General features: G+C 40.2%; 2 protein-coding genes across 4 annotated transcripts in view; one reads left to right on the top strand and one right to left on the bottom strand.

Annotated features, from left to right (window-relative positions):
- The first annotated feature begins 4044 nt into the window (after nucleotides 1-4044).
- Nucleotides 4045-95407, top strand: SUMF1 (sulfatase modifying factor 1). Its single transcript, XM_047779495.1, has 9 exons — nucleotides 4045-4334; nucleotides 19225-19398; nucleotides 22758-22832; nucleotides 45316-45398; nucleotides 48089-48211; nucleotides 48968-49082; nucleotides 54692-54805; nucleotides 84293-84352; nucleotides 94306-95407. Exons 1-9 carry the CDS (start codon nucleotides 4065-4067, stop codon nucleotides 94414-94416), a joined length of 1125 nt encoding a protein of 374 aa, XP_047635451.1. The 5' UTR covers nucleotides 4045-4064; the 3' UTR covers nucleotides 94417-95407.
- A 13743-nt stretch (nucleotides 95408-109150) lies between these two features.
- Nucleotides 109151-123717, bottom strand: part of LOC125127011 (histone-lysine N-methyltransferase SETMAR) — a 17435-nt gene continuing 2868 nt past the window's right edge. The window contains exons 2-3 of one of the 3 annotated variants that reach the window (XR_007134844.1): nucleotides 117440-118346; nucleotides 109151-109307 (exon numbers count right to left, since the gene is read on the bottom strand). Coding sequence is in view for 2 of the 3 variants with exons in the window: in XM_047779481.1 (XP_047635437.1) it covers nucleotides 117347-117511; nucleotides 117549-118346 (963 nt within the window). In the remaining variant the exon portion in view is untranslated. Of the gene's footprint in view, nucleotides 109308-116833; nucleotides 118347-123717 lie in introns of those variants that run through there. The other 2 variants (XM_047779481.1, XM_047779469.1) reach the window with 2 other exon arrangements.

The raw sequence follows: 123717 nt of genomic DNA, 5'->3' as shown, positions 1-123717 counted from the left end.
ATGATCTGGCCCTCTGGTTACATTTCAGATCTCCTTCCCCCCCCCTCCCCCCCTCCCCCCGACCCTTATTCACTCTACTTCAGTCACACTGGTCTTGCTGTTTAGTGAATGTACAGGTCATGGTCAGGCCTCAGGTCTTTCATCCACATTCATTAGATGGAGGGGAAAGAGGACCAGAAAGAGGACCAGAAAAAGACCTGCTTAAGTGGGAGTTGGAGGGTGAGAGAAATTCTAGATAAATTGCCTTAATTTGTGCACAGTTAATTACTGAGCTGTACTTTTAACATTCCTGGCACAGCCCTTCTCACCTAGGGATTTCTCATCAATTTTTCCCACTTACTCATTGATTAGTGGCCAATAGAAATTATTTAATGAATTGAGAGAGAAGGTGGATACTTCCTGGAGAATCAGCAAAGCTTCCATCTCTGATAATGATGGCTAGGAGTTCCCGACATGGCACAGAGGAAACGAATCCGACTAGGGACCACAAAGTTGCGTGTTCGATCCCTGGACTCAATTGGTGGGTCAAGGATCCAGCATTGCTGTGAGCTGTGGTGTAGGTTGCAGACTCAGCTTGGACCCTGCACTAATATGGCTGTGGTGTAGGTCGGCAGCTGCAGCTCCGATTTAACCCCTAGCCTGGGAACCACCATGTGCTGTGATTGTGGCCCTAAAAAGAAAAAGAAAAAGAAAAAGAAAAAAAAAGATGGCTAATGATAGCAAATATTTTTTGCAGTATTGTGAAATGCTAATCTTTTTACATCTTTATCTCACTTAGTCCACATAAAATCTGTAAGAAGGTGCTATTTCACACATGGAGTAAGAGTGGCTTGGAAAGGTGAATATATCTTGTTAAGTGTTAAATCGAACTTTAAACACAACTCTTTCTGAGTCTAAAATCTGTTTTTTTTTTCATTAATTTGCTTCCCTTTAAGAGAAGGAGGTCATGATTTTTTCATTAACTAGATAAGTATTCACCAAGCATTCACTAAGTTCCAGGACTGGGGCTAATTTTGCTGATACAATGGTGAGCAAATATGACTTCATGTTGTGGCTCAGCAGTAATGAACCCAACTAGTATCCATGAGACCCTGGGTTTGATCCCTGGGCTCACTCAGTGGGTTAAGGATCAAGTATTTCCATGATCCGTGGTGTAGGTCGCAGATGTGGCTTAGATATGGTGCTGTGGCTGTGGTATAGGCTGGCAGCTGCAGCTCCAATTGGACACCTAGCCTGGCTGCAGGTACAGCTCTAAAGAGCAGGAAAAACAAAAAAACAAAAACAAAAAACAAAACAAAACAAAAAGAAAAAGCTGAGCAAATAGTCAGGATCCTTGTGTTCAGGGAGCTTATTGTGTAATAGTGCAGCAGGATCATGCATCCAAGGAGTTCAGGTCCCGTAAGGGCAGCAGACACAACGTGTGCTAAGATGGAACTTTTTCCAAGGAGATTGGTAAGGATTTTTTTCTGACCTAGACCCTAGAATCTATATTTGTGCACAGTAAATACACAAACCTTGGTTAAAGCATTGACCTTTAAGCTTCATCAGTTGTAAAATGTACAGTAATAGTAGATTTTTTGCCAAGTGGTTGTGATTTCAAGTGAGAAAATGTGTGAAAGCTCTTGGCAAACTGTAAAATAAGGAGGAAACTTTAAGAAGGAAAGCCTTACGTTTTCTTTTCACCTTTTGCAGTTGCTGCTGTGGTGCAGTAGGTTAAATATCCAACTGCAGTGGCTCTGGTTGCTGCAGAGGTGTGAATTCGATTCCTGGCCCTGTGTGGTGGGTTATAAAGGATCTGACATTGCTGCAGCTGTGGGGTAGGATTCAATCCGTGGCTTGGATTCAATCCCTGGCCCAGGGAAATTCCATCTGCCATGGGAGTGGCCCTTAAAAAATTTTTTTTCACCTATTAAAAAAAATTGAGATATAGTTGATATTATAACATTATCTTAGTTTCAGATGTTCAACATGATTCCATATTTGTATGCATTACAAAATGACCACTACAAGACTTTCTTTTACATTAAAAAAAAGTTCAAACGTAAACTAGAGAGAATAGTAAAATAAACACTCAAAACCCCGTAAACTAGACTTTTCTTATTTTTTTAATTTAATGAACCTGTGGCAAATGGAAGTTTCCTGGCCAGGGATTGAATCTGAGCAGCTGTTTCTACCTATGCTACATCTGCAGCAACACTGGATCCATAACTCACCATACCAGGTATTGAAATTGCACCTCTATAGCAACCCAAGCCACTGTAGTTGGATTTTTCATGGACTGTACCACAGTGGGAACGTCCCCATAAACTAGCTTTAACAATGACCCCCTCAGGGCCAATTGTGTTTCCTCTCTAGCCACCCTCCTAATCACCATCTCCTTGACAACATATCTTTTTTTTTGGTCTTTTTTAGGGTCACACTGAGCCATATGGAAGTTCCCAGGCTAGGGTTGAATTGGAGCTGCAGCTGCAGGCCTAGGCCACAGCTGAAGCAATGCCAGATCCAAGCTGCATCTGTGACCTACACTGCAGCTCGTGGCAAAGTAGGATCCATGACCCACAGAGCTGAGCCGGGCCAGGGATCACACCTGCATCCTCATAGATTCTAGTTGGGTTTGTTACCTCTGAGCCACAATGGGAACTCTGAAAACATACCTTTTTATCCATACATATATGGATAAATATAAATATATATATTTCAACACATGTATCTCAAAGGAAGGGATTTTCTTTTAAAAAACATAACCACAAATACCATTATCACTCCTAACCCCCCAAAAAACTGATAGTAATTCTTCATTTTATCAAATATTGTAATTTTATTTAGGTGAGCACTTCACTTAAATGGCCCTAGGTATGACCCTAAAAGTTTTTTATCAAATTTTTAAATTTTATTTTTAGGCAACCTAAAAATTTTGTGATCAGCAAGTTCGACATAGTAGATAAGATTCGTATACACTGCAACTGGGTGAGATTTTATTTTTAATCTCTACATCCCTTCCTTTTCTGGTTTTTGTTTTGCCTTTTTTTTTTCTCTGAAGACATTGGGTCATGCAAAACAGGGGTCCTCAAACTTCAGTATGCTTTAGAATCATCTGGAGAACTTGTTAAAAGTACAGATTCTGATTAAGTATTATATTTCTAACAAGTTCCTAGCTGATGCTGATGCTGCTGGTCCAGGACAACACTTTGAGTGCCATTGCTGTCCAAATCCCACAGTCTGGATTTCTCTCTGTATTCCTTGGTGAGTGGTTTTCAACATGTTCATCTTCCATTTTCCTGTTAAGGGAAGGTTAGGGAATTGCCTACATTGCAGCCTAATAGTTTAAAACTCAGGGTTTGGGAGTTCCTGTTGTGGCTCAGTGGTTAAGGAACTCGACTATTACCCATGAGGATGCAGGTTCGATCCCTGGACTCGCTCAGAGGGTTAAGGATCCTGTGTTGCTGGTACCTGTGGTGTAGGTCACAGCCACAACTCGGACCTTGCACTGCTGTGGCATGGGCCGGAGACTACAGCTCCAATTGAAGCCCCAGCCTAGAAACCTCCATATTCCCCCGGTGCGACCCTAAAAAGGCACCCCCAAGAAGAACCTCCCCCCCCCCAAAAAACCACTCAGGGTTTAAATGTATGTGTTGGAGACCCTGTGTGGCTGAGTTTCAATCTCATTTTTTGACATTTATTTGCCATGTGATCTTGGCACAGATCACTTAATTGTTCTGTGAACCCAATATTCAGGGTCCTTGTGAGGATTAAATGAGATTTCAAAAAGTGAACTGCAAACTAGCATTGGTTCCTCGCACATAGCTAATGTTCAACACACTCGATTATAACTTTTCAACCAAGAAATAATAATGTGGCACATAGTCTGCGGAAGGCCATGACTCTTTGAGTTTTGTTGTGTTTTTAAGTCAGCAGAGCCAAAGAGGAACGCTCTAAAGGAAAGGTACCTGGAGAGAATTACACAAAGGGCAGCTCTCAAGGCCAGGTAAATCCGCCTAGGTTTTGGGCCCTTTAAGGAGGGCGGGGCCACGTGACCCACAGGGTCACATGGCTCGCGGGACAACATGGCTGCGCCCGCGCTAGGGCCAGCTCAAGGAAGCTTCGCTGGACTCGGTCTCGTCCTTTTGCTGCCGCTGCTCTTGCTGCTGGGCGGAGTGGCAGGAGGCGAAGAAGCCGAGGCTGGGGCTGGTGCGGCGTCCCTCGCGGGCTCGTGCGGTTGTGGCGCTCCCCAGCGGCACGGGGCCTATGGCAGCTCAGCGGCCGCGCAGCAGTACTCGCGGGAGGCGAACGCCCCGGGCCCGGTCCCTAGAGAGCGGCAGTTCCCGCTCACGAAGGTGCTTTTTGGACTCCCTGACAACGGGGGGAGTCGCCGGGTTCTTTCACAGGCTTGGGATGGGTAAAGCAAGGGCTCGGAGGAAGGCGAGTAAAGATTATAATCACACTTCAAATCGCACACCTTGGTGAGGAGTTTTTCCTCCTCTCCTTGGCGCACAATTTGATGAGTTCTTCCTCCTTGACCTCTAAAATGGCTGGGCCTCGGGTCTCTGCGTAATTTTTGGAGTTAGGAATTTAGTGTTAGGATAGTTGTCTCTTCTTACCTCTTATCTACTGCATCCTCCTCCATCCACCCTTTCCTCCCCATGAGGTTCTCAGAATTAAGTCAGATAGCTATGGGTTTAAGTCTTGAGTACCTCTCATTAACTGTGAAGGAATCAGGACACTGGGTCTCAGAGTCTCTGACATTGCTGTATGCTTATCGGTAGTCTTTTGTAGCAGACTCTTGTTCCTCAGGACAGGGACTTATTTATTTATCCTTATTTATCCTCCTGTCCCTAGCACGTGGGAAGGACTAAGTAAACAGTAGTTGCTTTATTACTATTATTTATCTATACCATCCAGTGCCTGGGTGTATTATGACTAGGATGTGTATATAATAACATTAATAGTAACTACTACTTATTTCACACTATATTCTGGGTATTTTGCATATAGGTGTGGTTGTGGAAACAACTTAGATCTTATGACGCCTAAAGAAGTGCTCCTTCTTTTTGGTCTTTTTTTGCCTTTTCTAGGGCCACTCCCTTGGCATATGAAGGTTCCCAGGCAAGGGGTCTAATCGGAGTTGTAGCTGTCCACGGACACCACAGCCAGAGCAACTCCAGATCCGAGCCACATCTGTGACCTACACCACAGCTCACGGCAATGACGAATCCTTAACCCACTGAGGGAGGCCAGGGATTGAACCCAAGACCTCGTGGTTCCTAGTCATATATGTTAACCACTGAACCAGTACGGGAATTTATGCTAGTACATCCTTTCCTTTTTTTTTTTTTTTTTTGGTCTTTTTGTCATTTCTTGGGCCGCTGCCGTGGCATATGGAGGTTCCCAGGCCAGGGGTCGAATCAGAGCTGTAGCCTCTGGCCTAAGCCAGAGCCACAGCAACGCGGGATCCGAGCCGCTTCTGGGACCTACACCACAGCTCATGGCAATGCCGGATCCTTAACCCACAGAACAAGGCCAGGGATTGAACCTGCAACCTCATGGTTCCTAGTCGGATTCATTAACCACTGAGCTACAATGGGAACACCCATCCTTTGCTTCTTTTTCCATCTCACTTTCTTTCTTGTAGGTTCATTCTGACCAATTTTCAAGACTAAGATCAGAGGTAACATCCTCCTACAGGCCTCTTCCCTTCCTTCCCCTTCTGTATTTCCATATGCTGCCACAGTAGTACCTGTTTACTGTGACATGCCAGTTACTAAATATATTTGTATGCTGGTGTCTTTCCCCAACTAGGTTATGAGAGTGGTGGGGTCAGGTCCATAATTTTGTGTCTCAGGTGTAAAGTGTGAGGAAGTTGGTAGCTGGGCTTCTTCTTGTTTCTCCATCTTGTATAATTATTGGTTTTTAAAAATTTTCCTGTTGTTCCTCAGGGGATGCCCTGCATCATTAATGTTTGTGTTTTGTGTGGTGGGGAGCCCTGGTTACAGTTGTAGTGTGTATTGGCCAAACTTGATTTTAATTCCTCTTTAACTTGAATGGTAATTGATAATCAATTTCCTGTTTCTGCAGAGAAAGCCCTCTGTTATCTGCTTTGTAACTAAAAGGATAGCTGTCTTATTTGCATGTATACTGGTCTGTGTCAAAATTTTGCCTAGAACCTTCTGGCCAGTACTGAACTTTCTTCATTTTAAGTGCTCCAGTATCCTGTTGATTCAAGAATGAGCTATAGGTGCCAGTATTTTTTGAACTACATTTGTAAGATATACATTTTTTTTCATCCCTTTAGAGTGATTTCTTGTCCTGATTGGGTATCATATGAGTCACCTTTGGCCAGTTTGTACATTTTCTTTCTTTCTTCCTCCCTCCCTCCTTCCCTTCATTCCTTCCTTCCTTTTTTTGTATATGTGCATTTGTTTTACGTTCATCTTCACATGTATTCAGTTTCTATAATGTTTGGCGGTGTCCCAAGTTATTAGTAAACTAGCATTTTCTGAGAACACAGCTCACAAACCTTCAAGGACTCTTAAAACTTAATGCACGAACCTCAAGTAGACATCTTATCAAGACAAAAGGTAACATAGAAGGCTGTTCTTTATCTCTCTGTTTTCCTTGATCTCAGATGTTTTAGTTCATGTGCAGATGACTTTGGTCTAATTCTGACACTTAACCATTTATTCTGAATTCATGAAGTTCAGTATTATGGGAGGGGTACATGGTCATAGTGATAACTACCCAAACTTCCTAATTTTCTATATTTTTTTTAAAAGATTTTTTTGAGCTGTTTTAGATCCACAGCAAAATTGAAAGGAACATGAAGAGATTTCTCATAAACTCCTTGCCTGTACACATGCATAGCCTCCCCCTCATTATCAACATTCTTCACCAGAATGGGCCATTTGTTGATGGACTTACATTGACACGTTGTAATCACCTGAAGTCTATACAATTAATCCTTGAACACTGTGTGGATTAGGGACACAGGCCTCCTGCACGATTAAAAATCCATGTATAACTTTACAGTTAGCTCTCCATATCTGCTGTTCCGTATTCTAGGAGTCAGCAAACTGCAGATAATGTAGTACTGGAGTACCTATTGAAGAAAATCTGCATGTAAGTGAACCTTTGCAGTTCAAACTCATTTGTTCAATAATCAAATATAATTTACATTAGGGTTCTTGGTGTTGAACATTTTTTGAGTTTGGATAAGTGTATAATGACATATATCCATCATTATAATATCATACAGAATATTTTCACTGCCCTAAAAATCCTCTGTGCTCTGCCTATTCATCCCTTCTCCTCTTCCCCAGGGGCAACCACTGATCTTTTTACTGAATTCATAAGTTTTGCCTTTTCCAGAATGTCATGTATTTTCATCATATAGTAGTAGCTTTTTCAGATGGGCTTCTTTCACTTAGTAATATTTACTTAAGATTCCTCTGTGTCTTTTCATAGCTTGATAGCTCATTTCTTTTTAGTGCTGAATGGTAATCCATTGTCTGAAGGGACCACAGTTTGTTTATTTGTTCACCTAGTGAAAGGCATCTTGTGTCTTTCTCAGTTTTGACAGTTAGAAACAAAGCTGCTATAAACCTCTGTGTGCACACAAGTTTTCAACTCCTTTGAGTAAATACCAAGGACTGTGATTGTTGGATCATATGAAAGAGTATGCTTACTTTTGTAATAAAGCTGCTAAACTATCTTCTAAAATGGCTATTCCATCATGCATTCCTATTAGCAATGTAAAAGAGTTCCCTTTGCTCCACAGCCTTGTCAACATTTGGTGTTGTCAGTGTTCCAGATTTTGGCCATTTTAAGGTGTTTAATGGTATCATTTTAATTTGCACTTTCTGGTTGACTTGCTGGGCATCTTTGCCAACTGTATGTCCTCTTTGGTGAGGTTTTTAAGTCCTTTGGTCCTTTTTTTTTTTTTTTTTTGCTTTGTTTGGGCAGGTTTTTTTATGGAGATTCCCAGGCTAGGGCTTGAATTGGAGGTGTAGCCATCAGTTCATGCATGCAACGGCCACAGCAACTCCAGATCCGAGCTGCTTCTGTGACCTACACCACAACTCACAGCAATGCCGGATATTTAACCCATTGAACGTGGCCAGGGATTGAACCTGCATCCTCATGGATACTGGTCAGATTCGTATCCCCTGAGCCACAATGGGAACTCCCTTTGGTCCTTTTTTGTTTGCTTTCTTTTTGTTTTTTGTCTTTTTAGGGCCGCACTTGTGGCATATGGAAGTTCCCAGGCTAGGAGTATAATCAGAGCTGTTGCTGCCAAAGTATGCCAGAGCCACAGCAACACCAGATCTGAGCCGAGTCTGTGAACTACACCACAGCTTACGGTAACATCAGATCCTTAACCCACTGAGTAAGGCCAGGGATTGAACCCTCAACCTCATGGTTCCTAGTTGGATTCGTTTCCAGTGCACCATGATGGGAATTCCTGGTCTGTTTTTTAATGACATTGTTTATTTTCTTATTACTGACTTTTATGGATTTTTTTTTGTCTTTTTTGCCTTTTCTAGGGCTGCTCCTACGGCATATGGAGGTTCCCAGGCTAGGGGTCCAATCAGAGCTGTAGCCGCTGGCCTACGCCAGAGCCGCGGCAACTCGGGATCTGAGCTGTGTCTGCAGCCTACACCACAGTTTGCGGCAACGCTGGATCCTTAACCCACTGAGCAAGGCTAGGGAACGAACCTGCAATCTCCTGGTTCCTAGTCAGATTCGTTAACCACTGTGCCACGATGGGAACTCCATTTTATGGATTATTTATTTTGCATAGCATTCCTTTATTAGATATGTCATCAGAGGATATTTTCTCCCAGTCTGTGACCTGTCTTCTGAATTTCCTGACTTTGTCTTTTAAGAGTGGTTTGTTTCTAGATTCTTTTGTTTGTTTGTTTGCATGTGGATGTCCAGCTATACAGCATTTGTTGAAGAGAGTGTCTTTGTTCCATTGTATTGCCTTTGCCCTTTTGTCAAAGATCATTTGATTATGTTTATGGAGGTCTATTTCTGGTCTCTCTCTGATTTTCCATTAACCTATTTGTTTGTTTTTAAACCAACACATGTCTTGGTTACTGTAGTTTTATAGTAAGTCTAGAAGTCTCTCTCTCATACACACACACACACACAAAATCACAATTACATGCAAGCATCATTATTCTATAGTGACATTCTTTTTGGAGGAGTATGTACAAAGGACTTGGAGAGGAACAAAGGATTCATTCTTCCTGGACGAGTCTGGAAGTGCTCAAAGAAGAAGCCACATTAGGTTAGGCCTTTGAGGAGGTATTTTCAGGAGTTGAAGCTGAAAGGATAGGTTAAATGATGTTGCAAGAAGGAACATAGCATGAGTATAAAGCATTGTGCAAGTGCCTGGTGTGTTCTGGGAAATGTATGTACTTTAATGTTTCTGGAGGTGACATTTTAACCCTTTATAATGTAACACTTTTTAACTGTGAGTCTTCTAAAAGATATTTTAGGAGTTCCCATGGTGGCTTAGTGGAAACCAATCTGACTAGCATCCATGAAGATGCAGGTTTGATCCCTGGCCTTGCTCAGCAGGTTAAGGATCCGGCATTTCTGTGAGCTGTGGTGTAGGTTGCAGACCTGGCTCGGATCCTGCATTGCTGTGGCTGTGGCGTAGGCCAGCAACTGTAGCCCTTATTTGATCCCTAGCTTGGGAACCTTCCATATGCTGTGAGTGTGGCCCTAAAAAGACAAAAAAAATTTTTTTTTAAATTAATTTAATGAGCACTTGGCAAGATGAAGGACACAAATAAGTAAATAGCACTGGGCTTCACCCTCAGGGAATTTTCAGTTTCACTAGAAAGTTATACCTGTAAGAATTGTCTGGAAAACAGTCTAGATATTTTCGAATTTTACTTAAGTTCCCTCTCATTAAAAAAATACACAGTTCTCTAAAAAAATACAATTCTCATTGTTCTGTACAGCTTATTATCTTATAAGAGGTAGCAAAATGTTTTAATCTCTGTGTATCTTAAGAGAGTTGTTTGAAAAGGCATTTAGGATGGTGAAATGATAAAATTGTATGTGGTACTTCTGTAAGTTTGGGTAAAGTCAGTTGGTTTTCTGTCTGAGGGTGTTTTTTTTTTTTTTTTTCCCATGTCAGAGATGGCTTTTATTTATTTATTTTTTTGCAGTTTGTTGTCTGAGGGTGTTTTGATCAAGTATTACTTCCCCAGGTGTCAAGGCACGATTGAATGCCATCTCTTCTGTGACATCTCTCCTCCAGCAAGGAGCAGTGTTTCTTTCCTCTCAATTCCCATACCATTTTGTCATTATCTGATGGAAACTTGTATATTTTTTCAAGTAATGTTATTTGTATAATTATCTAATATCTCATGTCACAAGGGAAGCAATTTTTGAGACCTGTTTTAATTTCTGTATCTTCCAAATGCTTTACACTTTTAGGCATTGTGTAACAGTTTCTGGAATTGCCTGTTACCTTTTTTTGTTGGCTACAATATTGAGAATCTGCCAGGAGAATAAGGGTATCAGATACATTTTTTTTTTCAGATACTTTTAAAAGTCGCCTTTAGATAATGCTCTTTCTGCTGTATCTCACCCTTCCAAAAAATCTGTGAGTTAGTTCCACCCACTTTAAAGGTGTGACACCTAAGCCTTTTTAGACTCATAAAGGCCAGAGCTCGAAGGAACTTTAAAATGTCATCCCATCCATGGTTGGTGTCAGTAGAGTGAAAGGATGATAGAGACAGACAAGCCCTGGATAGATCGATCGATCGTTGCGATGGCACTCTGTGGACTGATCTGGGGAGCTTGCTGCTCTTGTTTTTCACCTGGCTTGCTCCTGAGCCTTTAGCATTTTTTTTTTCTTTTTTTAACTTTTTAGGGCCACACCTGTGGCACATGGAGGTTCCCAAGCTAGGGGTCAAATCAGAGCTGTGGTTCCCAAGCTAGGGGTCAAATCAGAGCCATAGCCACAGCAATGCAGGATCCGAGTCATGTCTGTGACCTACACCACAGCTCATGGCAATGCCAGATCCTTAACCCATTAAGCAAGGCCAAGGATTGGACTTGCATCCTCATGGATGCTGATCAGATTTGTTAACCACTGAGCCTCGATGGGAACTTCTAGCTTGTTCACTTAGGTTTGAGGAGAATAAAGAAGGAAAAAGGAAAAGAGCTACATAAAAGAGTTACATATAAGCTTATTTCTTTTTTGTGTGTACAAGAAAAATCCCACAGTAGCAAGTGAAAACTGGCTTAAGCTGATTTTAAAAAAGTAGGGGAGGGGAGGTTCATGCAGGGACATGGCCCCATACACAGCTGGACCCAGGGCGTCGGACAGCATCTCCAGATCTCTCTTTTTGGCTCTTTCGGCAGCTCTTCTTTCTTGTGTGTTGGCTTCATTTTCAGGTAAGATCTTTTCTGCTACTGGTAAAAGAGCAGGAAGGGACAGGGAGCTTTTCTTTCCCTCACAGCTCCAGCAGAAATTATGAGATGAACTTTGATTGGGTCGTGGGCCCAGCTCTAGTTCCATCTCTCTTATCCAAAGAATGTGATCATTGGTGAGGCCCGAGTTCCTGGAGATGAAGCAGTTGTACAACTCCTCCTTAGTCATATGTTCTTAGCTGAAGAATTGGTTTCCCGAGGGATGTCAGATGCTCGGACAAGAATGGGGATGAGTGCTAGGTGGGCAAAAATAATAGATGAGGCCTGAGTGTGTAGCCCAAATACGGTCCTAGTGATAATAGAGTCACTTCGACTTCATGTGTACTTTTGGCTTGCTTGGGGGTGGCAGAAACTGTGGTGTGGCAGAGAGTGTTTGAACTCACTTCTGAGGAGAAATGGATTTTGGAAATCTGGACCTTCCTGAGGACTTGATTAAAGTGGTTTTCTTTTGTTTGACATAGGGTCCTGTGGGGTGAGAGAACTGATGCTCCGGATTTCACTAGGATGACATTTTACATTTGTAGGACAGAGACTTCACTTTATTAGTATAAATTGGGAATTATGATCTGGTCAGAGCCATACAGGCTATTTTTATCTGTAGTCTCCAGAATGGAAACTTAGATTATTCAGTGCTGGCTATCTCTGATGGTTAATGAAAGAAGAGGAAGTGGAAGAGGAAGAGGAAGAAGAGCATGAAAGCTTTTATTAGATTATTTTAATAGTAATTTTAAGCTTTCATCTGAAGACATCTATGTTTCTGCTTCTTTGCAAAAGCTGCTTAAAATTCTGACTTCTCTCTCAGAACTGAGGAATCTTATGTCCCAGATGCTTGGAGAATAATGAGAATAATGCGTGAACCTAGTTCAGTCTTTGAGGAGAGTCTGTTAAACAGCTTTCACTATGATGCAGACGTGCTATCCATGTCTGGGATGGTGTTATAAAAGAAAGAATTTTTATAATTATTATGAATAATTCAAATGGTAAATTTTTCATTGTACTCCTGATGTCACTGGTTCAGTCAATAGTTTTTTCTTTATCCCCTCCTTCCTTCTGCCATGAACTATATACTGTATTAGGAGCTGGGGATATGGAAATGAAACCTTTATTTCTGGTTCCCAAGGAGCCTGGGGTCTAGGGCAGGTGAAAGTATGTACTCTTTGTGTCACTTGTTAGGATAGAGGGATGTTTTTCACAGGAACCCAAGTGAGGGACATGAGATCTGGCCAGCGGAAAGGAAGGCTTTCTGCAGGAAGTGATCCTTGAACACTGATGTTCTTCATGGACAGACAGTACAGGTGGAGTACAGGTCAAGAGAGATGGAGAGAGATGAGGCTCTAATGTTTAGCTATTTTTTTTTTGTCTTTTTGCTATTTCTTGGGCCGCTCCCGCGGCATATGGAGGTTCCCAGGCTAGGGGTTGAATCGGAGCTGTAGCCACTAGCCTACGCCAGGGCCACAGCAACTCGGGATCCGAGCCGTGTCTGCAACCTACACCACAGCTCACGGCAACGCCGGATCGTTAGCCCACTGAGCAAAGGGCAGGGACGGAACCCGCAACCTCATGGTTCCTAGTCGGATTTGTTAACCACTGCGCCACGACAGGAACTCCATGTTTAGCTATTTTATTTTACCCTGTAAGATGATGGGGATTCCCTGAAGAATTTACGTAGGAAAGTGGTACAGGCAGATGAACATTTTATTTTATTTTTTTCCTTTGGATAGTACATTATGTGATTTTAAAATTAAAAAATAATATAAACGGGTGTATAGTGAAAAAGTTTCTGCTTATGTAATAACCATCCCCTCAGACAACCACTGTATGAGTTTCTTGAATATCTTCCCAGAGCTGTATTCTGCAAATGTAAGCAAGTACAAAAAAAATATGTGAATCTATCTTCTCCCTCACTGCCTTTTCACATGAATGTAACTTACCATGTTTTCTAGGTGCAACTTGCTTTGTTCACTTCTTTCTTTATCTTGATGAGATATCTTCATATCAGTATATTAAAGGTGTCTCTTCTTTCCCCTCTGTTTTCCTTCTTTTTCTTTTCTTATGGCTGCTTGATTTTCCATTTTACAGGTGGCCCACAGCTTAGTCAGTCAGCCCCATACTGAAGAATGTTTAGGTCATTTCCATTCTTTTTCTGTTCCAAGCAGAGCTTTAATAAATCGTGTTGGAGATAGAAGACAGATATTTCAGAAAGTTTAGTAGGGGCTTCAGTTTTTGTTGTATGAATGATTGAATGGAAGGTTGATGGCTTAGGGAGGAGCCAGGAGAAATGTGCAAGGACGAGACTGGAGACAGGGAGACAGCTGTGAAACTATTGGATTTATTTGGGAATAGGAACAGGGGGAGACTAGAAGGGCTTATATTTAGGAGACCCAGCAAATCTAGGTAGTCTCTGTAATGTTGGAACAGGAATGGTCAAGAATGACTTCTTAGAATAATAATAACATATTAGACAATAAAACATTTATTACTTATATGTCATAGATGAAAATAGCACCATCTTCACTGGGAAATAGACTTGAAGGCAACCACTAGCAAAGACAGTGGAAATAGAAAGTGGAACTCAATGATTGTTGATTGCTACTTTCTATTACTCCTGATCTAGTTTTTCTAACTCTTCTGCTCTTATTGCTAAGTCACATTCTTTTTATTCCAACTGGTCATTTCTCCTTGATTTCTTTTTATTTTTACTTAAATAGAGTTTAATTTTTAAAGTCGTTTTGAAATATAAAGTTTTTAAAGAAAAAGCTCAAATAAACAAGCTAACTGTATATCTAAAGCAGCTCAAGAGAGAAGAACAGACAAGACCTAAAGTTAGTAGGAGGAAAGAAATCTTACAGATCAGAGCAGAAATCAATGAAATAGAAACAAAGAAAACCATTGAAAAGATCAATGAAACGAAAAGCTGGTTCTTTGAAAAGATCAACAAAATTGATAAACCCTTAGCCAGACTTATCAAGCAAAAAAGAGGACTCAAATCAACAAAATTAGAAATGGAAAAGGAGAAGTAACAACAGACATGACAGAAATACAAAGGATCGTAAGAGACTACTACATGCAACTATATGCCAATGAAATGGAAAACCTAGAAGAAATGGACAAATTCTTAGAAAAGTACAGTCTTCCAAGACTAAACCAAGATGAAATAGAAAAGATGAATGGACCAATCACAAGAATTGAAATTGAAACTGTGATTAAAAAACTTGCAACAGGAGTTCCCGTCGTGGCACAGTGGTTAACGAATCTGACTAGGAACCATGAGGTTGCGGGTTTGGTCCCTGCCCTTGCTCAGTGGGTTAACGATCCAGCGTTGCCGTGAGCTGTGGTGTAGGTTGCAGATGCGGCTCGGATCCGGCATTGCTGTGGCTCTGGCGTAGGCCAGTGGCTACAGCTCCGATTCAACCCCTAGCCTGGGAACCTCCATATGCCGCGGGAGCGGCCCAAGACATAGCAACAACAACAACAACAACAATAACAACAACAAAAGACAAAAAAAAAAAAAAAACTTGCAACAAACAAAAGTGCAGGACCAGATGGCTTCACAGGCGAATTCTTTCAAACATTTAGAGAAAAGCTAACACCTATCCTTCTGAAACTATTTCAAAAAATTGCAGAGGAAGGGATACTCCCAAACTCATTCCGTGAGGCCACCATCACCCTTATACCAAAACCAGACAAAGATACCACAGAAAAAGAAAATCACAGGCCAATTTCACTGATGAACATCGATGCAAAAATCCTCAACAAAATACTAGCAAACAGCATCCAACAATACATTACAAGGATTGTACATCATGATCAAGTGGGATTTATCCCAGGGATGCAAGAGTTCTTCAATATGTGCAAATCCATCAGTGTGATACACCACATTGACAAACTGAAGAATAAAAACCATATGATCCTCAATAGACGCACAAAAAGACTTTGACAAAATCCAACACTCATTTCTGAAAAAAACCCTTCAGAAAGTGGGCATAGCAGAAACCTACCTCAACATAATAAAGGCCATGTATGACAAACCCACAGCAAACATCATTCTCAATGGTGAAAAGCTGAACGAATTCCTGCTGAGATCAGGAACAAGACAAAGATGTCCGCTCTCGCCACTATGTTTCAACATAGTTTTGGAAGTCCTAGCCATGGCAATCAGAGACGTAAAAGAAATAAAAGGAATCCAAATTGGAAAGGAAGAAATAAAACTATCACTATTTGCAGATGACATGATGCTATACCTAGAGAATCCTAAAGACTCTACCAGAAAACTGTTAGAGCTCATCCATGAATTTGGCAAAGTCGCAGGATACAAAATTAATACACAGAAATCGATGGCATTTCTATATGTTAACGATGAAAGATCAGAAAAAGAAATTAGGGAAGCAATCCTGTGTACCATTGCATCCAAAAGAATAAAATACCCAGGAGTAAATCTACTTAAAGAGACAAAAGACCTGTACTCTGAAAACTGTAAGATGCTAATGAAAGAAATCAAAGATGACACAAACAGATGGAAAGATATACCATGCTCGTGGATTGGAAGAGTTAGTATTATCAAAATGACTATACTACCTAAGGCAATCTACAGATTCAATGCAATCTCTATCAAATTACCAAGGACATTTTTCACAGAACTCGAACAAAATATTTTAAGGTTTGTTTGGAATCACAAAAGACCCAGAATAGCCAAAAACATCCTGAAATAGAAAAACGGAGCTGGAGGAATCAGGCTTCCGGACTTTAGACTATATTATAAAGCAACCATCATCAAAACCATGTGGTACTGACACAAAGACAGAAATATAGATCAGTGGAACAGGGTAGAAAGCCCAGAATTAAATCCACACACCTACAGCCAACTAATTTCCTTGATTTCTTTTTTTCTTCCTTGGGTTGAAACTTTGTTTTGTAGATCAGAGATTTGACAGTTCCTAAGCTGCTGAGAAGTTATTAAGTTAATTCTTCATCAAATGATTTCAAAGCAAGATGCTGTGTTTGCAGTGTATATTCATTTTTTTTTTTTGTCTTTTTGCTATTGTTTGGGCCACTCCCGTGGCATGTGGAGGTTTCCAGGTTAGGGGTTGAATTGGAGCTCTAGCCATTGGTCTATGCTGGAGCCACAGCAATACGGGATCCAAGCCGAGTCTGCAACCTACATCACAGCTCACAGCAATGCCAGATCCTTAACCCACTGAGCAAGGCCAGGGATTGAACCTGCAACCTCATGGTTCCTAGTTGGATTTGTTAACCACTGAGCCACAACGGGAACTCCTGCAGAGTATATTTCTGATGGATGGTATGATTGGGTTCCTTTTTAATAATTAAGATATAGGGAGTTCGCATTGTGGCTCAATGGTTAACGAACCTGACTAGCATACGTGAGGATGAGGGTTTGATCCCTGGTCTTGCTCAGGGGTTAATGATCTGGTGTTGCCATGAACTATGGTATAGGTTGCAGATGTGGCTCAGAGCCCAAATTGCTGTGGCTGTGGTATAGGCAGTAGCTACAGCTCCGATTTGACCCCTTGCCTGGGAACTCTCATATGCTGCAGGTGTGGCCCTAAAAAGAAAAAAAAATTGAGATATAAATGACACACCATAAAATTTGACCTTTTAATGTGTACAGTTCAGTGTTTTTCTTAAAGTACAACCACAATGTTGTACAACCATTTCAGGACATTTTATCACCCCAAAAACAAACCCCATACCCATTAGCAGTCATTCCTTATTCCTACCTCCCTGCAACCTCTGACCATCTCTAATCTACCTTGTCTCTTTGGGTTCACCTCTGGACATTTCATATAAATGGAATCATACAGTATGTGCCCTTTTTGCTTTTTTTTAAGGTGCACCTTCAGCATATGGAATTTCCCAGGGTAGGAGTCGAACTGGAGCTACAGCTGCTGGCCTACGCCACAGCCACAGCAATGAGGGATCCGAGCAGTGTCTGTAAACTATACCACAACTCACAGCAATGCTGGATCCTTAACCCACTGAGCGGGGCTGGGGATTGAACCTGCATCCTCATGGATACTAGCTGGGTTCTTGACCCATTGAGCCACAACAGGAACTCTTATGTGACCTTTTTTTGAGTGGATTATTCCATTTAGTATAATTTCTCAAGGTTCATCCATATTGTAGCATGTGTTGGAACTTCATTCCTTTTTATGGCTGAATTGTTTTTCATGGATGTATGATATTTCGTTTTTCTGTTTATCAGTTGATAGGTTTTCAGGTTCTTTCCAGTTTTTGGCTATTATGCATAATGCTGCTATGAACGTTCATGTAGGTTTTTTTTATGAATGTATGTCTTCATTTATCTTGGGTGTAATCCTAGGAGTGGAATTGCAGGATCATATGGTAACTCTTTATATAGTATTTTGAAGAACTGACAGATTGTTTTCTAAAGGGACTGCATTATTTTGTATTTTTACCAGCCATGTGTGAGGGTTCCAGTTTCCCTATATCTTTGTCTGTTTATTATCCATCTTTTGGTTTATAGTTGTGCTAGCGGGTATGAAGTGGCATTCACTATAGTATTTTTTTTTTTTTTTTTGATGCCCTTGGTCAAGTGGAAGTTCCTGGGCCAGAGATCAATCTGAGCCTTAGTAGTGACCTATGCTACAGCTGTGGCAATGCTGGATCCTTTAACCCACTGTGCTGGGCCAGGGATCAAACCTTCATTTTGGTGCTGTAGAGATACCACTGATCCCCTTAGGACACAGTGGGAACTCCAAGTCTTGCTGTAGTTTTGGTTCACATTTCCCTGGTGACTCATGGTGCTCAGCATGGACTTGTATTTATTAACCAAAAAATTTGTGGTGTGATCCTCAGATCTTATGTTCAGTGCTGGGAAAACAGATGTGAACATGGCAGCCTTGGTTGCTGCCCTCTTGGAGTTCAGAGTTTATGTGAGACAGTAGATAGGGTCAAAGTAATTGCAATTAGAGTTTTAATAAGGCATTAAATAAAGACAATACATGTTCCCTTAGTAAACTTTTTAGGTTTTTCATTTAAGTCTTTTCCATTGTCATTGGGAACCTAGATTGACTTAGTAGGTTTTTTTTTTTTTAATTATTTATTATTATTTTTTTTCCCACTGTACAGCAAGACTTAGTAGGTTTTTAAAGATATATATGGCTTTTTTTTTTTTTTTTTCATTTTAGGACTGCACCTCTCTAATATGCAAGTTTCCAGGTTAGGGGTCTAATTGGAATTGCAGCTGCCAACCTATGCCACAGCCGCAGCAACGCCAGATCCAAGCCATGTCTGTGACCTATGCCACAACTCACCACAACGCTGGATCCTTTACACACTGAGCCAGGCCAGGGATGGAACCCACATTCTCATGGATGCTAGTCAGGTTCATTACTGCTAAGCCATGACAGGAACTCCGTATATGGCATTTTAATATTTGCTTCTAAAACTAATTTAAAAGAAATAACGTAGTAAAGGAAAAAAGGTATACAAATGTGTAAAGAAGTGGAACATTCTCCCTGTCTCCAGCCATTAGTAGCCTGGTGACTTCCTCAAGACCTGTTCCCGTGGCATGTGTAGATATGTATTATGTAGAAGTTTGTCTAAAGAAAGTACCATCCTAGAGAATTTTCACTTCTTTTTGTGACTAGTCATTCACTGAAGAGTGGAGTGGTTTTACTCACTCGATGGTGATCTTTGTGGCGGGGGTTGGCTCGCTGTTGGGTGCTCGCCGTGTGCTGGCTCACTCAAGCTGTGATGGCTTGACTTCCCATGTTTCCCCTTTTGCTGCAGATGGTCCCCATCCCTGCCGGAGTCTTTACAATGGGCACAGATGATCCTCAGATAAAGCAGGATGGGGAAGCACCTGCGAGGAGAGTTGCTATTGATGCCTTTTACATGGATGCCTATGAAGTCAGTAATGCTGAATTTGAGAAGTTTGTGAACTCAACTGGCTATTTGACAGAGGTAATGGGGACGGGAGGGGGAGGAAGAACTCCATCCTTTGACCGCTTCTTACTTCGTGCCCAGCATGATGCTAAGCACTTTATAGATATTTCATCTCGTTTTTGTTCTCATAGCTACCCAGTCATTCAGGTTATTTCTTCTGGTGGCAAACTGGGGATTAGCAGAGTGCTTTGCCCTGAGTCCCACAGCTGGTTCATGGTAGAGCTGGGATTCAGGCCTGGCCAGTGTGTCTCCAGGACCTGACTTTAACTTACCACAGAGCACCCCTGTCCACTCAGGATTTTTGAGAAAACAGCATGTAAAGTGAGGCCACTTCTCCTTCTCAAAAAATTACGGTTTGGTTGTTCTAGAAGCATTACATAATTGGTAAGTGATAGATGCAGAAGTGCAGCTTTGCATTTTTGTGGTTTTATTTCAGTGCCTGACAACTCATAAGCTTTCCTTTGGCAGTTCCAGGCTTTATCCTGTGGTCACTGAATCACAAAGCAAGGTTCTGAAAGTGGATGTTTGCCCTAAGTAGAAACAGGAAGAGAGAAACTTTCTAGTTTATGAAAGTTTCTGAAAGTGTCTAAAATATCTATGCTATGTAGCTTTCCCATTTATTTTCTTTCCAGAGGACTCTGCTCTTGTGTTCAGTTTGTGGAGTCCTTGTCCTTGTTTTTGTTTTTCGTTTTTTCCAGGCCAGAACATCTTTTTTTTTTTTTTTTTTTTCAGAGTGAATGTTGAAAGCAAAACACCATCCAAATTTGTTTTGCATTTCTTTGGAATTTCCTAAAATATACAAAGTGGTTATCTTTTTATACCTGTTTGTGGTGAGGAGTTGTTGTTCTCTTTTTTTATTTTTTGTCTTTTTAGGACCACACCATGGTACATGAAAGCTCTCAGGTTAGGGGTTGAACTGGAGCTAAAGCTGCCTGCCTATGCCACAGCCACAGCAATGTGGGATCCAAGCTGCATCTGTGACCTACACCACAGCTCATGGCAACGCCAGATTCTTAACCCTCTGATTGAGGCCAGGGATCGAACTCGTGGATACTAGTCCGGTTTATTTATTACTGCTGAGCCACGAGGGGAACTCCAAGTTGTTTTTTTGTTTGTTTGTTTTATGAGGATACGCTCAGATTAAGTTCCTCAGTGGTCTGCTGAAGTTAGAGCTTCCCTTAGAACAGGTTCTTCATCTAGATAGAATAAGCAGAATTGAGGGCATCTGGGAAATGGATTGGGAAATACTGCATCTGGATTTCTATTCCCCTCTAACTGAAATTTAGCACTTCCTTCATTTGGGAAGCAGACAACATACCACAGTAATGGTAGTGGTATTTATATTGTCATTAATATAAATCATGGACATTTGTTATTATATCATTGTTGTTGCAGAGATCTTAAAATATTGTTTGCATTCATCCCCACTTCAGAAATGATAATATGAGATTTTATTTAATATGTTTAAAAAGAGCATATATATATTTATACACACACACATATATATGTTACTAATAGCACACATTGGCCTTATTAATATTTTGCTGTAACTAGTTTTCTTTGTAATCGTACTGATTTTATTTTATACATTTAAACATTCCATTCTGGGAAGGCAGTCCTTAAGCTTTACCATACTGCCAGAGGGGTCCAGGGCACAAAAAGTGTTAAAACCCCTGCTTTGGATAAAATTCTTCATATTTTTATGGCACTGTACAGTTTTTTTTTTCCCATTTCTCCAACTTTATGTCACACTTCCCTTGCTGACCATATTCTAGCCCTGCTGTTCTGTCTATTCCTTGCAAACTTGACGCTCTTTCCCATCTTGGGAGTTCAGCCCATTTTTTCCCCCTGGTTGGAATTTCCTGCCTCCTTTGTCTGTCCCCCTTTTGCATGGCTGGCTCCTTCTCATTCTTGTATTATCTCAGCTTACATATCCTTCTCAGGGAGGCTTCCTCTGCTCATTCTAGCAAAAGGAGACTTTTCTCTTTGCTCTCTACCTTACAAGGTCAAGTCAAATTGTAATTATTTTCTTCCTTTCTTCGACTTGATTTTTGTTTGTGTCCCCATATGTAAGTGCTCTCAGGACAGAGACAATACCTATGTAACACTGGCCTTGTATCTCTGTCATGTAACCCAAAGCTAGGCATCTGGTGTGTGTTTGATGCATGTTGTTGAATGAAGGAATGGTCTGGGTACTCAGGTATGTTGGTGCCACAGGGGGATAAAGGAAGAATTGCTGGTGTGAAGAAGAGGTGATGAGCTCTAGTCAGGAAAAGGAGTGTGAGCCACTCTTAAGGGCTGAAATATAGGGATGTAGTATGTAGTTAATATTATCCAGTAAGGAGAGGATTGGACCAGAGGTAGAGATATGAGTGTCACTTAAAGTGCTAGTGAAAGTTAAAATGATGGGATTGCAGGAGTTTGTTGGGCAGCAGGTCCATTTATCTCAGAGCATGACTTCTTAGACCACGTATGTTAGAATCACCAGCTTAGTTGGTCACACGTTCAGGTTCCTTGGCCTCACTTCTGACCTCCAGAATCAGAACCTCTGGGCCTGGGGAGCAGGAATGTGTGGCTTTAACAAGTCGGCCAGGTGATCTCAGCTGTAGAAAACCTGGGAACCACTGGTGCAGAGCAAGAAGAGAAAGCTAGGGCAGATGGCTGGATGCCACAGTGTTTTGGGGGCTGGAAGACGAGGCTGCGTATTTCAGGAGATGAGTGAGAAGGGTCAGAAATGGAGGAGGAAAACTCCAAGAATAGAATCAAGGGGGCCAAGGGACTAGGGTGGATGTTTTCAGAATGAAGTCACATGTGACAGAGAAAACCAGGTAGATATGGACTTGAGGCAATAATGTTAAATAAAAACAATTAAAATACAGATTTCTGCCTGGTGCTTGACTTGGCCACTTGAGATTTATAAGCACAGTCGACACCTTCGTGGGGCTCAGATGTGTCAGAATATCAGCAAACAGTGCCATTTGATTATTTCAGCTAGATTTCAGGAGCAGAACAAAGGACAGACGTTGGTTATATAAACTGACATGTAAAGAATACTATTATTTTCCTAAGTCATTTGTCATACTTGGGGAGATATATTTCCATCACCGGGAATAATCACATTCTCAAAGCTAATCTCTTCCAGTCTGCATTCTTATCAGCTAAATGAGCCTTAAATGAAAATGGTCTCCATAAGTGGCATTAACCTGTTTTAATAGGAAGCCAGATGCTTTTAACTCATTTCTGAATGCTTTGGGAGGTCATAAAACAAACTTAAGTTCATCTGGATGAGGAGAATCACTTGAATAGTGTGCAAAGACAATGGCACATGTAAAACACGTTACTACAACCTTTTCTGGATTTTTATTTCTTTCCTTTAGGCTGAGAAGTTTGGTGACTCCTTTGTCTTTGAAGGCATATTGAGTGACCAAGTGAAGTCTGATATCCAACAGGCAGTAAGTAACGTTTAAATAGGCTCTTGTATTTCTCTCCTGCTCATTGGAAAGGGCTTGGGTGAAAACGCCAAACTACAAGTACTACTCTCCCTTTCCCCAACACCTTACCTTTCTCCTGCTATAGATTTGCCCATAGAACAGGCCCATGGGCCAGGGCACCTTATCCTGAGGAAAATGGTACAAACCCAGGGTGGTATCTGAAGTCCTGGGTCTGACTGGAGTTTCTGTCTTGTCCACAAGTATAAGAGGAGCTCAGCTGGGATTCAGATAATTCTGGGTTTCTTTTTCTCATAGCCCTTTCTGGTATGGAGGGTTAAATGTGAATGTGCTTTACTTCTGTTCTTGAAGTCTTGGTCTCGTCCGGTGCTGGTATGGAGAGAGAAAGTCCTAATTAAACATTTGTGAATTCACATGATCAGAGTGTATTTATGAAAGGGGCCCTTTGGTCTGGGTGTTCACTGGAAATTGAGCCTGGGACTGGTCCTTAACATCCTGGGGGTGTACCCTCTCTCATAGAGGGGGTCCAGGGAAACCATGGCAACAGAAGAGCAGGCCTCCATAAGCACCTGTGTGGTGAGTGGAACTTGGGATTTCTGTTCCATACATTTTAGTTGGTTTGTGTTATGTTTGAATAGTTGTTTACTCACATATCTCCTGAGAAAGTAGAAAGTATACAAGGGAAGCAGTGTGGGTAAGCTGCTAAATGAGGGTTCACAAAACAAAGCGAGCTGATTGTGTACAAGAAGCGGGAGGTGGTGAGAGAGGAAACGGCATCAGCTGACTCAGGGGTGACTGATTAAGATACAGACATGGAAGGCAGGAATTCTATCCTAATCTTCTTTTGTTGTACAAGTTCCCTTTCAACTCCAGACTGAATTTCGTCTTTGTGTGTTGACATCACTGTTCTCTCTTGTGAGCAGGAGTGCCAGAAAAATTAAACTGTCCTGGCTTGAATTTGCTTTCTCTTCAAACTAATGTAGCAAAACTTGTGAGGTGAAGGAGAGGAGCAGGTGAGGTCAAACCAGGCTTGCTCTCAAGTCATTTATAGGAGAATCAGGCAACTTGTATGTATGTATTTTAGATAAATGTTTAAAGAAAAAATGACCAATTTCCATCTGAATTTCAGAGTCTTTACTCATTACAAGTTTATATTACAAGTCTATTATGTAATCTGATATACCTACCCCACCCCCCCTTTTTTGAGGGACCTTGAGGTCAGATTGGCTTCGAGTTGATGAGCCAGGAGCTCAGGACGAGGTGCCCTGTTTCATGATAGGGAGTTCAGATGAGGGAAGGCTGTTGCACTTATTTTTGTAATTTGTGCTTTCAGATACAAGGCCCCTTGTCACTTGAGAACCTTGGAGTGCATTAGGCATAAAGCAGAGGCAGATTATTGCCATGCTCTGAAGGTGCCCATTAAGTCCGTAGTGAGGTGTGCGTGCTCGTAACTAGGAGGAGGATGGGCTGCTCTCACTAAGGTCGTGGTGTTGATCACTTGCTTAAATGCTCGTAATGGAAAAGCAAACCTTTTAAGCATGTTTAGAAAGGGTTGGAACTAGTGAAACAAATTTGTGGGTGATCTGAGAGAGCTAAGTTTTTGTTTTTTCACTGCCCTCTTAGGGCTTAACATAACCTCATGCACCAGACAGGCTTTTAACCTAGTGTTTCCAGAAATGTAGGACTGGGGATGGTGCACGAGGTGACCTTAAGTGAAGAAGCAGGAGATAATACCAAATCACATACTCTCAGGCCTTTTTCAAGACCTGAGTAAATTAAGAAGGGTGCTGGCCTGTCACTAGCACTCAGCAGCATATGTTGATCTCCTTTTTAACACAGAAAATAGGCCCCAGAATCTTCCTCAGGCTTCTTTGGTTGGCTAGATTTTAATATTGTTTATTTTTATGTATGCTGTAAATGTAATTATTTTATAAAATTGTTTACTTTCATGTAGTTGGTTTAGATGTTTACTTTCAGGTAATTATTTTAAATGTTTCATGTAATTATTTTAAATAAATGTAGTTCTACATGTCATTATTTACATGTCATAAATATTCTATTATGACATGTTACACTAGTAATATAATTTTTCTTTTTTAGAGAAAGCTTTTTTTTTTTTGGTATTTTTTGGCTTCTTCATGGCATGTGGGGTTCCTGGGCCAGGGATTGCATCGAAGCCACACTTGCAGCCTGTGCTGCAGCTGGAACAAGATCCTTAGCCCACTGTGCTGGGGTGGGGGAAGAACCTGCGTCCCAGCACTCCGGAGATGCCGCCAATCCTGTTTCACCACAGTGGGGACTCCTAGAGAAAGCTTTTTATTGTAAAAGAAAACACAAATGGAATATCATGCAAAGCAAATGTGTAGCTTAGAGAGTTATGGGAAGATGAACATGCTTGTAACCTTCTCTTAAGTCAGGAATTCAAATTTTGCTGTCTGTCCCTACCACCCCATTCGTGTACCACATCCTTATCATCACCCCCTCTGTCCCTCCATCCTGCTTTTTAAAGTGGAGGATTCCCTGCATATCTTTATAGTAATATCACCAGATGTGTGTCCCAAGACTGCAGTGTTTAATATTGCCCATTAAAAGGAAATTTGTGGAGTTCCCGTTGTGGCGCAGTGGTTAACGAATCCGACTAGGAACCATGAGGTTACAGGTTTGGTCCCTGGCCTTGCTCAGTGGGTTAGGGATCCGGTGTTGCCATGAGCTGTGGTGTAGGTTGCAGACACGGCTTGGATCCTGCATTGCTGTGGCTCTGGCATAGGCTGGTGGCTACAGCTCTGATTAGACCCCTAGCGTGGGAACCTCCATATGCCTCGGGAAGCAGCCCTAGAAAAAAGGCAAAAGACAAAAAAAAAAAAAAAGGAAATTTATATTTTTTAAGACTCCTAATCTACAGATTTCCCTTCAGTTACCCTGCTTCTCCCCAACCCCTAGTCCCTGTCTCCTTTTTTTCCTAAATGACTTATCTGTGGAAGAATCCAGGATGTTTAACCTGAACACCTTCCTACAGTCTGAGTTTTGCTGTTTGCCCTCTTACAGTACAGCTCACCTGTTCTCTCTGTCCTATATGTTTCCTGCAAGTTGGTAGCTGGGTCCACAGGCCTATCAAGACTCATGTTTGAAACTTACGGCAAGACCTTAGATAGTGATGTGGTCTTTTACCAGGAGGCACCTGATGTCTGCTTCCCCCTCTTTTTGTGAGTTACTGCTGTGAATGCTCAGTGCCCAGGTTCATTAGTTCATTGGGAGTTGGAAGATGTTGATTATGTGATAGTTTTTTTTTTCATTTATTAATTGAGATACTTTTGGTTTCCTCATCTATTTTGTAAACTTATGGTACAGAAAAGGTAAGGTAAATGCTTGATTCTTTACTAGCTTTTAAGATTATGAAGTGATTCCATACTGTGCTCTGAAAGTGACCAATTAGATTTCTATTTTAAAAAATTAAACACTTAAAGAATATTATTATAAATTTACATGTAGTTTTAGGAAATAATACAGAGATCCTATGTACTCTTCCCTGGCTTCCTTCAATGGAAGCATTTGTGTAACTGTAGTACAATTTCACAACCAGAAAATTGACAATTAATACAACCCACTTATCTTTGTCTGGTTTCACCAGTTTTATATGTATTCATTTATATGTATTTATTTAGTTCTATGCACTTTTATCACAAATGGACATTTGTATAATCACCAGATTAAAAAAATCTTCATGAACCTTTGGATTTAAAAATATTTTATGGGAGTTCCTGTCGTGGCTCAGTGGTTAACAAATACAACTAGGAACCATGTGGTTGCGGGTTCAATCCCTGGCCTTGCTCAGTGGGTTAAGGATCCGGTGTTGCCGTGAGCTGTGGTGTAGGTTGCAGATGTGGCTCGGATCCCGTGTTGCTGTGGCTCTGGCGTAGGCTGGCAGCTACAGCTCGGATTGGACCCCTAGCCTGGGAACCAACATATGCTGCGGGTGCGGCCCTAGAAAAGGCAAAAAGACAAAAAATATATATATTTGTATATATATTTTATGGGTTTTATTTGCTTGAGATTAGTACTTACTGAATTTCAAATTTTTCTATTTTGGGGTGTGGAGTGCCTCTTCAAGTTCTCATGAGTTCTTTTGTTTCTTTCTTTTGAAAACAGCTTTTTGAGATAGAATTTATATTCTATAATGTTCACAATTTTAAGTGTACAATTTATTCAACTTTTTGGGGTGTATTTGTAGAGTTGTGCAGCCATCACCATCCTCTTGTTGTGGACCATATCCATCAATCCAAGAAGGAACCATGTGCCCATTTGTAGTCCCTCTGCTTTCCCACCCCAGCCTTCGGCTCCTGTCCTGAGTCCTGAAGTAACCCTGGTAGTCTTTGAGCACCTCCCTGCTTTCTGTAATGACAGAATCTCTCCCCAACCTCTAGCCTGGAATCAGCCATTTCTTTAGGAAGCACTAGTACCTTTTAGTAGAAAATAGTGTTTCAAGGACCCTGTCTAGGTTCCAGATGTGCTCATTGCCTAAAGTTGGTCTTTGTTTCTAGGCCTCTTCAGTGGGCAGAGCTGTTACAAAATGCTCAAGGAGTTCACACTGATGTTTCCACTTTAGGGTTTATAACTTAGCCTGTTTTGTATTACATGTATTTCCTTCCTTCTGTACTGAGAATCCTGGTTCTCAAGGCCACAGGTGATGGTGGAATCAGAATTACCAATGATTATTCATTTATTTTACATACATAGCAGTCTCAAAATAACAGGACTAATGCCACCATCACCAATGTCATTACAGAGACCAGGTCCAAAAAACAAACAGGTTTTACATGTGCTTTTCCTGTTTCTCTCCTAATTTTAAAATTGTCGTATTATTTCTGCATTATAGAGCATGTGTCTATTATATAGAGTACTCAGTTCCACCATAACTATATGTTTAATGCTTTCTATGTTCAGTGTCTTTCTAGTGATGTGATTAATGAAGCTTTTTCTCTACTAGATTCTTAATGTAGTGGTCTTGGGAACAGTATTCCCTGAGTTTTTGCATGTTATAGCAGTTGCTCAGTGCCCTTTAGGCTTTAAAGTGTTCTGCTGGATATGTAATCTTTAGTTGACTTTCATTTTCCTTGAGAATGTTATATGTGTTATTATCTTTTTCTTTTGAAATAGGCATTGCCGTTGAAAGTTTGATGATAGTAAATTTTTCTTTCCCTTGAAAGTTACTTAAGTTTTTTTTTTTTTTTTTTTTGCCTAGGCACCCAAGGATTTTTTTCCCCCTTTTTCTTCAGTGTCTAGTGATTTTACCAGAATATATCTTGGTGTTGGTCATTATGGGTCACTATTCTTAAGTATGGGATGTGTTCTTTCATTATGTAGCTTCACAGATTTTTTTTTTTTTTTCTAATTTTAGGAAATTTTTCTTGTAGTTTGTGCTTTTTTTTTTTTTTTTCCTCTGCCTTTTTGTTTTCTTCTTTAGGAACTCAATATACCTGTTTGTAGGATTCACTTTTAGTGTTTATCACTTTCTTTTGAATCATTTCTATCTCTTTTTTTAATTGAAAATTTTCTTTTCATCTTCTTTGTCTCTTAAGTAATCTTATGTTCATTTCTGACATGACCTTTTCTTTTGTTTTAGTTGTTTCTTGACTTCTCTACCTCGTCTTGAGTTTGTTGATTCTGATTTATTTTATTCTCTCATGAATCATTTTCTTAATGCTATTGACCTCATTTTGAAATGGCACATTGTAGCGGGCTTTTTTTTTTGATCAGGACTTAAGCTTTAGAAGGGGGAATAGTCCAGGGCAGCTTCTGTAACTTCACAGACTTCCTTCTTCAGTTGTACTCATTTAGGCTTTGAAAATATGGCCTCCTGCTTCCTCAGATTTCCTGCATCTCTCCCCCCCTACTCCTTCTTTTATCTCCTCTCATTTTCTGGAGTTTGATTTTATTCTCTGAGGTTTTGCATTGGTGAGGGGCTTTGTTCTGGAAGGGAACCCTGGCAGGTCAGTGTAAAGGATTCATGTGACAAACTGTACCAGGATCTTCATACTCTCTCACTGTGGGTCACTTACATGCATGCACCACCACGGTGGGCAGACTTGCTTCTAGTTTTCAGTGTTTTCTCACACTGAAATTCTCTGCTTTCCACTGATACCTGTTGACCACTTTGGGATTTTCCTCTTCACAGGTCTGATGACTTGCTGCTTTCCCCTACCCAGCCACAGATACCATGAAGGTTATATGGCTGTTGGCAGTTTTTTCTCACCTGTTTGTATTCTGGTTTTGAATCTTATCACATAGATTGGCTGTGCATGTTGTTTTTGGGTTTGGGGTGTTATCAGGTTGTTCTGTCTGGTTTATTTATTTCTTAAATTTTTCTTAATTTTTAATTTTTTGGCTGTACCCACAGCATGTAGAAGTTCCTGGGCCAGAGAGGGAACCCGAGCTACAGCAGTGACAATGCTGAGTCCCCAGCCCCTAGGCCACCAGGGAACACCCACTCTGTGGTTTTATATGTTGGTTTGGAGAGATTCAAGATCTATGTTAATGCTGCTGCCATCTTTTTTTTTTTTCTTTCTTTCTTCCCTTTTTTTTTTTTTTTTTGTCTTTTTAGAGCCACACCTGTGACACATGGAAGTTCCCAGGCTAGGGGTCCAGTTGGAGCTGTAGCCGGTGGCCTACGCTAGAGCCACAGCAACACGGGATCTGAGCCGAGACCTATACCTCAGCTCACAGCAACGCCAGATACTTAACCCACTGAGCAAGGCCAGGGATTGAACCTGCATCCTCATGGATGCCAGTCAGGTTCCTTAACTGCTGAGCCACGACAGGAACTCCTCTTTCTTTTTCTTCTTTTTTTTTTAGTGTATAAAGTTTTCAGGCAAAACACCGATCTGGCTCTCAGGGTTTGCTTGTAAAAATAAACTGTATGAATTTAATGGTTTAAAAGAGAATACATATGTGTGCTGAATTTTGCCTATTTGTGATTATTATTTGGATGCTGAATTTGAAACAGGGTCTTAAAAGATGTAGATGTCAAATCTTAGAAATTATTAGGTTGGCTTTTGTTGTTATGTTGCTGCTTCTGTTTGTTTTGAGATATTTTTACCCTATATCACTTATTATTGAAAGATAATTGTATTTAAAACATTTAATTTTTTTAAAAGTATGTTTCATTTTTATACTTGTCTATCTCTTAAATCCTTGACAGAGGAATAGCCACAAAGTGGGAGAAAACAGTTGCTCTTGGTGGGAGCCTGAGAAACAATGATCATATATTGGTTTGTGGTTTGGCACTTTCAAAATTGTTAACAGTTTAAGGAGGTGAATTCCTAAATGGGTATCCTTGATAAAGGAGGAGTATAGGCTATTTTGAGATATTCTTTTCAACTCAAAGCCAGTTTCAGTGAAGATTCAGAATTACCAAGGCTGCTGCTGCTTTTTTTTTTTCTTCTTTTTTTCAATTAAAAAAAAAAAGCAATTTCCAAACAGTCATATCCTGCCCAGGCAGTGCTGGGAGCTTTGTAATTTGTATGATGCTAGGCCAGGACAAAAGGCAAGGAATAATACATCCTGACTCTCTCATTTAGTGCATCCTGACAACTGGAGGAAGACTCTCATCTCGATAGAGAGCCATGAATAAGAGTGTGGTTCACTTTCCTAAATGTACATGGGGAAATGTGTAATGAGAAATGCCTCAAGGCACAGCAAGATTCTGGAGGTCACATCTGCAAAAATAAATATTTAGAAAATCTTTAGTAAGTTAACTCAGTGGACTTATTCAGCCAGAAGGTGTTCAGAAAGGGAAGTTCCAGTATATGGGAAAAATAAAATAACTCAAAATACATGTACAGTGGATACAATGTTCCATGTCAGTTTGGATGTTTAAAGTTTTCCTATCTGGTAGCCTAACCAGCATTTCCCTGAACAATCTCAGGTCAGCTTTTAGAATTTCTTCTTTTATACAATCACCAAGACTCTTTTTTTTCCTAAACTGATTTTGGGGCTTGTTTATTTGTAAAAACCCATAAGGAAAAGATCACAGCCTTTGAGTCAGAAGAACCTGGTTTTGAATCTTAGCACGGCACTTTACCAGCATTTTGGAAAAAGTCACTTAATATTTTTGCTATTCCTTTTTTGACCTTTTAAATTTAAAGTTTTTGAATCTTCTTTTTTAATGGAAGTATTTAGTCTGCAGGTTTATTTCTGAGGGATCCTTTTAGTTTCTTAAGTTTTGTACTTTATTTGTAATTATCTCTAGATATTTTCTCTTGTCCAATATAATTTCTACTTTAACCCATCCATTGTTTATAAATTTTCATTTTTTGACTTGCAGTTATTTTATTATCATTTTGGTTACTGATTTCTGACTTGATTTCACCATAGTCAGATAGTGTCTTTTTTGTAAAATCAGTGCTTGAAATTTCGTTGAGGAGTTCCTGTCGTTGTGGCGCAGTGGAAATGAATCCAACTAGGAACCATGAGGTTACGGGTTCGATCCCTGGCCTCACTCAGTGGGTTAAGGATCTCGAGTTGCTGTGAGCTGTGGTGTAGGTTGCAGACGTGGCTCGAATCCCACGTTGTTGTGGCTCTGGTGTAGGCTGGCGGCAGCAGCTCCAATTAGGCCTCTGGCTTGGTAACCTCCATATGTGTGGGTGTGGCCCTAAAATGACAGAAAAGGAAAGAAAAAAATTGTTGAGGATAGCTGTATCACCTAAGAGCATTGCCTTCCATAAATGTACCACATGTGTTTGAAAAGAATCTATCTTTTTCATTAGTTGGGTGCAGTATTCTACACATGGCCATTGTAGAAATGGAGTTAATTGTATTGGTCAAATTTACTACACCCTTACTCTTTGACCTCAGTAATTGCTGAGGAAGATGTTGAAATCGCCATGTAAGATAGTAGATCTGATCATTTCTCCTAATGATTCTCTGTTTTTGCTTTGTATATTTCAGAAATATGCTCTTAAGTTTAGAAGTATATTAGTGCTTAAGCTTTAGAAATATATTTTCGTATTGAATTGAACACTTTATCATTATATAGGAATTCTGTTTTTCTCTAGTGTTTTTTATCTTAAAGTCTATTTTGTCTGATATTTACACAGGTGTACCAACTTTCTTTTGGTTAATATTGTCTAATATATACTTTTTCACCTTTTTATTTTTAGTCTTTATATATCTTTGTATTTTTAGGTATATCTCTTATAAATATTATATAGCTGCATTTTTAAAAAGTCCATTCTGACAGTCTTTGTCTTTCAATAAAGAATTTATTATGTTTATTATGATTATTGATATCTTGGGGTTTATTTTTAGCATTTTATTCTTTGCTTTCTCATTAGCCCATTTTCCCCTCTTTTTCATTCAAACTCTTGCCTATTTTTTCTGTTTTCCTCATTCCACCTGTTCTTTTCCTCTTAGAAGTTATATACTTTGTTTCTTCATTTAAATTAATTTAATATTCATGTTTCAAATTTTTAGTTCATCAACTTTTTTGCTGTATAATACTAGACCTTGCTCTAATCATCTCCATCCAACTTATATATTACTTATAACAATTATTTCATTCTAATTTATTTGCTTCCTCCATTATTTAGACATTATTAATGAATTCGTATATAATGAATATTTGTTTACCCCTATAAGTACTAATATCTGTGCCCTCTTTTCCTTTTTGCATTCAGACAGAATATTTCTTCTGCCTAAAAGACATCCTTTGGTAAATGTTTTTGACATTAATTGTTTTAAATATATTTATTTTGCTTCATTATTGAAAGACATTTTCACAAGTAAAAATTTTAAGTTGGCGGTTATCGCTTGTCTCTACACTGAAGGGCTTATTTCACTGTTTTCTGGCTTCTGTTGTTGCCATTAAGAAGTCAACCATCAGTCCCTTGCTGTTCCTCTGTAGGTGATCTGGCTCTGCCTGCTTTTAAAATTATCTTCTGCCTTTGTTAATCTCACTATGATGTGTCTAGGTGTTGACTTCTTTCATTTTTCCTCCTTGAGTTTTATTGGGTTTCTTGGATCTGAGGATTGGTGTTTTCAAAACAAATCTGGCTTATTCTTAACTGTGATCTTCTTGAATATTGTCTTTCCCTTTCCTCATTCTCACTTACTTCCCTTTGGGACTCCATTTAGTTTTTTTTTTTTTTTTTGCCTTTTTTTAGGGCTGCACCAGCAGCATATGGAAGTTCCCAGGCTAGGGGTCCAATTGCAGCTGCACCTGCCAGCCACAGCCACAGCCACACCACAGCAATGTGGGATCCGAGCTGCATCTGTGACCTACAACACAGCTCATGGCAACACTGGATCCTTAACTCACTGAGCAAGGCCAGGGATCGAACCCACACCCCCATGAATACTAGTCAGGTTTGGAACCTGCTGAGCCACATTGGGAACTGCCCCAATTAGATGTTAGTTAGACTTTGCCACTACATCTTCCATGTCTCTTAACCTCACTTTTGAATGAATATATACATTTCTACTATATATACATGTATATATATTTAATTTATATATGTATATACTTTATACTATATTTAGTGAAGTATTCCATTTTAATTTCTGTTAGCTTTTGGCTGTATCTTTGGTATTAATTTTTAGCAGTTTCTCTAAGAATTGGAATATGCATATTCGTCTTCTCAGTCTACTCTAAAGTTAACATTTTAACACTTTATGTAATTATAGAAGTCTTATAGCCATGTAGGTTCTTTTACCGTACATTCTGTGTTATAGTTGTCATATAGTACATCTTTATACATTGAAAAAAATCCAAGACAGTGTTATAGTTTTTGCTTGCAAAGATGCATACATATTTTTTATAATTTAAAGAAGTAAATTGTCTATTATATTTATCCAAAGTATTTCTGTTGCTCTTCAATCCTAAAGTTTCCGTATTTCCCTTCAGCTTAAAAAACTTCCTTCAGCAATTCTTCAGAGCAAGTCTTTTGGTGATGCATCATCTTAGTTTTTCTTCATCTGCAAATGGCTTTATTTCATCTTCATTCCTGAAGGCTATTTTCAGTGGATACAGAGGTCTCGGTTGACAGTTCTTTTCTTTCATCACTTTAAAAATATTGTTTCACTCTTCTGGTCATGTGGTTTCTAATAACATTCATTTGAATGTTCTCTTAATGTATTGTGTCATTTTTCCCCCCTTCTTTCAAGACTTTAAAATATCTTTTGTCTTCAGCACTTTGAGTATGTTTTTGGACATTGTTTTCTTAGAGATTATCCTGTTTGAGGTTTGTTGAGATTCTTGTGTCTGTAAATTTATGTCTTTAACCATATTTGGGGGGAGTTTCAGCTATTACTCCAAATATTTTTTTCAACACCCATTTATTTTCTCATTTGGTAATTCCAATGTATGCATGTTGAACCTTTTATTATGCTTTGTTCATGTTTTAAAATGTTTTTCTTCTATTCTTAGATTGTATATTTTCTTTTTTTCTTTTTGTCTTTTCTAGAGCCGCACCCGAGGCATATGGAGGTTCCCAGGCTAGGGGTCTAATCGGAACTATAGCCGCCGGCCTATACCAGAGCCACAGCAACGTGGGATCCAGCCGCGTCTGCAACCTACACCACAGCTCACGGCAATGCTGAATTCTTAGCCCACTGAGCAAGGCCAGGGATTGTACCCACAGCTTCAAGGTTCCTAGTCGGATTCGTTAACCACTGAGCCATGATGGGAACTCCCAGACTGTATATTTTCTATTGATATGTCTTCAAGTTTCCTATTTTCTCTGTAATTTTCTTTCTGCCCTTGAGCCTAGACAGTGAATTTTGTATTTCAGATATTGCTTTTTGTAATTCCACAGTTCTCCTTTTTAAAAATACCTCCATTTCTCTGCTGAGAATGTTTATCTTTTTACTCATTTCAAGAGCATTCACTTTATAGCTGATGGTTATAATAGCCGCTTCAGTCTTTATCTGATAATTCCAACAGCTGAGTCATCTTGGGGTTGGTACCTATTTATTTTCTTTTCCCTTCAGTATTGAGTCTCTGGGTCCTGTTATAATACTCTGGAGAATATACCCAGTGGTATACCCAGTGGTACAGCATCTAATACATAAAGAGCCTTTTAATAAATGTTGTTATTCAGGTTTCCTCAAATGGACTCTCTCTTTGCCTGGCCTCATTGAAAATTTAGTTGCATTTCCTTGCTTTACTCTTGCTCATTTGTAAGAATTGGTAATGCCACATATTTGTCCTTATGGTTACTTGTGCCTTCCTTTCATGTCATTTATAACATGACAGGATAATTATTTGTGTGAGTATTTGTTGAATGCCCTTTACCTGCTATGTCCTATGGTGGTGGCTGCGAACACATCGGTGTTATTCATCATGATATCCTCAGCATAGTAACTGTCACTTGATAAGCACTTGATAAATATTTGTCAAAAAAATGAAAGAATGCCATTGAGTGTCATCTGTGTTAGCATTAGTTTTTGAAAGCTGCAGGGATCAGACCTGGTTTGACCCATTTCATTTTGGAAAGGCAGCTTTTCCTTGGCAAGAGAACAGTGGTCTGATCAACAGGGTTAAGGTGGGTTCACAATAACTGAGTTTTTTGGGAAAGGTGGTCCAGGGCTGGCTGATTGGATAAGACAAGAAGGAAACATGGTCACACAACTGTATTTTGTGTCTGTTTTGAAAAGAGTAGTTGTCTCCCTGTCTTAGGAGTCAGTGTGTGGTGTAGGCTCAGGAAGCAAAGCCTGATAACCCTGAAAGGGGAGAACCCAATATAATAAATAGGATAACAGGGCACGATATTTTATTCCAACCTGCTTCAAAACAAGGCCTCTGATTAGAATGAGTGTGAGTGAGGCTTGTTGGGGTCCCAGAGGCTCAGATTTCAAATACCTGTTTAAGGTGTTCTTCAGTGTCTTTTTTCAAGTCATGGGCCTTTTGAAGTCTGACTTGGATTAAGAAATAAAAATGATTCTGACATACTTTACCTGCTAGATGTTGGTGTTTGCATTGTAAACCTCCCTGGTTCGACAAAGACTATCAAGTAGGGAGTGATGTCCAGCTTTCAGAAAAATGTATGCAGAAATGATAATTTAGAATGGATGGAACTTTCAGAATCTGCTGGCAAAAAAGACATTCCTCTTATAGATGAGGTGTCTCAGTTCTGGATAATGTTTGAGGGGGGCACCTATTAATACCTGAGAACCAACCTGGTACCTTTCCCAGTACAGACCCCTGTGCCAAACCCATCAGATAAGGGCTTATTCTCTCTCTCTGTAAAGGTATATCCCCCGAAAGACTATATTTAAAATTGGTATTTATCCAGAAGAGGGTCACCCAAGTTGGGGAGAGGTTTGAAAACCTCAGGAACAGGTAAATGTATTTGTTACATAAATGTTTACTCCAAATGCACTATGGGCCAGGTTCTTAGTGCTGTGGATACAACAGGAAAACAAGATATAAGTCCTATTCTTATAGTGGTTATAACTCTAGTACGAAACAGACTCTAAACAAGTGAAGTTCTAACTGACTCTTCTAATGGCCTGTGAATATAATGAAACAGAGTAATGGAAGAGAGTACCTAGAGTGTGGCTGGGCTCTTTGGGCTCCTTGTTTTTTTTTTTTTTTTTGTTGTTTTTTTTTTTACTGCCTTGCAGCATATGGAGTTCCAAGGCCAGGAACCAGATCCGAGCTCTAGTTGCAACCTGTGATGCAGCTGTGGCAACACCAGATCTTTAACCCACTGTGCTGGGCCAGGATTGAACCTGGGTCCTGGCTCTTTAGAGATGCTGCCATTCCCAGTGCATCATAGTTGGAACTCCTCTTTGGGCTCTTTTATTCATGGGATGTGGGATGGTCTCTCTGAGGATGTAGCACCTGAGCTGAAAGCTAAATGATGAGTAGGAGCCAGGATGACTGGGTATGAGGGAATCATGAACAGGGGAACTGGGATTGAGGTTAGGCGTTGGTTGGAGAAGTAGGTAGCAAGTGGATGGCATAGGACTTTGCAGGCTGCCGAGAAGTTCGAGTTTCTTCTTAAGTGCAGGTACAAACTATTGGACCTAATTAATATTTTAAAGAGGCCCCTTGGGTTTCTGTGTGTGTTTTGTCACAGTCTGGGTGAAATATGATGGGGCTGGGGAGTAGGGTTGCAGGAGGACAGAGAATGAAAGGAGTCTCATGTTTGGAAGTTGATCTGAGAGCAAAGGGGGAAAAGGAGAGCCGGGAATCAAATATGACTCCTAGATTTTGGCATGTGCAATGGAGTAGGTTGTCATTCCCTTCACTTGAGATGGTAGAGCTGGGGAAGATTGAAGAAATTATCGAACCTGGAGAAGAGAAGATAAATTATAATTATTCTGCAAGTATCTGAAAGATGAAGCAAAAGGAATTTGATTTTTTCCTTGTGATCCTTGGGAGCCTAGTCACTGCCAGCAGATGGAAGCTCTCTTGGAGGCATTTCTGCTTAGCCAGTGATGAAAAGCTCTGTTTGTTAGAATGATCTGAATGTGAGGGACTGCCTGTATGGAACTCTGTCACCTAAGTTGTTCAGGCTGAGATGGGGTGAGGGGACCATCTGTTAGTAGAGAGACCATATAATTTATGGTCCAAATCAGAACACCTTGGAGAGTAAAATGGGTTGCTCTTAATTATGCTGGGAAAACAGATGTAAGTCTGTAAATTATGGTACATCAACATGACAGAATAGTGTACAGCCACTAAAAATGTTTGTTGTGAAGTCCAGATAAAATAGGAAGATATTTAATAAAATAAATGAAAACAATTGGAGTTTCTATTGTGGCTCATCGGTAACAAACCTGACTAGTATCCATTAGGATACAGGTTTTATCTCTGGCCCCACTCAGTGGCGTAAGGATCTGGTGTTGCCCTGAGTTGTGGTGTAGGTCGCAGACATGGCTTGGATCTGGCAATGCTGTGGCTGTGGTGTAGGCCAGCAGCTGCAGCTCCTATTTCACCCCTAGCCTGGGAACTTCCATATGCCACACCTGTAGCTCTAAAAAGAAAAAAAAATAAATGAAAACAATCAATACATAAACATTTGGAAAAAATTTGTAAAAATGTGTGTGCTTGTTGATGAAACTGGAAGGTGAATATAAAAACAAAGTTTGCAGAGAATGGTGAATGTTATTCTTAATTAAATTAATAAATATAAATGTATTTTTTTTTTCCTCTTTGTGCCTTTTCTAGGGCCACTCTCGTGACATATGGAGGTTCCCAGGCTAGGGGTCAAATCGAAGCTATAGCTGCTGGCCTATGCCAGAGCCACAGCAACGCAGGATCCGAGCCACATCTGCAACCTACACCACAGCTCATGGCAACGCCAGATCCTTAACCCACTGAGCAAGGCCAGGGGCCAAACCCGCAACCTCATGGTTCCTAGTTGGATTTGTTAACCACTGCGCCACGATGGGAACTCCAATATAAATGTATTTAATGTAAGTTACTTTTTAAAACATAAAATTAACTCCTAGCTCTGTTAGAACAAACTTGAAAGTCTGACTGAAAAATACATTCACTGTAGATAATTTAGAAAATTAAAGTGGCACAGAAAAGAGCATTAAATATCACCTATCATCTCACCACCCAGAAATAGTCATTGCAGACATTTCAGTTTATAAATCACTAATCTTTTCTTGGGCATATGTGTATGTGTGTCTGTATCTAGATGTAATTTTTAGCAGACCTGTACAGCCGTACTTGTAACTTGCTTTTTTTTTTTGGTACATGAAGAGATAACCTTGATTAGTGATATCTTTCAAAGCATGGACATAATATTTCTAATATAAGTTGCTCCATGTCTCTACCCATTCTTCTTTATACAAGTGTAAATCTATTTTCCCACTGGCTGTTTTGCTGTTGAGTTGTATAAATTGCTTGTATATTTTAGAGATTAAGCCCTTGTCAGTTGCATCATTTGAAACTATTTTCTCCCATTCTGTATGGTGTCTTTTTGTTTTCTTTTTGGTTTCCTTTGCTGTGCAAAAGCTTGTCAGTTTGATTAGGTCCCATTGGTTTATTTTTGCTGTTATTTCTGTTGCTTTGGGAGACTGACCTGAGAAAACATTTGTAAGGTTGATGTCAGAGAATGTTTTGCCTGTGTTCTCTTCCAGGAGTTTGATGGTGTCTTGTCTTATATTTAAGTTTTTCAGCCATTTTGAGTTTATTTTTGTGCATGGTGTGAGGGTGTGTTCTAATTTCATTGATTTGCATGTAGCTGTCCAGGTTTCCCAGCAATACATGCTGAAAAGACTGTCTTTTTCCCATTTTCTGTTCTTGTCTTCTTTCTTTTTTCTTTTTTTTTTTTTTGTCTTTTTGCCATTTCTTAGGCCGCTCCCTCGGCATATGGAGGTTCCCAGGCTAGGGGTCGAATCGGAGCTGTAGCTGCCAGCCTACGCCAGAGCCACAGCAACGCAGGATCCGAGCCACGTCTGCAACCTACACCACAGCTCACGGCAACGCCGGATCATTAACCCACTGAGCAAGGGCAGGGACCGAACCTGCAACCTCATGGTTCCTAGTCGGATTCGTTAACCACTGCGCCACGACGGGAACTCGTTGTCTTCTTTCAAATCTCCTAATCAAAGATTAATTGACCATAGGCGTCTGGGTTTATTTCTGGGATCTCTATTCTGTTCTTTTGGTCTGTATGTCTCTTTTGGTACCAGTACCACTTTGTCTTGATGACTGTGGCTTTGTAATATTGCCTGAAGTCTGGGAGAGTGATGCCTCCTGCTTAGTTTTTATTCCTCAGGATTGCTTTGGCAATTCTGGGTCTTTTGTTGAGGTTCCATATAAAATTTTGGATTGTTTGTCCTAGTTCTGTGAAAAATGTCATGGACATGTAATGTGAGAAAAAAGAACATATACATGTATGTGTAACTGGTTCACCATGGTGTACAGTAGAAAAAAAAATATATATATAAATAAATGATAAAAAAAGTAAAATTGCACCCAAAAAAATCAAATACCTGGGTATACACCTGATCAAGGAGGTGAAAGACCTATATGCTGAGAACTAGAAAACATTAATCAAGGAAATAAAGGAATATGTAAAGAAATGGAGAGATATTCCATGCTTCTGGGTTGGAAAAATTCATTTTGTAGAAATGGCCATACTTGCTTTTTTTCAATTTCTATGCAGGGTGAGCATTTATCCAAGTAATAATATTTTTTTCCTTAATTTTTAATGACTGTTTTATTCCTTCATACGATATATTGCAGACTCTACCAGTTTTCTCAGTAGGTATGCATATGATGTAGCTTTTTGCTGAATATTGTCAAATTGCTCTCAAGATAGGTTATATCAGTTTATTTGGTCACCCCTTTGCCTAAAGAAGTTAAAAAGTACTCTAAAGAATGAATAAATTACTTTATTTTTATGAAGTTTTTAAAAAGCCCCAAATCTTGGACGTAGAGAGCATTATACTTAGTGAAATAAGTCAGAGAAAGACAAGCTGTATGTTATCACTTACTTGTGGAATCCAAAAAATAAAAAGAAATATATATAATGAAACAGAAAGAGACTCACAGATAAAGAGTACTAACTAGTGGTTACCAATGGGAAGAAGGATGGGTAAGAGCAGAGTATAGGATTAAGAAATGCAGATCACTCTGTGTAACATAGATAAGCAACAGGGCTGTATTGTACAGCACAGGGAAATACAGCCACTGGTTTGTAATAACTTTAAATGGAGTATAATCTTTAAAAATCTTGTATCACTGTGTTGTATACTTGAAACTTATACAATATTGTAAATCAACTATATTTCAATTAAAAAAATTTTTATAAAGCCCTCACATCCATAATTCTGAACTGAGAATGAGTCACCTAGATCACAGTTAAAGGGTTCTGTGATCCCTTGGGCCATTTTGTACACATTGTCTGTAACAAGTGACTCTGTATAGGATTTCTGCTCCTCTCTTAAGGACATGTAATGAATGTTTAGAGTATACCAGTTAGTGTCTTGGGAATGCAGTATATTCTAGCGTGAGGAATTTCACCAAGAACTGAAGCAGAAAATATTGACAATTTTCGTATCTGCCTTAAGTTTCATAAATATTTGTACTCTCTTTGCAAAAGCATGCATTTTTCTCTTATGCATCTATTAAGTAGTCAAGGTACCTGATTTAGGATTTAATTTGCAAAAAGCTGTCAAGACTTTACTGCCTATTTAAATGATGAATTTGTTTTTACTCTTTATTCAAGCCTAGTTCTCTACTTTCTGCGTTTGTATTGGGTGCTGAAGAAAGAGATTTTTACTCATTGTGTGCTTTCTATTCCATTTGATTCCTTTGGTTGCATTTGATACTCATCCAGTTTTATTTATACTTCATGAATTTGAACAGATCTGCAATTTCTCATTGTTCACTGATGCCAGTTGAAAAATTCTCCAAGGCTGTTTTTATAGGGGTAACTGTCATGTTTATACTATGTTTCAAGAAACATCCATCTTTTAAAATTTGCTTGTCTAAATGCATTTAATTTTTAAGAGAACAGTTGCAAAGTTGTGAACTTGACATCTTTACACTTGAATGTGCATAATTACACAGTGCTCTTTTTTCCTGTGCCGACTTTATTCTAGGCTCTGTGTGTTTGAGAAGCATAATTTACCACTTTTGGCAAGAATAAAGGCACCTTTGCTATCTTCCCCTTTTCTTTTCTTTAAGCTGTTACTACAAGTTTGGTCATGTCCCTGGGGAGAGGTGGAAAAAGATGTCTTTGCTCCCCAAAGTCCATTTCTCAAGGGGACATCAATACTCACATGGATCCTATTTACATTCTAATTGGTTGATGGCTCTCTGGTACAGCTGTTTCAACTTAAACCAAGACAGTTGCTATGGAGATGGTTGACTAGAAATAGGTCAAGTAAAGTCCTTTACCCCCGGATGTAAGGGAGTGCTGTAAACTCAACTGGAAGTGTCTCAGTTAAACAGAAAGTGTGTAGATGGGCAACTATATCCCACCCCAAATCCCCTTTTTTCTTTTTAGGATGAGACACAGATGCCAGTCCTCTCATATTGCCACTGCAATTCTGGAAACAAGATACCTGAAGACTATGCCCATTGAAGGAATTAGAGATGTCATCATTTGCAGTGTAACATTGATTAAATGGCTCATGTATGACTCTCAAAAGTTGCTTATTTCACAGATTCCTGAACATAGTGGAATAGCATTTATTTCCCAGACATGACCAGGAGTTCAAGAACAAGCTTTTAAAAACATGCAGGTAAAACAGTGATATTTGGAAGAGGAAGTCATTAGGTGACATTGGATGGTATTTGCCATAAATTTGGCCAGAAAACATCATGGCTTTCCCAGGGCATCTTAGTTAGGATGACCTAGGTCCTCTGTTGTGGAGTGACATTGATTGCTTTTGTTTCCGCCTTCATGTGTCCGATGGGGAAATGGTTCTTGCCTCAGCATCTGACTCTTACAATGGAGACTTATGGTCTTTCTCACAGATGGTATGTCGTTTGGTTCTCTCATAGGCCCCCAAGCTTTGTCTGGTGTGGGGCTTGGTGAACGTGGAGACATTTTCGTTGTCACAGTTGGGTGGAGGGTAGGGTGCTACTGGCATGTGGTGGGGAGAGTTCAGGGGTGCTGCTGAGCACAGTGCATAGGACAGGCCCCCTCCTATATGGCCTATTGTGTCAGCAGTGCCAAGGTGGTCTGTATTGGGTAGGTTGCTAAGAACTGTGGGAGATTTCAGAAAAGAGTGGCACTGGAATGAATGAAAAGTGAATACCTAGAATGAGAAAAAGTGTTTGTGCATGATAGGGAGCAAACTGAGTCAGAACTCTAGTACAGATGTGTATACAGTGGTACCTGGATCCACTCACTTGAATTTCATACATATTTTTGAAAGAAAATAAAGTGACTAGGTTCATACTTTATACCCCAATTTGTGTAGTTAACCATGTCAGATAAGTCTGTCCAATCAATAATTTAAAAACTCTCAATCTATCCACTGCCTTAGGCCATACTCTCAGGATTCTGGAAGTTGAAGATCTCCTTTAGGAATTAGGCTCAGTGCCTGGCAGGTAGTTGGTACTCTATCAATATTTGCAACTGGAGTGAGTTGAGGGGAAGAGGGAAAAGGGAATGACTCAGAGGCCACTGGAGTAGCCACGCTGGGTCTCCAGCACATAAGCCCACATTGTAAAATTCCCCATGGATGAAAGTCGGGAAGGTTGGAGGACTTATGCCCGAAAGCTGCGTTTGGCTGGCTTTTCTGAAGCTGGGCGTGATCTTCCCTGGGATCCAGCAGTTCCACTCCACAGTGTGCCATCATGTATTTTCTAAGTCATGAGCTCTCAAGAATGTTCACAGAAGTAGCACCATTCATAATAGCCCAAACTGGAAACTCTCCAGATACCCATTAATAGTAGAATAGATAAATAAATCCCTTTAAAAAATTGCTAATGATGAAATATTTCAGAGGAGATCAGGTGCATTCAGGGTGATATGGCCGTAGACTGATGAAATATTTCAAAACACAATAGTGTTTAAGAAAAATAGGCATTCTAGTTTCTCCTACCCAGATTTAACAAAGGTTAGCATTTTGCCATATTTGTCTTTTTTTCTTTTTCTTCTTCTTCTTTTTTGTCTTTTGTCTTTTTAGGGCCGCACCCGCAGCATATGGAGGTTCCCAGGCCAGGGGTCTAATCAGAGCTGTAGCCACCAGCCTATGCCAGAGCCATAGCAGCGCCTGATCCAAGCTGCGTCTGAGACCTACGCCACAGCTCACAGCAACCGCGGATTCTTAACCCATTGAGTGAGGCCCGCAACTGGCTCCTAGTTGGATTTGTTTCCACTACTCCATGACGGAAACTCCTTTTTTTTTTTAATTTGAGAAATAGAACCTTTTAGTGACCTTAGTGCTGGGGACAGGGTAGAGTTGAGTGAGTGATCTGAAGATATTTAAACATAAGAATGGGACTACCTGGGCTTTCTCTGCACGTCTTCCCTTGACATGGGATGAATTACCTGTCACTGGCTCCTGAATATCAAGGTTTTGTTAGTGAGAACATCCCTGATTAAAGATTCTGCAGTGTCACAGAAGAAATAAAAGCCGTGCCTTCTCCTCTCCTGTTCTGAAAAATAAAACACTTTGCAGTAGTGTCCTTTAAGGACGTAATGCCTCTTTCGTTGAAATAGAAGAGAATTGGGTTTTTTCCATCAAAAAATTGTGATTGGAATACCATGAGTGTTTTGATTGTGCTGATGGGAAAAAAGAACAAGAACAGGGTTTGGTGTTTGCAGTGATTGCTGTGATTGTTAGTGGGGACATACCCCTTCCCTTCCACACAGCCTGGCTCATCAGGATGCAGAGGATTGAGAGTAACATTGTCATGGGGATAACCTTGAGCCGGCTCTGCTTTATATTACAAGAATGCTTTGCAAACTTCTTTCCTGCCCCTCCCCTGGGTATTAGATTTTTTATTTTTTTCCAACTTTTCCTTAATCTCACCTGTGGATTTTTTTTTTCCTTCCAAACTTCTATTTTTTAGTTAGTATTAGCATGCTGCTGCTGATGATTTTTTTTATAACTCTCATCCTGACTGTCAAGTTCAAATGGTTGAGACTGGTTCCCTTTACTGACTGCTTACTAAGTGCTAGGCATAGTCATAAGCCCTTTGTGTAGGTTCTCTTTCCTCCTTGTGATAACCCCTGAGGCAGCCATTGTTACTGTCTTTACCTACAAATGAGAAAGCAGGCTTGGGGAGGTTCAGTAGTTTTCCAGAGGTTATACTGTGTGTGGCAGAGCCATGATTCACATCCCACTTTGACTGACCCTAAGGCCAAGTTCTCAACCAGTCACTAAACGGAGGGCTGCTAGTTATTGTTATTTGTGTTCATAGAACTGTAATGTAGGAGTTAAGGTCCTGGGAGTGGGATCTGGGCTGAGCACTTCCCAGTTCTGTCTGATTCAACCTTCTCTGTAGTCTGAGGTAGGTGAGTTGGGGAGGGGGCATCTGCTCCCATTTCACAGATGAGGACATTGAGGCCAGATAAGCAGTGAACTTGCCCAGAGCCACACAGCAAATGTCAGGCTGGATATTAACCAAGGTCTTTTGAAAATATTTCTAGCTATTTATTCCATGTTTGAGCTTGTTCTCTGACCATTTTGGTTGACCTTCAGCCTGGCACTTAATTGTAAGATTAACACCGTTTCTGCGTCTTTGAAATAGGAGCAGGACTGCCTCTCACTTGTTAGAGATTATAGAGGATTAGCTAGCAGTGCATCTTTTTACAATTCTTGGAGATACACACCATTTAGATACAAATTTATTTAGTCACTGTGGTGCTTTATGATATGAGATAATGCTTTTCTGTGAAAGACTTAGTTACATGTAAATCTTTGTTGTTGATATTCTGGTAAATGTATTGGGTAATTCAAATGGAAGTTGAAGATCATAGGTGAGATTTGTTCTGCACAGTCTGAGTCAGTGTCTTTCTAGAGGCTTCACAGCTAACCTCAGCTTATTCTGGGTTTCTTTGAGGTTGCAGCTGCTCCCTGGTGGTTACCTGTTAAAGGTGCTAACTGGAGACACCCAGAAGGGCCAGACTCTACTGTTGTACACAGGTAAGGCAGTGATTCTTTCTCCAGATGACATGTTTCATTCCAGAATAGATGCCTGTGCTATACACAAGGAACTTAACAGCCATCTTCTGTAAAAGGGTGAGTATAACTAATTCTGATTGGGTGGTAGGAAAATAGGATAGTGGGAAATAATGTAGGTACACACTCAAACAGTACACCTAGCTCACAGGGGCCTCTTTCCTTCCTCGCTTGGCCTGTCGGAGTTCCCTCTCGTAGATATTTTTCCCCTCTTTGATGGCCCTATTACAAATCTCATGCCATGTTTAACCTGTTTTCCTGCCCTCATGATTGGGTCACTATGAAGAAAAAGGCTGCCTTACAGATAAGTGATGTCCTGCCAGATTGCCACTGTGGGAGCTCAGGCTTGGGTATAGGACTCATGTTATCTCCAGTTCTGGACTGACATACTTTGAAGCCACCATTAGACTGAAAAAAAGGAAAAAAAAAGAAAAAAAAAACCACACAGAGCTGCAAGTCGGTCAGCAAGTCTCGAAGGTGGCAAAGAAATAATTATCTCAAGCAAAAATAGAGTAGCATTTTAAGCCCTGGAGATGGAGAAAGGTTTGGGTCAGGACTCAGCATCTCAACAGCCCAAGAAAACTGTTCTCCTAACCCAGTTTTTCAGATGGGATTTTCGAGCCTCTATTTTTGACAACATTCCTGGTTATTGCCCTCATTGTCAGGAAGCTGGGAGTACGTGAAGTCCAGCTTTTTTTTCTTTTTCTTTTTTTTTTTCTTTTTAGGACTACACCTGTGACGCACGGAGCTCCCCAGACTAGGGGTCTAATCACAACTACAGCTGCCAGCCTATGCTGTAGCCACAGCAGTGCCAGATCCTTAACCCACTGAGCGAAGCCAGGGATAGAACCTGAAACCTCATGGTTCCTAGTTGGATTTGTTTCCACTGCGCCATGACTGGAACTTCCGTGAAGCTCAACTTTAAGGATATGGCCCCTTGACAAATGTTGGAAGTCTTTCCAGAGCCTGAGTTGGCAGCCTGTGTGGTAGAAATAGACTGTGAGGTTGAAAACTGTGGGGTTTTTGGGTATCTTAGGTTGATGGCCTTTTAGCTGTGAATTAATATCATCTTTCTTGAATTTAATAGTACAAGAAAAAGCTAAGAGTAGAAGGAGGAACCAGAGGGGAATGTATTTTATCCATTGATTATCCTTCTTCTGAGAAAAGTGCATATCTTAATTTCAGTGCTGAAAGCACTGACTGTCACATAGTAGGTCCTCAGTAAATGCTTGTTGAAAGAATATATCAAAGTCATGGTGTAATTACTGTAGGGAATTCAAAGATATTTAAGAAATGGATGAGGAGATGGAGTCTCTCTGAGAAAGTGAGCAGGGAATTAAAGTTATCTGGTGCTAGGTAAACACGTTTATCCCTTACTCTCAGGCTTTTTTCCTAACCTTCCTTACCTGTCTGTATCTTGTTTTTAGTTTTCGTTTTTGTTTTTGTTTTCATTTTGGACCATCCTACGGCGTATGGACTTCCTGGGCCAGGGATCAGATCCAAGCTGCAGTCACAACCTAAGCCATAGTTGCGGCAACGCTGGATCCTCAACCCACTTTCCGGGCTGGGGGTCGAATCTTAGACCCAGCGCTCCCAAGATGCAGCCAGTCCCATTGCATCACAGTGGGAACTCCCCTTTCTGTACTTTTTTTTTTTTTTTGTCTTTTTGCTATTTCTTGGGTCGCTCCCACGGCATATGGAGGTTCCCAGGCTAGGGGTGGAGTCAGAGCTGTAGCCACTGGCCTACGCCAGAGCCACAGCAACGCAGGATCCGAGCCGGATCTGCAACCTACACCACAGCTCACGGCAACGCCGGATCGTTAACCCACTGAGCAAGGGCAGGGACCGAACCCGCAACCTCATGGTTCCTAGTCGGATTCGTTAACCACTGCGCCACGACGGGAACTCCCCTTTCTGTACTTTTAGAAAAAATAAAGCCTTACTTGAAATATCCTAAAGTGAGGCAGATATAACTAACTTGTCTATAGTAGAAAGACACAAAATTTAAAGCCGGTTATTACAGGATGGGTTCTCTGGAAATAGATGCTGAGGTAGAGCTTTGTGTGCAGAATATTTATGAGGGATCTATACCTGTGGCAGGGTGGGGGAGGAAGCAGGATTGGGCAGAGGGAGAAGCCAAGACTACAGTGCAGGTCCAGGGGGCTCCAGCAGATCCCTCAGGGGGCTCTGAGGTGTAGATGACCCATAGAATTGAGCTGTGGTGAACACTCCTGGCTGTGCCTTTATGTTCCTGCTGTAGTTGGTCATTGGTGGCTGTGAGATGACTCTTCACAACTCTCCTGTTGCACTCCTGGTAACAGGACAAGTATTCCTCCCTTAATGGATGCTATGGCTGGTGCATCTCCACACCTGCTGCACAAAATGAGCTTTGCTGGGGGTGTCTCCACCTTCCTGCAAAGTGAAGAAATGTTTTAAGTCTTGTTCCAAGAGGAACTATAACCTATTTGGGAGCCTGGGATGCCAGAAACCTGTGGTGGAGGGTAACAGATGAGGCTTGGTTGGTGCCTGATTTGGGAACCAGGGCCTCAGTGTCACAGTTTGGAGTGAAGGTGGTAATGGGAGCTTTGCTCAAGCCAGTTTCTATTTCCTGTTCTGGTTCACATCCTCCTCCCTCTCCTCTCGTTGTTCCCCAGGCCAGATCACCCAGTTCTCCACGTCTCCTGGAACGATGCCATGGCGTACTGCACTTGGGCAGGGAAGCGGTTGCCCACGGAAGCTGAGTGGGAATACAGCTGTCGAGGAGGCCTGCAAAATAGGTACTTGGAGGGGCTCCGTTGCCTAACAGCATGTTGGCCTTTTTCTAAATCTATGGAGCTTACTTGGGCTAGACAATAACCTAAAACCACAGTCACCACCACAGCTCTTTCTTACTGGGCTTTCCTCATTCCTGGTGAAGTTACTAGGAAACACTGACGCAGGGGGTCATCAACCCCTCACAGTCTCCTGGAGCCACGTTTCTGGTGAGGCGGGCTCAGCCCCACCAGTGTCATGAAGTCCTCCCTAGAGCCCCCTGGCAGGCTGCCTTGCTTTAGGATTTTCTAATTTTAGGCATCTTCTGAAGCAGCAATATTTCTTTGCTTCCAGAGCCATGAGACAGAAAACTCATGTTTGGGTCACATCTTCTAGGACAGGCTACTTAAAATAGCTAAGGCTTTATAAAAAAAAAAAGTGCAGAGTGGTGGTGCCTGATCATGCTTCCATATAAGTCCAGAATGATGTCTGCTTTCCCAGCCTCCTAGAAGGCCTTCTTTTAGTTATGTGATTTATTTCAGGCCTTCTGAGTCCTCAGTAGAGACTGAGGTGGTCGTGAACTTGACATGAACTGGTTATGTGGGAAAGTTAAAAAAAAAAAAATCCTGATTAAAAGCTTTATGTTTTTATGTAAACTAAAAAAAAATAGTTTACTTGGAACAAGCAAGCATTGTTCTCTCTTTCACTGCCTTCCTCCTCTTGACTTTAGTCCAGAAGCCTCTGCCTGTTTGACAGGCTAATGCCTGTCTCTCTCCTGACAGACTTTTCCCCTGGGGCAACAAACTGCAGCCAAAAGGGCAACATTATGCCAACATTTGGCAGGGCGAGTTTCCTGTGACCAACACCGGAGAGGACGGCTTCCAAGGAACTGCGCCTGTGAGTAGCAGGGCTTGTGAAGGGGGGGTGACAGCCGCAGTACCTTGAGAAACTACTAGAACGAGTGAAAGTATTGTTTACTCTCTGCCCCATGTGTTGTTTCCTTCCTGCCTTGTTCACTACTGCATGTAGCAAATGCTATTAATCAGAGGAGGAGTTCTTGTTGTGGTGCAGCAAAAACACATCTGACTAGTATCCTTGAGGATTTGGGTTTGATCCCTGGCCTCACTCATTGGTTAAGGATCCGGCATTGTCGTGAGCTGTGGTGTAGGTCACAGATGCAGCTCAGATCACACATTGCTGCCGCTGTGGTATAGGCCGACAGCTGCAGTTCCAATTCAACCCCTAGCCTGGGAACTTCCATATGCCATGGATATGGCCCTAAAAAAGCAAAAAAAAAAAAAAAAGTTCTTTTTCATGATAATTTTTTTCTTCTGATTCTGTAATACTTAACTATAGAAACTTTGAAAAAACTGGAAGAGTATAAAGCGGAAAATTTGAAGGCCCTGGAATCCTCCCACTCAAATAAATACCACCCCCCATTAGCATTTTGATGCATTTCCTCCCATTCATTTTCCATGTTGATGATGCTAATAATGGCTTGTAGTGAGTGCTTGCAGTGTGCCAGGCATGGTGGGAGCCATTTGCACAAATTACCTCATTTAATATCTGTTCATCTCTGTAAGGTGGGTGCTATTATCCCCATTTTCCAGGTGAGCATTCTGAGGCACAGAGGGGTTAACTAACTTGCCCAGTTAGTTTCCACAGCTGGAAAGCAGCACAACTGGGATTTAAACCAGATCAGTTTATTTCCAAAGCTCATGCTCTTAACTACCATAGATGCCAACATAAATGTTTTTGGTGTATATGTGCCCATATATTTTTTACATACTGCTTTTGGGTGATAATACCATATTTAAAATCCTACTCTTCTTCCCTGCCTAATATCAGGAACATTTTATCTGTCATTAGTACTTCTTCACAAACACATGTCTTTTAGCAGCTGGATAATCTGCCATTTGAATGAACCCTAATTTCTTTACCTTTTACTGTCGCAAGTTTTTGTTACATATATATATATGTGTATATATATATATACACATATATATATATATATTTTTTTGCTAAACAACAATGATCATCTTGTACATAGATATTAAGCTGTATCTCTGATTTTTTTTTTTGTCTTTTTGCTATTTCTTGGGCCGCTCCCACGGCATATGGAGGTTCCTAGGCTAGGGGTGGAGTCAGAGCTATAGCCACCGGCCTACGCCAGAGCCACAGCAACGTGGGATCCGAGCCGCAACGCCGGATCGTTAATCCACTGAGCAAGGGCAGGGACCGAACCCGCAACCTCATGGTTCCTAGTCACATTCGTTAACCACTGCGCCACGACGGGAACTCCCTCTGATGATTTTTTAAAAGTTAGATTCCTAGCAGTGAAATGATGTGTTAAAGACTAAAAAACTTTGTTGTTAGGAGTTTCAGATATGCAGCCAAACTGTTTTCCAGAATGCGTGTGGCATATATCCCTCGAGTATGTGAGGGATGGTGTATATCCCTCCTCTCTGCTCTTTTGTTGGCAAAACCATACACTAATGAAGCAATGTTCAAAGCATTTTGTTTTCTCTTAACACAGTGAGGAAAGATGTCTTGTTGTGGGGCAGTAGTACCTTACTGGGTTTGTTGTTACAGAGAATAATTTTCTTTCAACAATCTTTCAAAGAATTGTTACTTTAAAAAAAATATTTGCATTTTTGTTTCACACATAAATAATTATTACAAAATTTATTTATAAATGTAACAAAGACATGTTATTTGGAACATGGCCCAATAAATGATTCCAAAATTTCAACTGAAATAATAAACAAGTGAGAAGGACCCCTAGTGTCTTTGGAAAAGATGAAGGGTGAGGCGACTCGATCTGTCGGAACTTTAAAAATACTTTGAGCCATAGAGTTGAAGCGTTATAGTTTTATTTTTGGTAGAATTAATGTAAAAAATTAATTGCATGAGAATAAATTGCCCTTAAATAGGCGTATGAGTGCATATGTGTGTATTTGTAAAATTCCAAGTGTATGAGTTAGGTATGTGATAACGGAACTGACACAAGCCATTGGGAACCAGATGTCTTATTCAGCAGAGGCAAAGGGCTAGTGAGGCCATCTAGAAGTGGGCTCTTCTGAAGTTTCCTTTGGGAATAGCTTGTGCTCTCAAGGGCACATCATTTTATTCAGTAAAATGAGTGACCTTGGCTAAATGATCTCAACCTTTCCTCTAACTTTGCATGGATAAAAAGCCTAGCCAGTACCTCATGGGCCTCGTTTGGTCAGCAGAAGCAGCCCTGTAGGATGAAGAATATTGGTTAAGGTGCCCAAGGGGGATGCTTGTGAGGCTCTGGGAAAGATGCTGGTTGATGTGGACAACAGGATGTCAGCCATTACACGGCTTGAGAAGGGCCTCGGCAGCCCGGATTCTCCTCGTGGATGTGGGGCTGTGTGAAGTAGGGCCACTGCGCTGGCCTGGAAGCCTGCAGCAGGGGTGTTTGATGGACCACACAAGTTGTATAAGTGCCTGCCAGTTTTCATAAAAGGCCACAAGCAGTAGTATTGGACAGTTAGGAATGTTTTACCATGCTTATGGCTACAGAATTTCATATCACCATTCAAGCACATGAGCCTCCAAGGAAAATAGTCATTTATTCTCAAGTCAGTGTACCTTTTCAGAAAGAAAACACACAGTTCCGTAGGAAATAAGGATACTTTATAGATGTTGAGAGTTGGGACATTTAACTGGGAGTTAAGCAGATGTCACCTTGGAGTATATTCAACAGAACTTAACCTGGAGAAGTGGAGAAGTTGCTGTGGAAATTCCCAAGACAAAACAAGTTATAAGGAACCCTCAAATGACCAGCATGAGAAACAGGACCTGAGGAGGAAAAAAGCAGCAAGTTACATAGAGGCCACTTCCTCCTGTGTTTGGAATGAGTCTTGACAAGGTCCATATCTTTTCATTGGGACTGTTTACCTAGAGAATTATCTCAAGTCCCCCTTTGCTGCTGTGGTGTGTCCACAGGCTCTGGTCAGATGAGAGCAGGGATTAAACTTTAATAATGGGATGGACTATAGAGAAATAGCTCCTTTAGCTTCTATTTAATATAGTTTATTATTTGTGATCTTATTTTAGACTGAGTGAACTATACTGACCGCAGTGAACCTGAAGAACTGGATTTTTATTTCTTTAGGCCTCTGTTGTACAGTTGTTCATATGTTTGTTTTTCATGCGTATCAGCTCATTCACCTGAAAATAAGCATGTTTGAAGTATTTCTTATATACATTTGTTTTCCTTTGAGCTTTCTGGAAGGAAGTGTTGGTTGGTGTGATTAATTTAACAGCAGCAGTTAACATTTTTATACTCTCATTTGGTAATTTTGGTGGTGGTGACCTCCAGATTTTATCTTAAACATCAAATTATTTAAAGAGGGGAAAAACCTCAAACTTTTGAGTAGATGCTATTATTTCCTCATCTTACAGTTTAACAGTACCACATAGGTTGCCTTGCTTCCCCAGCAATTGCTAAGTATTGGCACCTAAAGAAAACCTAAGGTTGACTCGAGAGGCACCCCCACCCAACCCACTTGTCTGCTCTCTAAGCCTGAGAATTAATGCCTTCCTCCAGAAAGTTCATTTCATCTTTTAATTGCTCTCATGCCCCCCTGCTCCTTCCCTTCTTTCCCTGAAACATTAATTTCTTCTTTTCTTTCTTCTTCCTTCTAGCTATTATTCCATCTTGCTCTTTATGATCATCTCCAAATTCTTGAAAGAATAGTTTATGCCTCTGGCCTCTCCTTCTTTACTCCCTCTTTGACCTTTGAACTCTGACCTTGATGTCAGCGAGATGCCTCTACCTTTGTAGAGGACAGCTCACCTTCAGCCTGAACTCTCTCCCTCCAGGAAGTTTCTGTGCATTTTCTTTCATCCTCTTATCCTACTCATCCCACCCTGCCTTTCAGGCCTGGATTTTTTATTTTTGGTGCCATCTTCCTCTCTCTCTCTCATTAAAGCTCTTTTACATCTTAAGGCATCAAACCCTTCCTGCCTTCAGTCGACATGCATGGAATTACTGAATGAAGCAATGAATAGGCACCCTGTTTCCATGATGTATGCTTAATAAGGAAGCAGAGTGATGAACAATTTCAGCTTTCTCCTTCATCTGGATTAAGTTCTTTTTCTGCATAGCTTCACAACTTTGATTGAAGTGCTCTGAATTGCCCAAGTATCAGATGTTTCCATATGTATGCGTAGATCTGAAATCTTCTGAAGCCAAATAGAAATGAATTTTATTCCTTTCTGTCTGACCTCATTCATTGGGAAAAAACTTGACTTTACAGAAAGATTTTTTTAGAAAAGAACCTCGAAGATAACTTGATATTTTTTTCATTTTAAAAAAAATTTGTAAAGATTTTCTTCAGATTTGAGAATTTCTTTTTTTTAATTTCTTAGTTTTTTTTTTTTTGTCGTTTTGCCTTTTCTAGGGCTGCTTCCGCGGCATATGGAAGTTCCCAGGCTAGGGGTCTAATCGGAGCTGTAGCCACCAGCCTACGCCAGAGCCACAGCAACGTGGGATCCGAGCCATGTCTGTGACCTACACCACAGCTCGTGGCAATGCTGGATCCTTAACCCACTGAGCAAGGGCAGGGATCGAACCCGTAACCTCATGGTTCCTTAGTCGGATTCGTTAACCGCTGTGCCATGACAGGAACTCCCAGGTTTGAGAATTTCTACTAAAAACTGTTGGAAAAAATTTTGAGGCTTTAAAAGTAAATGTGTTCTGTACATATTTACTTTTCAGTCAAAGATTTTTTTTTCCTGACCTCTATCCCACCCTTCTTTTTACACAAGCTTCATGCTTTGGTACCGAGTCTTTGACAATATTCTGTGGCAGGCTGTCTGGTCTGCCTTGAAATGTGATATAATTGCTTTCTGAAGAGCCCGTGTTACTTGCCTCATACTTCAGGTCCCAAAGATTGCAAACCCTTTGTGTATTATAGTTATGGTTGATAACAAATTCACATTTTCTTTATACAAACAAGTCCCCGCAGTGTTTTAATGATGAAGACTGAGGCTTAAAGATAAGCTGGTGAGTTGGTGGGGGCTGGTGGAGAGGACAGAATTGGCTTGGGCATCTCTCCGTGCTCAAAGACATTGTGTGGCCAACAGAGCTCAGCTATGATGACAAAACTTATACCACCTCTAAAATGATGTTTCTGTTATGCTTTTGAAGGTCTAAAGATCATGACCTCCCCTCCCCCACTGCCCAGTCAGATACAGATTTGACTTATCATCAATAATAGTCTATCAGGAATAATTTCACTGACTTTCTGACCATGTAATATTAACTCCCCTTAGGTTTCTAAACTCCCCTTGACCCCCTGAGAGCTCAGGGCTTTTCTTTGTTTTTACATTGGCCAGATTGTTATTTTCACTGTTGGAATGAAAATTAATATTCTTTGAAGGCACAGCTCTTTGTACATTTCTGCACTGAAGAGATTTTCTAGAAAGACAAGGTGAGTAGTTTGACAGCATGTCCCCCCCTTTTTTATTTTTAGGTTGACGCCTTTCCTCCCAATGGTTATGGCCTTTACAATATAGTAGGGAACGCCTGGGAATGGACCTCAGACTGGTGGACCATTCACCATGCTGCTGAAGAAACAATTAACCCAGTAAGTATCAGTCTCAGAGTATGTATCATGAAAAAGCTACATCCATTCCCTGGACAGTCTGTGGCAGGAGTTTCATGTGTTTCTGAAGGGTATTTATGTACTAATGAAATTAATCTTGAAATGTCCCCAAAGGGATATTAAGCATTATTTCAACCTTAAAGCATTGCATAGAAATGTCTATGGGCATTTTGCCAGCTGCTGGATTATGATGGTGATAATGGTTTGAGGGACTTTTCCTATAACTTTAGAAATTATATTCAGCCTCATAAATGTGGTCGAAGTGAGATAAAGAAATAACTATGCAAAACTCATTAATGTTTATTAATAACTAGTGTGATCTGATAAACGGTATTTATTATACAGCTGTTTGCCTGAGTTTTCATTGGTTGAAATTTTGCTTGAGGAGCATTGTTTGGGGAAAATGAGAAAGGATTTTTTTTCTGGGTGAATGTTGAGTCAGGAAGTTGAGTCATTCCGTGATTATTTCCTGAACTCCACAGTGTGTCAGTTCAGTGCATCATAAACCTTGGGAATTTAGACAACCACGTTTGCCTAAGTTTTACCTATTCTGGTATGGGAGGAATGTTGAATGCAGCTAGTGTACTACTTTGCCTCTGAAAACCAAGCGCTGCCAGCAGAATATACAAAAATTGAGACACGGCATGGGCATGTGGGTGTTAAGTACATCCTTTAAAAAGAACGTGTCTGTGAATATTTCTTGTTGTATGAACAGATTGTGGGGGAAATACCATTTAAAAATCCTATCACTAGCAAACTAGTCATTCATAAGTCAGATTTAAGAATGTGTATTTATACCAAAACTAGCCGGACTGGGAACTTAATATGCTTTAATTAATTAATTAATTAATTAGTTAATTTATCTTTTTAGGGCCATACCCATGGCATATGGAGGTTCCCAGGCTAGGGGGTCTAATTAGAGCTGTTGCTGCCCGCCTACGCGAGAGCCACAGCAACGCCAGATCCGAGCTGCCTCTGCAACCTACACCACAGCTCACAGCAGTGCTGGATCCTTAACCCACTGAGTGAGGCCAGGAATCGAACCTGCAACCATGGTTCCTGATCCAATTCGTTTCTGCTGTGCCATGACAGGAATTCCTAATACGCTTAATTTTAAACTGTAACCTTTTGAAAAGGCACAAAAGATAATGATAAAGAAAATTAATTCTTCAGTCTCTTCTTGGTGGAGGGTTAAGCAGCTCAGAGTAATTGAAGAAACTGTCTTGGGCCCTTTTTCAGAATGTGGGGATAAATTTGTTTGATGTACTTGATTTTTCTTCACAGAATAACATGTGGGTTCATCATAAATAATCTAGAGAGAGAAATCTACTTTCTTGGGGGCAGTTGAAAAAGCTGAGTTCTTCAGAAATGGTCATTTCCCCCTCATTTTCCTTGTACTTCCTGGCAGGGTTGATGGAAGCAGTGGTCAGAGACAACCCATCTCCCCAAAAGGAGAATAAAGTTGTGAAATTCTCGGTGGGTTTGTGGCTGGGAGATGCCATTCTCTACTGGCAAGATGTGACTTGGCATTTGCTGTCAGAAGCAGAAATAGAATTTTTTTCCCCCTCAGATCAAAGCATCTGCATGTTTGGAAGGGGGTACGCAAGGCTTCAGAATTCTGGCAAGTTGTGAGTGTATCTCTCTCACCATCTGTTGTCGAGCTGAGTGCTTATTAGCTTTCACTTTTATAATTGCTTTTGTTTCTTCTAAGGATTTACAGAAAAATCCACTTTTTCTTGTCCCCTGTCCCAGGCTCTATCTCAGATATTGTCTTTGCTCTATAAATCATTCTTATAGATTTCTTTCTGTCACAGAGGCCTTATGTGCTTCAATTTTTTTTTTTTTTTTTAAACAGCTGCATCTGTGGTATATGGAAGTTCCTGGCCTAGGGATTGAATTGGAGCTGCAGCTGCTGGTTTACGCCACAGCCACAGCAACACCAAATCCTAGCCATATCTGAAACCTATACCACAGCTTGCGACAATGCTGGATCCTTAACCTACTGAGCAAGGCTGGGGATCAAACCTGCATCCTTGAGGACACTGTGTTGGGTTCTTAACCCTCTGAGCCACACCAGGAACTCTGCTTCCTGATTTGATTGGGATAAAATTCAACAGTTTTGAGAATTCAATCCAAACTCCCTTGCAAAGTCAGACTCATTCAAATCTATACAATTTCCTTCGTTTCCAGTACCACTGCTGTCTCTCATCTGCACTATTACAGTAGCTTCCCGGGTGGGCTTCCTGACTTCACTCTTTCTGCTCTGTTGCAGCTAGAATGATCTTTATAGAGGACATTTTTTTTTTTTCTTTTTTAGGATTGCACCCTTGGCATATGGAAGTTCCCAGGATAGGGTCAAATTGGAGCTGCAGTTGCCGGCCTCATCCACAGCCATAGCAATGCCAAATCTGAGCCGCATCTGCAACCTACCCTGCAGCTCATAGCAACACTGAATCCTTAACTCACTGAGTGAGGCCAGAGATCAAACCCACATCCTTATGGATAATATTTGAATTAGTTACTGCTGAGCCACAATAGGAACTCCTATAGAGGATACATTTAATGCTGACTCTCCCCTGTTTAAAGACTCAAGTATAAACTCTTAAACATGACTTCAGAAAGCTAAAATAATTTAGTCCTTGCTGATCCCTGTGGCCATACCTTTTTCTCCTTCTTTAAAAACTTAATTATGAAATGTTACAAAAATTCAGACAAGCACTGAAAATAGCATAACAGATACCTATGTATCTACCACTTTGATTTAACCTATAGTGACAGTTTATTGTATTTATACTCTTTCTTTTAAGCAAAGAAAAAGAACAAAAACTAATCAATACTTGATATTACCAGTATTTTTAACTTAAGCCGTTCTGGTCAGTGTGTAGTGCTATCTGACTGTGGTTTTTAGTTATCATCTATGAAAGTCTGTGTCTGATACCTCTAATATCTGGCTACTCTGTGGATCTGCTTCTGTTGTCTGTTGTTCTTGGCTTTTGATCATGTCTTGTTTTCTCACATGCCTGGCTATTTTTGATTGAATATCAGACATTGTGTGAGAACAACAATAGAGATTATTTGAGATCTGGATAGTGAGACCTTTGTCTAAAGAGGACTTACCTTTGCTTCTGGGAACTTCTGTTTCATATTAGCCAATTCCATTCAGGAATTGAGATGATTTGAAGCTGAGCTTCAGTGCCTGTGAGGGCTAGGTGGTTAGAGTTCTTCAGGGTGCCAACCAGTAGTCTAGGGGTTTTCCATGATTCTTCTTCCTTGAAGGGCCCTGAGTTCCAGTGTTTTGTTTCCTTAGCCCATGAGTCTATTTAAAGTTCTTTTCAGCTTCTCAACATTAGAGCTTCTGCTGTTGGAATCAGGAGACCTCTGGGGGAACAGGCTCAGCGCTCTGGGCTTCCCTTCTCTCTGGAATTTGAGTCCTGCCTACAATTCCTCACAGTTCTGATAGTTCTCATCTGATCTGCTTAAAACTCCCATTTCTCTTTGTGGTCTTAATTTATTTGCCTTTCTTCCCTAATGGCCTGTGTTTCTCCAGTGCCTAACAAAGAACTTGGTACCTAATAGTTGACCCTATAATAAAGCCCATTCCAGATACCTAGAATGAAGAGTTTGATCACTGTTCATACTCCAGGCGTTTCACAGGCAAAGGATAAGCAAAAACATATTTTCAGTCAAAGTTTTGAACCAAAATACCCATGTGATTAGTCAACATTTTAACCCAGAAACTGACCTCTTCAGTGTCATGTGTGTATTTTAGCTCCAAGACTACCTCATAATGGTAAATCATTTTAAAACTTTTTCAAAAGCTTGGGAAAAGTCAGTGCTCTGTATGCAAAGGCTGTTCATGGAATATCTTTCTTGTTCAGTGACTTCCAGGGAGCAAAAGTTAATCATTAGTGTTTATTTTATCAGGTAGTAATTTATGGCAAAAGCAGGTGGTGGAAACACTCTGTGTGCTTTGTACACACAGCCCTAGGAGAGGCTGAGGTATTTGGCCATATGAAGTGAGGGTCAGTTCCATCTTACTTGGTAGGGGTTTGTGGGGAGTGTGCATGCCTGCAGGCCTGTATGTATTTTGTGGAGCTGCTTAGGATGACACTATTTCCTTCTACACAGACACAATCCATAGTGTGGCTGTTGATGGCTACTTTTTTTTTTTTTCTTTTTAGGGCCGCACCCATGGCATATGGAAATTCCCAGGCTAGGGGTCAAATCAGAGCTATAGCTGCTGGCTTACGCCACAGCCAAAGCAATGCAGAATCCCAGCTGTGTCTTCGATCTACACCACAGTTCATGGCAATGCCAGATCCTTAACCCACTGAGCAAGGCCAGGGATTGAACATGAATCCTCATGGATACTAGTCAGATTTGTTTCTGCTGCACCAAAATGGGAACTCCTACTTTTTTAAAAAAGCAAATAAAAATAATTTTAAAAGAGGATTTATGGGGTTTGTTTGTTTTTTTTGTCTTTTTAGCGCTGCACCTATGGTATATGGAAGTTCCCAGGCTAGGGGTCAAATCAGAGCTGTAGCTGCTGGTGTGTACCATAGCCACAGCAATGCTGGATCTGAACTGCATCTGTGACCTACACCACCAGTCATGACAATGCCAGATCCTTAACCCACTGAGCAAGGCCAGGGATCAAACCCACATCCTCATGGATACTAGTCAGGTTTGTTTCCGCTGAGCCATGATGGGAACTCCTCTTTTAGTTATTTAACCCCAAGACCCATATTAATCTGTGGCAGTATGTGGTGCTTTCAGCAAAAGACTATGTAGAGCTTAGATAGCATCCTGATTTCCCACACATGCGTCTTCACTCTCATTCCTTAGGTACCATGTTGACTTGTTCACTGATAATGGGACAGTATGGGGTGATCTGTGATATCTTTCCCACTCTAACTTAGAGGTACACAGGGAAAGAACTCTAATCTTGAAATTGGTCTAGTAACTTGAATTATAGCTTTATCAGTTAATATTCAGGGTATCTCTTTAGACTTAGGATATATCTTAAGTTTCCTTACCTACAAATTGGGAATAATTATACCTAGCTCATGAAGTTACTGGGAAATTAAATTTGATAATATTGTATATGAAAATACTTCATACCTTTAGACACCAAGGGTACTGTGGTGGTGGTGGTTTATGTTACTTTTGACTGCCTAATTGGGATATTGTATGCTTCTATTGAGTGGAATTAATGAGGAATGTTGGCCTTTGAAAGCAAAGTGGGGAAAATGGTATTTATAAATAATGAATGCCTAATAATCCTCCTGTCCTTAGCTTTTAGTAGCATATCACATAGTCATCTTTACAATGAATGTCTCGCTTCATGGCTCATTTAAACTCCATTGGGAATAAAGGTTGCCAAAAATTATTCCTCCTCTGAATGAATCCCTGCTGCTTGCCAAATTGTATTAGCCAGAGATTCAGTTTGTTTTTGTCAACAAAAGTTTGATTGTTCAACTAGATTGTGAAGCTCTAGCTGTCTTGGGAAATATATTGTTTTGCAAGGCTGTGTTGTGGTAGAATGGAATTGACCAGCAGGGCTATAAGCCCTCCTTGTGTGCTGGCCATGATTTCCAGTTTGCACCCTGCCTGTTCTGAAGGACACTCCTCTGAGTTCTTGCCCGTTGCACAGGGCACATGCCAACCCTCTGACCTTAGGTCAGCGTGTACAGGTGCTGAACTGGTCAGTCCTGCTTGGATACTTTTTTGTCATTGGGTGACTCGACTTGGGACTTGGACTTGTATTACATTTGTCCATCTCTAAACACCACATTAGATTGTTCCTCTTCCCCACAACCTCTTCTCTGACCGCCCACCACTATGTGAATCACTGAATTCTGTGCATCAAAAATGTTAGACTCCTGCTTACCCTGTCTTCCAGCCCTCCTCTCCCTGTGGCATGAGACTGGCCTTGTCTTAGCCTGGCAAGAAACAATAAATATCATGTCATCCTTAGTTGAGACAGCCCCACCCATAGACTGCCCAATTGGCAGCCTAATTCATGCTACAAGCATTCATGCCTAGTATGTGCTAGGAGAAGGAGATGATTGAGGATTTTTATCTGCCATAAGGTCTTCGTTCATATGGTGTTCATGAAGACAGTTTAGAATAAATCAGTTTGATGGAGAAGTAACCGGGGGTTGAAATGGAAAATGTGTGGAATGGTTAAGGCAGGTGACTTAAACTTGATAATAAATTACTGTGGTTGTAAATTATACATAATAAGTACCAAAGGGAAAATGGAGCATTCAAAAAACATCAGTCTCTTGAGGCCAAGTTTATGAGAAGAATTATATTTTCTTTTTTTGTCTTTTTAGGGCCACACCTGCGGCATATGGAGGTTCCCAGTCTAGGGGTTGAATCAGAGCTGCGGCTGCTGGCTTATGCCACAGCAACGTGAGATTTGAGCCATATCTGCGACCTGCACCACAGCTCATGGCAACACCGGATCCTCAACCCACTGAGCAAGGCCAGGGATTGAACTCTTGTCCCCGTGGATGCCAGACGGGTTCGCTAATTGCTGAGCCATAATGGGAACTCCAAAAATTGTATTTTCTTCTCCCCAGTGGAAGAAGGAAATCATTCTGGAGGAAAAGCTAATGTTTACCCATTACCACTTTTCATTGTGGCTCTGGAGCAAGGTCAATCATTTAACAACAACCACAACAACAAAAAACTGTTGAAAAATAGAAATCGGCGTGAATATATATGGCTCAGATATTTCAGTACTGTAAACACGTTTTCAAACACGTTATCCAAACACATACTTCCTGTTTGAGAAGAGTAATTGCTAATTCCAGTTGCTATTTAGAAGGTAGTAAAAATACTGTTTGTTCAGAATTTCCTGTTAGAACTCTTGACTCTCCTGAGCAGAAAGAGAAGGACCCCCAGTGTATCGTGGCCTACTATCTCAGATTGTAGGATTGGTGGATCTGGGTGGGAAGTGAAACTTCCAGCCTCTACTCCTGAAGGAACCCCTTCTTTGGTATCCTTGACAGTGATGGTCCTGCAAGCCTCCAGCTTCAAACCTTGTAGTGCATCTAGTTGTGTTACCAGATGTTCTCACTGTTTGATATCTTCCCACGGCCAACCAAATATTCCACCCCCAGGAGCTTCAGCTCATTGGTCCTCACTCTTCAGTTGGTGAGAACTCAAAACATGGCATCTGTCTTATGTATGAAAAGTTTTTCAGCTGCCTGAAGATAGTCACAGCCTGTGCCCCCTCATCTTTCTCCTAGATAAACACCCCCATTCTTTCAGTTGTACCTTGAATACCGTGGTTTCCAATCCAGGTTACATTCCTCTGAATAATAGGAATAGAAAAAATTTTCTAAATGGGCATCCATAAATGTACACAGCATTCTAGATGTTCCCTGATAGGTGCAAATTATAGTGGGACTGTCCTTTTTCCTCCTATGTCATCTGGTTCCTATTGTATTAACAGTTAAAGGTTGAGCCAGTGGAGACCAGTAGAGCTAGGTTTGAATTTTACTGCTGTAACTTGTTTAACAGTTGTATGACCCTGGGCAAGACCCTTAACTACTCTGGGACAAGTTTGCTTCTTTTGCAAATGGGGATATAGATTCCTACTTTGTAGAGTTGTGAGGAACTGAGAGAATATTTGTAGCCACTTAGCACAGTATTTGGCAAATAGCAAGCATGCAATAATATGTGGCAGCAGCTTCTGTCTACATCATTGCTGGTTCTATCCTACAATGGCTGTGAGCCCTGTTACTATTATGTGTAGTGTGGTAACAGCAACAGGAAGGGCAGCATCTCACTGTTGCCCCGCATAAGCTTGCAGCCAAATGAAACATATATATATGCCACACCCACTGCATGTGGAAGTTCCCAGGCCAGGGATCAAACCTGAGCCACAGCAGTGACCCAAGTTGTTGCAGTGACAATTCTGGATCCTTAACCTGCTGCACCACAAGGGAACGCCTCCCCTGTATATATTGATTTTAGGCTAGATAAATATTGTTCCTCTGTAGCTGTGTTTCATGAAATTATTTTTAAGTGGTTTTAAGCTTTTTTGAATGTTTTCTTTATGTTTCGTAGCTGTGTCTTGAATCTTCATGAAGAGCTTATCTCTTCCCTCCATTAAATTAAGTTTTTTTTTTTTAAATGGGTTTCAACCTTGAGAGACAGCTGGCAAACATCATTGTGACTATCAGCTCTGTCATTTATGGTGGTGGTTTTCTCTTCCTTATTATTGGCTGTGTTTTTGTAATTGATACAATGTGAATGGGAGGAGGCTTGAGGCAGGGCCCTGCAGCTCTGGGGCCAGCCCACATTTCCTGAGGACTTATTGGATTTGGGGGCTGTACTGGCTCTCGGGGATGCAGAAATGCACCAGACAGGCCGCTGCTAGGAAGTGTATGGTCTAGGGAGAGGTAAATCAGGATGCGCCATGGTAAGAGTTGCTGCTGATGTGGTTGAGGAGGGCCCTGGGTGAGCTCTGTCCCTGCTGGTTGGAGCTGTGAAAGCTTCTCTGAGCAGGTGCCCTTTGAAAGGACGGCAGCAGTTGGTGGGTCACTGTGCCACGTCCTTGGCATCCAAACACAAGGGCATGGCCTCTTCAGGAATTCATGGTGAGCTGAGAAGGGATTTTCATCCTTTATTTCCCTGCTGCTTTCTGTTTCTTGAAGTCAAGCCTAATCATCGGTGCCTCGAGCCACAGCTACCCTCTGCTTGCCCTTCAGTCCTGAAGCGTCTTGCCTTTTCCATACTCACAGTAAAAGTAAAAGCAGAGTGTGTGTGTGTGTTTCTTTCTTTTAGTTTTGCTGCAGTATATTTTTCCCCTCTTTAGGGGTGCAGTAGATCTGTTAAAAGAATTTCTGTTAACTAATCAGCTCGGAGCTTTGGAGAGTCATTTGTGAATTGCCTTCCTTGGTTTGACATGCCCAGTAAAAGGGCTTTTTTGAGCTATCTTTTTCACAGTGTAGAGCACTCATGGGAGGGGAGAGAGCCATATGCTCTAAGATTGGGATGACAGAAGGTCAGCATAATAGGTTGGGGTTACAACAGAGACAATAAAGGCAAAGAGTACAGGGTTTGCTAATGTGGCTATGTGTTGTCCACAGTCAAGTTCTTCCTACTGCACCGAATAACAGAGCCGCCACTATGTGATGAAAGCAGAGGTCAGTGGCCTAGGTTTCCATCTGAGATTTAGCTCTTAAATATCAAGGGGCCTTGCGTGAGTCATCTTGCCCTTGTCTGGCTTACTACTTCAGGTGTAACTTTTGCTGGGGATGTGACAAGCCCTTCGCGGGGTACAGTAAATCTGGACAACAGCCCTGGGGTCTGGTGCTGGCTTGGAAAGTAGGCCATGATAGATGAGTAACCTTGTGGAACATGGTTAACAGGGCAGGTTTTTAAATGGTTCAGACTTAGTTCCACATCCTAGTTGTGCCACTGGATTGCATGGTAGCCTTGGGGAAGGAGGGTGACATTTTTTGATTTTGTTTCCTCATATATAAAGTGGGAGCAATGATGAAATTTAAGGACATTGGGTCATCCTGAGGATTAAGAAGAGATTCAAGCCAGTGGCACTGTACCCACCACATGCTAAGCACTCAGTAAATGAGAGCTAATTACTTTCCAAACATCTCTCAGTCGGAACATTTCCTTTTTGAAAATCCTTTCCCCTTCAGCACGTCTCTTGTCTATTAGACCAGATAATGTTATTTTCTTCCATTTATTTAATAAGCACTTACTGAGCACTTGCTTTGCGCTAGGGGCAGACATAAACATCACATCATCCTTGCCTTCAGAGAGTTTGAATTTCAAAATCCTTAATTATGGTTCCTCACCTCCATGATACTAGGAAACTTGCTTCATCAACACGTAGGAAGTCAGAACCAAAGCCCAGGTTTTTGGCTTCCCTTAAAAGTTTTTTATTCCTTCCCTGCACCTCTGTTTACCTGGAAAGGGCCACAGGGAAAGGAGGGTAGGAGGGCTTGCAGAGTCTCTGTCACTTGGTTCCCTTATTTCTTTGGGTCCACAGCTGACAGGCCAGGTCTGAGCAGCTTTTCTGGGCAGAAGGGGGTGTTTGCCAAATTCTAGGTGGAAGTAGGCCTCCATTATGGGTCAGCTGCTTAAGGTTCTGATCTCCTCTCCTGGTGTGGTTTGAAATATAAATTGACACTTGCTTAGGTGCTATCTCCAGAGCTAGACCATCTCTGTCAGGCTCGGCATCGTGTCTTGCAATCCGTGGGCCTTGCTTCCCACCTTCTTCTTAACCCCAGGCTTCCCTGGATGGACTGCCTTTTCTTGGTAGTGCAGTGAAGGCCCCAAATTTATGCCTAATGTTTTTAGCTAAGGTTTCTATCCCTTCACTTGATTGCCAACAAAGGTTAGAATATGTGCATATTCCAGCACACCGAATGATTCTCTTCTTTACAATTTTTCACATGCAGTGGTCTGTGTTCATAAGCACTTTGACCAGAGCACTCCTAAACCAGCGGTGGAGTCATTGCACACTATTTTTGAAGGAAAAGTGTGGTCTCTCCAACTTGGGAAACAGTCCCGTGAGCTCTTTTCCACTCTAGCTCTCTAGATTATTAGAAGAAAATGTGTTTGGATTATGTGGAAAGAAATATGCCTCAGACCCAACTCTGCAGCCCTGACTTTAGTGCTTTTGTGAGGACCCAAGTCAAAGTGTGTATCCTTTACATTTATATTCAGTTTTCTCTTTCTGAAGAGCTCAGAGTTCTCTCTTTTTCCCTCCCTCTTTCTCAGAGACTCTTCTCTTCGGTACCCTCAGAAATATTCCTAATTTTGTAGTAGGAGGCATATAGTCTTCATCTCCCTTCTTAGGATAAGTCATGGAGTGGAAGGAGGTTCTGACTTTGCCCCAGATTTTGAATTTGATTTGCAGAGTCAGGATTAAATCCCAGGTCTTCTGATCTCTAGAGTCTTGCAGTATTTACTGGACTCCAGATGTTATTTGAAATGCAAAACTCTAAAGACTACTTACTTCCTTGTAGTATTTTACCACAAACTGCATACATTAAGTCAAGAATTTCAGGGAGTATTATAAATATGAAAGATAATTTAAGAGATGTGAATTGGTGTGTCATGCAGTGGCTTCTTCCCAGAGCAAGGGAGAGGCAGTGTATTATGCCTGTGGTTTTTTATAGCTTGAGATTTTTAACCAGTTTCCTGTCCTTCTTACCTTCCTAATCTCTTATTTCCACCAGATTGTTCTTAAAAATTATTGATTTGGCAGGTTGGTTTTTGCACCAAGCATTTAACCTGTTAATGAATTGTGAAGTGATGTTGTGTCATTTTCCATTTCTATAGCTTCACCTTTCATGCCTTTCTCTGTGCTGTAGCGTGACTCATTTGTTCTTTCCCTAAGGATCTGGAAATAAATCCATGTTATTGAGAAGAAAAAAATAGAAGTTAAATCATCTTTTATATCAGGTTATTTTGGGGACATTTTTCTTGTGGATATATGGGCGTATTGATAGTGTAAGTGTATACGTGTGATTTCTGTAGAAGTATATACTTTTATTCATTCTGCAAAATTTATTGGCAATCTACTGAATGCCAGACTCATCTGCTGGGTTCTGGGAATCCAACAGACATGATCTCCTTGTCCTTGCGGAGGCTGCAGATGTTAAGGGATCAGGCAAACACACCTAATTACGTATACATGCATATGTATTTAATTATATGTGAGAGAGAAGTAAAGCATGATGGTTAAATGCAGGCCGTTTTGGAGTTGGACCTGGTTTCCCATCTTAGCCATCTACTAGTTGACTAACCTGTAGCAAGTCACCTAAATTATTACTCAGCTTTCTCATTTCTAAGTGAGGAAATAGCAGTACCCCTTGTGGAGTTATTGAGAGATTGCAATGAAATACCACAAAGACAATGTTTAGTGTAGAGGCTGGTATGTATTAAGCACTTGGTAAATCTTAATATGACTACAGTGTATTTTTATGTATAATGAAAATGTAAATATAATAAGAGAGCAAGCTCTTTATGAAATGAGACCTCACTCGGAAATCTAATTCATGGAAGGCATTTATTCTGGATCTTTTAGGGGTGGGAAGGAGATAAGCCATCTGGTAGCATTTAAATGTAAATAATGCTTCTTTCTGTGGATAGTCTCTGCTTTATATTTACTAAAAAAAGTAAACACTGCTTCTAATGAAGTGACAGAACTTACGGGATTGGGCGCTTAGCACTTGTCTACTTTCACTATGTACAAAATAAAATAATGAATGTGTTCAAGTATTCTTTGCAAAAAGTGTTTAAAAATAGTATTTGGTATAAGCTAATTGCTTATATTCTTTCATAACTTGCTAATGAGTTGTCACTGAAGAACATGGAAAATTTTGAGTATAAGAGAATGTGATAAATAAATTCCTTAGGAAGACTAACCTTTGCTTATTTTTCTTATTTCAAGCAATGCTTCAGAGCCATATCTGGCTTTGCAAGCAGAACTGAACAGTTTCACACCGTTATTCTCAGAGATGGAAGTGACTGAGTCTGGAGCAGACCTTTCAGCAAAAGTAGTTGGTGCACTGTGATGTTGTTGGCTTGGTTTTCATTGACCCAGAAGTCATCTTTCTTTAGGATGAGGCTATTATATACCATGCATTATATATAGGATGAAGCAAACTGATTTCTCTACATTTTAGAACTAACCCCTCCAGGATTTGGTAGACCACAAATGTTCTTTTGTGTTGTACGTTAGCATATTAAGCTTTCTAAAATTAAAGAACCATTTACATTAGACAATGAGTTCCATTTAGCAGTGTATATCCTTTAGCGTATGGTGGAAAGTTAGTTCTCTCTTGCAGAAATCCAATTGTGCTACTCATTTTCTCTTAATAGTTGCTTTTTCTGGGTTTAGGTTGACTGTTTTTTAGCACTTAGGTATTTCATGGCCTTGTGTTGAAAAACTACCACTTATTTTTACAATTATTATGGTCCATGTCTCTTAAACAAATCCTGTGTATCTATCATTGTATATGTCAGAGTGTTTAACCATTTTTCCTGGGACCTTGCTGCTTTTTCTTCTCTTTCTCCTTCCTGCCCAGAAGTTGGATAGAGTGTGAAAGTTAGGCCCATAGCCACCTCATATTCACTAGAATGGCTCCTATGTAAAAGAATAGAACATAACAAATATGCATAAGGATGTGGAGAAATTAGAATGCTTGTGTGTATTATTGGTAAGAATATAAAATGGTGAAGCTGCTTGGAAAAATAGCATAGTGGTTCTTCAGAATATTAAAAATAGACCTCAAGATCCAGCAATTCCATTTCTGGGTATATGTCCAAAAGAATTTGGAAAGCAGGATCTTGAAGAGATATTTGTACACTTGTGTTCATAGCAGCATTTTTCACCATAGCCAAATGTAGAAGCAACTGAAGTGTCTATTGATGGATGAATGGATAATGACTATGTGGTATGTACATACTATGGAATATTATTTCAGCCTTAAAAAGGAAGGGAATTTGAATATATGCTGCAACATGGACATCATGTTAAGTGAAATGAGCCAGTTGCAAAAAGACAAATGCCATATGATCTGTTTATATGAGATAACTAGAATAGTTAAATTCTTAGAGACAGAAAGTAGATTGATGGTTTCTAGAAGCTAGGGAGAGGGGAGAACAGAGAGTTAGTGTTCATTGGACAGAGTTTCAGTTTTGCAAGATGAAGAGTATTGGAGATGGATGGTGGTGATGATTGTGCAATAGTTTAAATGTCCTTAATGCCCTGAACTGTGTGGTTGAAATAACTTTTATGTTATGTGTATTTCACCACAATTTTAAAAAAGTTGAGGTCCTTGAATGAGGCACCTGAAAGATTGTAGTTTCTTGTCTCCCATCTTGGTAAGGATCTGTGGAAAGTATCCCTGAAGGAAGGGAAGTGATTAAGATGGAGAAGCTTTGAGGTGGAAGGATCTAAGGATGTACCTACTAGCTCATGTTGAATTGTGGGGAAGGAAGACCTCCTGAGGTCTCTAATGTAGCACCTGTACCTCACAAATGAGGATACTTGGACCAAGAGTGAAGTGATTGCACTCAGACCAGGTGCTCCCACCTTTCCGTGTGGTGCAGTGTGGTGAGGTATGGCACGTGGCTCCCTAGGATGCTCCCTGCCTTGGCTCATCCGGTTAGGTTTCTGCAGTTTTCTCACTGATATTTTCTACTCACAGTCTGTCTTAAGCCCAGGAGTTGGTATTTTGTGCTTTTATATTGATCAATTATAAAGAAGCTGAACTGTTTTTACTTGCAACACTTCTGACACTGTGTAGGTTTTTCCACACCAACAACCAACACTCCAGATTTCTTAACACCAACTGGGTGTCCTCTGATTCAGTTCTATCTGTCAGCACAGACTCCAAGGTTTACAGGCCTAGCCTCATGAGCCTATCCACACGTCCCAAGCCAGTCCAAGTATTGGGTGCTCTGGGTACCCACACTTCTGTCTTTGGCTCCTTGGTCAGGAGTTCCCAAAAATCCCCTTTTCCAAGTTCAGTAATTTGCTAGAACAGTTCACAGATCCTTTTACTTCCTATCATGAGTTTATTCTGAAGGATACAAATGAACAGCCAGATGAAGAGGTACATGGGGGTGGGGTCCAGAAGAGTCCCACATGTGGGAGCTTCTGTTCCTGTGATTTTTGGGGTTCGCCACCCTCCTAGCACATGAATGTGTTCACCAACTCTGGAGCTCTCCAAACCCCATCTTTTGGGCTTTTTATGGAAGTTTCATCATGTAGGTATGGTTACCTCCAATCACCAGCCCCTCTCCCCTCCCCAGGGATCAGGGGATCGAGCTGAGAGTTCCAACCCACCAAATAATGCCTGGGTCTTTTTGACTGACCAGTCCCCATCTTGGCGCTCTCTAGGGCTCTCCAGCTACAGGTCATCTTGTTAGCACACAGAAGATACTCATCACTCCAGAGATTCTAGACGTTTTAGTTGCTGTGTGCCAGGAACTGGTTCAAAGACCAAATATTTATTTCCTATTGTACCACAGGGGCCTCTCCCATCTTATTCTTCTTCCTAATCTTCTCCCTCTCTCTTTGCTGAATTTCTACTCTCTGGCCAAAAGTCATTATGTAGAAACTTAGATGCAGCGTGATGATCCACTAGTTCAAATAATATTGATGTCTGTAATCTCAGCCACTATTTAAGGCTAGAATGATGAATTAGTGAACAGAGCAAAGTCCATGCTGTCACAGTACCTGCCTTTTAGTAGGAGAAGGAAAGAGATTTGTAATTTGTTACCAGGTGGTAAGTGCTAGTGTATTTTATTTTTTTCTGGCACCATTCTGATGCCAAATGTATGCGTTTTTTTTCCTGACATCAAATACATGTCATTTTTCCATGCCAATTCTCCAGCACCAGCTGGGTATCCAGAAATTCAGTCCAATTCTAATAAAAACTCCTGGAGTTATCACAGATACTACAGGTTAAGGGCTCAGTCCTAAGAGACTGCCTACACTTCAGATGCCACAAGGTAGCGGGGTGGGGGTGGGGGGTCCTCAGGCTAGCTGCACTTCTGCCTGGTGTACAAGAATATAGTGGGTTCTCATGACCCCTTCCTCAGGTTTGGTAATTTACTAGAACAACTTAAAGATATCAGGAAAGTGCTTTACTTACAACTGCTGGTTAATTATTAAAGTATAAAACTCAGGAATAGTCACAAAACAAGAACACTCATCTTTCTTTTTCTTTTTCTTTTCTTTCTTTCTTTTTTTTTTTTGCCTTTTCTCTTTTTAGGGCTGTACCCGTGGCGTGTGGAGGTTCCTAGGCTAGGTGTCTAATTGGAGCTGTAGCCACCGCCCTATGCCACAGCCACAACACCACCAGATCTGAGCCATGTCTGTGACCTACACCACAGCTCACGGCAACGCCAGATCCTTAACCCACTGAGTGAGGCCAGGGATCGAACCCTTGACCTCATGGTTCCTAGGCAGATTCATTTCTGCTTTGGCACAACAGGAACTCCTCATCTTTCTTTTCCAAGGGTTTCAGGAGCTCTGTACCAGGACAATGACCAAATGTTTGTTTTTTGATACCATAGCTGGGAAGCAGAGGATCTTTGGGGCAGGACGAGAGAGAGCCATGCTGGGTGGAGGGAGGGTGTAATCTTTCAGCCTGTCTGGTGACTTGTCATTTGACAGAGACCCCAAATGGAGTGTAAAGTAAGCCTTACAGGATCTGAGGAAACATTCAGAAAGAACTGCAAGTGCGAAGGACAGTGAGGTCACGAGGGACCCAAGAAAAGGGGTAATGGAAAAAAGATTGACATCATGTTGCCTTGAGAAGCATGTCCACACACTGTCTTATATGTACACAAAAACATTTCTCCTTACCTGACATTGTGGCTCATCAAAGTCTCATGGTACTTGCAGCTTATTTTGTAGTGAAAAGAGGATGTTGGATTCCCTACTTTTCACTTTATTTCTGGGACATGACTTTTCTTTGGAGGTGTTTGAAAACCATTGCAGTAATACACAAGGGAAGATGAGAGTTTACCAAGTAGATCCGGGAAATGAAACAGTCTGTTCCATAGTACAAGGTTGAGACTCCAAAACCCAGGAGTGGGGATTTGAGCCAGTGAAGCCACTGAAGGAGTCTGTGGTATCAATCTAAGTATGGATACCTGTTTACCTGGCAGGTGTTGCTGCTTTAAATGTGTATTTATTCCTAAGTGAAAGAAGCAGATGTCTTATGCCGAGAGAAATATATCAAGAGAAGCACACCTAACAAGGGGCATTATTTCAGCTCTGTCCTAAAGCTAATGAACGTCTTTAGGTTTTAAAAATATGAACTCTTGACTCACAGTTTCCTTTGGGTTTTAGCCATTTTCTTGCAGTGAACTTGTGAAAGACAGAAAGGTTTGTGCTCTTCAGACTGCAACAGTGACATGATTTATTTTAAAAATATGATACCGGAGTTCCCTTCGTAGCTCAGCAGTTAATGAAGCTGACTAGGATCCATGAGGATGCCGGTTTGATCCCTGGCCTTGCTCAGTGGGTTAAGGATCTGGCGTTGCCATGAGCTGTGGTGTAGGTGGAAGATGCAGCTCAGATCCGGAGTTGCTGTGGCTCTGGTGTAGGCTGGCAGCTGTAGCTCTGATTCTGTCCCTAGCCTGGGAACCTCCATATGCTGTAGGTGTGGCCCTAAAAAGCAAAATAAATAAATGAATAAATAAGTGAATAAATAAAATAAAAAATATGATACCACATCAGCCCATAAGGGGCACATGGCAGAGTAGCTGAGCCTGGAACCAGATGGCGTGGACCTGAACCCTGGCTCCTTCACTTACTAGCTGTTGGACAGGCTCTTTAACCTTTGCGTTCTTTCATTATGCATTTGTAGAATGGGGCTAATGATTGGATGTCCAAACATTCCTAGCATATGCTCGTGGCTGGCACAGTTGTTAATATCTTCCCCGTTCATTCCTCAAAGTATTCTTATTTGGATGATAAATTACGTAGTTGCCTTACCAATAATAGAACCTACATCAAAATATCCTTTTAAAGATTAAAAGCATTAAAACAATACCTGATTATAATATGTGCTCAGTAAATATTAGTTGCTATTATTAGCTGCTAAAACTGGAATCAGGATTTTAAATACCCAGTTTTATGTATTACCCCCCAAAATAAGAATTGTTACTGTAGCTCTTCGGCTCTGAAAGTGAAACATATTTTATTGGAAAGTGGAAGACCACAGACACTGAGTGAGTTAATACAGTTTTGAAAATTCTCTTCCTTCTTAGCCCAGTGTGGGTGAAACAAGTAGCATGGAGGAAATGACTGTTTTCATTCATTTCTCTAACAGGGTAATCACCATACTGCGCATTCTGGTTTTACAGAGAAAATACTGCGGGGGTTGTTAATTTGGACTGGGTGTTTAATGTGCTATTCTTTCCAATCTAATCTCTAGTTTCCTTTCTTTGACCTTTCTCTGGGTGTCACCCTCCTTTTCCTCTCATGCGATGTCTAAAGCTAATTGCAATCCCTTCTGTTGGTCCTTGTCGTGGGGGAGTAAAAGTACACATAACTGAAAAAGCTATGTTTGAAGTACTGGTTTCATCTACCCACTCTTAAAATCCCTTATCATGTTTGACATCAGGTAAACAAAGCGAATTGTTATTTTTTATTTTTGATTTTGTTTTTCACATACACATCTTGGTTAGAGGTGTCGCTAGCCTATAAGATGGCTGAGCTGCACAGGGACAGAGGCGGGATGGACCTCATGTCCTGACCTTGTCACTTGCCAGCTGTGTACTCCATTTATTTTGTTGCTCTAAGTTTCATATTCCTCATCCCTTAAATGGGGATCATGATAGTTCCTGCTCCCCAAGGTTATTATGAGGATCAAATAAATAAGAGGGATTAGCATGCCCTAAACAAATGTAGGCAGTGCTTCTTTCTTTAAAAATGGGTGAAGTGATTGAAAAGCGATTCTTTTTAGGAGACCTATGAGCAGAGGCTTAAAGCAAAAGAAGATTTAAAAGCTGCTCCTGATTGTGTGTTTCTGAGCTGCCTATTGCCATAGTGTAAGGCTGATGCTTTAGCATGCATGATGTGCTTCAAATGGGCAGCAAGATCATTTTTCTTTACTCATAAACCTCAGGCTGCAGAACCATGCCTGTGGGAGCCTGGTTGATAAGATAGTTTGAGGCTTGACAAGTAGTCAGGAGAGCCCTGCTTTTAGCCAATCAGGACGAGGATGACTAAGCTCTCAAGAGAAAGTTGCCTGCTCCTCAGGGTCACAAAGTGGAGAAGGAAAAATGCTCTTTTAAACTGCACATCCCCAGTACTTAAACTTCTAAGGAATCCTTTGACTCCTAGCATTTGGGGGCTCTGAAGGTTTTTTCTTCTTTTAACTTATTTTTGGTGTATACTTTTCTCTACTTTTAAGTTAAAAGTTGTTTTTATTATAGAAAATTTAAAACATACAGAAGTTCAGAGAATAGTATATTAAACACCCATGCTCTTAGTACCCAGCCTTAATAATGATCAAATCAAGACTAATCTTGTTTTGTCTATATTTCCATCCACTTTGCCCTGCTCCCCTCCTCTCCTGGATTATTTGAAATAATCCCACACCTCATATTTTATTTCAAATACCATCATTTTTCTTTGTCTTCATTAAAAAATAGTTTTGCTGTGGTATAATTGGCAAAGAGTGTACTTTTTTAAAGTGTATGGTTGATCAGTTTATACATGAATATATATAATTATATATGTATATATACACTGATCAAAAAATAAATACACACACATATCCCTGAAACCACCACAGTCTAGATAGTGAACATATCCATCACTTCAGTGTTTCCTTCTGCCCCTTGGTAATCCCTCCATCTTGCTCTCTCTGCCTCTCACACCCAAGCAATTACTGATCTACTTTCTATTACAGTAGATTGGTTTGCATTTTTTAGAGTTTTACATAAGTGGTATCATATGGTATGTACTCTCTCTCTCTCTTTTTTTTTTTTTTTTGGTCTAGCTTCTTTCACAATGGCATAGTCTTTTATTTATTCTATAGATATTACTGGGCTCCTACTAGGTATCATTTTGGAAGCTGCAGGACCTGTTAGATATTGTAGTGGACCAGGTGAGAAGTGGTGGTTTGGAGCAGGATGGTTACTATGGAGATGATAGCTGCCATCCATGGGAGATCTGCTTCGGAGGGAGAGCTCCTCAGACCAGCTGGTTGTGGGGGTGAGGGAGAGGGAGGAATCGAGAATTACTCCTCAGGATTCTAGCTTGAGCAGATGGGTCGGGTGTAGTGAAGTGGAGGAAGACCCAGTGAGAAATAGGTCTGGCCTTTCCTAATTCAATCCTTTAATGGGTGTTCATTGCTTTTTCAAAGTTATTATTGTTATCATTGGTTGATCTTCGTATCTAATCTGCAATTGAAAATAATTTTTTTTTCTTTTTTTTTTGCCATTTCTTGGGCCACTCCTGCGGCATATGGAGGTTCCCAGGTTAGGGGTCTAATTGGAGCTGTAGCCACCGGTCTATGCCAGAGCCCCAGCAGCGCGGGATCTGAGCTGCGTCTGCAACCTATACCACAGCTCACGGCAACGCCGGATCCTTAACCCACTGAGCAAGGCCAGGGATTGAACCTGCAACCTCATGGTTCCTAGTCGGATTCGTTTACCACTGAACCACGACGGGAACTCCTGAAAATAATTTTTTTTTTTTGTCTTTTTGCTATTTCTTTGGGCAGCTCCCACAACATATGGAGGTTCCCAGGCTAGGGGTCGAATCGGAGCTGTAGCTGCTGGCCTACGCCAGAGCCACAGCAATGCGGGATCCGAGCCGCGTCTGCAACCTACACCACAGCTCACGGCAACGCCGGATTGTTAACCCACTGAGCAAGGGCAGGGACCGAACCCGCAACCTCATGGTTCCTAGTCGGATTCGTTAACCACTGCGCCACGGTGGGAACTCCTGAAAATAATTTTTAAAACACTGAGATTGTCACAGGATTTCTGGGTCTTCTCAAAAATGTTATTGAATAAAGGCTAGTTGCTGTTGTCAAATTGAAAATACCTGAGTTTTCTCCTCAGGTGTCTATGGTATTATTTGTATGAGGCAAGAGGAAGAGAAGGCAATGTCAAGGCAAATAGTATTTTCAGATTTTTTAAAGTTTCTTCTGGAAAAATTCACTCTGCTCTTTCTGTGGCCCCCAGAATGTTTTTATTTTGGTTTTACCATTAAAAATGTTAATGTTCTGGAGTTTCCTTGTGGCACAGCAGATTAAGGATCTGATGTTGTCACTGCAGTGGCTTGGGTCGCTGCTGTGGCGCAGGTTCCATCCCTGGCCAGGGAACTTCTTGCTGTGGGCATGGCCAAAAGAAACGTTAAATGTTCTGCTAAGTTGGTTGCTGTGTGCCAGCCTCTGCACGCTGGGACCAGCTATGTGAATTCATTGAAATATATAATAGTCTGTTTTCCTTCCACAGGGTTAGTAACATGTCAGCTAATTTATTAGAACTTCGACTCGATTTGGGGGTTTGTGCTTAGAAAACACGAGTCAAGTGATCACTGAGGTTTTAAAGTCACATGCCACCTAGTTTATGGGCACTTTGGGGAAACCTGAGTTAGTCGTGAACTAATAATGTGTAATAGTAAACAATGACTACACATTTATTTTTTATTACTTGCTCAGTGCGTTCTGTGCATTATCTCATTTAATCCTCATATCATTCCAATGAAGTAGGGACTATTATCATCTCTACTTTATAAGGGAGGAACCTAAAATATAGAGGGGTTACCTAACTAGACCATTTCACAGTGTTGAACACTGGGGATAGGCATATTAGGTGGAGAAAATCAAATGTGTCTTTGGGAAGGGACACAAGAATCTCATTTGTCCTGGGGTGGGGTGGGGTTTCTGATTATGAGAAATGATGTTGGTAAGGTAGGAAGGATATAGAGCCTGAAAATAATTTGTTTTTGTTAGTCACAACAGATTTTTCATAGATAAATTTATTTATTTAAATGTTTCTCTGAAATATTGAACAAGTTCAAGAGAATCCATTTCTATTTTCTCAGATCCAAAGAGCTCAGGTGGGGAAGTTCTGGACTATCTAATCACAAGAACATCTTCTGATTTCAAACATGGATCTTGTCATCCAAGAGTAAATCCACTGCTCTTACTTCATCTCTGATTCCCTTTAAGGTTAAAAGGAATAGTCTTAATCCTTTAAAACCAAATGATTTTTCTAAACTGCCCACATTCTGACGATAGCTGAGAGGCTAACAGTCAACTAGCATCTGAATACCATTGGAGTGGTCACTGACTTACTTGACACTTAAAAGGATGATGGGTATCTAAAGGAAAGTCTGTGATGTGGTGGCTAATACTTTTTCAGAGGCTCTTATTTCCTGTTTTGAAAAATATATTGTGTATTTAGTGGTAAGTGATTTTAATGAAGAGATAGGAAATGCAAAATCACAGATGCCTTTAAGCTTTAATAAACAGAATTATTTCTGAGTGTCACTGAAACAGAAATAATACATTCCACAGCGTTTTAGTTTTTGTTGCACTGAATGTGGCTTTTTTCATTAAAAAAAATGAGTGTGTGATTTATGAGTGTAAATTTCAAAAGTTACAAAACTCCCACCCTTGTCTCCCAACCCCTTTTTTCTTGCCTCCTTAATTGTTAATAGTTCTTTAATGAATCCCTTTTTTAAAAGAGAATCTATACTTATATTAGCATATATGACTACATTTTTTTTTTAGGATTTTTGTTATGGAAATGCAATTATGACCCATACTGAAGAAAAAGATTACATAGAAACTGACTTGAGTAGCCTAGATATTGGATTTAATAAAAATTTAAAAGCAGCTGTTATGTTTAAAAAACTAAGGGAATATATAGTCAGAATTGGTAGAAAATATGATGTGAATCAAGAAGTTAAAAATGACAACAGATAGATGGAAAAAAGAGAAACAAGTGAAGTTTCTAGAATTGAAAATATAATAATAGAAACAAAAGTTTCCTTAGACAAACTCAACTAACAGATTAAAAATGGTAGAAGAAAGAATCAGTGAACCTGAAGGTAAATCAAGAGAAATTTTCCAAACCAAAGATCAGAGAAGAAAAAAAATTGGGGAAAAATCAGTTAGAGCCTTTTTTGACAACATCAAGCATTTCAACATAATTTCAGCACATATGTAACAGGAGCTCCAGATAGAGAGGGGAAGGATAAAACATTTTGAAGAAATAATTTTCATCAGATCTGCTAAGTATTTAGGTTGTCTACAGATTAGAAAAGTTCAATGAACTTCAACTAGGATAAACACAAATGAGAAATATATCTAGCCATGTTACAGTCAGTGTGTTGAAAGACAAAGAGAAAATCTTGAAAACAGCATGAGAAAATCACCTTATCATATACAGGGCAACAATGGTGTGATGAATGGGTACTTTCTCATCAGAAACAATGGAAGTCAGAAGATGGTACAGTGATAAATTCATAGAGCTGGTAAAAACCATCTATCAACTAAGAAATCTATATCTAGCAAAACTATCCTTTAAAAATGAATGTTAAGGAAGTCTGACTTCTGGTTCTAGGAAAATGGGGTAGATGTACATTTCCCTGTTCTTCCCACCAAATACAGTTAAAACTCTGGACACTGCTTATAAAAGGAACATCATAAGTGCCTGACAGGTGAAAAGAAGGCAGGGTAGCCGCAGACCTTAGGACCCTAAGAAGGACACAGTGGTGAGTTCCTTGGATTTCGTTTTTGCCCTGTATATTCCAGACTTGAAGAAGCCACCAACCTACAAATGCTAAGAGATGTAAGCAGGAAAAGCCTGCTTTCTCCAACCAATGGGGCAAGTAGGAAATGGACAGTCTGGCAATCCAGAAAACTTTTAGTCAGTAAAACCACGCTACTCCATCTAAGCACCTCAGAAAAAAACTGTTCTCCCATGCCTGCAGAGGCCAAGAGGGGAGCCTATATCTGTATCCTGTATGGAGTTGCCATAATACCCCTGCCAAGGTAGAAGAGAAGGCCAGGTAGGGCCCCAGGCCTTTCATCATTGCTTGCAGTAATAGGATACCTCTCACCATGGTGTAAGTGGAGACCATGTGGGGAGCTGAAACTCTCACTCCTTCAGCACTAGGTAACGAGGGAGTCCCTCCTCCCTCAGTCAGTGGAGGCTGAGTGGAGAACCTGGACTTCGGCTCCCCTCTGGCAGTAATGTGTTGGCTCCCTGACTCCCCTGCCAGTATGGTGTCAAAGAAAACCTGCTGATGCTCAACTAAGATCCAGCCTTTACCATAAAAAAAAAAAATTATTGTGGTTTTAATTGAATAGTGACATATCATACTGAGAACCAGGAAACATCAAATTGAATGATAAAAGAGGCAGTAGATTCTAACACAGAAAACAGAATGTTAGAATTATCTGCCAAAGATTTTAAAGCAGCTATGATAAAAAATACTTAAGTGAGCAATTATGAACATGCTTGAAATGAATGAAAAAAGAAAGCTTCGGAAAAGAAATAGAGAACATAAATAAGAACTAAAGGCAAATTTTAGAATTGAAAAATAAACAGAATTAAAGCTTCATGAATGGGTTCAGCAGCAGAGTGGATGGGACAGAGGGGGAAAAAACATGAGTGAACTGGAAATGAGAACAAAAACTATTCAATCTGAATGACAGAAAAGAGGATAACGAATGAATGATGCCTCAGGGACCTTTGTGACTCTAAAAAAGATTATCTAACATTTGTCATGAGAGCCCTAGAGGAAAGGGGAAAGAACTTAGGGCTGAAAGAGTACTCAAAAAGAAATGATGGCTGAAAACTTCCCAAATTTTGGAGGAAACTTAAATCTATAGTCAAGAGGGTAAGTAAACCTTAAAGAGGATCAGCCCAAAGAAATCCGTACCAAGATATATCATAATTAAACTCCCAGAAACCAAAGACTGGTGTCCCAGTGAGGAGTTGGTTACCTGGAGCAAGAAAAAATTTGAAAGCAACTAGAGAAAAATGATACCTTATCTATAGGGAAAAAACCCAGTGTGAATGACAGTGGGTTTCTCATCAGAGGCCCTAATAAAGGGCAGAAGAAATGGCATGATACTTAGCCCCTATGTTCTCTGTGGGCATGATACTTCTTAAGTGTTGAAAGAGAAGAACTGCAAACCCAGAATCCTTTTCCTAGCTTTTTAGGAATAAAAGTAAAAATGAGACTTGTGGCTGCCTGATGGGAGGGGGAGGGAGTGGGAGGGATCGGGAGCTTGGGCTTATCAGACACAACTTAGAATAGATTTACAAGGAGATCCTGCTGAATAGCATTGAGAACTTTGTCTAGATACTCATGTTGCAACAGAAGAAAGGCTGGGGGAAAAATGTAATTGTAATGTATACATGTAAAGATAACCTGACCCCCTTGCTGTACAGTGGGAAAAAAAAAGAAGTAAATTGAGACATTTTCAAATGAAGGAAAACCAAAAAATTTGTCACCAGGGAGATCCTGCTGTCGCTCAGCAGTAACAAACCCCACTAGTATCTATGAGAACACTGCTCAGTGGCTTACGGACCTGGCATTGGCCTGAACTGTAGTGTAGGCTGCAGATGCACATTTCTAAATAATCCATAGGTCAAACCATACACTGAAGTGAATGAAAATGAGCACATATGGACAAGTGCATTCCTGGCCTGTGGAGCAAGGCAACCTCTTGTGTGCCAGGGCCAGAAGCTTGCTCCAGGTAACCAACTCCCCACTGGGACACAAGTTATAAAAAAAAATCAGAATATGTGCTTGATTCTATGTTATTTTCTAAACAAAAATGACAGTATAATATAGTGTACAGAAAGGCTTCATTTTTTTTTCTTTTTTAAAACATGACTTACTTTTAATGGCTGCTTGGTATTCCACACTATTGATTGCATCACACATGTTTAAAAGTAGTGCATCTTGTCTCTTTGCTGACGGATGAAAATTTGTCAAATGCTCTATTTCCTCTTGCTGTCCTTGTCATTGTGTTGTGGATGACACAGGCAGAAAGGAAAGTGTATCTCTTGACTGCGTAGGATGTCATTGATGCTCCCGTGAAGTAGAACCTGGCCACCCTGAGCAGGTTGGTCACGCCTCTTCCTGCAGCGTCACTGCTCATTCAACAAGCCAGTCTTGCTGCCGAATGGTTCTGTGGTGTCTACTGTGGATTTGTTTATTCACTGAAGACTTTGATACCTCTCTCAGTATTTTAGATGAGGATCTATTCCCCTACAGTAACACTCAGACGATTGCTCTTTTAGCTCTTGTCCTGGGAACTTTAGCTGCACCTTGGTTTTTTGAGGCTATTGGTGCTAACACTTAGAATCTTGCTCCTGCTCCCCACCGTCCTCCATCCTTGTAATCATTCAAGCATTGAAGACCTGTTTGTATTTTGGTATCTGGGAGTGGAGCAGCTGGAAGCAACATTCTCATGGGTTCTTGTCCATTGCTGAGCACTGTTTGTGTTCAGTGTGTACTAGCGGTCAAAGTGATGGGGCCCCGAAGCCTCTCTTCTTGCCAGATATATAGGCAGAAAGAGGAGGTATTCAGATATGACACTTGGTAGCTTCTTAAGTTGTTTTAACCTGTAGTAACACACGTGATCAGGAGAGACGAGATTCATTTTGTTTTATTGATCCTTTCTTTAACAAATAGAAATGGGGACATTTCCCCCTTGTGTTAATTTCCTAGGGCTTCCATAACAAATTTGGTGGTTTGAAACCAATTTATTCTTTCACAGTTCTGGAGGCTGGAACTCTGAGCTCAGGGTCCTGGCAGGGCCATACTCCTTTCAGAGTCTCTAAGGGACAATCCTTCTTTGCCACTTCTGAGCTTCTGGCAGATCCCCAGAATCTGTGGCATCCTTGGCTGTAGCGACATCACACTAATCTCTGCCTCCGTCTTTACATGGCCTTCTCTGTGTCCTCGCCTCCTGTTATAAGGACACCAGTCATTGGGTTTAGGGCTCACCACAATCCCGTAAGACCTCATCTTACCTAATTACAAAAATTACAAATCTGCAAAATTCTGATTTCCATATAAGGTCACATTGTTAGGCTCTGAGTGAACATGGAGGTGACACTGTTCAGCCTACAACACACTCATAGTAATTTTTCTGTTGTGTTTTTGTTTTGATTCTGTTTTTGTTTTTGCAAAATGATAAGCATTTCAAACAGATGTAGAAAATCCTGCATCATGTTGTTTGCCTGCAAAAATAATTCTAAGTTCTATTTATTGGTTGTATCAGCCCAGGATGACTCTTGTTAGTGCTCGTGTCACTTTTTCCCTGGGCTAGGAGTAGAACTGGAGCTACAGCTGCCAGCCTACACCACAGCCACAGCAACCCTGACCCACTGAGCGAGGCCAGGGATTGAACCTGCATCCTTCTGGATACTAGTCGGATTAGTTTCTGCTGAGCCACAATGGGAAGTCCCAGTGCTCATGTCACTTTGATGAGTGTCATTTTTATTGGTTGCAGACTTCGTTCTTGGAGATGGTGATGAAAGGGAATTATTTTTTTCTCATCCCTTCCTCTTGGCAAATCAACTCCTTGTTCTTGGGCCTAACTCGACAATAGAATTTAATCTTGCATGATAGCAGACACTGTGAGAGACTTTAATCAGAATTTAAACTGTCATTTGATACATTGTAACCCAGCATGCAGAGAACCACCTGAAGCGGTGAAATGCAAGAGTTCCCAATCAAGAAATGTAATGTAGGAGAGAGTGGCCATTATATGGCATAGCTGCACACTTAAAAATGCTTTCATTTCTGCATCAGTGAATTCTTAGTGATTATACCACTTTTATAGAATAATAAACTCACCCAGCAGATTCTATTGTAATGTCTCTCAGACTTCAGGTATTCCTGGGTGGAACGCTTATGCAGTTATCATTTCCACATGTAGCACTTCTCATTTATAGCTTGCCTATTTGTAATCAATAAAAGTTTACAGGTATAATGTTAAGCAGTTAAGACCATGGAAATATTGTAGCCTTGCAATGGAATGAAGAATAGCCAGTAGCTTGGTCTGTGACAGTCTTTAAGTACCTGGAAATGCTTAGAAGAAAACATGAGCTTCTGCCCACAAGTTGACATTTGTAAGTCAATGTGTTAGCCATACTTGGAGAAAACATGGTTCTTTTAACCTCTGCTTCCTATGTCTGGTCCTCTGACAAGGAAAAAGAAAAGTAAGATAAGAAACGTTGTTCAACCTTCTCTTATTTTCACTAAAGAGCAGGAAGCTGTATGATTAGTTGACCTTTTGAGTAACAGAGGAAAAGCAAAAAGTTCTTATTCCCCTCAGACTACCCAGATGTAATTCTGGTTAATAGGAGTTTATTGGTGACTCTCAGATACTCTTTGCATGGCTTATCTGATCCTGAGGCTCTTAGCCTGGCAACTAAACCATGAAGATTGTTTTCATCTTCATTGTAATTTTATCCAGAGCCCTCCCTGGAAGAAATAGTCTCATCTCTTGGCTGGCTCTTTCTGGCTCCAGTTCTCATTGTAGTGGGAGCCATTGTTCCTTTTGCCTCTTTTTAGGCACTGCTCAATTTCTTATACTTTTAATCTCTAAACTGGAGGTGCAATGGACCCTGGAGCCAGGCTAGGTGTGAACCCTCGTTCTGCCCCTTGCTTACCCTCGAAGTTGTTATGGAAATCACATGAGTTAGTATTTGCAAAGTACTTTGATCCGTGCTTGGTTCATAGTAAGCGCTGTATCAGTCTTTTTGAAAAAGATAAACTATGTTCTAGATCTTGATTGTGGTGGTGGTTATATGACTGTATATTTGTCAGAACTCATCAGAAGTATGGATTTAAAAGTTTTAATAGTATAAAAGTTTTAATAGTGGAGTTCCTGTCATGGCGCAGAGGAAACGAATCTGACTAGGAACCATGAGGTTGCAGGTTCAATCCCTGGCCATGCTCAGTGGATTAAGGTTCCGACATTGCCATGAGCTGTGGTGTAGGTCGGAGACATGGCTCGGATCTGACGTTGCTGTGGCTGTGGTGTAGGCCAGCAGCTGTAGCTCTGATTAAGACGCCTAGCCTGGGAACCTCCATATGCCACCGTGTGGCCCTAAAAAACCAAAAAAAAAAAAAAAAGAAGTTTTATTAGTATAAAACAGTAGTATAATTGTTTATCAATTATACCTCAGTAGGCCTGATGTAATTTTTTTAAAAAAAGATTAAAAAACACATCCATTTATTTTGTCAGCAAAGGGTTTATTAGGTGTTGCACAATAGAATTTTTAAAACATAATTCAGTAGTACCTGTTCTGACTCAGTGGGTTAAGAAACTGACATAGCAGCCATGAGGAAGTGGGTTCAATCCCTGGCCTAGCTTAGTGGGTTAAGGATCTGGTGTTGCTGCAAGCCTACTGAGGCATAGATTGTGAATGTGGCTTAGATTCAGTGTTGCTGTGTCAATGGTGGAGGCCAGCAACTGCAGCTCCAACTTGATTCCTGGCTCTGAAAATTCCATGTGCCACAGATGTGACCTTAAAAGAAAGAAAAAGGAAAGAAAAAGAAAAAAAAAATTCAAAGAGGCTTGGCAGTCTAGTTGAGCAGGCCAGTTACAATGCAGGATAAACTTGCCTATCAGCATCAGAAGGTGATATAAGAGATGCTGCCAGGCAGCTTCTTAGTCATCCAGTTGAGAAACACTATAGGGGGTTGGATTGCTTAAGATGTTACAAAGATTTCACCAAAGGATGGGAACTCGAGCTGGACCTCAGGTGTAGTAGATTTCTAAAGGCAGGCATTTGGGAGGGTGCTCAGGTGCAAGTGCAAGAACTGGGGGCAGAAATATACATGGAAGCTTTAGGCAACCATAAGAGAGCTGGCTGGACTAAAATACACCTGCTTGTAGGAGGGGTAGCCATGCTCCCTAGACTAATAGGTTCTTTTCTTTTCATCCACAGAAAGGCCCCCCTTCTGGGAAAGACCGGGTGAAGAAAGGGGGATCCTATATGTGCCATAAGGTGAGTCAAATCGCAAAACTTTACTTTGGTGTTCTAACAGCAAGTTCAGGGATCCATTGTGAACATTAGCCCCCTAATGTCCCATCCACTTCTGCTAATACATATCTATCCCCATCGAAGTCAGAAAAAAAGTTTGGGCACAGGCATGAGGAAATTGGCACCAGAACCAGAGGTTGTAAGTGACCTATTGTCAACCATATCCATCTGTTGTATCTTGACCTTTTGAGAGGACCTTTATTGTCCCATGAACCTGGGTTGGCTGTGTGCCTTTTCCAGCATGTGATTCTGGAAGCTCACCTTTAATTTATTTGAGATTCCTGTAAATTTCTGGATTCTCTATTGGAATTAAGGTGAGAGTTATAGATGGAGGGGAGGTTATGGGATACTGGAATGGCAGTATCCCAAGTGTTCTAGGTATATAGTGTGCACTTTATGAAATAAGCATCACTCTCAGAGAATGATCCTGCTCTTTGGGCTATAATTTCATTGTCAGAACTGACTATTCTTGGTTAGTGAAGTAACTCAGTGTTTCGTGAGTAACCTTTTTTTTTTTTTCTTTTTGCCTTTTCTAGGGCTGCTCCCGTGGCACATGGAGTTTCCCAGGCTAGGGTTTGAATTGGAGCTGTAGCCGCTGGCCTACACCACAGCCACAAAAACATGGGATCCGAGCCATGTCTGAAACCTACACCACAGCTCACGGCAACGCCGGATCCTTAACCCACTGAGCAAGGCCAGCATTGAACCCGCAACCTCATGATTCCTAGTCAGATTCGTTAACCACTGCGCCACGAGGGGAACTCCCGAGTAACCTTTTTAAGGAGTTTGGAAATCAAAGACTACCTCTCTTCCTTTTTTGCTTTAAATCATATATTTTTAGTGTCCCAAGCACTTCATTTTCATTTTACTATCCCTATGCAAAGATGGCATTTTGCACATTGTTACTACAAGAACCTTCCCATGGTAATTCAGTCAGTCTCGACAGTTAGAGACTTAACTCATAATGGTTCCAAATTAAGTTATTAATTTGATGATGGGGGCACTGTCAAACTTTGTCTTAAAACAGTGGTTCTCAAATTTTATTGCACATTAGGATCATCTGGGATCTGTAAAATATACTGATGCCTCTTTCCTCACGCACATCATTCTGATTTGATTTTTCTGGAATGTGATCAGGATTGTAAAGCTCTCTAGGTGATCATAATATACATCATAGTTTGGGAACCACTGGCCTAAAAAGAATCTTTTTAAATTATGTATATGTGTAAATTTGTAGGTGTGTGTGTCTTCTGCATTTCTTAGAATTTTTAATATAGTTGTTTAGGTGAAGGTCAGAGTTGAATTCATTTTATGCTTTATACTTTTATAACAAGATGTGAACAAATTTATCTTTAAAATTCTAATTTTAATTTTAAATTAAAAGCACTGCCCTAGGTCATCCAGTACTTTTAAATGTTCATTTACCCATCTGTGTCTTCTCCTAGAATTTTTCTCTAATTCAAGATGTTACTGCAAGTTTGTATAAATTGTCTTGCTAGGGAGCCAGACTTCCATGAAAAACAGGTGAATCTCTTTTTGCACAACAATATTTCAAAACCCTAATTGCCACCAGTTTATGTCTCTGACATATGGCACTTTTCTTAATTGGGAATCCATTTACTCTGTAACAATTGAGGACCAGAATATTTTTTCTTCAAAAATAAGTGGCAAAAATGAAGCTTATAAAAAAACATTTTAATCATGAATACTGAAATATTCCAGTGCCATGCATATGAATGTATGTACTTTAACATTTCATTTTTCTTGCTTATTTTAAATGTTTTAAATTTTCATAAGCTTCTTTATTTAATCCTTGATAACATCTTTTAACCTAATGTTTTTTTTCTTTTTTTAAGTTGAAATGTAATTCATTTACTCTAACATGTTTTTTAATAAATACATTTACATGATACAGTTTTTTTTTGTATGTTTATCTTGTGTCATACAACCGTGTTAAACTCACCTGCATTAGTAATGTTTTTGTAGATTCTATTGTATTTTCTTCATAGATTGTTATACCATCTATGAATATAGACAGTTTTACTTCCTTTTTAATCGAGATGTCTTTCATTATTTTTCCTTGGTATATTCCATTGGCTAGACTCAGTATAGAGTTGAATGGAAGTGGTAAGAACAGATATTCTTACCTAATTTTTTTTTTTTTTTGCCTTTTTGCCTTTCTAGGGCTGCTCCCATGGCATATGGAAGTTCCCAGGCTAGGGGTCTAATCGGAGCTGTAGCTGCCAGCCTACACCAGAGACACAGCAACGCCAGATCCGAGCCGTGTCTGTGACCTACACCACAGCTCATGGCAATGCCAGATTCTCAACTCAAAGAGTGAGGCAGGTATCAAACCCACAACCTCATGGTTCCTAGTTGGATTGGTTAACCACTGAGCCATGACGAGAACTCCTGTAATTTTTAATCATAGGGGAAAAAGATTCAGTTTTTCAAAACTAGCTATGATGTTAGCTATAGTGTTTTCAAAGATGCCTTTTATAAGCTTGAGCAAGTTTCCCTCCGTTCCTAGATTTCTGAGGATTTTTATCAGAAATGGATGCGGATTTTGCCTGGTGCTTTTTCTACAGCTTTTAAAATGTTTAAATGGTTTTTCTTTTTAAGTCTATTAATACAGTGAATTATAGCCATTGATTTTCATTTTTCAAATGTTTAACCATCCTTGGTTTCCTAGTACATCCCTTAGTTATGATGTATTATCTGTTGTATATATTTTGGATAAAACTTGGTAAAATTTATGCTTGTGGTAGGTATTGGTCTGTTGTTTTCTTGTCCGGTTTTGGTATCAGTGTTTTGGTAGCTTTATAGATTAAATTGGGAAATATCCCCTCATCTTGAGTTTCTTGGAAGAGTTAATGTAGAATTGGCATTATTTCTTCCTTAAATGTTTGATAAAATTCTCCCAGGGTAACCATTTAGGCCTAGAGTTGTAACCATAAATTTAATTTAATTAATAGCTACAGGGTTAGGCAGATTATCTGTTTCTTCTTGATTAGGCTCTGGGAGTTGGTGTCCTTTAAGGAATTTGTCCATTTCATCTGCATTATTGAATTTATTGACATAATCTCTGCCTTTTCATTTTCTATTTAGACTATTTACATTTAATGTGATTGTTAATGTGGTTGGGTTTAAATTTGTCATCTTAGAAATTACCTGGTGGCTCAGCATTTAAGGATTTGGCATTTTCCCTGCTGTGGCTTAAGTCACTGCTATGGTAAGGGTTTGGTTTCTAGCCCTGGGAACTTCCTCATGCTAAAGGCACAATCAAAACAAAATTTTTTAAAGAGTTCCCATCATGGCACAGCAGAAACGAATCTGACCAGGAACCACGAGGTTGCTGGTTCGATCTCTGGCCTTGCTCAGCGGATAAGGATCTGGCGTTGCCATGAGCCATGGTGTAGGTTGCAGATGCGGCTCAGATCCCTTGTTGCTATGGCTGTGGTGTAGGCTGGTAGCTCCAGCTCCAGTTGGACCCCTAGCCTGGGAACCCCCATATGCCACGGGTGCAGCCCTAAAAAGACAAAAGACAAAAAAAAATTTAATAAAAAAAATTTGTCATCTAAATATTTGTTTTTCTCTATGTCTCATCTGTTCTTTTCCTTTTTTTTTTTTTTAACTTTTTTTGGATTAAGTATTTAACCACTTCGTTTTCTCTTCTTTGGCTTATTAGCTATAATTCTTTGTTTTAAAATTTTTGGGGTCAATTTAGAGTTTATATTATATATCTTTAACTTTTCTGAAGGATAAGGTTTTTCTGTTTTGTATTTTTTGGCTTTTTATGGCCGTACCCATGGCATATCGAAGTTCCCAGGCTAGGGGTCAAATTGGAGCTACAGCTGCAGGCCTACACCACAGCCACAGCAACGTGAGATCCGAGCCATGTCTGCAACTTACACCACAGCTCACGGCAACACCAGATCCTTACCCCACTGAGCAAGGCCAGAGATTGAACCTGCAACCTCATGGTTCCTAGTCAGATTCGTTTCTGCTGTGCCATGACGGGAACTCCAAGGACAAGTTTTAATTTTGTCAGTCTCAGCATGAGGGAGAGAGTACTCCAGTAGAGAGAATAGCAATGACAAAACTGAGTGGGACCCACAGGATTTTCCAGAGAGAAATGGCAGCTCTTGGATTTTGGTCAAGTTAACTGTAGATGATGTAGGTCTTTAACCTCAGTCTGGTTATTTGGTGAAGTCAAGAAAATGGCACAGTGTTGGTTGTGAATTACTTTTGGAGTGCTTGTTCCTTCCTCTTGATTTAGAGTGACAGCGTTAACTAAATATATTAAGATCTGGAACTCTAGAATTAGATCTAGGTTGAACTTCTATTACTGCTTTTTGCCAGCCTTTGCCTGTAGTCTCAGGCAAATTACTTAACCTTTCTAAGCCTCAGTTTTCACATTTGTAAAATGTTCATCATACTTGTACCTACTGTAAGGTTCTTATGAGGACTAAATGGGCCAAAATATATAAGCACTTGGTACAGGGCTTGTGGTAAAGACTCAGTAAAAGTTAGCTGCTACTAACATCATCAATCTTAACCATCATCTTTATTTTAATAAGACTATTTTCCCCCCATCTTCCCTTTTGATTAGAGAACTAATGAACTGCTAATGAACTGCTGACTAAATCCTAGAAATGATTCTCATGGCACAGATGAAAATCAGTAAAAGAAAGAAAATCAATAAAAAGAAAAAAAGAATGATATAATTCATTTTGAAAAAAAATCACCTTGTTTACAAGGTTACTTTTGATCATGGGCCAGGGCCAATTTGCATGACGAAAGTAACCTCTGATGATTATTTCTAACTTTTCAAAAATCCATGCAAAGCATGGCTTCAGTAAGGAGAAGAGGACACAGAAAGAAAAACTATCAGTCCACATGGTGTAAGTTAAGAGCATAGATTCTGGAATGGGATTGAAAAGGCTGTAATCCTGGATTGACACTTATATTTGTGACTTTAGGCACGCTGTTACTATAGCTGTGCCTGTTTTTTCCTTGTGTATATGATACACATACTAATAATATCTATCTCAGGATTATTGGGAGGATTAATACACATGAAGTTCTTAGTGAAGTCCACATAGTAAATACTCAAGAAAAATTAGTCATTCTTGAATTTTGTTAGATTAATCCCTGTGACGTCTTTAGCTCAATCTACAACATTGAGGAAATCCTCACTCCCCTTTTCCCTGACCCCTACCATTTTACAACAAGATTACTAGCAAAAGGAATTGATCGAGTTCAGTGGCAAGAGTAATGGATGGGAAACTGAGAGACCTGGGTTCTGTGTGATTTTTCTATAGTGATTTTGTTCATAATGAGCTATAGTTACCTTAAAACTCCTTTTTTCCCTAAAATTCTTCTCATAAAAGCCATACTGCTGTCCCCCTTGACTTCAGAGCCTTGGAGAGAGTCATTATCTTAAATGGATTGTTTCTCAATCCAGCATCACATTCTTAGTGCAGCTATTGAAATCAATTTCACTTAGTTATTAGCCATTTTGACGAAATTGGGCTAAAACAGGTCCTCACCACTACTTCTGTTCTTAATTAATAAAATGACCCATATTTCAACCACTCAAAGACCTAACATCATTAATAACCATTTTTGATGCTAAAAGTAGATTTGGAAAAAAAGAAAGAGCAGTGAGGACATTTAAAATCAGGCCATTTTCCTTTTTAATTATGTTTTTCATTAGTTGTCCTTTACTGGAATTTAAAATGAACTACTTATTAATAAATGTTTGTTGAGTGAATGAGTACTTTTTGAAGTGGAATGATGATGTGAATTGACTGTTGTCTCATATGATGTTCCTGACCTCTCAATAGTAACTTGTGGTAAGATTTGCTTTTTAAGGTTTAACCTTCATCCTTTAGGTTAGTGGAAGATTTTAGGTACTGCTGTGATCCAATAAAGGACTAGCTGTTTTAGTTGTCATTGATTTTAAGCTTTTTTTTTTGTTATGCAAACAAAACATTTTCATTGCATAAAATTAGAAAATAAATAATAAACGTAAAATGAAAATAAACATCATTCACCCTGCTTTCTGAAGAAAACTATTAATAGTATTCTACCAAACTTTTTGGTGCATTTTTATTTTTTCTTCCAAAAATGGAATTATGCTTTATGCACCAGTGTCTTCTTGGTCATGGTAAAAATCTTTTGTACATCATAGATCTTTTTTTCTGAACACAGCGTCCCAGGCAGGCATGATTCATCAGAATTGCTACAGCCTGCATTTTGTGGCATAATGAACACCTAATTTTTAAGTAGTTTGTTATATGAGACATAAGTTGCATATAGAACTTTGCCATCCAACAAACAGCTCACTCTGTCCTCTGTCTTGTCACCAGAGGTACCCACTCAGCTTTCCCATTTATATAGCAAATAATTTTCCTATTTATGTAGCAAACGCATAACCATTTCAGATGCTGAAAAAGTGTTATCTTTCTGACACAAGATCTCTAGGACCTGTGGAGAAGCTGGCTAATGCTTTTGTTATAGGGAGAAAGCACGTTAAGCCAAAGAGGCTGGATAAGACAGGCAGAGTTAGTTTCTTTAATTAAGAGTGTTGTGTCCATTATAAAGTAACAGTTATAATACCTCCATGTGTCTAGTGCTTTACTTTTTAGTGTAAAGCTAAGATGAAGTATTTTGACATTATTCTGTTATTAGCCCTATTTTATCAATGAGGGAGCAGATTCAGAAAGGCTTTGTTGAATAGTTGGATTTTGCCATTTCGGGTGAGTAAATTAGCAAAGTGTTTGTCACAATTTTCATTTGTGTCAAGCCAAACTTCCTCTTTCTTCTTGGAAGACTTCCTTTAATATGACTCCATACTATTTATCCACCCATGTTTCCTGCTTTTTATCATATATCCAATGTCCCAGTGATTGGTTTTGCCTGGAATTCTCATTCTTCTAATCTTTGGGCAGCTTAGCTCACACGCCCCTCCTGAGAGAGGGCAGGCCACCTTATCTATGTAGCACCTAGTCACGTCTAGTCCTCTCTCTCTATTTAACTTTATTCCAGGCTGACCATTGCTGGAATCAGTCTTGAATGTATAGGTTTATTTATTGTCTGACTAATTGCTCCCTGTTGAATATAATCTTCCCAGTAACAGATACATTGTCTTGTTCTGCATTGCATCTCTTATACCCAGAATAGCATCTAGCATGTTGTAAGTTCTCAGATATTTAGTGTATAAATAAGCTGTGTTCTGATGCTGTCAGGCTGTGGCCTTGCTATCCTCTTAATTGGCTGCATTTTTCCGTTTTCTTGCCTCTGATGTCATTTTTTCTTGATTTAATATACCTTTTTTTCCTCCTTTCTAAGTCCTATAAATCAGTGCTACTTAGTTTGTGGCCTGTGGGTGCATTAGCAGCACCTTCAAGCTGGAAAAGCAATGCGGATTCTTGGACTCTACACCAGACTTACTGAATTGGGATCTCTGGGTTTGTGGCCTAGAAATAGGTATTTATACAAGCTCTCCAGGCTATATATTTCTGTGTGCTCAAATCAGAAAACCACTGCTGGAGTTCCTGTTGAGCCGTAGTGGGTTACAAACCTGACTAGTACCCATGAGGGTATTGGTTTGATCCCTGGCCTCACTCAGTGGGGTTAAGGATCCAGCATTGCCACAAGCTGTGGTTGTAGGTCACAGATGCAGCTCAGATCTGGCGTTGCTGTGGCATAGGCCAGCAGCTGTAGCTCTGATTTGACTCCTAGCCTGGGATCTTCCATATGCCACAGGTGCAGCCCTGAAACAATATATGTAAATATATAAATTAATTAAAAAAAGAAAACCACTGCCATAATTATGTAAATCCTGCTCTGGTCAAGTTCTACCTTCCAAAACTCTTTCCTAAAAACTTTGACATTCTTCAAGTGACCATTTATTCCCCTGAATTAGTAATTAACCTCAGAATCTTTTACCTCCAGCTTGTTTTGCAGCTGCTTGATGTGTAATCACTGCTTCCTCAACCAGCCTGTGATCTCCAGTGGGACAGTGTACACAGAAGGCAATCAGGAAACACTTGATTGTTTTTCGTCATGTGTGGTACAGTCATGGAAGAAGAATGTAGGGAGTAGCTACATGGAACAAAGCTTCTGCTGCATCTTCCTGCATTGTCACCTCTAATCATTTTAGAGCTTCCATTGCCTGCCAATCACAGGTTGTAGCAGATGCCATCACTTTTTTTCATTATTTTAGGCATATTTTGTATTCATTTTCCGTCTGCCTGCCTGATTATTGGCAATATGTTACATTCCTCACTGGCCACAGAGAAAATGAGAAAATTGGTTGCTATTGTTTGACTATCTGTAGAAGACAAAGCACTGTGTCTTTTTTTTTTTTTTCCCCCATGGTGGAAGTGTTCTGGAGAATTTCATTTTCAGCTTTAGAGATAATTTTTATGAAGATTAGAAACATTCAACTTTTGTGAGAGAAAGAAGAATAATAAGAATTAAGGGGGAAAAAAAACCTGTTTCATGCTGAGCTATTTCCTTTCCACAAATTATCTCTCCTTCATGAGTTCCAAAGTTACTCAACATGGTTCTTTGTGCATTTTCTTTAGCCGGCAGGAACTTCAGTTTCACAGGGCTAACTCGGAGTTGATGCTCTTGGTATACAGGGTAACTAGTTTATTTATCATTCTCTGTTATTTTGGCCCAAAGAATAATCTGAGGACATAAGGGTTCCATGCATGTTTATTTTTGGAATATGGAAGCTTTCGAAGTGTTTGAATCAAGGAATCTGTGGTTCTTCACTGAATATCTGTGCGGGGGGTTGAGGGGAGTGGCCAGGGACATGTTAGGCTTTCTTATTTGTACAAGTATGTGTGCACATGCAGGAGAATCTATCAAGGGTGGAAAAGAAGCATGAGATATAAAACCTTTCCAGCTAGGAATATAGACTCTTGCTAGGGAGGCAAGCACACCATAGATCTGTGTTCGAATTCTGCTGCTTTTAACAGCTCTCATCAGGCTAACTTGCTTAATTCCTGTGGGCATTATGATCAAATCAAATAAGTGATGAAGGTACCTAGCACCATGCCTGGTGTGCCTGATGTCTGTATTGTACTCTACTCTTATTAAACAAAAATAAATCCCTCCCCACAAAAATACATAGCTTTATGATTTGTTACTGTTTAAACTCCAAGAGCAATATGCTAAGAAAAAATGTTTTCCATAGCCTTCCTGGGTTTGCTGTTTAATTTTTGCCAACCTGCAGGATATTAAATAATATCTTAGTGTTCTTAATTAATGTTTTCTCAATTGCCATTTAGCTTTATTATGTGATTTCATGTCAAATGCTATTCTAAATGTAAAAATAACTTTTCAGATTATAAAAATAGTACTTTCTGTAGGAAATTTGAAACTCTCAGGGATAAATACAGTTTGGATTGTGATGCATTTTGAATCTTCCAGTCTTTTCTTCTTTGGCCTATGTGATTATCTAGCTTGAGATCATACTGTATATACAGTTTGGTATTCTTTTTCATTTAACTTTGTATCCTGAGAAATTCATATGTGATTCAGTATTATTAAAACCTGTCTTGTAATGGCTGCTTACTAGTGGTCTAACATATGGATGTACCATAACTCATGGAACAGTAGGTCATTACATTGTTTGTAACTGTTGTAAGTAATGCTGACACAACATCTTTGTATCTGTCTAGTCATGTTTATAAAGTAAAGGATGTTGGATAGTATGATGAGCTCTGAATATGCTGCCCTTTTCCAAACATACATGCCAAGTGTGCAGGAGATGGGTCTCTCTTGGGGAGGCACTGTCTACAGGTAGGCATAACTCGCCTTAGCTGGGACTTAGATACAACATGGACCTGTAGAGCCTTTGGCTAAGAACACTCACCTTTCTGGTTCTCTCTGCACAGTCCTACTGCTACAGGTACCGCTGTGCTGCTCGAAGCCAGAACACGCCGGACAGCTCGGCTTCGAATCTGGGGTTCCGCTGTGCAGCTGACCACCAGCCCACCACAGGCTGAGTCAGGAGGAGTTTCCCAAATCCGAGAAGTCGTGTCTAATGTGCATGCGGCTTCCTTCAGAACGCTGACCCACCTCGTGGAAGAATTTCCACATCAGGTGGGCTACGTACCTGCCCGATGGCCAAAGGAACTGTGTTGTGAGACCAAATTGCTGCTGACCTGCATCAGCATGTGCGCTTTATTGTGTGATGTATTTCTGGAGCTCATTGCCATGTTTTATTTTTGAGAGTCTTTTAAAGAGGGAGGAGGTGGAGGGCACCCTGAGCTAGGTTTCAGTAGGCCTGTGTTCTACCAGGCTCTGCCCAGGGGATTAGACCCCAGGGTCCCACACTTGACCTTCCTGGGCCTCAGTGACCTCATGGGTCCAGTGACAGGGTGCACAACATGGTCTCTGAGGCTCTCTCCCCACTCACAAATTCTCTGAGTATATCAGATTCTATTGTGATTTCATAGTGAGAATTTATGACAGATTATTTTTTAGCAATTTTTTTCATGTGTGAAACTTGGGTGATACTAATCATGTAAATAATTGTTCTCATGTTATTTTCAGAAAAGGATGAGGGTGGTGGTAGTGATTCTTTATATTCATACTGCACTTTGTTTTGTCAAGGAAATCAGTGTCTTTTACATGGTTATGACACATCCCACTTGGGCCAGCAATGTGCTCTCAAGTTCAGCAATCTGAACTCGCAGGAATGTCTGTGGGGTGACTCTACTGTGCTTTATTTTTAAAAATTAAGTGCCTTTGGTTCAGGGGGCAGTTATAAGCCCTATTTCCCCCACTCCCCAAAGCCTTTGGTGAATGTGAAATCTGTGCCACATGGAGAAACTTGTTTAATTCTAGATGTAGGAAAAAAGGAACAAGAACCTTGAATTGACTATATTCAGGGTATCCAGTATTTTGTAATAGAGAAGTAGGAAATCTTGTTGGCTGTGGAATATCAGATGCTTTGGATCATGCACTATGTCGAATAAACTGGTATCTGCTAAATCAGGCTTCACTCTCATTGGTTCCCTTTCCGTTTCCCTCTATTATGTTTTCTTTGAAAGAAATGACTTTGTGATGATGTCTGTGTTTTCTTTGCTAGAAAACTTTTCATGTCCATTAGCTGTCTGATAACTTTGATATGTGAGCAGTTTGTGGAGACTTTTATTCCCCAAGGCAAGGCTTCTGCCAGGAACCTAACCGTGACCTTCCCTCAGTAGATGAGGCAAAGTCAAGGGTGGTGGTTCCATTCTGTAAAACCCGATTACTGCTTCACAAGCCAGGAAAGCACCTGTTTTAGAGTAATGGCTTCCAACCAGAGGTCCCTGTCGTCAGGACCTCAGCCTGATTCCCCAGTTCTTGAAGACCCTCAATTCATTTCTAGCATGGCATTTGACAGGAGTGGCTCATCTTTATGTTGGTTGTTCATAAAGTAAGTCCAATAATATTCATAAGTGTTCAGCCAACTTTTCATTGCTACTTTTGTGCTTAGCCTCCTAATATTAAAAGATTTATCTTGAAAAACTTTCTCTTGTGTTGCTGGGGTGTTGGGCCACATTTGCTAATCTGCCACTTTGTGGATAAAAAATGTTTTTTGGAGTTCCCTGGTGGCCTAGCAATTAATGATCTCGTGTTGTCATTGCTGTGGTGTGGGTTCAGTCCCTGGCCTGGGAACTTCTGCATGCCATGGGCATGCCCCTCCCCTCCAAAAAAAAGAAAAAAAGAAAATGTTTCTTTATAAACTTTCACCAATTGATGATTAACACCAGGCAAAAGAAACAAACAAAAAACTTACTACACTGAAAAAGCTAGTGGAAGAAATAGGTATTTTATTTTTAAAGTCACCACTACTCAAGCACAGTTTTTGTTTTTACTTATTACCTCCCACCTGCTTGTATTTTTTTACATGGTTATAGTTTTAGTGTGTATATTTTGGATTCTTCTGTTGGTAATTAATGTTACATAGCATAAATATTTTGGGGCGTGTTTTGGCTTAGTCTTTAGAATTGCATTTTTAGTAGGAGCATAATGTTAGAAAGCATTTAAAATGAAATCATAACCAGCCCTTCTTTTAAAAAACACATTACTAGGTTACTGACTAGAGATTGCACCAAACTACCGACAGCTGTGGCCACTACCCTTTGTAATATTGAGTGTTAACTTATGAACAGACTGACATTGTACTATAATGATTGCAGCCTTAATGCCATATGTGCATTCTTGAAAAAAACCTCACCTTTTGTAAAATCATACCTAAAAAGTAGGGAGCATACGGGAGAAATAGAGGTAGGGAGAAACCACTGAAATCTTAAGGAACTTTGTAACCAGAGGACTATCAAAAATAATAATGATCCTCAGTTAATCTGCAGTGTCATTTGAAGCCATCATTTCAGCCAGTCAGTCCTTTGTGGCCCTAAGCCTTGGGGTGCCTCCTTCTTCCTTCTCCAAGATGTTAGTTTTTTGGTTGTTTTTGTTTTTATCGAAGTATACAATGTTGAGTTAGTTTCATATATACAGCAAACTAATTCAGTTACTCATATATGTATTTGTTTTCAGATTCTTTTCCATTATAGGTTATTACAAGATACTGAATATAGTTCCCTGTGCTATATGGTAGGTACTTGTTATTTATCTATTTATGTAAATATAATATATATATATTATATATATATAATAGTAGAGTGTTAAGATAAAAGTTTTTAATGGTATTTGCTTTTAATGGAGACCACTTCTATCAAAAGTAAAGATCTGATTGGGGAGTTCCCATCGTGGCACAGCAGAAACGAATCTGACTAGGAACCCTGAGGTTGCGGGTTTGATCCCTGGCCTCACTTGGTGGGTTAAGGATTCGGTGCTGCTATGAGCTGTGGTGTAGGTTGGATCCACAGCCACAGCTTGGATCCTGCATTGCTGTGGCTGTGGTATAGGCTGGTGGCTGTAGCTCCGATTTGACCCCTGGCCAGGGAACCTCCATGTGCTGCAGGTGTGGCCCTAAAAAAAGGCAAAAAAAAAATCTAATTGGAGTTTAGATTTTTGTATCAATCTTTTTTAAGATGGGGCAATTTTTTGTAGTATCTTTATTTGAATGCTCAGATTTTCAGAGAGATTAAGATAGGGCAGATTTTAGCTATTTTGAAGCCACTAAATAAACCACTATTTATGCTTCCAAGGATTAAAAAAATTGGGGTGGGGAGAGATCTTCATATATTGTTAAAGTTTTAAGTTGCAAGAATGTTTACCCCTGATTGTTTCAAAACACATCTCTAATAACACATACCCCAACATAACTTCCACATCCTTCTGTCTTCCAACTTATGTTTACTAATCACTTATGAGCTATTTCTGCATCAAAGAAATATTCATTGTAGCAAAACAGATTACTTGGCTGATAAGCTAGTACCAATGTTGAGACTCTGTTTTGTTGTTAACTGCTGCTTGTTTTTTTAGGAGCTCATATATTGGATCTATGCTTCTATTTCATTTTTTGCCCCATTGAAGCATAGAGGAAATTTAATCTGTGTTCTCAAATCTGCTTTGGTCCTGAATCCTGGACAATCTCTTTATTTTTAGGGGTGTACACAAGGGGCTGATTAGGTAACAAGTCATATCTTCTTTGTAAAAGCCATGTAAACATGTTAAGAAGAGGGAAAGGGATGGGGAATGATGGTCATCTTGATCGAGTGATGTTTCCTTCTTGGAAAGCATCAAATTACACAGAGACCTTGAACTTTGTATGGTTCAGCCTACAGCTTAAAATGAAATACAGATCTGCATCAATGAAGACTTTTCTTTTTTAAGTCCTCCCTCCCTGCCTTGGTTTGTTTGTTTGTTTGTTTTGATAAAGCATCTCTGTTGTCCATATGACCCTTTAGGAAAAAAAGAGATGCTGTTCATTTTAGTAAGTATTTATTTGGGCTAGAATGTGGTGGGGTAATGGCTCCAAACTAATATATTGGTAACTTCTGTAGAAATGGACCGTCTTCACTGAGAATTCTGTTGTTGACATAAAATAAGGCAACAGGTCTTTCATCTATGAGAATCTCACAATTCTAGGCCTCCTGCCCTCACCTTTTCAAAATGGCTTATGTTTTCAGGCTACACAGAATTGTTTTATGTGGTAAAATCCATAGTGGACTTAATAAAAGGAGTATTTTGAAAAAAATAAGGAAATATGGGGGTTTTTTTGGTTCTGAGACTTTAGGAATTTCATACAAGAGACAAAGGTGGGATTTATTTTTCTTTATAAAATGATATTTTGCATGCATTTCTTCCTCATTCCTTCCACTAACCTCCCCACTGGCATTATTTCTTATCAGGGAGTTAACCTGCAGGCTGGTGATTAGGTGGAATTCAGGAGGTGTGGAGCCTGGCTCTCGAGGGATCAGGGCCCAGGCTGAATGTGTGAGTGATGCCCATTCTAAAGGCGCTGCCACTGCTCTGCCCTCCCATGGCTGCTGTGCAGCAGTGCCAGCCCAGAGTTGCTCTGTACCCCAGTTTCTGTGAGTAGCTGGCTGTCTGCATTCTCATGTGAAGTCTTCTGAGTTTTTAATGTTGGCAACCAAATCAGATTTAAAAAACAAAACAAAACTGGACGTTCCCATGGCATCATGGGTTAAGGATCTGGCGTTGCTGCACCTGTGGCACAGGTTACAACTCTAGAGGGGGTTGAATCTAGCCCAGGAACTTCTACAGGCCACAGGTGTGGCCAAAAAAACAAAAAACAAAAAACCCTCGAAAAACAAACACGAATACACACTGTGAAGACCTAATAAATTGCTTCTGCAGCCAGATTTAGTCTGAAGGGTGCAAGTTTTCAACCTAGATTATGAAAATTTATTCATTTCAAGGAGCACAAAATCTTGTATTCCTTTCTGGAAAGTGATCGAGTAAATAATGTACCAGTTATAAATGTCCAACTGTGAGAAAGGGCAGTGGCTTGCCTGGGACATCATCTTAGCAGAATTGCCTCCTCTCCATCCCCATGCCATCCCACCTAAAATCATTTAACAGCCATGGGTAATCTCAGCAGTGCTATCAACAGTTCATTTTCATTGACTGGCACTTACTACTGAATTTGCAGACAAATATCAAAGATAGCAGAAATGTCAGTTTCTTGACTGTGAGTGTCATTTATTAAAACTTAGTTCTCTGTAATACAAACTACCCCAGAGTAGGCCTTGTTTTTATAGGTTTTGCCAGAATCAGTCATGCTATTAGTAAAAGATGGCCTTTGTTGTTTAAAAATGCCGTGGAAATTATTAACTCCAAGAGCCTCAGACGGAACTCTGGCAGCAGGCCAGAACGCCTGACTCTTTATGTTGAGACCATTGAAGCAGCAATCTAATTTTTTGATTAAGCAAAATCATTACAAATAGTATTCAGATAGGCTGTAAAATGAGAAACGCTCTTCTCTGAAACTTGCCCTATTTAGGATTGGAAAGTTGACGGGATTATCGCCAAGGGGTGGAATTTTTCAGCTTCAGATCAGATTCTAATCTGCCCCCAAATGGTAATTGACCCCAAAATCATCATTATGAGAAGGCTGGTTGGGCCTTTGGAATTAGTCACCGTTGTCAGGCAAGAAGGTGATTCCATTTCAGAGTAAATAAATGTCTGGTAGATCCTTTCCTACCCCTGGGTCGGGGCCATGTTTTACAAACTCCTTGTTTTCTTTGCTGAGGAAATGGAACACCCATCAGAGCAACTCTTTTCCAGCATGTAAATTTGGCACCTCAACAGGGTAACATTAGAAGCTCTGAATCAACACTGAGGGGGAAAGTGAAACCAACTAACAGTCAATCAGGGAACAGAGGTAAGCCCTTCCTTGTCAGGTGGCACTGATAAAAAGTTCACCTGCATTTAGTTTGGTGCCTGTGAAGAAGGGCCCTTTGTGGTTGCTTTTTTGAAGACTATAGTTTTTCTCTGTTTCAGACACTTGACAAATAAAATTTAATTTATTTACTTCTAATTGACACCTAAGGATGCCCTTTAATCTCTTCCATTAGCTTTTTTAAAAGGCAGTTTAGCATCATGTGAAAAAAGCACCAGAATAAAACTATCTGGGATTATTTACCTACCCCTCCACCTACCTACTTTGTGACCTTAGCAAGTAATGCCCTCTCAGGCAAATGGGGGCAATGATGGTACCTACCTCTTGGGCTTGTGGGGAGATATGAAATGATGCAAAAATATTTAGCACAAATTACTTTGGCAAAGTGCTTACTAAGTACTTGTTTCTATTACGAGTATGAATATTAAGATAGAGGAGCAGGAAGGTACCATCAAACAGTCCTGATCAATCCTGGGGTTCAGCTTAGAACAGAGAGCCAAGTGGGCTGAGAGGGAGAAAGATCAAAGAGGCTGGGTTTAAAAGCTTAACTAGACCTCTATCTCAAACACTTAAAAAGAAAGAAAAGCTGACATGATTGATTCCCAAACCTCTGTTAATACTTAAATTTGAAAAATGTTCTGATATTGTACAGTCCATCTGTTCCCCAAAGTTCTCTTTAAAGGAGAAAATTAGATCTGGTTATTTCTACATACACTGTATAATTCTGAAGCTTTTCCTCTTCAGTCTCCCTCACAAAGAACCTCTGGCAGGTTTAATATCAAGAAAATGTCATTTGTAGGCATAACAATAATTAAAAGAAAGAAAACAGACAAGGGAGGGCAGAATCTTGGCCAATAATATGTTGACTAGCCTGTTAATGTTACATATGTTTTCAATGCTAATTTGCATTCCAGTCTTAGAGAATTTTTTTAAAAGGTAATTCTGCTAAGTCATTTAAATTATTTCTTATTTAATTTTTCTCTGAGATTATTGGTCCATGATCTAGATTCTAACCTCATAAATTACCAGATTTAAAACTCCAGGTGGAGAGTTCTCCTGTGGCACAGCGGGTTAAGGATCTGGAGTTGTCACTGCAGTGGCTAGGTCACTGATGTGGCATGGTTTCGATCCCTGGCCAGGCAACTTCCACATGCCTTGGGGAAAAAAAAAATAACAACAATAAAAACAAAACCCTCAAAACGATGTCCAAAGGTCCAAAGAATAGTTGAGGGTTTGGCAGCCCTCACAGGGATTGGTGCAACAGGTTTTGAGAACAGTAGCTCTCAAAGTGTGGTCTCTGGACCCCATTTAGGGGGCTGAGTCGAAATTGTTTTCCTAATAATAAGATGTGGTTTGCCTTTTTTATGAGTGTATGGTGAGTATATTGAGGGATTTTCCACGTACTACATGATTTATAGCTTGATGGATCATAAAATATGAGCTTGTATATTTTTATATTTTAAATTTTTTCCAGTCTTAATTTTTGATACGCTAAACATTAGCTATAAGCTATATTACAGAAGCTCTCTGGGGGTCTTCAGTAAGATGTGGGCATGTATAGGGGTCCTGGGAGCCCCAGAAGAGTTTGAGGGCTTCTGATCTAGAAGAAAAGCAAGGTCTGATGGTGACTGAATCTGTCTTGGGAATAATGTCTTCTCCATCTCTTCTGAAAATAATCAAGAAGAACTGCGTTTAAATGACCACAAGAGTAAGTAAAACGATATGTTAAGAAGTGCTTCTTTCCTATTCCTTTTGGGAGACCTATTAAATACATGCAGAGAATTTCCTGCCCTGGCTCCAAGAAGACCCACCAATAATTTAGTTGAAGCAGTGACCTCACAGGGTCAGGAAGAGGAAGCCTGGGCAGCAGCGCAGGCAAATGGCCCCGCCGTGGTTGTCACATTTTCACAGAGATGGTGATAATGGAGTTGGGTTCTCTGACAATCCTATGCATGGACGGCCCCAAACAATCCTGTAGCTGGAGTCCCTCTGATATAGGACTCCCCAAAGGGCTTTGTAATGTTAGGTGTACGTAGTTTAATTTCCCCTGCTGTTGCAGCCTCTGCTTGAGGAGGTGTGGTGGGACCCTGCAAGTCAACTGTCCGCCCCATCAGGTGATGGTTGTATCATAAAGCAAGTGAGAAAGCTCAAAGTGTTACTGTCATGAAGCAGCTCATTTCCTTTGGTGGAGTTGTCTTCACTGTGCTGTATGATTGTCATTGTTCTACCTTCCTCTTGCCTGGAACAAATTTAGGCACCCCTTGGCCAGGCCTTCTGTACCTGATCTAATTTAATCTGCAGGCAATCTTGTGGGAAGGGGGAAACACCGGTTATTTTTTATTAGTATTCCCATTGTGGACTTAGGCAGTTAGGGCTGCGTGTTTGCAAGGTGTCCCAGTGACATGGCTGAATAAGGCAGAATCAGGACCCACACCATTTTTGTGACTTCTCTGCATGGCATCACTAAGTATGCAGTTTTATTATGACTTTGGGGAGGGAAGGGGTGGATTGGAGAGGCAAGAGGAAGGCAAAAGTTGGCCTCAAGGAGAAAAAGAAAGGTAAAGGGTGAGGAGATGGAATGGATTTGTGATTAAGAATGTGGACTCTAGAGCCAGACTGTCTTGGTTTAAATTCTTGCCCTACTGCTTGCTAGATGTGTGACTTTGGGTAAGTTATTAACCGATTTGTTCTTCAGATTTTGAAAATTAAGTGGGAATACTTTTAGAAAAGGTACATTCAAGGCAAGAAGGTTAAAATTGTCAGTAGAGGGTAATCTGCATGCAAATCTTTGACCTGCTAAATATCCCTTCTGTATCATTCTCAGTATGGCCATGAGACATCCAAAGTTAGGACTCTGCATTTTCAAAAGGCATGTTTTCATCACATCCTTGTCTTTTCTAGAATGTGCTGCTGCTGCTTTTTACAAAGTGAACATGTTTCCATAAAGAAGTGGATTTTTTTTTTTTTTTTTTAGGGGCAAGGTGGGAGAAGGCTGGGTATATGGGAAACATTCTTATGCTGGAAATAATGAAGATCGAAAGGTGTGTTGTCAGTTCATTCATACCAGGCTCAAATTCATGAAAAAAAATGCAGCTGATAAGACAACTGAGATCATGTATGAAGAATGAAAGAAAAAGTGTCCTGCAGCATGCTTGTTAAATAACACTCTGAAAAAGCACATGGGAGGACTTCTTTGATAAGAGTAAATCTCTGGGTCTTTGTAAAACTGGGTTTAAGTTTCTTACTCAATACCCCTAACTATGCTATGGGTCTGAAAACTGGGCATTTTTTCCTAAGATGCGGTTTCAGGGCAGCTTCCAACTTCAGCTTTTGCCTCTGTTCCAGACGTTTGTAAATGTTCAGTTTGGTAGGGAGGAAAAAAAACCTCACTAATATGGGAACCACATTCACTTTGTAATTTTATATTTATTAACAAAATCTTTTGCACCAGGATATATTAGTCAAGCCAAAGGATGAATCACATTGATTACCGCTTTTGGGCTGTTAGCTTTGGACAGTTTCTTGTACTTCCATCTGTGGGAACTTTAAGTAGTTGTATGTGTAATGTTCCCCCTCTAGTGGCCAGATTGGTTTGGGTTTTTGCTGTTTTTGTGCAAATGATCTTGAGTTGGAGAACCTTTCGGTAGGGGTACTGTGGATTTGGGAAGGCTAGAGAGAGGGAACTAAAAAGAGAATGCAAACCTTTATTCCCTAGGAGAAAATTGTTCTGAAGTATTTGTCCAGACCAATCTCTAGCTTTTAAAAGAACTGCTGGAGATGGAGACTGTGACCCACGGAAGGGAGAATGGTTCTGGAATGATCTCTCATCTTTTTACTCATTATTTTCTGAATTTCTACTGCCTTTATTAATTATTATCTTTTTAATAACATTAGAAAAATATTTTTTAATTATAAGAGCAATAAAATGCATAGGGTAAAACTAGAAACTAAAAAATATGCAAAATATTTTTAGAAGCCTTTTATTCTGTTAGTTCTTGTCCTTTCCCAAATCTGTGCCAGCAGGTAACTACTATCAACGATAAGTGTATCTTTCCAGTCTTTTTTCTATGCATTTACAAACATACACACGTGTCTATTGGTTTATATTGAATAAAAATGATTTATCAACATATACATATATGTACAGTATACATATACAGTATATTCATATATACACATATGTACAGTATACATATACAGTATATTCGACATATTTGGTTTTTATGAAGCAAAATGGAAGCATACTACAAATACTATCCATTTAATATATTTTGTACAGCCCATAAAAGTATTGTATAGGTCTAGCTCTTTTAAAAATAGCTGAATTAGGAGTTCTTCTGCGGTGCAGCATGTTGGTGATCCAGCATTGACACTGCAGTGGCTCAGTTCTGTGCTGTTGCGCTAGTTTGATCCCTGGCCCGGGTATTTCCACATGCCATGGGTGTGGCCAAAACAAACAAAACCAAATAAAAATTAATAGACTATGCACTCAAAAATAAATGTTAAAAATAGCTGAATTAAATTCACTTATTTAAGCATTCCCTTATTGATGAATATTTGAGTTATTTTTAGTTTTTATTGTTAAAAATGTTCCAATAAAATTATTTGTATCTACTTATATCTCTGCCAGTTTGTGCATATATTTTCTGTAGCATAAATTCCTGGGAATCTAACTTCTGTATTAGAGCTTAGGGTTATTTTAAATTGTGATGGATATTGACAGCCCTCCAAAAAGGCTGTGCCAAACTACATTCCCACACACAGTGAATCTGCAGCTTTTCAGTGTTTTTTTTATAAACCTAAAATGAATCTGAGAACAACCAAGGTAGCTCAGGGTAGGAAAATTCTTCTGTAGGATTCAGTGAGAGTTGTCAGGGTAGATGAGTGAAATCATACTGAGCTCTTCATCTGGCTTTGGCACCACAGCATTCCCCTCTCTCTGTGGCTGAAATACATCCCTGGAGTATGCCAAGCGGTCTAATTTTGATTGCAAATGACTTCAGTCTGCAAAAGTGATTCACTGCTAATGAAATCAGCCTTGAGGAGTACATTTCCACTCCCTACTCCTGCCCACAACCCACAGTGACCTCTTCATTGCTTGTAATTGCCGTGCTTTTTCTCTCCTTGTGGTTTGGTGATCTGGAGCCCATCTCTGAGTTTATGATTCTGACCTTTCCTATGTATGGCTTGGCTGGGGATGCTTCAGACCTCATGGGCCCCTGAAAGTTAAAAAACTGTAGTCTGAGGGTCAGAAACCCTGCATGCTATCTATCCTCATCAGTTTCCTCTTCCCCATCTCTCTACTCCATCTGATGTCCTCAGAACTATCCCTGGGCCACTCCTGGCTTGTTGTGTTAGGAGTCACAAGTACACTTTCCTGAGCCTCCCCCCAGAGGACTGGATGAATAGGGCTGAAAGGAGGCCAGAATTATATACTTCTCAAAACCCCCTTTCTCCTCCCCTGAGCTCTGAGGCCTCTTACCCCTTGGGAGCTTTAGTTGGATTAGCTGTAAAATGAGGGCTTGAATTCTAGTGAACTCTCCCGTAGGGGAAAGGAGGAGGGAGGGTGGTCAGGGAAATTCTGGCTGAGACTTGAGATGAGGAGTATTGCTTTGGAGAGTCATAGTCTGTCCATCTTGGTGGAAACATTGGCTGATGCCGCTTGTGCTTTAGGCTCTATCTCTGGGCTCCCTTCCGGAATGAAATAAAACCAGTGGGGAGGGCCAGACTGAAAAATTGTATGTGTCTCCCTTGGCACAGACCTGTGTTAGACCTCACGATCTTTGAGGACACTTCATTCTAGGATGCTGTGACTGGGATCTCTGGTAAACTCAAAGGTGAAGCCAGCACCACAAAACTCAGCAGTAGCTTTTGCCTTGTAGTATCTTTAAAAACAACAACAGCAGAAGACTTTCCATAGTACTGATGCACCGAAACAAGAGCTGGTATGTAGTAAGTGTTGTATAAATGTTTATATAAAAAAAGACCTAAATGACCTGAGTTTTTAACCCTGGAATTGAGCACCTCGAGTCAGCCTGCTAGCAGCTTCTCGATGGTTTGTGGCTTTTTGGTTACCCTTGGCATGTGTTATCATTGTTGGGACCTGTGGATTTTATGGTATAATCTTGGAGCTTTGGAACTTTTATGTCCTATAAATGTCTGTAAGACTCTTATAATCAAGTTGGCTTTGGGATAAGGGATAAATTATTACTTATTGGTTTGTGTGTCCTCAGAGTGGCACTATTTATAAACGAATAAGTGGAAACCTGCAATTGGAGAATTCCAACCGAGTTTCTTCCTACCTAAAAGGTATAAATGGCATTTGTTATTATCCTAGATGTTTTCTAGCAGTGTTGGGGAGGTGGACAAATTGCTTAACGAGCCACATGAGTATAGGTGTATTGGTTAAAAGACAGCAAGAGCAAGAGCTAGAGGGTGAGAGAGAGAGAGAGAGAGAGAGAGAGAGAGAGAGAGAGAGAGAGAGAGGAGGGAGGGAGAGAGAGAGAGAGAAGGACGAGGGAGGGAGTCTTTTTAAAGGAAGAAAACAAAACAAACAAAACATGTGAATCCATCTGATCTCTGTCCAGTAACAAGAGCCCAACACCTTAGTTAACAGTTTAGTGCCTTGCATGTTTTGCCTTAAACCAGTTCAAATGATAGGTGCTAAAAAGTCTCCTTTGATATAGCCTTGTGAATATTCTAAATTTTAAAAAAACTTATTTTTACCATAATTAAAAAAGAAAAATTATATATTCATTCATAGCAGAGAGAGGAAGAAACTCCTAAATCTTTTTTTTTTTTTTTGTCTTTTTGCCATTTCTTGGGCCGCTCCCGTGGCACATGGAGGGAGGTTCCCAGGCTAGGGGTGGAGTTGGAGCTGTAGCCACCAGCCTACGCCAGAGCCACAGCAACTCAGGATCCGAGCCACGTCTGCAACCTACACCACAGCTCACGACAATGCCAGATCCTTAACCCACTGAGCAAGGCCAGGGATAGAACCTGCAACCTCATTGTTCCTAGTCGGATTCATTAATCACTGTGCCACGACGGGGAACTCCAGAAACTCCTAAATCTTAAAAGGCAAGATGATGGTTAGAAGATGAGTAAGTTCTGGGAATCTAATACACAGCATTGTGATTATAGTCAACAGTGTTGTATTATATCCTTCAAACTTGCTAAGAGACTAGATCTTAAATGTTATCACCATAAAAAAGAATTGGTAATTATGTGACAGGATGGAGGTGTCAGCTAGCACCATGGTGATTATCATATTGCTAAATATAAATGTATTGAATCTCCCCAGTTGTGCACCTTAAACTTAGATAATGTTATATGTCAATTACATCTCAATTGAAAAAAAAAAAAAAGCACAGCGGTAGAAAAGCCTAGATCTAAAAGGTACTGCAGAATGTTACTACTGTTCTGAAAGCAGATACAAAGTTAATATGAGGCACATTTATTTTCTACAACCTTCTCCTATAAAAATATACTCCACAAAATAGTAAACATTAAATATTAAAATCATTTAAAGATGGACTCTACAAAAATTATCATAATAGTAATAAAATTGATTTAAATAGGAAAAATAATAAAAACTAATTTGAAAGGGGGGAAAACCCTTTTTAAGTACCAAAATATCTTTAATCTTCCAGAAGAATCATTCCAAGCGCCTCTGCATCCTGGCAGGAGGTATGCTTGGGTTGAACCATAATGTCTACACTGTTTGATCATTTCTCCTTTATAAATCATCCCTCCTATTATCTCCCTTTATGTGTTGTCATCAGAATGGACAGAACTTGGGTCTGAGATGGCAGAACATATCTGGCAAGATGCTGGTGTGCTTTCTGGAAATAATGCCAGCCCACGTGATGTTGTCACTTTTTTGGGTACAGCCATTTCAGAACAAATGTTCTCTTCTGAGATTTTAAATTGGTTTTTGATGGTCAAATAGTCAAAGAAGCATTCATGAAGAAAAAAGCCACATCATATATACCCCCTTACACAGGGAATATTGTGTGGCAAGATCGTATGTATGTGGAAGAAGAAAAATATTGTGTGGCAAGATCATATGTATGTGGAAGAAGAAGAAAAATAAAGCACCTTGGCAAGTTTTTATGTTTTTAAGCATGTGCAATTTTGGGAACTAAACAAAGTTGGTATAAGTTCTGTGTGCAAGAGTCTTGCATCCTACAAGCACTTTCTCTTGCAGTGTTTAGGAGACTGTGCCACAGTACACCCAGTTTTCTTCACCAGAAACTGTAGTGTCATTTTTTTTTTCTTCCTTTTTAGGGCCGCACCTATGGCATATAGAAGTTCCTGGGCTAGGGGTTGAGTAACAGCTGCAGCTGCTGGCCTGCAGCACAGCCACAGCAAAGCAGGATCCGAGCTGCATCTGCGACCTACAGCATTGCTCTGGCAGCACTGGATCCAAGCCAGATCCGTGACCTATGCTGCAAAGCTTGTGGCAATGCCAGATCCTTAACCCACTGAGTGAGGCCAGGGATCAAACCCACATCCTCATGGCTACTAGTCAGGTTCTTAACCCTCTCAATCACAGTGGGGACTCCGTGCAATGTCATTCTTGACTTCTGTCTCTCATCTCCCACATCTAACCCATCTCCAGGTCCATTCACTACTGTCTAAATTCCTTTTTGAATCTCTTTTTCTCCATCTTCAATAGTCCAAGCTGCATATCTTCCCTGTACAACTATCTCCTAACTCATCCACTTGAATCCTCTCTCAGAACTCCCCTCTGTCCTCCAACCCAAGTCATTTATGCCCATCACAGTCATTTCTTTTTGAAATATAAATAAGATAATGTCCCCATTCTGCTCAGACTCTATGAGAGGCTGTCCATTTACTTTTAGGAAGAATATTATCTTAGCTTGGATTCCTATAACAAAATACAGTAGACTGGGTGGGTTAAGCAACAGACATTTATTTCTTACCCTTCTGGAGGATAAGAAGTCTAAGATGAAGATGCCAGCTGGTTCAGTGTCTGATGAGGTTCTCTTCCTGGCTTTATAGATAGCTGTTGTCTCCCTATGTGTTCAGATGGTCTTTCTGCGGTGTGTGCTAGTAGAGAGGGGGAGATACAGTTAGATATATGGATATAGGGGCAGAGAGAGAAGTGGGGGGGGGGAGAGAAAAAGAGATTCCTCTTATTCTTATTTATTTGTTTGAGGACAGAGCAAGGCATTTATTATAGAAACACCCTCAAACCACATTGGAAAAGATGTGCACAAGGGTGAATGCAACAGAGACCAACCCTGGAGTGGGAACACACATCCCCACCCCTGCCCCCTGAGATTCCTCTTCTTATAAGGGCACTAATCCCATCTTGAGGTTCCCACCCCTTTGACTTCATCTAAACCTAGTTACCGCTCTAAGGGCTCCACTTCCAAACACCATCACACTAGGATGTAAAGTTTTGATGTATGAATTTTGGGGGAGGGCCACATTCAGTCTATAACAAATATAAACCATAACATGATATATAGAGCTTGGCATTCTCAAAAACATGAGACTCAAAAAGATGACACATGGAAATAACACAGCACAGGGCAGCAAGTGGTAAGAGTAAATGGTAAGAGAAATTACATAGGCTAAGGCTTTGTGTGGTTATAGTGTGTCATGTTGTGATCTTCAAAGTGTGGTCCCCAGTTTAGCATTACCAGTATCACCTGGAAACTTTTTTTTTTTTTTGGTCTTTTTGCCTTTTCTAGGGCACATGGAGGTTCCCAGGCTAGGGGTCTAATCAGAGCCATAGCCACCAGCCTACGCGAGAGCCACAAAACTTGGGATCCGAGCCACGTCTGCCTGCAGCCTACACCACAGCTCACAGCAACGCTGGATCCTCAACCCACTGAACAAGGCCAGGGATTGAACCCGCAACCTCGTGGTTCCTAGTCGGATTCGTTAACCACTGCATCACAATGGGAACTCCTCACCTGGAAACTTCTTAGGAATGCAGATTTTTGGGTCCCACTCCAGCTCTCCTAAATCAAAAACTCTGGGATTAGGGCCAAACCATGTGTATTTTAACAAGCCCTTTGTATAATTTTGATGGGTTTTGCAATTTGAGAATACTGGTGTAATGAATGCTGGGGCCTCTGCCCACACCCCCTTGAAGGACAGAAGGAGTTATACCTCTAGCTGCTGAGAGTGCTGTTTGCCTTCTCACCCAAGACCAGACCCCTTTCCCCAGGCAGTCTGCATCCAGTGATTGGTTGATGCAGGAATATAAAGGCTCACTACAACTAGTAGAAGCAGCCCTGAAAGGCCACCTCAACTTGAGAGCTCCTTGTGGGTTGGCTTTGTTGAGATTTTATTACAGTTCAAGTTCTCCTTTGCTAGGTCTGCTTCCATTCCAAGGTGTGTATCCCACCAGCACCCCGTGGTTATCTCCCAGCACTCCAACCTTCCTTTCAGAGTCTCCTCCCCAAGGAACCCAAACACACCTCACAGAAGAAGTGGTACTGGAGTTGAGTCTTTAAAGAAGGATGGGAAAGAAGTCCCTGAGCAATGAAGGGAGGGGTGGAAAGGTTGGAGATGGGAGATGTCCTGAGGGAGGAAAGGAGGATGAGCAGAACTTCCCCTAAGGTGCAATAAGGAATCGGAGAGCTACCTGGAGGGGCTAGATCATAGAATAAGAAGGGAGTATTGGAGTTTTGCTGAACAGGTAGATTGTGGGAGGCATTAAAGTGCTCCAATAAAGAATTTGGCTCTCATTCCAAAGGTAATTTTAGGTTCATCACACAAACATGTATTAGTTCATTCACTCAGCAATACCCATTAAGTGCTAGAAAGATACTGGTGAGCAAAAACAGATCTGGTCCCATTCCTCAAAGAGATTACCATTCAGTAAGGAAGCTAGGCATAAATCAACCACACGAATGACGTTTGCACACACATATCAAATTAACGTGTTTCAAAGACCTGTGAAGTATAGACCATTAGGTTAAGACCATCTCACTCTAATTTTTTCCTCTTACTGACTATAAATCCTTTGAGAATGAAGATTGCTTTTGGTCTTTATTTCTCCAGAATATAGCATAATACAATACAAATGCTTAGAAACATTTGTTGAATTAAATATGAGTTCAGGGACTTGAGCTTACCTAGCACATACTATGTACTTGATAAATGTTTGTGAGCAAATGAATGAATGGCTTGAATAAATAAATGAATAACAGAATTGTTCAGGTGACTGGGTGATTCAACCAGAACTACTTCCTAAGTCTGGTCTTGGTGAATAAAATAAGGGCAAAGTGTCATGTTGTTTATAAAGCTATACTGATTTCATTTTAAGAACTGCTGAGAGATTTTAAGAGATTATATGCTGTCCCTTCCCTATGCCTTCTGATAGGATGGTGATATTACATATTAGTTTCTTATAAAAAATCAATAATTTAGTAGCTAAAATGTTCTTAGTCAAAATTTTGGGAGTAATTTCTATGGGGCAAGTTAGGGTGGTGGGAAGTTCTGGTGTCTGTTGACAATCAAGGATAAGTCTCTGAACCATCCTTCATTTCCACCTTTGAAAGAGTTGATAATGCATTTCAGTGAGTGTACGACTGGGAGTGGCATGGGGAAGAGGTAGGCTGGTTATTGGAGAGGGGAAAGGTTATTTTCAAAAGTTGAGGAAGAGGGAGAAACAGACTGGTAAGTGCGCACACTTCAAAAATAAACAACAAAAACAAACCCATTTTGCCTTGAGGGCAAATATAAGCTCTAATTGAGGGGATTCAGTTATGTTCAAATACAGGAGAAATATGTCTTAGATTTGTTTGGAAGCACTTTTCTGTGTCTATCTACTATGCCCAGATACTTCAAGGTGGTGGCAGATTAGAAAAAGAAGACATTAGTGATCTAAGCGTTGAGGGTGGAGTGTGGGCTGGAGAGAGGAGGACATGGTGAGCAGGGGCTGTGGGACATAGGTGGTTCGCATTAGCAGCATCAGCACTTTGTAACTGGCTGCCCTTATTAAACAGGGAGCACTGAGTATGCCTGGGCCAGATGACTAACGAAAGCAGAGCAGTACACGGCAGGGATGGTGTTGCGGGAGATCAAGTAATTTGTATTTTCCCAGTTCAACCGTGGAGATTTGGTAGTGAGGTCAAGCATGGGCAGGTGACTGGAGGAAGATGAATGACAAGGAGACAGCAAGCTGATGGAAGTGATGGCTAGCCAACTAGCAGCAAACAGAAAACAGGAGAAAGAGGAAGGAAGAATAGACAGGAAAATACTATGGAATATATTGCTGGCTCTCTTGTTATTTAAACTGCCTAGTACAGCATAGGAGATGGACTGTAAGAATCCCGGCAATATCCAAAAAGAAAATACAGAGTACTCTGCAAAGAAGGTAAGGGTAAGAACAATTTAAAGTAAAACCACACGCGCGCGCGCGTGCGTGCGCACACACACATACACACACACCCCTTCTAATGCACCCTGAAGGCAAAGTTAAGCAACCTGCTTCTTTGAGCTTCTTCCAGATGAGGTGGAGAGGTAGGCAGAGGCCTTCTGGTGACCAGGTTGAGAAGTTTGGGCTCCATTTTCAGTGTGATGGGAACCCGTACAAGGGTTTAAGTTGCTGAGGATGCACTGTGGGATGGTGAGGCTGGAGGCAGAGAGGCTGCGGCAGGGAAGAAGTGATGGAAGCATGGCATAGAACAATAATGAGGTAAACAGAAGAGATTTGAGAGATGTGCAGGGCAGGAAACTTATAGGACTTGGTGATCAATTAGTTATGGGGAGAGGGAGGAAGAGTCGTGGATGGCTTGTAGCTTTGGGCAGCGAGGCAAAAAATAATGTCCTTAGGTGAGTAACAATATTTACAAAAATAGAAGGCTTTTTATCATTCCAGGGAAATTCTAAATAGTTACAAAGTAAAAGGGAACTCCAAGGAACTTCTTCAGATCCTGTTTATGATTGGGCTGTGATGAAATGATCAAAGACAGGTATCCTTTTATTTAATTGATTAGCAGACCTCCTTTGGAAACTTATCCTAACATTTCCACATCACTTACTACCAAGAAAAACTTATATTACATGGAATCTAAATGAACCTTGATGTAATCAAAGACTAACATCTGTAATACAATGATAATATTTGTGTGTTCTGTTCTATGTAGCACAGTGTAAACCCAGAAATATGCCTGACTAAAATTAAGATAGTACTTTTTAGCCTAAATAAGTCCATTATTTTATGTGAGTCCCAGAACAGCCTTTCCAGAGAAGCTAGTTCCTTCCCTTGCTTATAAGTGTCAAGGTCATATCAGCCTGGGGGAGAGGCATAGTAATATGTAGAAATATTCCAAAGTTATAAATCAAGTTTACAAAAATATCTTCATTATCACAAGAATGGAAAACATGTGTAAAGGTATGGTTTTTATATGATTGAGGTTGGCAAAATATCAAACACAACTAAACTTTATCCCTGCTCATTCCTGGACATTGAACTGAGCTGGCCATGTTTGGATGAATAATAATATAATGACCTGTGTGATTCATAATGTTTTACATATGCATTCTAAAAAAATCAATTTTTCTTATCTTCCTTTGAGTAAAATCATAAATTGTGCTCTTAGAAACAAGATTTTCACATGGTTGATGTTCTCTTAATAATGATACCAAATGAGACCATCTTTTTTTGCATTAGTGTAGCTCTTTGATAATTTTTTATTAACTTCAAATTGAGAAAGCTTCTCTCTGCTGAAACAGAGCTGAAAATAAACCATGAAATTTACCTACCATGTCTAAACACTGTAATGAGATTATATCTAATGAATTGTTATTACAGAAAAATATGTTAATTTCATGATATAAACTATCACTTATGTTGTCATTTCAACTGTCTCTTAAATGTAATGAGAAGAACCAAGTAGTGTGAAGTAATGTGAAGAACCAATATTAAACTCCTAGACCCACACATCTACAAATTTAAAAGTAGTATGAATTGCTTAATATTGCAAAATACTTCTGTCTCCATGTCCAACTGTAATGAATACTGTGCTAATTTCTGAGTACCTCTGGAACCACAAATTTGAACAGAAAGAGAAGTCAGAAAGTTGATATTCAATTCTACAAGGAAACTTTATTATTTAAGAATTGCATTCATGCCATCTAAAGGGAAGAATCTGACAAATTAATTAGTTCACCTATGTTCTTACCAAACTAAGAGCTCCTACCATTCAAAATCTCGCTGTCCTCTGAAGCAAGGTCCATCTCTGAGATAGTAATGGCCACACACACACAAAAATCATAGCCTTAGGTATGATCATGTTTTGTTTTGAGGACATAAAGCAAGTGGAGAAGCATTTCTCTTGAGACCTGGTAGTGTTTATTCCTGAGCACAATGTTCTGAGTTACAGATCATCAGTTTCCAAGTGAGAGGCATCCATGTCTTCTTTCTTTTTCTTATGACTGCTTTATGGAGATATAATTCACATAACATAAAACTCAACCCCTGAAAGTGGTTTTTAGTATATTAGTAACCCCTAAAAAGAAACTCTGAACCCATTAGCAATCACTTCCTGTACCTGCCTCTCCACCAGCCCCTTGCAACCACTAATCTACTTTATTGTGTCTATGCACTGGCCTATTCTGGACATTGCTTATAAATAGGATCATACAATATAAGGCTGTTTGTGTTTGGGTTCTTTTATTTACCACAATATTTTCAATGTTTATCTGTGTGTGGCATGTGCCAGTGTGTTATTTTTTTTTTTAATAGCTATATAACATTGTGTGCTATGGCTTCCACATTTTGTTTATTCATTCATCAATCAATGGACACTTGGGTTGTGTCTACATTTAGCTCTTGTGAATAATGCCACTATGAATATTTGCATTCAAATTATTCTGGGATGTGTTTTCACTTCCATTGGATTTATACCCAGAAATGCATTAGTGGGACATGTGTTTATTCTATGTATAACGTTTTAAGGAACTAACCAAATGGCTTTACAAATTGTGCAAATTTACAACTCTATTAGCAGTATATGAAGGTTCCAATTTCTTCACATCCTTGTCAACACTTGCAGTTGTTCTTGATTTTGGCTATCTTAGTGCTGCATCATTGTTTAAACCCTTCACAAATGTTAATTCGTTTGATCCTCCCAATCATGCTATATCCAGAAAAGGATATAGCAGAGAGGTTCAGTGTCTTGCTCAACGCCAACATACTGGAGAATGGCAGAGCTTTAGGGAATATGTTATAGGAAGAAAATGCTCTTGAACACTTAAGGGAATAAAAACTTTTTGGGAAGAGTTCCTGTTGTGGCTCAGCGGAAATGAATCCAACTACTATCCATGAGGATGCAGGTTCAATCCCTGGCCTTGCTCAGTGGGTTAAGGATCCAACATTGCTGTGAGCTATGGTGTAGGTCGAAGACGTACACCTTGTCTACATCACAGCTCACAGCAATGTTGGATCCTGCTTTCCTGTGGCTGTGGTTAGACAAGGCTTGGGATCCTGCTTTGCTGTGGCTGTGGTGATATTCAACAGATAAAAAGCTGAGGGAGGAAGGAAAGGGTATCTGCAGAATCAAGCAGTGAGCCACTCCTGTTCCCGCTGACTATTTCCTTACTGCCTCTGAAGTAGCTTAGTTACTAGTTACTTAGAAAGGCCATTTAAAAATGAAGGATACAAGCTGCCTTACAAAAAGAGAAATCAAGTTATAGAGGAAGGCTGGCAGGAAGAAATGATTAGTTTGAAAGAACAATTTGTTCTGTTTTATTTTTTTGGATGCAGAAGTTCCCTGGCCAGGGATCAAAACTGCACCACAGCAGTGACAAGGCCAAATCCTTAACTGCCAGGCCACTAGGGAACTCCAAATTTGTTTTTAGACATTGCACATGTGTAGTTTGGGGCATTTTATGTGTACTCTGGTATAATCTATTCACATGGAACCATTCCTGATAATAGTGTATGAATTCACAAACCCTAGTATAGTTGTTATTTTAACAGTTTTATTGAGATAGAATTTACATACATTTCATTCACTTGAAATGTACAACTATCCTTCTGATATCAGACAGGAATAGAGTGTTATATGTAATAATAGGTCCCTATTATATAACTTTTAAAGCAGTGTCCTGGTGGTAGGGTTTAAATATATTAGAAAAGAAAGTATAGGACCCATGTAATTATTTTAGTTTTAAAAAGTCTAATAAACCTCCATGGTAGCATCATTTTTGTACCACTCTTGCTTTAGGGAGGAAGTTAGAGATGTTTGCCTTTCCAGAAGTTTAAATGTAATTGTAAGACTCCCATCCCCTTTGGTAGTGTTGACGGGGTTATTTTCATGTTGTTTACAGGGTTATTTTCATGTTATTTACATGAAGTGAGGCTGTTTGAAATTTTGAAGCGTAACTTCACAAGGCTTGGAAGATAGCCAAGTATACAGTAAAAATTTTACAATTTGTTTCCTTTTAACAATTTGTTTCCTTTTGGTTATACACATGGAAGCCATTCTCATGGTTATATTTTTCACTGTCAGTGGTAATCATTAGGGTTTTAGCAAGTGATAATCAATCATGTCTCTTTTTTTGATTTGCTTAGAAACAAATGAGAAATTAAATGCAGGCATCAGAAAGAAATGAAAATATCAGCTTTATTCTGGATAAAATTGATTGGAAAGCAAGGCTTAGGTAGCCATAAAGGTTTCCTTGGATCACTGATTAGATTTGGTGCTAGTACTAGAAAATTCACAACAACAGTGGTCTACATGATGCAGAGACTGTTTCTCTTCTCTAATAGTCCAGAACTGTCAGATCAGAGAGTTCCACAGTTTACAGCACACAGACTCCTTTCAATATTGTTGGCTGTGTGTGGCTTCCTTTTCCAAGGTCATTTTGGGTCTAGAATGGATGATTCAGTACCAGTTATTTTGTATACACTCCAGCCAAGAAGAAAAAGAAGGGGATAAGGGAAAAGTGTCTCCAGAAGACACTGTTTCCCCTTATATCCCACTAGCTACAACTTAGTCACTTCGCCACAAAGTTGGGTATTCTGGGCCATCATGTACCCATCTAAAAACTCAGAATTCTCTGCTCCAAAGGGTGAGAGAACACTGCTGGACAATCTGTATCTCTGCCACATTCCTGAGTTAAACTGCTGCAGCTGGGCAGCAGCAGAAGCCAGACCACCACTGGCTTCCCCTGCAGTGAGGGGCAAGCTGCCTGCCACAGAGTAGACTCACCTGGAGGGTGAATTGCTTGAAAGGGGGCAATCCGGAAAGGGCTGAGCCAGACATACTTGGCTCCTTCTCATTCTCTTCCACTGAGAGGCCAGACATGTTTCTCCTGTACTTTTCCTTCCTCTCTTGTGTTTGGTTTTTCTAGGGGGCAGTACAGTGAACTGTCATAAGGCAGGAATGTGGCACAAGATTTGGCACCACAATAACAAGATTTCCTTAATTTCTTGTTGTCTAGCCTTTCTTTGTCTTCACTATCTGCTGGATTAAGAAATCTTCCTGAATAATCGTAAGACAGTTCTTCTCCTGGCAGAATGTCTTTGGCTGCAAAAAGTGCCAACTTCGGTACCATTGAGTCAATTCGGACAGGAATCATCAATAGGTTTGGCTCACAAGAATGGTTAAGGAATCTTCCAATATTTCCTATATAGGCAGGATCAACAAACGTCTCTATTACCTGCCCATTATAAACATGCTCCCTGATGGCTATAATGTAATTTGAATCATGTGTGGTTTGTAACTGAATTCTTCTCTGAACTTCAGAGACTCCTAAAACCTCGCCGGCATATTCACAGACGAACCGTCCTTTTGGTATGAAGTCCAGGGTACGAAGTCCCCAGCCTTTGTGATCTGTCTTGAACACCTGGAGGTGGAAGTGCAGACCCCGCTGGACCACTCGGTTCCTGCAGTGGTCACTGCACCGACACAGGGCGTTGCATTCAAAAACTGGCTCAGCACACTTTGCTCCGGATCCTATATCTCTGAGGCACAAATTATCATCATAGTTCTTCTCACGACGCAGACAGGAGCAAGTACCAGGGAGGCAGGGAGTTTTAAGACAAATACATCCGGGAAAGGTTATTTGAGAGGGATCAATGTCTGCTCCAGGCCCAGCTACATGATCAGGAGTATACTGCAAAAATTGGAAATACGGTAAGTCAGCAGGTCCTGCCTATGTTTCATGTGTATTTCAAGCAGCTTTTTTTTTTGGCGGAGGGTGGTTGGGGGGGGGGGACTGTGTGCACGGCACATGGAAGTTTCCAGGCCAGGGAGTGTTCCAGGGCCGGGGATCAAACTCTCACCAGAGCATCAACCCAAGCCAGTGGCAACACCAGATCCTTAACCTGCTACACCACAAGGGAACTCCTGTATTTTAAGCAACTTTTGGCTGAGACACTTCCTAATTCCATCAAAGAGAATAAAACAAAAATGACAAAATATAGTCAATTAAAATGTTGCCTTAAGGAGTTCCCGTCGTGGTGCAGTGGTTAACGAATTCAACTAGGAAACATGAGGTTGCGGGTTCAGTCCCTGGCCTTGCTCAGTGGGTTAAGGACCTGGCATTGAGGTGAGCTGTGGTGTAGGTTTCAGATGTGGCTCGGATCCAGTATTGCTGTGGTTCTGGTGTAGGCCAGCAGCTAAAGCTCCGATTAGACCCCTAGCCTGGGAATCTCCATATGCCGTGGGAAGCGGCCCTGGAAAAGGCAAAAAAGAAAAAAAAAAAATGTTGCCTTAAAACATCGCTTTCCAATTTAAAAAACAAGGTTAATTCTTATATTTAAAATTTGGTGGTTTCTTTTTAGTTATAGAAATAACACTAGAAAAATTTATTTTTCTATTATGAGACATTGAAAATTTTATAACTCATTTTGTTTCCTTCTTAGCTTTAGATGTCAAGAAAATCAGTGCTGAATTTAGCTTCTGAATACAGTTATGTGCTTACTTCTTGGCTTTTGATCTCTTTTACATTTATCTCATAATACAAATGCAAATATATATTCTTATTGTGAGTCACCTCAGATCCTTTCTGGGGATAAGAAAGTCATAAATGATAAATCAATGAAAAATGGCCTTTGGGAGAGAGACTTCTATTGATTTTTTTTAAAGAGTTTAAATTTGAAGATTATCTAAATTCTTATTCTCTCATGTTTTTACAAAACGCTCTTACCTTATACTTTGATTTGAGTCTTCAAAATGTTAAAAGCAGAAATTTGGAAAAAAAATTGCAGACAGGAGTCCAAAAATTGTACTTGTTATATAGTATTAATAGATATTTAAATTTATTATAAGCATTGAGAACTTTGTCTAGATACTCATGTTGCAACAGAACAAAGGGTGGGAGAAAAAATGTAATTGTAATGTATACATGTAAGGATAACTTGACCCCCTTGCTGTACAGTGGGAAAATAAAAAAATTAAAAAAAAAGTAAATTTATTATAGATACATTATATACATATAAAGAAATCTTGCTCTTATTAAATGAGAAAAGGATAATATTGAGAAAGTTTCTCAGTCTTTTAGAAGTACCTGTGTTTTTAAGATGTTACATTTATAAAATGTTATGAATAATAAGTCCTATGTCTAAAATCTCTATGTGAAGCCTGACCGCTGGTTATTTTTTCACTAACAGAATGAAGCATAGTCTTAGATCCTAAAGATTAAAGTATATCTCATGAGCCCAGTGCATTTCTTTATGTATAGAATAATTCTTGGTTATATGGAACCTAATATATTTATTTTACTTACTTTATTCCAAAAAAGATTTAATGAGGCTTACAAAGAAGTAAGATAAATGAACAATAGGTAAGACGAAGGGAAAAATAAGATCAAACTAGTTCAGTGAGCTTAGATACACTAATTGTATAGCAGAAGGAGATTTGGCTGCCTGAGAGCGACACCTTAAAGAGTTTAACATGATTAGATGTAGGGCTTGCACTGACCGCAAAAAACCAGTCTCACTCTTCAGAATCATCGACTTTTTCCATTATGGAGACAGGGGAGAAATTTCACCAGTGAGTCTGTCTAAACCATTCTTTTCCAGTGAACAGTTTCATAGACTGTTTTTCATTTCATTCATTTCTGACCCTCAATAAAGGTTGTTGGCATGCTGCCACAGCAAGTCAGTGAGAATAGTCTGCAAGAGACCAGTCACATCGCCTTTAATTCAGGGACAGATTTTAGTGTATCTGGAGGCAAGTTTGAGCCACAGATCTTTTTCAGTCAATTCTCCATTAATATTGTGTCTTCTGGTCAAACTTTGGAGAAAGTATTGAATAGTATGTAGTTATACTTCCTGTGGAGGCCTCAGTGGAGCTATGCAGTTATGTGCAAAATCCTATACTTTAAAAAACAATGAGCTGGAGGAAAGGATTGACATCCTCTTGCGAAAGATGAGGATGGAGTGGGCGTACCTGCGGGGGAAGGCCAGTACTGCTAAGTGATTTGAGGGTGGAGAGCGGAAATAGCTTTTCTTGTTTGTGTCAGTTCTTACAGTTTTAGCTTAGCAAAGATGTCCTAAGTATAAAGGATGGCTTAGAAAAAGATGCCCAATCAGTCAAATTCACTGACTGCTGTCTTATACAGAATCTATTTCCAGACTTTAAGAGTCAACTTTGACAACCCCTAGCCTGGGAACCTCCATATGCCGCGGGAGCGGCCCAAGAAATAGCAACAACAACAATAACAACAACAACAACAACAAGACAAAAGACAAAAAAAAAAGTCAACTTTGAAATGGTTACTGAGACATCTTAAGTGCTTATAAAATGAAGATTTTACTATCACTTTGTTAAACTTTTCATGAAGAATTCTCTTCAATTGATTTGTTCTTAAAGGTGCACATATTTTTAATAAAGTACTATTGAAATCACTAAACTCTAAGGTGATTTTTTTTTTTTTTGACACAGAATCAAGTCTAACTTACTGCAGTTGTCTAACCAGAAAAGCATATATTCCTTGCTGAACTTATTTGTATGTGAATAAGTACTTTTTGGAAAAAATGCTATTTTCTGCTTCTTTTACCTATACATTTGAAATAAGACTGAGGAGAATCTAGTGATACATTTAAAAAAATTCTACAACTTAAACTTTTTGCAGAATCTAAGATCCTTTAGATACTTAGATTACTGATGGTAGCTGAGACTCCAAATGAGCTGCGGACACCTTCCAAAGGATGTAGAGACTTCTGGATAAACCTCCTGTTTTTTTTTTTTGTTTTTGTTTTTCTTTTTAGTGCTGCATCTGAGGTATATGGAAGTTCCCAGGCTAGGGGTTGAATTGGAGCTGCAGCTGCCACCCTATGCCACAGCTACAGCAATGCATGATCCAAGCCGTGTCTGTGGCCTACACCACAGCTCATGGCAATGCCGGATCCTTGACCTGCTGAGTGGGGCTAGGAATTGAACCCACATCCTCATGGATACTAGTTGGGTTTGCTACCGCTGAGCCACAATGGGAACTCCTAGATAAACTTCCTTTTTAAAGAGAGGTTTTTTTTTTTTTCCCTTGATGGAGGTAATCATTGACCCTGATAGCAATAATAATCATAAATCATTTTATCTTCATATGTTTCCATTTTCTCCTCTATACCATTTCAGAAAGACATTTTGCCTGATTTAGAAAAATGGCTAAACTAAAAAATAGTCTTTTGAAAACTGTTCTAATTTAACATCTTTATTTAATTATCCATCTTTTCAGCTAACTACATATTGAAAAGTTATTTATTCTTTTCAGAAATAATCTGATGTCACTGACCTGACACTTTATTCAGATTTTGATATGCCATGCAAACTTAAAATCTGAGTATCAGAAAGCTAATGTTAAGTGTGTTACAAACTGGGAATCAGTTGACATGAGTTTAAATGCTCCCAAAGTGTAACACTCTATCCACAGTCTGTACCATACTGCCTGGTACAAAGCCCAGGACCAAACTCATCTAAAAAGGTGTTACCCTGAGGTTTTTTTGTGCTTACCCTAAGCCAAGGAGAGATCAAACCCTGGAGCTATGTTTTTATTTACGTGGCATCCATTCTTTTTCTTCCAATAAAAGCATCCTGAGTCTTTCCAGGGGAATCCTTCTTACTCTTGTCTTAATAGTTTGGGTAGGGGTCCAGGATGGGCAGGGACCTTAGCCTGGCTAATCAGAACTCACACTTTTCAATAGTACTTGGTTCATGGTTGGGCACAAGACGTAAGCCAGATCAATGAACTATAATTCTGGGACTCCCGCTGAAATGATCAGAAAGGAGGCACTCTTTTTCCACTGGGGCTGCTAAATTATAGAGTATGCACTAGGTGCTCCCAAATTCTGCCACACACATAAGACCTACTGAATGTGTGGCCAACCACAGGGAACAGGAGCAGGGGTGGGAATTGGGGAGGTGGTCGAGAGAAATATCTGATGACATCTTGAGAGTTCTTGGATTCATACAGGCCTATAGTTACTGCTCCTGGATTTTGTTGTTAATGTGAGATAGTTCCTTCTCTTTATTGCCTGAGTCAGTTTGTGTTATATTTATGTTTCTTGCAAACAAATGAGTCTTGACTGATATACCCAGAGTGGAAGCTGAAAATAGTTCCAGGAAGTCACTGGAAAATTTAGTTAAAGGTATAAATGGCTAATGAATGATTAGTGAGGTCTCCAATGGGGAGGTGAAAACTGGAGCAAAATGTGCAGGAGGCCAGCCAGGAAAATTGTGATTGTGGGCTTGGAACACTGGGCAATCAGTGGATAAGGTCTTAATGCGGAACATGGAATGTCCTAGAGGAGACACAACACTGTGACTTACAGCAAGTGACTTGCTAAGCTTTGGGCTATGAACTATAAAACTGGGATAATACTTGTATCTGAGGCGGTAAGGTTCTCAAGAGATTTAATTAACACTACTCTGTGTCAGCCACTTCATACTTTTAAAATATTGACTTCCTATAAATTCTTTTAAATATTATTTCTAGATTTTATATTTAAAACCATATATTTCTGGTACAATTACTTAAGCTCTTTAAACATTCCTTTTCATCTGTCTATCTCACAGCTTGCTGTGAAGGAAATAAATGTGAGAAACCACATAAGACGCTTACTCAAATGGCTGGTACATAAGTGTTGAACTTGAATTATGCAGGCTACCTAGTCAGGTGGTAAGAAAAAGGTTCTGGAGTTAAATGTACCAGGTTTAAACATACTCAAACCAAAATTGTGTTTGAGAAACCATATGATTATATTCCTACCTCCCTTACTTATCCACCTTGAGGGGGGAAACCAAAAGCTGACCCAGCAGTCGGCTTCGTTCATCTGTAAATACTGCTTTTATTGTCTACTGTACGCATATGCTGGGATTTAGAAAGGGCCATTCAGAAAAATACGAAAAAGGACAGGAACTTTATCATTTTTTGGTTGTCATAACATAAGCCTTAATTTTCCTGGTATGTATCAAAGTGCAAAACTGATCATGCAAGAGCTGGGAATAAATACAAAATGATCAGTGTAAAATGCACTAGAAACCAG

This window comes from Phacochoerus africanus, chromosome 1 (genome assembly GCF_016906955.1).
Source record: "Phacochoerus africanus isolate WHEZ1 chromosome 1, ROS_Pafr_v1, whole genome shotgun sequence".
Classification (NCBI taxonomy): domain Eukaryota; kingdom Metazoa; phylum Chordata; class Mammalia; order Artiodactyla; family Suidae; genus Phacochoerus; species Phacochoerus africanus.
This window is presented reverse-complemented; position numbering and strand designations above follow the sequence as displayed.

What these genes read in the sequence shown, in the direction of transcription:
- SUMF1 (XM_047779495.1), top strand. Translation starts at nt 4,065, where the DNA reads ATGGCTGCGCCCGCGCTAGGGCCAGCTCAAGGAAGCTTCGCTGGACTC. An exon ending in GGCAGTTCCCGCTCACGAAG is followed by an intron (nt 4,335 to 19,224) that starts GTGCTTTTTGGA and finishes CTTTTGCTGCAG; the next exon opens with ATGGTCCCCATCCCTGCCGG. An exon ending in GCTTCCAAGGAACTGCGCCT is followed by an intron (nt 49,083 to 54,691) that starts GTGAGTAGCAGG and finishes TTTTATTTTTAG; the next exon opens with GTTGACGCCTTTCCTCCCAA.